This window comes from Stegodyphus dumicola, chromosome 8 (assembly GCF_044657685.1).
Source record: "Stegodyphus dumicola isolate Sdum_Otavi_A_Nest chromosome 8, ASM4465768v1".
In the NCBI taxonomy this organism is placed as follows: domain Eukaryota; kingdom Metazoa; phylum Arthropoda; class Arachnida; order Araneae; family Eresidae; genus Stegodyphus; species Stegodyphus dumicola.
The window spans coordinates 80,517,756-80,628,593 of record NC_140775.1 but is presented as its reverse complement, the minus strand read 5'-3'; the positions used below and the strand labels follow the sequence as shown (position 1 = coordinate 80,628,593).

At 33.4% G+C, this 110,838-nt stretch overlaps 1 protein-coding gene across 2 annotated transcripts; it reads right to left on the bottom strand.

Annotated features, from left to right (window-relative positions):
- Positions 1-18,711: 18,711 nt before the first annotated feature.
- LOC118201569 (uncharacterized) lies at positions 18,712-106,247 on the bottom strand. 2 transcript variants are annotated; one of them, XM_085822038.1, is made up of 23 exons: positions 106,031-106,247; positions 99,552-100,069; positions 90,703-90,841; positions 79,126-79,407; positions 76,232-76,392; positions 74,106-74,202; positions 70,501-70,620; positions 69,442-69,576; positions 65,604-65,893; positions 61,361-61,445; positions 60,281-60,342; positions 56,080-56,332; positions 53,289-53,378; positions 47,104-47,240; positions 42,949-43,042; positions 42,299-42,421; positions 39,558-39,668; positions 36,895-37,193; positions 34,007-34,100; positions 27,941-28,014; positions 24,653-25,205; positions 20,502-20,552; positions 20,275-20,411 (listed from the first exon to the last, which is right to left on the bottom strand). In XM_085822038.1, the coding sequence occupies exons 2-22, from the start codon at positions 100,056-100,058 to the stop codon at positions 20,506-20,508; spliced, it is 3,753 nt and encodes a 1,250-aa protein (XP_085678164.1). In that variant the 5' UTR covers positions 100,059-100,069; positions 106,031-106,247; the 3' UTR covers positions 20,275-20,411; positions 20,502-20,505. The 2 variants fall into 2 exon arrangements, with proteins under 2 accessions (XP_035229578.1, XP_085678164.1); XM_035373687.2 differs by lacking the exon at positions 20,502-20,552 and having other exon boundaries at positions 18,712-20,411; positions 106,031-106,234.
- Between the last annotated feature and the right edge of the window lie 4,591 nt (positions 106,248-110,838).

Genomic DNA, 110,838 nt, shown 5'->3' with positions numbered 1-110,838 from the left:
TCACTCTAGGATCTGGAAAAAGCATAAAACAAGCTGTTGGCAATTCTTTAACGTTAAATTAGAGTTCAAATTTAAATGTTCTTTTTTACAGTAAGAGAATAGCGATTACAATAATGAGAAGTCAGTCTTATAAAGCAAAAGTCTGAAACTGGCGTCCGCGAAATATTTACCGTAAATTAATTAACGTTATTATTAGTTCAAGATTTGAAGGATTTAGAGTCCAATTTCACATTATTTTCTTTATCAAAAACAAACGTATGTTAGCTTTCCAGAAAATCTAGAAAGAGAGGTAATTAATTTAGATTCTTATATAAACCATTTGAAAAGATTTGAGGGTACAACATTTGGTTAACTTTTATTAGGCCTTGCGAAACGATAAATATCCTAATTTACGAATTATTGCAGTAAGAATATGTGTGTGTGTATTTAATTATGGCAAAGCACACTAGGGCTATCTGCCTAAGGGGGGGGATGCCTTCGTGGAGGACTTTCTAAGGGAAACTGGCTCGTATACACGTTACACATGGGGAAAACCACGAAAACACCCATGCAGCCAGCCCGTTCGCGGGATTCGAACCTCGGACCGAACTACCAGTGTTCAGCGACTTTACCGCTCGGCCGCTGGTGGGCTCTTTGCAGTAAGAATAATCGCTTTGTTTAATAGTGCATTTACATGTGAAGGTTTTTTTTTTTTCCCTCGTAGGTAAAAATTTATTACTCTATGAAAAGAACCAAACCGTCGGCGAGTATTTATAATTTATGATGTAGATAGTATCTAGTAATTTTCCTCCAAGATTACAAACTTTATGAAAATTGAAACGCCATGAGGTGCTGTAGCTGAAAGGTGTAGTTAGAAGCAAAGATTATTATAATTATTTACACACAAATATTGTTTTTTTCTGCACGTATCATAGAAAAATCTAATAAAATAAAAGAAAGAGAATACGTTTCATTATTTATTCGCATGTGTTATTCCTCTTGGGAAGTTTTCGTTAAAAGTTAGTTACATAGTGGTTACTTCAAAACTTCATTATATTACAATTATTTGAAAAAAGGTCAGTCTGAAAATTTTAATATTTAGTTCTCAGTGCGTTTGAGTTACAAATCGTGATCAACAAAAATTACTTGCAGATACAAACTTTTAGACTTCAGGCAGAAAGTAGTGTGAATTTTAATTTGTTCTTTGCTTTGTTACAAGTAGGTTTTGAAAATATGTAGTACATTTTTTTTTAAAATTTAGCTAGTAAATTTTATTTGTTAATCACAAAAATTCTCTTTTCCTTTCTTTTTAATTGTGGCTTATAAGCTACTTTCAGATCGTGCATGTGGCCCACATGAAATCTAAGTTTGAGAGTACTGTTATAAAATATCTAAAAATTAAATTATTTAATACTAAGGTAAAGTCACTCAAAAGATTTCTAAGAACTATGTCCATTGTAAGAATGTCTTAACACCGAAATTTCCGAGGAAATATAACAAATTTTTAGACAGCCTGTCTACTAGATACCTTAATAGTTTCATAAAAATTGTAGTATTTTGACGCTTCAAGAGACTTAACTGTTTGTACTAGTTTACTTTGACCACAAATTTTATTAATAACTACAATGATAGATTAGTGTATATTTTGTATGTTACATGAATTAATTACTTGTATTTGCTCATAGGTATTTGTATAAAATTACATCGAGAAAATAATTATCTTTACGCAAATCACAATAAAAAAAGATATTTTCAATATTATAGTGTTTAAGTGTATAACCTGTGTTAGCAAGGTGAGTAATATGTCTGTACCTAGTACATCAATACTATCTTGTATCTGAAACAAATATAATATAATATTATCTAAAACAATGTAGGTATTATCATAAATCAGAAGTTTTTTAGCTGAATGAAAATGTTAGTTTTGAGGTGAGTGATGAAGAATTAATTTCTGAAAAGAAGAGATTACATTTACGACCACAATGTGCTTCATTTCTACATATTAACAAAGTTCGAAAATTACATTTATTGAATAGCTGTGGGTAATATTAGTTCATAATATACACTTACATATCATTAAATTTAAAGAGATTTCATAATAGGTGCATGCACGTTTTATAGCAAGCAATTTTTTTAAATATATCATAAATTATTATTATTATTATGGATATTTTAAACTTTCATAACAGGTTTTCGGGAATTTTTAGGTATTTCTAGGCTTTGCGATTTGTGTGGATTTTTTAAAGTGTCTCAGAAATATTTTCAGTATTTTATTGGAGGGAAGGGGGAGCTTTTTCTCTTAAGTAAGCATTTCATGATTTAAAATTTCATTAACAATTAGATCTTTATATAGCAATTTCTGAGAAGAAGTCAATGTCAATTTTTTTTAAATATGTTAATTTCAATGTAATAGACTAGTACATGACATTACTAAAATTCTATGTTCATCTTATTAGGGTATACCAAACTTAATGAAAATTGAAAAATATTTAAATATATATGCAAAATTTTTTATTATTAAAACATTCTGTTACAACCTATTTTGTTTGTATAAAAAATATTCAGGTGTGAATTTACACACTCGCAGTCTTAAACGATATCTGCTAAAAATATGAAAGTAATGAATTCTTAAAAAAAGGTTCCAAAAATAAGAAAACTTGACGGTGAAAAAAAAATGTTTTAAAAATAACTAAACATCACGGTAAACATTTGTATATATAAAAAAATTGTAAAATATAATCTAAATGGTATGTTGAAAATTCTAGACATCTTCAGTTTAAAGGATTTAATTTAAACGTGGAACAAAAACTGAGCATCATTAAAAAGAAAAAAAAATCGTCTTATTAGAAGATAATTTTATAAATTCCAAATCAATTTAGTCTTAAGAAACCAAGAGTTATTAAAATTGGACTATTTTTTAAATTGATTAAGTCTAATGAGCAAGATTTTTTTCAACTTTTTATGTTATACCTATCTAATATTGTTAATATGGTGACATTTTATAAAAACAGTGTTATTCCTGAAAGCCTGACGCGGAAAATTTAGGAGAAATAGGAATCTCAATCATCCTATCAAAATAGATTCAATTAAACTGTGACGGTAGGAAAATAATGAAGAAAACTTATCTACTTACACCACTTCGCGTTAAATATCGCCGACTCACTGGACGTGAGAAAAAAAAAGACAAGCAAAGATTCATTGTTGAGTTTAGAATTTAATCTGGTAATTTTTAGCCTCTAAACAAATATTTGATTAGTATTCGCATACCCCACAAAAATAGCATCGTTTTTAGTGTATACTAAAATTTGCAAAGTAGACTATACTGGTAAACAATTGCTAAGGACGTGTGACAGTAGCAGCGACAGCAACCGCAAAATGGCCAGGCCAGCAATCGAATACCCTGTGTATCGAGGAAGATCAGAACACAACTTGTAACATGTGGTTTTGCATTATCTTGTTGGAAGATGGCTTTTGGCAGGCCTCTAAGGTAGAGCCCAACGACTGGACAAGGCAGGAAAATATGGAAATTAGCATAAGTGAAAGATACAGTAAGACGTTGTGCGTATGCAAATTTTGGATTGGCGAAGTTGTCACATGATGCGCCGATAAAAGAAATAAAGGATTTGACGCATATTAATATTTATTGTTCAAAAGCAAAATTTAACGGGAAGGAATCAGTTAGCGAACCTTCAATTTTCTATGTCTAGATGATCACCTAGATGATTTTATGCGTAGCTGTATTATTGGTAACATTGAAGAAGGGCGAAAAATAACAGATGTTGTTAGGGAGTTCGACGTCAGCCACAATATTGTTTCAAAGCTTTGGAAATCATTTCAAACAAATGGAATGTATAGCAAACATCAAGGAGGTGGGCAGATCTTGTTCGCAGTGCGACACCTGCAGAAGATAAGTACATTGGGTTATCTAGAAAGAGAACCGACGCAGCACAGCTATTGAAGTAACAAATCAGTTATTTGCTGCTTCTGGCAAGCAAATCTCCTGAAAAACTGTTGGTAGACATTTGCATCAAGGACTATACGCCCGCTGTGCTGTTGTGCGCCTTCCATTGTCCAGAAGCAACGTACCATTGGACTCAACAAGAACTCGGCTTGTGTACTATTTTTAGATGAGAGTAGGTTCAGTCTGTTACCGGATTACAGACGTCAACTGATTTGGCATGAATGTAAAATGTAAATGCTTTTCGTCCATCCGGAGAAAAACGACCGATATCCGAGATGTAATATCATGGTATGGGCCGACAGTGTGATCAACGGCATGTTTCGTGGTGCTGTAGGTGATAGTTGTTTTTATGAATGACAACACAACATGTCATCGAACAGTCACTATCCAGGACTGTCTAGACAGCGAGGATATTCAACGCCATATACGGGCAGCATGTTCTCCAGACCTAAATCTCACCGAAAATATTTGGAATGCTTTGGGAGGAGTGTTGCTGTTCGACAATACCCTCCTATAAGCAAGAACACCCACATCCGTGCATTGACAGAGGAATGGGATAAATTAACCCCAAAGCCGTTGGATAATGTTGTTCAAAGCATAAAACTACGTGTGGAATCTTACATCTCTCTCCATAATGACCATATCCCGAATTGACACTTTAATAAGCCAGAATGCCTGAGGACGGTAATTGCATTCTTCTTTTTGTTGTTGTTGTTGTTTATTTTTCATTTTTACGTATTTAGCACAATATGACCATTTTTTCTCTTGATCACTTTTCAGAGCCTTCTAGATTTCAAAGCACAATAAATTATCTTTAATATTATGTCCTATTATTCTGGCATTATTTTATTTCACTTGGAATCCAAACACACTTATTTTTTAGCGCTCTATATATCCGTTTTTAATCAGTATTTAGCAGCTGTTCACCAATGCATATGACTTGACTCAAAAAAACCAGTCTCTCCTTTGCCACACCTGTGTATCTCGATATTATCTTCATATTCTTTTTAAATATTGAGATAACTTAAAATAAATATATTAATCCTCTCCATGATTTATTGATTACATATTTTAAAAAATATTCATGAAAGGTTTATAGATTTTATTTTTTTATAGGTCCATATGTAGAAGATAAACGGTTCCCAGACAAAAGCCCACCGGACGAAAGCGCATACGACAAAAACCCACAAAAAAAAGCCCACTATGATAATTGCCCACATTGATAAAAGCCCACATTGATAAAAGCCCACATAGATATAAGCCCACGCTGATAAAAGCACACACTGATAAATGCGCACATAGTCAAAAGGGACTTATGGTTTTTATTACTATAAAATGTATTTATAATTTTAATTATAATAATTGGAGCATTCAGACCTAAATGTTAATATCTCAAATATATGTCTGTTTGATTTTATCACTATTTTATTTGTTTAATTTATTAGGTTGAAAGCAAACTCTCTGCTCTCTGATTGATTAGCTATAACATTTCGATGATAAATCTGAAATTGCATTTTATTATTTATTTATTAATTTAACTTTGGTATGTGTATGTGAAAATGAAAAATATCATTGTGAAGTTTCTCACATGCTAATTTTAAGGTAATATGGCTGAGATTAAATATAATTGTGTTTTGTGATGACTTCATGGTTTAATAAGGCACCATTTAGCAAGACGAAACAAACATTTATTAAATATATAATTCAAATAATAATATAATAGTTACTCAGAGCAGTACGTCGCTCCTACCGCATAGTACAATCTACTACCTTCCTCTTCCGAGGCTAACATGCAACTCTTAATAAATACATTAACCCTTTTCGGAGAAGGGCTACCTGCGCCAAGTATGCTCTGTTGATCGCCAAACAGTCGCCAGATATCACACCCCCGTCGTAAGATTGTTGTTGATATTATTTACAAATCAATCAGCAATCTGGAAACTAAAATCTAGCAACTGTTTGCGATCAACGTAAAAAAGAAAAAAAAAACTACATATACTTTTATACATTCTATCCTAATTTTCAAATCTCAATTACTATAGACATACCTCAATTTACTACAAAAACATAGATAACACATTTTTATATATAAACATAGATAAATCATTTTTAACTTCACTTGTTCCGAACCTTATTATTATTGTAACAATTTATCAATTCTTAATTCAAGGAAACCAAGTTGATATTTTCTTTTATAAACATGTTAAAATATACCCTAGTATTATTCCAATGATGACAGTAAAATTATTAAGTTTCTTATATATATATAAAATTATATTCTTAGCATTCCTTTTAATTAATGATGCTGCAGCATGATTTAAATCCTTGGGAGACAAATATCTAAATTTACCACTTACCTCGAATATTTGTTATCCAATAATTTCTCTATCTATTTCAAATTACATAAACATCTTATTTGCACAAAATTGTAAAATGATTATGAAAAGCAAAGAAACTATCTAATTATTAACTATACAAAATGTTCGTGAAGATGAACAGTAAATTAATGTTCAAAGTTCACAAGTGGGAAGTCTGGATCATGCATCCGCGTTTGACAGTTTTTTTCCAGGGCAATGTTCTATTTCGAGATTATATTTCTGCAAAGCTATGGCCCATCGTTGTAATTTGGACGATTGCGGAGCATTTCTCACTATAAAGGCTAGAGGATTATGATCAGTCACAATTTTCACCGATGAACCGAATATCCAAGGTTCAAACTTCTTCAATGCCCATACTATAGCATAAGCTTCACGCTCTATAGTCGGCCAGCTCTGTTGAGGTTTCGATAATTTCTTGCTCGCGTAGCAGATGGGAAATTGCTTCTCTCCCCTTTGCTGTGACAAACATGCACCTATTCCGATTTGGGATGCATCAGAATGAATGACAAACGAATCCTGCAGTGTTGGGGTGATCAGCTCCGTTGATATCGCTAATCGTTCCTTCAGTTGTTGAAATGTTGACTCATGAATTTCTTTCCATTCGAGTATTTCCGGTTGTTTATTTTTCGTGAGTTCTGTGAGTGGGTAGGCGATCTCTGCATACCCTGGGATATAATCGCGATAATAATTACATAGTCCTAACAGACTTTTAAGATCTCTTTTCGTTTTCGGCGTTTCCAGCTTCTTGATTGCCTCTATTTTCTCGGGATCTGGTTGATGTTTTCCTGATCCAATGATGTGTCCTAAATACACTCACGTTTGTGAAAATTGCAACACCAAGAAGGAATCGTCATAATTGAATGCAATTTAATACACAGTTGAGTGGTAGTGGTACAAATAAATGATTAAATGTTCAAAGCAAACAAACAAGAACAAGAGATCAGAATCAGTATTTTGTGTGGCCACCACGCGCCGCAATAAGTGCTGCTACACGACGTGGCATGGAGTCAAACAAAGTTTGAATGTCTGACTGAGGAAGAGCATTCCATATCGTTTGTACGCGTACCCAGAGTTCGTCTGCAGACGCAACAGGACGAGGATCACGAGCAAGACGCCGACCAATGACATCCCACACATGTTCAATTGGCGACATATCCGGGGAACACGCAGGCCAAGGAAGAAGCTGTACCTGCTGCGCTGCAAAGAAGGATTTAACAATCCGAGCAGTATGAGGGCGGGCATTGTCCTGTTGAAATACAGCGCCTGGCAAGCTTTGAAGGAAGGGAACAGCTTCGGGCTGTAGAACTTCACGGATATACCGGTTGCTGTTCAGATTGCCCACAATTCGTAGCAATTGAGATCGTCTATGATATGCTATGGCGCCCCAGACCATAACTCCGGGTGTTCGTCCACTGTGGCGTTCGATAATGCACTCCGGAAGGTGGCGTTCACCGGCATAGCGTCTGACACGAATGCGGCCATCATGGTACCACAAATTAAAGCGGGATTCGTCAGAAAACACGACATGCTGCCAATCAGCACGCCAGTCTCTATGCTGATTGGCCCATTGTAGCCGCAGGCGGCGATGGTCGTGCGTTAGGGGGATCCTGTATAAAGGAGTCCGTGCGCGCAGTCCACACTGCAGCAGACGTCTACGAATTGATGAAGCACACAATGAAACACCTGTAGCTATTGACCACAGTGCTGCCAATTGTCTAGAGGAAGCTGTACGGTCCGTCCGCGCCATGCGGACCAGGTGTCTATCCTCGCGAGCTGACGTCACATTTCGGGGTCCATTCCCGGATTTCTGAGTTGTCCGACACTCGTCCGTCCACTGCTTCCAAACGCGCATCACTGTGCTGCTGTTACGCTGCACACGAGAGGCTACTGCACGATACGACAATCCAGCTTCACGAAGGCTGATGATTCTCCCTCGTTCAAACTCTGTAAGTTGTTCAAATCTCGCTCTCTTTCGTCGACGAGGCATAAGTACAGATTGAGTTAACGTTTACCACTAGCAGATAACCACCGATAACTATACACGCCTCGCTACAGCCGTCTATTTATTCGGATCCATCAGCCGTTCAGAGGGCGCTGCTCAGCATACGCATGCGCTACGGATTTGCAATTCTAATCATTTGCATATCATGGGCTACTTTGCATTTCCTGAAAATTTCAACTCACTCGCGTAAGTCCTTCATGGTGTTGCAATTTTCACAAACGTGAGTGTATTTAATTTGAGGATTTGCAAACGAACATTTCTTCGAATTGATAGTAAATCCAAGTGACTCTAGTTTGGTAAAAACTTTATCCAGATGTCGGAGATGAGTGTCGAAATCCGTGGAAAATATAGCTATGTCATCAATATAGGCTCTTGAAAATTGTTGAAATTCTTTCAGCGCGTTATTCATTACTCTCTGAAAAGTTGCTGCTGCGTTCCTTAATCCAAAGGGTAGCACTTTAAACTGATATTGACCTCGATGAGTTTTGAACGATGTGTACTCTTTACTTTGTTCCTCCATGGGAATTGCCCAATATCCTTTCAGCAAATCTAAAGTTGTTATGACGTTGGCTCTTCCTATACTGTACATTAAATCAATGGCATTTTGCATAGGAAAGTTATCTGGCTTCGTCACTGCATTCAAAGCTCGATAATCTAAGCACAATCTGATATCTCCATTTTTTTTGCTTACACAAACTACTGGATGAGCTATTTCTGCATTACTTTCTTCTATTAGTCCCGATTTCAATAATTCTTCTACTTCTTCATCGACCTTGGGTTTCAATGCTTCAGGAATCCTATAAATGTAAGGTTTCTTCCTCTCCATATTGGGTATTAATCTAATTTTATGAGCTTCAACTTTAGCTATTTTCAGCTTTCCGGTGAATAGTGCTCGGTGTTTGTTGATAAGAGCTATCAATTTTCTTCTCTGCTGCGGATTCAAATTTTCTAAATTCAGATTTGCACCTATTTTAAAATCTTCCAGGGGGGTCGAGAGATCTTTTCCTGGTAAAGTTATAATTTCTCCAAATTCTTCTTCATTTTCAAATATCACTCCAACTGCATTGACACTAGCTTGGAATTTTCTAATTTTATTTGCATGGACATGTTTGATCTTTCCATCAGGTAGTTTTACTTTATAGGAATGAGGTGGGCAATGATTCACGATTTCTCCTGGACCAGTCCATCGTGCATAGAGTTTGTTATTTGAATCTGGTATGAGTAAATAAACTTGTTCTCCGATTTTGAAATTTTTTGGTATTGTTCTCCGATTAAAGTACTCAGCATATTTTTGTTGTTTATCACTTGCAATTAAATTGGCTTGTTCGGCTGCTTGTTCTAACCTTATTTTTAAAAGTTGTAAGTAATCCACTGCCGATTCACTTAGATTAGGTGGTATAGGTATTTCTCCTGACCATGAAGACTTCAGTACTGCTAAAGGACCTCTTGGTTGTCTTCCATACATCAGCTGAAATGGTGAGACACCCGTGGTGCAGTTTGGTACTTCTCTGTATGCAAAGAGCAGGTATGAGATGTGCTTATCCCAATTCGAAGGATCAGTCCTGATGACATGATGTAACATTTGCTTGAAGGACTTGTTCCATCTTTCTACTAATCCATTTGAAGCACTGTAAGCAGGTGTAGAGAACCTAGGATGAGAACCTAGTGTTTTCTGGAATTCTTTAGTTAGTTTTGAAACGAAGTTACTTCCGTTGTCACTAGCTATTGTATTAGGGATTCCTGTTCTCATGAAAATCTCCAAAAGCGCGTCGCAAGTGGCTTTTGCTGTAAAGCTTCTCAGTGGAATGGCTTCTGGCCATCGGGAATGTTGATCTACCAGACATAACACATATTTATGTTTCCTAGCAGAGGAAGGTTCAATAGGTCCAATAATGTCGATGTTAACTGTTTCGAAAGGTAATCCTGGCCTTCTGACCGGTGTGATGGGAATCTTGTCAGATCGCTTTTCTGGACTTTTCAACTGACAATCTTTGCACGTTTTACAAAAGGTTTCAAAATCTTGTGCTAATCCAGGCCAATAAAATGAATATCGTATTCGCTCCTTTGTTTTTCTTATCCCAAGATGTGCACCGAAAATGGAACTATGTGCTAATTCCAACACTTGTGCTCTTCTACTAAGTGGAAGCACTAACTGAAAAACATTCTGTCCTAATATTTTTTCTTGGTGATGTAAAAGATGATCAATAAATAAATAATTTCCTTTTTTTTCTATTGCTAGCTTCCATGCTTCTCTCAGCGAGGGACAGTTAACTTGCTCTTCGCGTAAGCGTTCAGCAGACGATAAGTCTGTGTTTACATAAACACTCGCCTTCTTCCCTTCCTCCTCTTCGTTTTTCTCCTCCATAAGCATTAGCGGGGGGGGAATCGACGCTGTCGTTTGACTGTGCATTGGCGAATAAAGTTTGTAAGTTTTCGCTTCCGTAATTATTTCTTTCTGCGTTTGGTTCTTCTGCCGCAGGATTAATCAACAGTTCGTATATTTCTGGAGTTATTAGGCAAGGCACATTTAGCTTATCAGTCACTGCAATTAATGTATCCACAAAATTAAATATATTGCTTCCATGATCTTTATGGTAAATAGGTACACGGCAAACTTTTGCTTCAATTGGTTGTCCGAAAGCAGGTGTTAGCAATATTTTACCTCCTTCTCTCTCCTCTAAATTTGGAATGAGCGATGAATGTACGATCGTTATCTGCGTTCCAGAGTCTACGATAGCTTCGATTTTCTCAGAGTTAATAAAAATATCTACTTTTTGCAGTGGTTGAACGATGCGTTCTGCGAATTCAGATCGTAGATGGGATGAGTCTACTTTAGCTACGATGGCTTCTTCTTTTGATGTTCTGTTTGAATTTTTTTGAGTTTTGGAATCATCCTTTCCCTTCTTATTTACTGCAGTTTCGTTCTTTCTTCTTTTGTCTGGGCAATCTCTCGCGATGTGTTGATAATTTCCACAAATATAACATTCTTTTCTTCTCGCGTGAAATCTTTCGTGTTTTGGATATTCTTTTCTCATGGGTGGTGGAATATATTTGTCGTGTGCACATGTTGTATCCAGGAATCTCGGTGATCGCTTAATTCCATTTCGAACTTCGTCGAAAGATTTTCCTTTGGCCGTGAAATAAATATCACATTCTGTAGCTAATTCTTGAGGCTTCAGCCATTTATTTCCTTGGCGTATTGCGACGTGTGCAGCTGTTTCTTCATCTAATGCTTGGAATAATTTATCGGAAATAATTAACTCCTTGAGTGTTTCGAAATCCTTTACTTCTCTTGACTTGCAGTAATAAAAAAAGCTTTCAATGAGAAATATGTTTAAACTTTGATAATAAGCTCAGTCTAAAGTAAAGAATAAAATATATCTTAGCGAAGTTTTCATTGTGCTGAACTGTTTTAATATTACCAAACTAAAAAAGAACTAAAAGGAACCAAAGGGAAAACTAAAAAGGAAGAAAATAAAATTTAAGTGTTTTTTAATTTAAAAGTTAATAGTTTTAATAATGAAACATGTGATATCTGGCGACTGTTTGGCGATCAACAGAGCATACTTGGCGCAGGTAGCCCTTCTCCGAAAAGGGTTAATGTATTTATTAAGAGTTGCATGTTAGCCTCGGAAGAGGAAGGTAGTAGATTGTACTATGCGGTAGGAGCGATGTACTGCTCTGAGTAACTATTATATTATTATTTGGATTATATATTTAATAAATGTTTGTTTCGTCTTGCTAAATGGTGCCTTATTAAACCATGAAGTCATCACAACACGCTCTCTTTCGAGAAAACCAGAGAGGTTAGAAGCTTAGAGCGTTGAAAACGGAAGAGGCGTAAAGTTAAGCCTAACTAACGAAAGAAGTGTTCATTTGCAAAAGAGAGTAAAAACGTGAGAATTTCTCATTGAAAGCTTTGTAGCTGTTCGTCTTGAAGCGAACTGGATATGCGTTTCGCCGGAATAACGTTTAGTTTTTCTGAAGTTTTCTAAACAGGTTTGAGGAGTAGGTTGATATTCCTTCAGAACAAGAGTTTTCACTTTTTCGTAATTTTGCAGATCTTCCTCCTTTATATAAACAAGAACATTTGAAGCTTTTTCTCCAATTAATTTCAATAATATTTCTGATTTGTATTCTTCAGGAACCTTCTTGTGCTTAAATGCTCTTTCGATAGAATCGAAAAATATATTCCATTCTTCTGCTCTCTTCGGTACTGGTATAGTCAGTGTTTCTACTCCTTTGATCAGCTTGTCCAGGGAAATTTCGGTTTCTCGTTCTGTGTTTTGTATTAAAGGTGTTGGACTTCTACTTCCTTCATTTTGAGTTGCTCGAATCTTCGCTAGTTCTATTTCGTGTTCTCTTTCTGTTCTTATTCTTTCTTCTTCCATTTGCATTCTTTCCATTTCTTCTTTTCTTTTTCTATTCTCCACTGTAGTAATCAGAATTTCTTTCACGAAATCAGCATCTTCGATGTATTCCTTGCTATTCTGGAGTTTGTGTTTGTGTTTCAGTTCTACCAGCTTCAAATCTGGGGATGCTTCTTCGCCAATTTCCAATAGAACTGTTACTAAATCCTCTTTCTTTGCGTTTTTGAACATTTTCTTCTATTTTCCTTTAGAATCAAGCCTTTCAAACTCTCGATTAAATAATTCTCACGTTTTTACTCTCTTTTGCAAATGAACACTTCTTTCGTTAGTTAGGCTTAACTTTACGCCTCTTCCGTTTTCAACGCTCTAAGCTTCTAACCTCTCTGGTTTTCTCGAAAGAGAGCGTGTTGTGATGACTTCATGGTTTAATAAGGCACCATTTAGCAAGACGAAACAAACATTTATTAAATATATAATCCAAATAATAATATAATAGTTACTCAGAGCAGTACGTCGCTCCTACCGCATAGTACAATCTACTACCTTCCTCTTCCGAGGCTAACATGCAACTCTTAATAAATACATTAACCCTTTTCGGAGAAGGGCTACCTGCGCCAAGTATGCTCTGTTGATCGCCAAACAGTCGCCAGATATCACATGTTTCATTATTAAAACTATTAACTTTTAAATTAAAAAACACTTAAATTTTATTTTCTTCCTTTTTAGTTTTCCCTTTGGTTCCTTTTAGTTCTTTTTTAGTTTGGTAATATTAAAACAGTTCAGCACAATGAAAACTTCGCTAAGATATATTTTATTCTTTACTTTAGACTGAGCTTATTATCAAAGTTTAAACATATTTCTCATTGAAAGCTTTTTTGAATGTAAAAATTATAATTTGGCGATTTTCTAGAAATATTTTCTTTCAGATTTCTGAATAAATTAAAACTGTCAGCTGACACCCTGTCAGAAACTGAATTCCAAGTATAACCTCTTAATCTTTCAACTACAGCAATCTGGAATAGTGTTTTTAATTTTAATTTTATTTATTTATTTATATTTTTTTTGGGGGGGGCGGGGATGGAACAACGCTTAGAAGTCAACGCATCTACAAATTTAAGTAGTACAATCATCTCAATCTATAGTAATAAATATGTAGCAATTTATTAGAGTTTGTGAAGATTACAAAGAACTATGCATATAATAGCATCTAATAAAATTTTGTGTAACTACATTAATATATGCAGTCATCAGATTCAAAGTTCATCATTTTTAGATGCTAAGCATACATATTATATAAATTCATCATTCATTAATAGTATTATGTATAGTAATAGAAAATTAGGATTAATGTTTCAAATTGCAATTTTTTTAATAATTTGTCTTGCATTTACTGTATATTTGTTCAAGACGTATGGATATCAGTTATAAAACATGAAAAATACGCAACAGCTAATCTTATATAACAGCTGATTGTGAAAAAAAAATTACAGTGCTCTTAATTACTGTTATAGTGCTTTTAAATCTTCCTGTTGTAAATAGCCGTTTTCTAATTGACATTAGGTTAAACTAATTCCATTATCCATTACAAAATAATTATAGTGAATTATATCTATTGACGACGTTTCTAAGAGGTCGCCTTTTGAAAGAGACCTGTATTTTTTGTGAACAAACATTGCAGTGAATATCACATTTCTAAGACCATAATATCTACAACCAAAATCCTTTAAAACCGTGAACGGTTGCGTTTAAAGAGGACTCATTATATTTTTAATAAAACATGTACATCTTAGTTATACACTTGCTGCATTTTGATTTTCTGTCAAAACAGAGGAACAGTGGTTCTATTTCTTTAGAAGTATGTGAAATAAAAAGAAATGGACACTATATGACAAAAATGGAATTAGATTCAAAAACATACCTCTTGAACATGCCTGAAATTCATTATCCTGCTCGGAATAAATTTATCTAAAGGAAATTTTTAATAAGTATTAGAAATCAAAGGCTAAGTCAGGTCAATGTAGTAAGGGTCATTTCGTCTGAATATATATTTTCTTAATAATAAAGTGACTTTTCGAACAGGAATGAAATGGGAAAAACAGAATAAGTGAGGACGGCAGCGGACGAAACGACACTATTTCGAACTCGGCATGAAAAGAGGAAGGACGAAAAAGAACCAAGCCAAGGGAAAGCATGCCTTCGTGGAGGATGTTTTAAAGGAAACTCGCTCGTAAACATGTTACGCAAGGGGAAAACCACGAAAGCGCCCATGCAGTCAGCCTTTCCACCGAGATTTGAACCCTGGACCGAACTACCAGTGTTCAGCGTTTTTACCGCTTGGTCGCTGGTGAGCCTTGTGCCTACATGAAAAGCTTAAGAATTGGATGAATGATGCTTTCTTAATGTACAGCTTTTATTTAATTTTTTATTAATTTTTATTCATCTAACTAATTATTTATTTTTCCGATATTTGAACTTTTTCTCAGATTTATTTTCAAAGGAACAATGTCTTGAAAGTTTTGCGAATCGAAAATAAATGATTAAGTCTTAGATGAAATACATTCTGCCAATCAAAAAAAGAAAGAAAAAATCCCGTTTAGAGTGTAATATATGTAAGTTGTTATGCACACTGCTTCTCTCAACAAATGCTCATTTTTTTTTTTTTTTTTTTTTTTTTTTGTTGTTGTTGAAATCAATAGAAATGTTTTTTATTAAACTAACGCCAATAAAACGTAGAATTTTATTTAATTTTTATGTTTGAATGTTAGCTTCAAGAAGGGAGCTAACAAACAAATTATAAGGTCTAATCGTTCACGGGAGCATACAGATTGTCAGTGACCTTCTGTAAGATCGCTGGTGACTTCTCACTAGTCAACAAAGTCCGTCGAGGAGTACAGTTGTGGAACATTGGTAGTTCAGTCCGAGTTTTGAACCTCGCGGGCTGGCTGGCTGCACGGGCGTTTTCGTGGTTTTCCCCATGTGTAAGCTGTATACGAGCCAGTTCTCTTAGAAAGTCTTCCACAAAGGCATCCTTCCCCTCAGGCAGGCTTTGCCGTACTTCTATACACCAACCAAACCAAACTCACTAATCAATATGATGTTCAGTAATAATAAGAATAAGGATAAAGTTTGAAATCTTTTATTCAAGACAACTATTTAAAGAGTACATTTCGTGCTTAAAATATAGATCACTGCTTGTGGTGTTGTGCTACGTAGAAATGAAGGGGCCACCTAATATTTACCCAAAGTAAATAGACATTAGCTCTACACACTGACTAGAAAACCAACAACCTTCCGGAGTCCTCGAGTTATGATGAAATTGTGACGCCAGCCAAAATTGCAAGTTCTGCCACCGGACGTTAAATTAGATCAAGTAAAATGCATTATATATTACATGGTATACATAGCGATACATAGTTGTACAGGTGGATGTTTTATGGCGTTAGTTATTGTAATGGGTACAGGCATCATGTTTCAGAACATTACATACTCCAGTAGATAAAGGCGTGCGATGAAGATGATAAATGCGTGATGTATATCAGTGTTTCACAAACGACGATCCGCAAGAAATATTTACCGGTCCGCGAAATATCTGCCCAAAAATTGTGCTAATGGGTCGAATTATTAAACTTACCAGTCGCGAGAACGTACCAAAATATTTTACCGGTCCTTGGAGTAAATCCATTTGAGAAACACTGATGTAGATGATGTTCTTTTAGGGCGTGTTTGCAAACATGAGCTGTTTACATCAGTGCTTACTACCAAAGTTAAGTTAGCACTATAAAATTGTTTACAAAGCGTACTTCATTCTGCATATTTATGCTTACTGCTTACATTTAAATATTGTTGTATAGATGTGCTAATACTTTAGCTATTCAGTATTGACGAATGAGTTGCTAAAGTATCAGTCAAACCATACAACAATACTTAAATTGTTGTATTGATATTTTAACTCAATCGACAAAATATTGAGTTGCTAAAGTATCAGCACAACTAATAAACTTAACATTTCAAGGTAATAAATTAAATAGAGGAATTCAAGATTAGCCTAACAGGCTTTCTCAGACAATTAACTTACTGGCACACTTAAAGCAACGGCCGCAAATGGCTAAACCCTAACAGCAGAAGTCGACGTGGCCAATTCTCACATTCCCTTTCGATCTCAAAAGCTTCGCCTTAAATACCCTTAACTCATTTGCACCCTAAACACGTTTACTTACTAACTTATTTACATTCTGGTGAGGAAATGGAAAGTAGAATTGACAGTACAAGCTGAAATAATACATAACAGGATAGTATTTTCTCCCTCCTTCCAGCATGCTTTCGTGGCGTAACGGTTAGCACACTCGGCGCGTATTTGAGAGTTCAGGTTAGAGTCCCGGCGAGCGCAATGCGCATTTTTCACGTCTCCAGCATGGCGCCTGAACAAAAAAAAAAAAAAAAAAAAAAAAAAGGTGGTAGATGATAATTCTTCCCCACCGGGATTTGACGACTGGGTCCCTTAATTTCCAGTCGTCTTTAAAAGGTGGCGTATATAAGGTATTTTCTCCCTCCTTCCAGCATGCCTTTGTGGTATAACGGTTAGTGCAATCGGCGCGTATCAGACCAGACCAGTGATTCTCAACAGTTTTTCCCTTATGTGCCCCTTTCATCATTGCTAAACGATCATTCAATCCATCCTTCCCAAAACTTGAAAACTACATATGCGTTTCTTTAAATATGGATTATTTTTAATGCATTTTATAAATTAAACAAGTATAAAAATGTTGATAAATACCAAAATTTGAACAAAAGTGTTTTTTTATATTCGTAAACTAAATCTAAATACTTAATAGGTAAAGAAAATGTTGACTAGATTACTACCTGAAACTGTGAAATTCCCCTTAGGGGTATTCCTCCTGATTGAGGACCCATAGTCTAGACAGAATTAGTTTTTAATAGTTAACTGAATATACTGATAATTTAATTTGTCACACTTCTCTATACTCATTTTTGTTTCATAAAACTTCGGGTTACCTGCATGTTTTTTGAAAATAAAAGTTAAGACACAAATTTAAAAAAAATTATGTTTAAAATTTGATGCTGAATTCCTGACTTCCTGAAAAATTTTACGAACAATATTTATTATGATTAAAAAGGAAATTTCAAGTGGGAATGAAATAAAGTTATCTAAAATCTAAGTTGTCAAAATTTAACTAGAATATTTGAAACGTGCTTTTAATTCACTATGAAAACAGTATTTGTGATAGCGCACACAAATGTTTATTTAATCATAATAGAATACGGTACTTTTCCCTTTCTCGTTGAAATAAAAGTTTGACTTTAATTCTCCTTATTAAATTCAGTATATGCAAAATTTTCTGCAGTGTTAAATTAGTCATAAATTATTCTCTGTATATGATGAAAATTTACGTACATTTTATACTCCTTATAATTTTGTAGAATTAAAATAATCAGTGTGGTCAGTATTCCCTATCACCTCCCTTTGTCGAACTTATACGAGGGCACTTCCATTTGTCGCATAAATATAATAACAAAGTTACACATACATGTATATGTTTATAATTACATTGTTTTGATTGATTCCCTTAATTCAGCGGGAGCCCAAAATGAAATGTGTCCCTCTACTTAAATTTATTGTTCAATTATTTGTTATTAATTTAATTTACTTTTTATTTTATCTTTATTCATGAATCTACTTTGTGTAGCTGAAGAAAAAAGGGAAAAATATTCATTTTAACGTAGCATATATATCGGTGTGGGTTTTTGTCAGTGTGGGCTTTTATAAACGTGGTCTTATATCTATGTGGGCTTTTATCTGTGTGGGCTTTTATCAATGTGCGCTTTCATCGGTGTGGGTATTAGTCGCCTGGGTAATTATCCCAGTGGAGTCTTTTTTGTGGGCTTTTGTCGCGAGCGCTTTCGTCCTTTGGGCTTTCGTCTGGTCACCAGCATAAACATATCAGTTAAACACCGATCTCTTTCCTATGCTGAAGCAAACTGAAAGAAGAAAAAGAAATCATATCCTTTTTTGCTTATATTTGGCAACTTTATTTACATATTTCTTTCTGAATTCAGATTACATTCGAAACCTAAATTGAATTAAATAATACATTAAACTTGGAGCCATTGAAGGCGAAACTTTAACAATAATTTTGATTTAATTTATTTTTCAGTACTAAACGTATATTTGATAGTAGCTCCAGATAGGAAGCGTAAGCTACGTTTCCGCTTCGTTTTTGTTCATTCCAGATGCGTACTTTAAAATCATCAAAAAGATTATTTTGAAATATCATTAAAGATTTTAAAGTAATTCTACCAAAATAAAAGACTATTAAAGATATCTTCCCAAGAAAGCTTTAAAACTAACCATTTAGATAAATGAAAATATTAGATAAAAAAATTTAACTAAAGTGAAAAGATTTCGTATGCAATAAAGATAGATAGTCCTAAATATTGCGAATATGCATTTATTATGAAAGATTGTAGAGGAAAGCTATCGGAGACAAACTAATATCTTAAATATTCAGATATTCTTCAGAAAATGTGTGTCCTGTGATAAAGAATCATCACACGAGAATTGAAACAATTTATAAAATCATACATCCATATCATTTCTACCTAGAATAATTCTTTCACTGCAAGAACCTGGAAAATGAGACTACCTTAGCTTGTTGGAAACGAACAAATACGAAACATAGGTAAAAAGCACTTTTGAAAAAAGAATGAAATAAGATCAGTTGACAAGCGAGCTATGCACATTGCGAAATGTACAGATGTCAGTAGTAAGCGCTTAATTGATGCAGTTTTACTACCTGATATTTTGAACACTACCCGCTTTCTTCAGATTTCACAGCATTTGCAAACCAATTTCATAAATTAGGGAGGCAAAAAGGCTACTTTCAACAAACAATATCATGTTCACGTCGGATATGAAAGCATAGCCGAAGACGAAATATTTTTGGAAACAGATTAATATTGAAGAACTTGCGATCATAAGCTTTCCTAATCTCTAAGAGTTCTTGACTTTCTCTTGTGCATGCCTTAAAATTAAAAGTATTTGCCAGTAAGCCTCGCATTACTGAAATCGGAAACGAATAACTAATACTGACGCGAAGTTTTCTGGCCAGCGAGGACGTCTCAAACATTCGCATATTTCAGGATCTCGTAGCTAAAAAATCAGCTGTTTACTCAGCAGTACGAGTAATCATCATCGTGATTATTATTCTGTAATAGGATTGACAACGATATGTTTCTGGAGTGAATATTCTCACGTTATGGAAGAAGTTCAATATAAATAGGCTGGGGTTGTAGTTGAGATATTCTTAATTCCGGGTATGAACTCCACCTTCGGATGTAAAAAGTGGATTCATCCTGTTTCTTCGTCTTTTTCAACACAAGATTAGCTTTGCTCAGGAGGTTAAGTGTCGGAGTAGGCAACGTCATCAATTCCAAAACAGATACCTTCCTATTCAATCTGGCTCCACTTTTCATAACAACATTTCCTTTCTTGCGACCTTGTGAAGAGGGAAGCTGAATCGCTTTTATTGGCCCATCACTGGAGCTGGATGATTTCGGAGAAGGCGTTTGCTCAGGACTCATGCAGCTGGTTTCTGGTTTGGTCATGTTTTGAAGAATTGCTTGTTTTTTGCGTTTATTTCGGAAAAAGTGATGCGTATCTGGAACAATATAAGTCGGTGAGCTTGGTGGCCTTTGATCAGCACCTGAAAATGGACTTCATTTCAATAATAGTAGTAATATTGCTTCCTTTTGAACAAAATTTAAATTTTTAGTATAAAACAGTGTTTTTCAACCTTTTCATTCTTGCGGAACACTTGATATAATATTCATGTCTTCGAGAACCCCTACATAAAAATTATTGCACATCATTATTAATCTCCCTTTTATACAGTTCGAAGGAAAACACAACATGTTTTCTAATAACCAACTGAAGTAAAAGTAGCTTACATTTTTAAATTTATTGACTTCAAGCATGCACTTTCCCACGCACATACACATGTATAAGGAGAAAAAGCGTAAAATAATAAATAGTCAAAGAATAGCTATTAATAACTTATTTGTCTATTGACAGTTTCGAAACAGCATAATATAATTCCAAATAAATTATAGTAATTTAGTAAAATAAACGTAATTAGTAAAATTTAATACAAGGGATGATTGAAAAGTTTTAAGACTACCTCGTCGTTTTACTCTTTCTGATATTAGAAATAGCAACCCTGTACTTAGTTTTGTGAATGCCATACATCAGTAAGTCTGAATCTGCGATTGAACAGTTATGATTTGTAGTAGTTGGTAGCGGCGAGGGAAAGGGTTAGAACGTTTTGTCGTGGATGATGACGGAAACATTATAAAGTGCAATAGAAATGTGATTACATTTTGAGATAAACTTGGGAATTATAGTTATGAAACATTTGAAATCTTACGTTATGCATCTAAGGCTGAAACAGTTGTATTTCAGTATTTCGTGGTGGAAACACTTCAAAGGCGATAACACGCGAGCAATTGACAAAGCACGTTCTAGAAGGCCATTCAGTGCATTGAAAAACGTCAGCATTGCAAACCTGTGGGCAGAAACAGAAGGTGACTATTATGCGAACAGATTGGAAACCCATGAGGCAGATTAAACAGTAGTTGTTCAGGAAACTATGACTAAACCCGGCCGCTAGTGGCTACTAATGCACCGTCTGAAATCAATGGGATGGCACTAGAATACCCTCCATACATACTTAGTGGCATGAAGTTTTTTGTAATTCAAAACATTTGAAAGAGATTCGAGGAAAAGGATTCTCTTCAGATGAAGAAATGAAAAACGCTATGGTGACAGTGCTAAAAGAGATGTCACAAAACAATGTATCTCATGACTGAATCCCTGATAAAACACTGTAAAAAAATACAATCGATACGAAGAACTTCACTTTGAAAAAAGAGTAAAATATAGCGTTATCCGATTCTGGGGAAAAAATAGTTTCAAAAGTTTTTAAACATACATTAAGTTGTTGATAGTACGTTTAGTAGTCAACATTTTTAGTAAATTATGTACCAGTAAAACTATATATGAAGATAAGTTACTAAATTTATGAATACGAAATTAAGCATAAAAAAATGAATCAAAAATATATTTATATAGAACAAGTTTATTTATAATTATCTTTCGTAGTTTCTCCACCACACATATTTTTTCACACACATTTTTTTTTTCCCAAGGAAACAATAGGAATCCGAGAAATCACAGCTGAAAGAAGTTGACATAAAGCTTTAAAATCCGTCCGAGCAAATGTTATTGCAATAGTTATCAATGAGATGGAGTAACAAGTCATATGAAGACACATTTATTGCATTGATTCTCATCATTAAAGAAGTGAAGTCAGTGGTAATTTACGTTGCTGTTTACCTATTATCTAACAATGAAAGTAAACACGCAGAACGGTTTGCACGAAATATTGATTGAAATGTTTGCTAATAATTTTATTTAGAGCTAGATGTGTCTACAAGCGCTCCTTTTTCAAAGTCCTTCTCGCTGAGCTACATTTTTATAACGATTTTGTGAGTAATCTATAATCATAAAATAAACTGTTTTGTTGCATTCTTTTTCGTACTGTGGTTGTGTCCTTTTCAAGTACCTAATTAAAGAGAACCTCTTTCCGTGCAGGCTACATGTTGAAACTGTCCAAATCACATGATAGGTACAAGTAGGAGCAAGGCCGGCACCTGTGTTTCCATGTAAGCATATTCGGTACTACTAGGCCTTGCTAACTGCTAAGTCCCTCCCACACACAATTTGGAATTCCGAGGGAGAATACCCGGAGGAGGGTCCGAGGGTCTTCCACCCCTCTTCGTCTATCATCAACCTCTCCATAGGATTTCAGCTCGTTGGGTATTTTGAATGCCCCCTTGCAGTACAGACACTGTACGCTTACAAGCATCCATGTCATTGCCGGGTTTCAAACTGGATCCTTCGGTACGGCAATCTGCATATCAAAATAACCTTTCTAAACACTATCGCATCTGTTCGGCAAAAGCTTCAAAATTGCAGAATTAGCATATTACTCACTGAAAACTGAATAATTTCTTACGATACTTTATTATCTTTAAGAACTGGTATGTTCTTGTATTTGCAACAGCACTTGTACTACTATATTTTAAGCCGGATTGTCCTTCTATAGTGAAATTGGTATAAGTAGATATAAAAAAAGAAAATTTACAGAGTTTTTTATTGAACATGTTGTATAGTTCATAGGTTTTCATTATAGGTTCATAGGTTTTTATTATAGGTTATAGGTTTTTATTCATTTGAAAGACACAACAGAATACTGTTCCGTGATCTCAATAAACCAGGTTCGAATTCTGATTTTCTGTTGCATATCTCAGATAGATTAATAACAAAAGCATATGAACCACATAACAGATTTCAACAAAAACTGTATAGATTTCCTTTATTTTATATTTAGTTACATACATAAACTTTACTTTCTCTACATACTAAAATGTTGACTCAACATTCATCAACCTGTGATACCCAATGATACTAAAATAAGCTGCTTAGAAATGCAGAATCAGATCCTAAAATCTTAACATAAAGTTATTATTTTTTCCTTGAAAATTTCAGTCTTTAGAAATGTGCTTTGTTAATAAAATATCCTTTCTCGAGAACATAGCTCGAGATGTTATTATTAGCCCAGAAGAGCTAGTCTCGAAACGACATTTTGGGTCGAATCATTATAAACGCCTGTATCACTTTTCAAATTGTTGCCATCAAATATTATCGCCCTGTGTTACATTTAAAGGAATTAAATAATTAATTAAGTACTAATAATGCTCTGTATCACATAGGGTGGGGCAAATAAAAGTGACCCGGAAAGCAGAGTAACTCTGTTCTCCCTTTTATTTGCTCCACGCTGTATTTAAAAAAACTGACTAATCTACATGAATATATATGATGAATTCAAATGTAATGTCGGTGTAATAGAGTATCAAAGTGTTCCGACTAAAAGAACATTTATTGTTGATAATTGATACAAAATAAGTGAGCCATTCTACATGGCTGTCACAAACACAATTCTGTCAATCAATTATCTTGTTGCCACACATAAAGTTCAAAACTAAAGGAAGAAAAACAAAAGGAATTTACGCTGTTTGCAACAATAAAATGAAGCAAACGATACTCACATAAACAATATATATATATGTGTGTGTGTGTGTGTGTTTCTCGCATTGTGAAGAAACAACGGTACCTAGTCATTTAATTTTGAATAACATAGTCCTTCATCCGAATATAGACACCTGGAAGCCCGAATTTGGAATTGGTTTTATTCTCTATTTCCCATTTTGTAAAACTTTAACGAATTTTTGATTAAAAACTCAACAATTTCAAAGAAAGCAGTGGCAACATCGTAAGGAATAAAATAATAAAATATTTTTATCTCCAGCGAGACTGTTTATCAGAAATTCTAAAGATATGCAATTTAAAATATTTTTAGCCCTAAAGGACATTAGCTCAAATGCTTTCGAAACGTGTATGTGTCTTTAAATGATAATACGCTTTTTTGGGCGTAATATAAAATGTGAAAGTTTTCAGATTTTATTAATATTTTTTTTTGCCACATATTGGTCAATTTTTTTAAAATTCTTCTTTTTTTAAAAGCATATAATGTCGGAGGAAAGTAACTCGAGATGATATTATAATTTCGTTCCCAGAATAACGTTTGATCAGTCAGTAGGGTTTAACTTTTTATAAGCAGCATATATTGAGACTGAAATGCAAATATTTTAGTAAACATAAGTAAAAATATAAAACTATGTAAAATGCAAACAATAATTTACATAAATTTACTACAATACAGTTCTTAAATTAAAAAACACAATTGAAATGTATTTCGAATTTTAAAATTTCTGTTTCGGAAATTGATAATGAAAATTACTGGAATTCACATTTCCAGAAGCATACCTTTAATAGCAGAATTGAAGTTTTCATCTTGACCGTTTGCAGTTATTTCTTGAGTAGCAGCAGCTGTCCTTTCTGTTCCTGCAGCTTCGTTCTCGTTCACTCTTAATTTATTGAAATACTTAGGTTTAGGCGGAGGTAGAGGTGGAGTTTTTTTACCTACATTTGTATTTTCAAAAGTTTGCGTGCGACAGAGTCCAGAACTCGATATTGCCAATTCAGGACTATCTGGAAGACTGTTGTTTGGCTTCGGCAAATTTTTGGGCTTGGGTGGAGGAATGGGGCAAATCTGTTCAGGAATTTTCTTCGCTACATCATTCTGTTCAGGATATTGGCGAGTGTGTGATGTGACTGGAAGTGTTTTTCTCGGAGAAGGCGTAGGTTTCGGTGGTGGTAAAGGCTTTGAATTTTCTGCTTTTGATACTTGATCGAATTTTTCATCAATAGACATCGTAGGTTGTGAAGTGTCGTTCTTCATATTAGAAAGAGGTACTTTAAGTTTTCCCATTTTCTTTTCTAAACACCGTGTATCAGGAACATCAGAGAATGGAACTGGCTGTTAAGATAAACAAATGAATATTATGGAAGCCAAACACGATTTAAATGAACACACATGAATAAATATCAATATAAAGTTATGAAACTAGAATTCATATTCGATAAATTAATTAATTTATTTTTAAGATTTTTTCTGTTTCTTATGTGGCAATACAATTTTAGAAGCGAACTTTAAGAATTAAGTTTGTGCAATAAGAACAGTTTCTCAGTATATATTCGCTTTAGGGACAACTGTTGTGAAATTAAGTTACATTTAAAAATAGCAAGGACTCCTAGCATGGGTTTAAAAACTACAGTATTTGATTTCGAAACGCTTAAAAATATGTTTTAACACGAAACGTCACAAAAATATCTTTTATTTATTTATTTTTTGCTCCTTTTTCTCAATTTAAATGTTTTAATGCCAAATTAATTAGCATTCAGCAGCATGCCATTTGAAACATTCAAAATATACATATTTTAAAGGCAATGAAGAATTATATATTTACGTATCTCTCTATTTGTCTACCATTTCATCTACTCGTCTATCTATCTGTATGACTGATTATCTCTATCTATTTGCCTCTATTTTCCTGTCTCCTCCCTGCCAGTCCAGCCTTCATTGTGTCTCTGTTTTCACAAATAGATAGGTATAAAAGAGCACGTTAAGAACAAAAGTTTCGACACAATGAAAGTTGAAGTAAGAAATTAATAGATAAATAACGGCTCTTCAGTATATTATATAATGAATATCTATCTATCTATCTCTCTATATATACATACATATATATAGATATACATACATACATACATATATATATATATATATATATATATATATATATATAATTATAAAACAATTTTAAAAAATAAATATGCCTAGTATTTTCGCGCATTAAGCTGCGGAAAAATTATCATAAAGTAAGAAATTTAGAACTAATTTTTCACAAAGACCAAAAATTGAAATTTATAATTAATAAATTTCAATTTATAGGATTATTTGAAATTTATAATTAATAAATTTCAATTTATAGGATTATTTGAAATTTATAATTAATAAATTTCAATTTATAGGATTATTTGAAATTTATAATTAATAAATTTCAAATAATCCTATAAATGCAACAAAGAATTTCAAAAATGTTAAAACCAAGACTTTTAAACAAGTAATACCCCAATTCAATAAATTAATGAAATATATATGAGAACTTGTAGTCTTTCTTTGCCACTCAGTATATATTTGGATATACTATTTTTTCTTTATAAGTGCATATGCTAATAGCATTCTATATAATGCCTAGGAGTTGTATGTTATGCCTCGAGAAAACATGCATGATATTAAAATAATTCGAATATTTCACACTTTGTCCCAAAAGGAGGGCACGCATACTGTATCTTGCTTAGACATGCTGTAGAATGCCTGTTTATCATATATTGCTTGTAACGTATGTCTAAAATAGTCCTTATGCGGCCTTTAATTTCGCATCTGTTGATAGTAGATATATGCTTCCAATTACAAAAATGCTTTAAATAAGGAAAATATTCATGTTAGGCCTTTTTTAATTAGAAAAATGAATTTTGTTAAAATTACAGAACCTAACTTTTTATAGGCCCGTCCCCAGCCGAATAGTTATATATAAGAAAAGTTTTTAACTCATTAAAACCAATAAAAAACAAAAAGTGTGATTTTCGTACGTCTAAATTTTTACTAAATATAATAATAAGAGAATGGGAGGCATACAAAATGTAACATTTGTAATTTTGAAGAACTGGATTTTTAAATTTATAAATACCATTACATGAATATTTTCTTATTTTAAAGCATTTTTATCTGTGAAAGTGAAGGTGTATGACCAAAAGTTCCGAAAATAAAGGGTGTATAAGGATTTTTGTGGCTATGGAACGTAATATGTAAAAGTTATGTGCATTTTTTTTATACAGCATTTATGTATGCAAAATTAGGTACTTACGTACTATGACGACTACCTAGATATCTCGCCAAAACTGACGACTCTTGTAGGATACAGGTTAACCCTAACATAGGTTATAGACGGCGCTAAAATAAAGAGTTTCCGACCTGAAGACAACAACATTAATGCATGAAATCCAAAATAATATTGCTGAAGGTTCAACAATAATGTCAGATTCGTGGCCTGCATATCAAACAGGTCGGTTTTGAACATTTTAAGGTGAATCATCGATATAATTTTGTTGACCCATCTACGCAGACTCATACTTAACACGTTGAAAGGATGTGGGGTTCCGCAAAATGGAAGAACAAGTGACAATGTGGAAAAAACAGGAAACGCCTTTCGATGCTATTTTGAAAGCTATTTTCCACCACTTTCCTCACCATTAACTTCAACGTTTTCTTTTAACCAGTTTTAAGTAATTTTAATTCTTTTAATTCATATTTAATATATAGTTTATTTATAATATGTATATTATATATATATTCGGGATTTTCGATTTTTTTCCCTTTATAATTAGAGCTTTTATTTTTAAAAGAATTTATAAACATAAACCAAAAAACGCCAATGAAGATTTTTATCGGCAAATGTTGTCAAAGTAGTCGTCATAGTACGTAAGTACCCAAAATTGATGTAATGGTACGCAAAAGATATCTTAAAATAGTCTTTTATTACAAGATTTCATGTAGTTATAAAATTTATATTAATTTCAATAACATAAACATTATTTATAGCTGAATCATTTTAATGAAAGTAGTTGAAGGTATTCTGTAGTTCACCTCACCTCGTATTCTTTCCCATAGTTTCTCTCGTTGCAGCAAGCAGTTTTGAAAACTTCATTATTATCTGAACAACCACCTATGAATATAAAATAATACCTATAAATTAAAAATTAAAGAGAAAAAAATATTTACAAAGTAACATAACATTTGAAACATGTCAACATAAATTTGGAAATGACGACTGTGAGATTTTACAGTGGTCTACATAAAAGCTCAGTCTCCAGTGTCAATCTGAAGCCTGCTTCGGCTATTAGATTATAATATTTCTGTCTGTGTAAATAACTTGCATATCAATGCGTTTCTTTATTGACTAGCTATCGGTTAAATAATAGCACGGTGTATCTAACAAAGTTATACAATAAATCTAAATGCCACATCTAAATTTCTACATATATGGCTCAGCGGTATATCTGTTTAAATCAGCATGCAATATAGTTTAAAAGAGAATTCATTAGAATAACAAAAAATTTAATATAATCTAGAATCTATTTAACATCTCATCAGCAGCACTTGGAGCTGCATCAAACAAACCAAAAACAAGTTCCAAAGTTACACTGTTGCCACTTGGCGTTCTCTGAATTAGTGCTCTTCTACTGATCTTCGTGTTGCCATTCAGAGGCAGAGAAAAGTGTCTACTCAAACCTAATTCAAAAGACGTAGTAATGGTTATTGATGGCTCTGAATTTGAGAATCAGATACCATGATGATTTTATAAATCGCTGTAGGATTATTATGTATTTGGTAGAAAGCAGACTCCCCAAACAGTAAGTTTCAGGTTTGTACACCTTGCACCAAAAAAGAAAAAAAAGACAAGTCTATATATTTCGTTTTACTGAATCGATTATCGAAATTTAACTTGCGTTTTCCACGTCTCCAAAGCACGACTTAGGATATATATTAGATTTATATATATAGCATTGGTTCAAACATAGGTATTTTGACTCAAAATCGGACTTTTTCTGAAATAACATACCAATTTTTTTCCATATTTCGATTCTACGATTCAAATTATGCCAAAGTGCCAAGTTTTGTAAAAGTCGAACGAGTAGTGTTTAAACAATTAGGTCTCAAAATTTTAGCTCCTCCATGTTAATTGAATTTGGTATATATTTATAAATGCTTCTTTTTTTTATTAAACTTATTTGCTTCTTCCTTTCACATTTCAAAATTCAGGTTCATTCCAAATAAAATTCGCCCGTTTTTTATGATTTATTTTTTAAATTTGTATTTTTAAATAATTTTTATAAATTTTTCGAAAATAAATTTGTAGTGTAATAAAGTTACCTATATACTTTTTACCATCGTCTTAAATTGGATGTATTTCTAAGCATACCTGAAAAAAATTAGAGTTGTTATTCAAAATTTCCTAAAATATACACGAATTTATATATTGGCGCATTTTGAAGTTTGGCATATTTGTTATAAGCGATAATAACGCAAAGTGTGGTTTACCAACTCTTTTTTTGAAAGTATGAACGTCTAATTTATCAGACGAACTGATAAATTAGAGGAAAATATATAAACTTTCAAACAAAATTTCCGTGCCAATGAGTGTAAACTTTTTTGTGTCGTTACTATCTCTGAACATGAAAATCCTCGAAACTTCATTCAAAAGCAGTTTTTAAAGACGGAAAGAAGCAAACCTCCACGATGACGGGAAGCCTGATTGTGACTCCAGCATTAATGATGAAAGTAATCAAATGAATTATTTTTTATTCCTTCTTCTAATGATATTGCATTTGACAGAATTTTAAGGATGGTCTACAGTAACTTAAGATAATTAGTTTATTAGAAAACTGCAATTCGCAAAATATTTTGCTGTGAAGCTAAATGAGCTTGCATAAATATAACTCACTTGCTGGCATTTTAAGCTTTGCAAGAAGCTCCGTGATAGGACAAAGGTATAAAAGATAATTAAAATTTTTTATGAATCTCGGTTTGACATAGAAAGAGTAAAGAACGTTTATTTTCCGGGGCAAAAGCTATAATTGTCCGGTATAGTGAGGCAGTTTCTCAAGGCAAAACTTTGTCTCACAGGCCACTGTATTCTTCTAGTGGAAGCTCTGTTTGCTATCTATCTGCAGCTCATTCGAAAAATATTGATATAAGGCTGGGAAGATCATCGACTTCATATGACTCCGAAGTAGGCAAGAACAAGTTATAAGCACGCTCACTAAAAAAAAAAACACAAAGCATGAAAAGTTTCTATTAAGCGTCTCTATAAGGTGTAATATATCTCCGAAGAAGTTTCTCCAGACATCTGCAGAGCCTGAATTAGTCGTTCTACTCAGAGAAACATACAGACAGGATCTCATTGTCGGTGCCTACCTTCACGATTAATAAACCATTATCAAACTTGAAAGGTATCCGTGATGATTGCACGTCGGAAGAAACATTTTTGAAAATTTTCGCTTTCAGAATATCTGATAGGTTGCCTTACACAAATATTCGTGGAAAAACGTACAAGAGACTCAAGACTCAAGTACAACAGGAACATTTCACCTCAATCGCAAAATGTTCCGTGTGTGTAGCCGGTTCCATCGGTTCAGTGGTTCCATCGGTTTCAGCGACTAATTCGGCTGGGAACCCTCAAGTGATAGGAGAAGGAGAAGCCTGTTTCTTGGAAAGTTTCTTCTACACTAACTACCAATAAGTATTTGGACACCTATGCAAATGAGGATATCTGTGGTCCTAAGGTACGTCACGGTCTCCGCCGGTATATATCGCGTAGGAAACAGCATCGGCTTTAGTCGCATGCAAGATGCCTCGCAGTTCGGAGCTCTCTGATTTCGAGAAAGGTATAATTATCAATTATCACAAATGTGGCCTATCCTTAAGGGACATATCTAGCGATCTGAAGTACCCAAAATCGACAGTGTCTTATGTGATTAAGAAGTGGAAGGTGAGCGGTGATTGTCGGAATGTGCCCCGAGTCGGCAGACCAACGAAATTGGGAGATAGAGACCGACGAAAGCTGTCCAGAGAAATTCGAAAGAACCGCACCCAACCGATGGCCCTCATCCGCGAGGAGTTTCAACAGGCATCCTGGAATATTGTTTCAATGAATACCATCCGTAAGGAAGCACATCTGCTTGGTTTTCATGGTCGTGCTGCTGCCCATAAGCCTTTGATCACAAAGTCCATCCGCACTGCTCGGTTAATGTGGTGCAAAGCACATCGAAATTGAACCGTAGATCTGTGGAAACGGGTTCTTTGGAGTGACGAATCAAGGCTCACCATTTACCGTTCGGATAGCACGGTCTGGGTCTGGCGTCTACCTGGAGAAAGTCTCCTGCCAGAATGCATTGTGCCAACAGTCAAGTTCGGCGGAGGTGGAATTAATGTCTGGGGGTGTTTCTCCTGGTATGGGCTGGGACCCTTGGTCCCCATTCATGGTAAGCTCAACTCCAATGCCTACTGCACTATTTTGGATGACAATGTGCTTCCTACGTTGTGGCAGTTTTACGGGTTGGACCCCTGTTACTTTCAGGACGGCAATGCCAGTTGTCATGTTTCGACGTTAACCAAGGCTTGGTATGGTGCCAATGGAGTTCATCGAATGAACTGGACTGCCCCATGTCTAGACCTGAACCCTATCGAGAACCTCTGGGACGAGTTGCATCCCCGAATTCAGGGATGCACTACCCGTGCAAAATCGGTGAAGGAACTTCTATGTCTTCTCCAAGTCGAATGGAAGAAAGTACCACTAGCTGTCATACAAAGACTTGTGGAAAGTATGCCCCGGAGGGTCCACGCTGTAATTACCTCTCGTGGAGGCTCTACCAACTATTGAATTTTAATAAAGTTAGTTTTTCTTTTCTATCACAGGTGTCCAAATATTTATTGGTAGTCAGTGTAGTGGCATCGCTAGATGTGATATTCCCACTAGCCCGATTGGAAACAAAGTTATTGACGACTTAAAATGGCAACAATCAATGAAATTTTGTATGGAAATCACACATCCGAAGAGGAATGGCAGTTCTTGAATCAATATTTTGTTTATTAAGTAACATAAGCTGCGAAATGTTTGGATTTATTTATTATTTTAATAAACTTAATATGTGATGTGATGTTCATTTCGCATCATAATTTCGGATAGTTTCCTGAATAAGTGAGAGTATTTTTTTAAAATTTTGTACAAGTGATTTGTTATTCAAAGCTACAAAGCTATGTATTTTTATCTTACTTCATTTCTTGGCATTAATTATATCTGCTAAAATATGTTTCAATAGCTTTGCCACATACTTATGCTCAGAGCGTGATATACTGTATAACTAAACTAGAGCCTTTCTTCTGCTTTGTAATTTTGGAGTTATATTCAGAATTTTACCCAATGACTGATGTTAAATTTAATTGTTTAATTTAGCATCAAGATATTCCTGCAGTAAAACTGCTGAATGTAGTTTACGAAATTTTGTTGAGAAAACGTTTTACAGAAATGGATTCTAGTAAAGAAATTTAACTGAAGTATTAATAAATGGAATAGCATGAAATTTAGTAATATCCTTATTTATTTTAATATCAGAATTGCTTTATATTATTAATTTCTTCGCTTTTCTGCTTCATTAATTTCAATTTCTTTAAAATTTTCAACATTTATTTATACATTTATTAAGTATTTTACTCGTTATTTTCTGTTTGCGAAAGCCTCCTGTTTATTATTGCTATTATTATTATTACAACAAATTTTTAAAATGAATAAACGACTGAAAATTTTGCCGATTACTATATTTAAATCAAAGCGATTAAGTCTAGTATTGTATGTACGAATAAATCACGTCATTTTCTTTAACATCTCTGAATGGCTTATTAACTCAAAGCAACTTAATAAACTCGCTTTGCGCAGACAAACTACTGCCAGGCAACAAAGTTGCGGGGAAATTTATTGCGTTGCCGAACAACTTTGTCATCCAGTGTAGACGGGCCTTTAAAAATCAAATTAAGATGATTCTGAAAAGAGAGAGGAAATTGATCATTTATATGCGCTGAAACGACAGATACAAAGTGCGACATTAGTAAAAGATTTATAGATGAACAAGAGATAATTTGCCCAGGTGTGCAATACAGATTTCCTGGCTCACATCTTCCAACGGCTGTAGAAGTGGATATAATCTTTTGATAAAATGAAAGCTGTATTTCAGCTTGATTTTTGAACCAGCAGCCGTCATTATTCCGTTCTCAGACAATTTTGTAAGGAACTGTAAACCTGAGTTTCACAAATGCCTTGTCAAATGAACAAACGAGAATTCCGGAGTTAGATTGTAGTGTTTCGACACATATTTAACTCAAAATGCAGCACAGCGAATTCTGCACGAGATATTTCTTTAGAGAATTAATAGGCAAGTAACGCGTAATACTAGTTAGAAGAAATTCTCTTTCACTGAATTTCATTATAGACACTGAGCATATGGTCGGTCTTGTTTTGCAGCATAATGTTACGAAAGGTTTTTATTCATGGTGTACCCGCAAACAAGTTAAAAATGTGATAGGAAATCCGTGTGAAAGTCTCTGCCGAGCTATTAATCTATAACAAGTTAAAATATACTTCTCTGAGAAATTTCCGAAAATTTACTAGCTCTTGATACCAGAATTATAATTCTATTTTTGTTTCCGAAAAATTATAATTGAACATATTTTGAGGCTTACTTTTTAAACGAATTTCCAAGAAAAAGGTTTCAGATCTTTTGTAGACTTTTGATAAAAGTAATATATTTTTAGGTTTTAGGGAATATGACGATTATCACTGACAGATGATGCAAAGGCAGTAAAAGTAACAATAATTAAGTCAAAAAGTTCAATAAAAGCATTTAAGGTTTCATAGATTAAAAATTGCTTCAGTAGTTTTGTTAAATATCTACTCTAGATTTTTTAAAACCTTACATTCAAAGAAATTTTATCAGATGTGCGTAAAATTTTTATATATGAGTAAACTTTGAGAATTATCACCTAAAATACTTATTTGTAGATCGTTGCTATAGTTCTATGAGCTGATTCTGGTTTATTAGCTTTAAATGAATTATTCTCGGTCACAAAAGTAAAGTATAAAATATAAACATCAAACAATTTACTTGAAATGCTGATATATGACAGACGCTTGATATTGGCATCAGAAGCCTCTGAAATTCTTTTTTCCTTAAGTTTCTCTGAGTCAGCCGCAGATAACTGTAAAATAGTTATTTTAGAATAAACAGTTTTATATATATATATATATATATATATAAAATGACTTATGTGTAACACATACAAGCTCATAAACCTGTGCCGTTCTGCATAGGGTTGGCAACACTGCATTTTTAAACTTTCCTTTTACATTATTTTTTGTTTCTATTCAGTTTAGAGTCAATCTTTGCGACTAGGATTATGTATGTTGTTAACAGCTCGTAATGGCTATTTTCAAAGCTAATTTCAAAGCAAAGGGAATGTCAAGTATAGAAAAATGAACACTTCCAATACATGTATCATCCATTCTGATTACCATCTTTTTCGGGTCTCTTAACAACATTGAGGGATAGGAGCTTTGTAATGAAGCTTCTACTAGCATATGGCTAATGGATTTCTTCCATTCGAAACCACAACAGTTCTACAGGAGAGGCTCTTAAGTCGTAATTTAACGCTGGCAGATGGTCATTGATAAACGTGATTACATCACTGAGCGAATGATTTAGTGATTGTTAATTTATGACGTAGCGGGTATAGATATCTTGCTATTTTGTATTATATTGTTTTCTAGTGCATTTTATACTAATAAAATAATAACATGGTAAAAACGGCAGCCCGATGAAGAACAGCTCGGACTATGTACCGATCCAATATATCACATATATACAGGATGAGCAGAAAAGTCCTTAAATATTAAAATAAGTTTCGGACGAAGAAAGCTGTTTTGCTTACTTACAGCGTTGTTTTTTAAACCCTTTTGATTTACCTACACTTTTAGAAAAACTGAATGTTTAACGGCCTCTGGTAATCAATATCTATATTTTTTCCTTTCACAAAAGTATGTAAGAAAATAAAACAGTAATGGAGAGATGGGATTATTTGTATGATTAAGAAATTAACAGCAAATAACAAGTCATATTTAAATAAATTGCATAATGAACCGGAATGCACACTAAAGCAGGAACAAAATTAATTTAATGAAAACAATGAGCTTCTACCATTTTATTAATATTCAGCTCCATTAATGTTAACAATATTCTGACGATTTCTTTTTTTTTTTTTTTTTTTTTTTTTTTTTTTTTGTTGTTGTTGTTGTTGTTGTTGTTGTTGTTGTTGTTACTGCACTGAGTCCGCAGACAATGGTGTGAGAAATTTCTGCACCAGATTCTATACGCCGAGGTAAGTTTCAGGTATTTGCTTCTGCAGTCAAAATTGTTAGCTTATACAAATTTAGCTTTTCATTTGCTCCTAAGTCAGTAAATTCTAAGTTTAGATATGCTTCTTGAACTGCATAAATGAATGCGTAATAAAATGGGTTCGAAAGCCATTCGGATACATCCATTTGAAAAATATTTTGAAACCACTTCTTGGGTTTCAGTACCAGAACTTTCTGTGTTAGCAACATTCTAATACATCTTCGTCACTTTTTTCTAGAGCTGACAAATTTGGGAATGTGATTTCTCCAAATAGCCTGTCATTCAAATAATTACCTTTGACTTTATTCAATGCCCTGGTGACGAGTTGAAGTGAGCTATGTAATTGCTCACTCAGGTTTATCGCTACGAGATGTTGCCGATGAAAAACGTATTGTGTAGACAAATTAATTTATATTCCTGTTTTTAGGTGTGCTACAATAACCATTTTGGTGTCGAACTATCGCTAAAGCACCATCAGTAACAACTATATTTCATTCATGAGAATTTCTGTATGTTAAAAAAACCTTCATAACACAAAATAATTGTTCTCCTCTAGTATTAGTTTGTCAATGTCGGTCAAATAATAACTCTTAAAGAATTTCTTGGCCCTTTCTGAAAAGCACAACAGCAAGAACTTAGGCTTTTTTCCCCTGTAAAAGTTGGTTCACCAAGTTGTGTATAAAAATTAGATGTTTTCAAAGGCAATCCGGACAGTTTTCAATGCTTTCTGCCAAATCATTGATTCTTTTTAAGAATGTGCCTTTTGTCGAAGGGATTTTTGGTGACATTCATTGTTAACTTAAGTAACATTGTAGAGACATTAGGATTTTTTTGGAAGCACGAAAGATAAAAAATTAGCAACCGCCTTCGTCGGGAATCGAACCACGGACCTCTGGAATACTGGCCCAGCGTGCAGAACCACTACACCCCGAAGGCACGCTAGGAAGGCGAGAGAAATACCTTATAAAATAGTACGTAATACCTCCTTCATGGCGGCCCGTTAGTTGCCAAGTGGAAAATTCGCTTAATATGGTAGTTCGATCCGTGTTCAAACTACCGTATTAAATGACCATACTTTCTTCATGTGTAACGTGAATGGAACCAATTTCTCTCAGAATGTTTTCCACGAATGCTTTCCTCCATTAGGCAGAGAGCATTCGAGTGTTTTGCCTTAATATGTAATCCAATCCGTATTCCTTGTTCCTTTATTGCTAGAAGAACCAACTCTTCTCAATAGATTTCCCAGTTCTTTAAGTTAAGAAGAGTTTAACTCATAGTCATTTTGTTTGGATGCTGTTGAAATGAGATTTGCAGAAGCGGCCTGTTTAACAAACTTCTCTTTGAGTTCATGAACATAATTCTGTTTTATATATCTATCAAAAATCCATCAAGAAAGGATGGATCCAAAAAGGATGGAAGCTTGTATCTTATCGCGCTGAAGAAGGGGAGCATGTATCTGATCGCTCTCGAAATCGATAAAATTTTATTCGCCAAACTCTTTTGTTTAATTTTAAGAGGTGGAAATATGTTATTGAGCAGGAAGGTTTGTACTTTATTTATTATTTAAAAAAATTAAATCATAAATGGGGAAATAACCATACCTTTTCCTTTTTGGAATTCTTCCTAGGTTTCCATGTGATTAAATTCTTCAAATCTGGAAGTGCGAATGTAGAACATTTTCTGGATTTCATCCACTGATTCCTTAACTCTTGGAGGGCAAAATCCCAGTTTGAAGCTGCCATTTGGTGACGAGCATGCCATTCTCGAAACTGCTGCTCTACTTGAGATATTGTTTTCTCTCCCCTCTTAAAGCAAAACATTAGCTCGAGCAACTCTTGCTGACTGTCGTTCAAGCAATGTTTGGGTAAGGAAGGCTGTCGGTCCAAACACATACTACTCTCTGAAACGAGAGATTATTTGTAAAATTATTTTTATTCAGATTCAAAATAAGAATCTTCTTTTAACACACAAAGTCTTGATAATTAATTAAGTTAATAACTGTATTAGTTTTCTATTCTTTCAGCAAGATAGACTTTGAAGAAAGTGTAGCAGTCTCACGTATAATTGGAATTGCCAGATTCTCCTTTCTGCCTACATTATTGTAAATGTAGAGCACATTAATGATTAATGGTATTATTCTTGTGTTTACTACACATTCGAATATCGAAAAAGGTTCTGAAAGAAGGAACGAGGAATTCTTCCGGGGGATATATATTTCATCAATACAAGTTTAAGAATTTTCGAATTTTCAGAGCGGTTTGTGTCTTCTTCTGATAGGTTTTTCATACTTATTCTTACTCATCAGTACATCGCTTGTCACAGACTTGATATTAGATAAATAAACTTTCTTATACTGGAACAAATGAAGAAGAGAAAGAGAACATAAGCTTTCAGAATAAATAAGTTGACAACTACTTGCGTGAATATATATAAACTGAACTTTAAAATGCTTTTCATATAAAAATAAAATGACTGTGAATCTTTATGAAAACCCTACAGAATTCTTCCATTGAACTTTAAAACAAATGGAGTTCGAAAGCAGTTTGCTGAAAATCAACGAACCCATCTGTCATTTAGCTGTCTCATCACTGAGAATATTACCCAGAGTACACCACAGAGAATAGCTCGATGCCACACTTAATAAGGGAAAACAAGCACGCATACCTCCAAGTTGAACTCTCACCCTTGATTTTAAGCTAACAATCAGTCTCTGCTAAGAGCGTGCAAGACGATGGATTAACAAAACTGGAATAGGAAACTGAAAGAGCGAAATCATTAGAATATCCACTGATCTATTAGCATGTTACATGTTAGACGCAAAAGCTAAAAGAGAAATAAACTGTAACTCGCACTGGCCTTGGAACCTGAAATATCTCAATGCTAATGGTGTAGTGAAGAACATTAGTATGCGAGAAAAACCATGAAATAAGAAGCTAATAAATAATCGGCGTTAGATTGCTGTTAGATAAATATCAATACAAACTTAAAACAAACTCAAACATTTATTAAGTCTCTACTCATTGTTAGTTTTGTAGAGACATTAGGTTATTTCGAAGCCGGCGACATGAAAATTGAGCAATGCTCTCTCCGGGTCTTTAACCTCTCGAATACGCGCGCCGAGTGTGCTGGCCATTACACCCCGAAGGCATACCAAGAAAGTGAGAGAAATACCTTATATACTCCCCCCTTTTAAAGGGCGACTGGGGATTAGGGGATGTAATCGACAAATCCTGGTGGTGGAGAATTATAATCCACCACTTTTTTTAGTTCGGACGCCATTGTAGAGGCATTAAGTTATTTTTTAAAGCAGGGGACATGAAAAATGAGGAATTCCCTCGCTGGGATTCGATACGCGCCGAGAGTGTGCTAACCATTACACCATGAAGGCATGCTAAGGAGGCTGGAGAAATACTTTATAGTTTTACAGAAACTAAAATTAGCCACCGCTACTTAAAGAGACGAAAAATAATGAAGCATTAAATTTCCGAAGAATAAGCTGCTTTCTTATTGAAAATTAATCAAGACTTAGATTCCCTGACTGATCTAAACAGAATTTGGGTCTCTATAATGAAAAACAAAGCTCTAATTCTCCTAGCCACTCGAACTTAACTAAACGCTAAGATAATCGAATTGCCATAAGGAATAAGAGTTAAATGTTGTCAGCCAATTATTACTTTTTAACTAAATCATGTAACATACGATCTGGACGATAAGATTTTCTCTTCCTGATAAGAAATCTTTGGTTTTACTGGCAAAATACTTGAGGGCTACCTGACTAAGCGAAAGGCTTTCTAAAGGAAACTGACTTGTATGACGTCACTGACTCATGTCTGCTGCAAAGATGTGTCTTCGTTTCTCATATTTCTGTAAATGAAGCAACGTTAATGAAATAGAAGGCTGAGTAGAGCCTAAATTTGTCTGTTTACTGACCTTGATTTGAACTACATCTGAGAGGGAAGAAATAAAGAAATTAGTTAACTAAGCATCCCTAGGTAGGTGTTTCGAAGTTGAAAAGTAAGTAATGGTAAGTAATGGTCAGTCTTTGGGAGCATTACAAAGCCATTTAAAATAATTATTACGTTAAATATTAAGTGATTGGCCAAAAGGGTACAGACATGTGTGAGTTTCGCAAAGGTATTAGAATTGCTTCAGAGAAAAAGTGTCATTGTTAAGTTTATAAAAACCAAATGATGAGTAATATATGAATCCCTAGCTAACTGTCATTAATAAATTTTTCACATAAGACACTCTCAAAATTACTCACCTATGTCCAGTGACATGTAAGGATTGCTCATCATAGAATTTAAGATATCATGATTATGCTCGCAGAATGACGTTTTGCACGACTCTTTCGCCATATTAATGTGAGCGTTATCTGAAAAATAATGATTATCAAATAAGTTATGCAGTAAAATTAACTCTTACTCGTGTTTTAATTATCAGTCAATTCGAAGACTGTAAGAATAAGAAATTGTTCATCAACTTCTTTTATACAATTATTGCCTATGCCTTTTCTAGATTACTTCATGATTAACATAGTGTAAGGGGTAGAAGTCTCATGATGAGAAACATTATGGGTAGAGACATTTACAGCAAATTATGCCTATTAAAATATAACACTTATATTTCCCCGCTACGTGTGTCTATTGGTGTGGTGTATTTAATTTTGACAAAGCACACTAGGGCTATCTGCCTAAGGGGAGGGATGCCTTCGTGGAGGACTTTCTAAGGGAAACTGGCTCGTATACACGTTACACATGGGGAAAACCATTTCCCCGCTAGAATAACAAGATAAAAAGGTTTTTCTGATGTGAGCTTGTTCTTTGTGAGTTTTTTCTGCGTGTCCTGACAATACCAAAGGCCCAACAGTGACGAAGCGGTATAATCAATAAACACTCTTAGTTTGACCCCAGTTCAAATCGCCGGCAATATGTCGGCTGCATTGAATTTTTCATGATTTTCTCCATGTGTAATGTGGGTACGAGTATGCTTTTCTTAAAAGTCCTCCAAGAAGGCATCTCACCTCTTTGGCAGGTAGAAAGCCATCATGTGCTTCCACATAAACCAAATTAAATCTTTTTCGTTATCATTCTTCTCTTGATGTTACTTTAAGTCAGGATTAACTATTTTCAGGGGTATTATTCTGTTAGATGTAGAATTTACTTGATAGTACTCGACATTTTATTTCGCTTTATCTTAGGCATTAATTAAATTATGGTATGACTGGTCGATTTCATTTATTTAAATGACAGTAAATAATAATTATGTGCAGTGATACCATTACTAGTGACAACATTCTTAAGCATAGTAAAATTTGCTGTATTCACACATCGATTAGATTTCGATAATTCCAAACAAAATCGGTTTGTCTTTATAAGTTTTCCCATTTAAACAAGCTGTCTGGTTTCACTTATTTAATAATGACAAAGCACTCGGGGGCTTTCTGCCTAAGCGGAGGGATGCCTTGCCGATGGACTTTAAGGGAAACTTAAAGTACACACCTTACACATAGGGAAAACCCCCTAAACGCCCATGCAGCCAGGCCCTCCGTCGAGATTCAAATCCCGGAAAATTCTTTTTTTCTCCGGGACGAGGTTTTAGATGTTCTTCTCAGTATATCAGAGCCCTTCCAAATTCTCTTTACAAAGAGATCGTCAAAAAACATGTTTCTGTGTATTATAAAAATATTTCATCGTGGTTTTACTTTACAACAACTTGTTTTCCCCTGAGTGTTATGGCACGAAAAAATCAGCGAGACTTCAAGTACTTTTGAGCGTACAGTTTCTCGAACTTGCTTTCAGAAACAGACCAAAATCTGGATTTAGCCTGTCTTCTAATCAAACGCACTGTCTGTGTACAGGGTGTCCCATAAATAATGGTACAAACTTTAAGCGCAGATAAGGTACGTCAAAAGAATTGAGAATTGTATAGCAATCCATGATCAGAAATATCATGGGAAAGTGGTATCAGAGACACAAGAAATAAAAGGAACACAAGACAGAGATTATCAGAAGTATTTAGTACTCATAACTATTGCATAATACTATAGTAGATTATATCATTTCAAAATGTTACAAAAGATGTTCAAAGTATACAACATTACAAACACTGCATGCGTTACACAGACGGACCATGGATTGGTGAGCAAGGTCATCTAGATTTTCTTGGATATTTACAGCAGTGCAGAAAATTTTTGTAACCATATCCATTTCAGGGTCGACAAGGGTTTCATACGCAATAGCTTTCAGTACTTTCCAAGGAATGAAATCCAGGCTGCTCAGATCCGGACAACATGGGACCAGGACACTGGTCAACTACGTTCAATCCATCTTTAACCAAAAGACACACTCAAATGTCTTCGAACACATTTTTCCATAATGGAAAGGCTCCCTATCATGTTGAAACCATAAGCTGTGTATCACATTTTACGGGACGGGGTGATGTAACCCTTACAAGGTGACGTAAGACGAATAGAATCTGTTCCAAAGAGATAAGAATTTGCTGATGTCATAGGTGATGGCAACAGTTAAGTTCCGACTAAGAAGTCGCTGAGTAAACTAGCCCAAACATTATGAAGAGCGCCACCTAGCGGTGTACAGTGACGTTTGCCGTCACGGGTTAGTGTCGATTTCTAAATCCTGTTGATGTAATCTACTTATCCTTAAAGTTTGTACCAATATTTATGAGACACCCCCATATACAAAGTTTCGAATGTATCCGTCAGCTAGTCACTGAAAAACAAAAATTCGTGCACAATGTTTTGTTTATTTAGAATTTAGAAAATTATATTAACATTATTCTCAAATTAAGCAACCTATACATGATCTAAAAACATAATAAGTAATTACACAAAGTTTCATTTGAATTTGATCAAAGTATTAAAAAGACAGAGTAAATTACAAATACACAGACTTGTGGGCTTGTGTTCTACATCTAAAAGCAGGATTTTTAAAACTATGCTTTGTATGTTGTATGGTTACTAATGTTGACTCAGTTTTTACATACCTGAACTTGAAAGCTGGAATTTATCTAAATGTCTTTCAAACGGACTTTCGTAAAAGTTTACTGTTTCATACAAACTGGATGGAAGTGACCGAGAGCGCCTTAAAGTCCTAGTGTCCATGCTATCTGTGAAAAAAATGAAGACAATATAATTCGGATAATAAAAAAAGAACAGCTGTGAAGTTAATTACTTGGGTTCTAAGAGTTCTTTATTACGTTAAGAAAAACTGCCTTTCAGATCAGTTTCCAGTGTTTATTTGCAAAATGTGGAAATACCATTTTGCAAATAAAACACTCTCTTTGTTATAAAATGTCCAAAATGCGACAAACAAAAAGTAATAAAAAATTGAGCAAAATTTAAAGTGAAAAGTTTGGAACAGGTTAATATGTTTAAAAGAAACAGACATCGTTTTTTGTGCAATAAATTTTCGCATAATAACTAATAATTAAGAATCTATAAATAGTTAATGAATAGAATGATTTCTGGATTTCATTCAACAAAATTCCAGAAATCGTTTTTTTTTTTATTTGCAAACAATAAAGTAAGAGAAAATAATCTGAATTTGAATCTAAAATAAGAAAAATTTTTAATAAAAGCATGTTCAATTAAATTCAATAGATAAATAACTCGATAGTTAATAATAAACATTTACCTTCTTTCGTCTTTAAATGTAATTTGATTGGGCATTCATACCCATCAAAATCTTGTTCACTTTCAAGCGGAATGTCCTGAGCCTCAAAAATATACTACAGGAAGGGCAATAAATATTATTATTCACAAAATGGAAATTAAATTATTATAAGATATTTATTAAACTATTGTACATGATAGCTATATTTTCTAGAAGTCTAAACTTCTAATCATTACTATGAAATTTTAATATTTTTTTAATTTTTAATATTGTAATATTCCAAAATACCTGCACGGAAAAAATAAATTTTACAGGAAATTTCCTTAAATATTTCTGATCTAATTATCAACTGTTTGAATGATGATAACCATTACATGAAAGTGTCGAAATAAGTGTTCGTGTATTTTAAATAATTTGGAGTAGTTTGAGGCAATATAAGTTGAAAACTGCTCACTAATTTGTGAATTGAAAAGTAAAGAACAAATAATTTCATATTTATCCGGATATCTTTATCATGGATAATTTATCGAAAAACAAAAGAGTGCCATCCACATATTTCTTATCAATTTACCATTTTATTCCTGTTAACGAAATAATTCAATTTTTTTTCTTTTAGGTATGTGACATTTGGATATCATTAAATATGGTCAGATTACTTAGGTGAACGCCGCCCAGACGGTATAGTGGTTAGGGGAGCCTACTGTGGTAACGAAGGGGCCAGATTCGAGTCCCCGACAAAACACGGATGTTTGTAAATGTATAGTGTCTTTGCTGTATGGAGGCACTCTAAATATATGGCAAGTCGAAAGTCCTCTCATGTAGATTGGTGGTAGAGGAGAGGAGTGAGATCCTTAACCCCCCCCGGGGGTACTCTTCCTCAAAACTGGGGTGGGAGTACAAGTCCTTGAAGCTCTGGCAACTATTCTTTCGTGAAAAAAATGGATAAGACGATAACAACCGCAACTTAGGTTAAACCATGATGAGAGTTCCATCTTTAGTCGAAAGAGTCACAAAATTGTGAATACTGATAAAATAGGTAGCAGGAAAAAGTAAGATTATTTTAGTAAATATCTGATGTGGCTACCACATGACTTCCTTGGACGGCCTATTAAATAATACACATTTTTTGCTGCACTTCATTTGAACCTACTTCATCGAATTTCATTACAGATACAATTCTCATTCTATCAATCCAGTTATCACTTCGCGGTAGGCAAAAATAAATAAAAACTCAAAACATCTTTATTAAAAATTATAAAATGCAGAAAAACTTAAAACATAAATTACGGTTAAAAACTGTATTTGGTATTTTAGATTTTTTACGATTTACGAATTTTTTACGATTAAAATTAGAGTTTTTACACCAAGATAAGCAATTGAGTCAGGAAGAAAAAATTTTCGGTTCACAAAATTGTTAATTCTTGGCCACAAAAAGTTAATTCTTGGCCTCAGTGGACAGATGAAAGTTGAAAGTGGGTCCGGACACCCGGGCGGCTTACATGGACTATTTGGGTATTGTCAGGAACCCACAACTGTCTAGAACATGTAATTTCTGATTCTCCAGTAGCACTGCATCAGGAGTTCATTTAGAGATGTTCAATATCATATAATGCCAAACAATGGCCACATGCTAAGAAATACAAAGGAATGGTATTTGTTGAATGTAGACAGATGGTACCAAAACATGACACGTTTGAGGTATGGATATTGCAGGATGAACATATAATATGGGCACCTATACTAACAGGTAGTAGGTCACTAAGCATCAAATAAAACAACTGTAGAGATAAATACTAAATACTAATACAAAAAAACACTGTTACGGGTGTGACAAGCACTGATCATACAAATACTATATGCTGCTGATATACTGTGGGTAATATGTTCAATAACACTGAAGATACATGTTACACTAAAGATACGAATCCAAGGACATTAGTTATGATGTTGCGTGTAATACATGCGTACATAACACTGGTTCACTCTGTTATTCTAATAGGTCAGTTAAAACAATAGTATTTACGGATTGTAGACAGAAAACTTACTCATAAGGCATTTCAGGCATAAGTACTGTGAGGTGAATATATAAGTACAACACTAAAGGTAACATAAAAGACGTCGCTAAAACATTTAGGCACATAACATTTGCATAACACTATTATAAATACTGAGACAGATAGATCCTATGTAAAAGACATTTCAGGTATTAGTAATATGTGCGAACTAATGCAAACTATAATACAAAACTAAAACAAACAAACTGCGCTACTAATGCTAACCAAAACTAAAACAAACTGCAACACTAATGCTAATATATAATACAAAACTTAAACATCTAAATATACGCAAATTCATGACACTATTCTAGGCAGTGAGACATACAAACTCCACTCACAAAGCATTTCAGGTGTATGTACTGTGATATGAACATTTACAACGATGCTGATGCTAACAAATAATACAGCACTAATGCATCTAACATACACAAATACGAACCACTATTTGTGCTTACTAAGACATGCAAAATATAATACTATACTGGAGAAAATTAGAGATACATGTTGGATTGAAGATTCAAATGCTTTGGTCGATAAGTATGGTATATGCGGTTACGGTAGAAATATTTTATTTAAATACGTACCAGACGTTGATTTACTGAATTATACTAATTCGTTCATTAGGAGACGTGCACTCAGGTAAATTGAAACATACCTACATATGCAAGTAAAATATTATATACACACGAGTGGTCGAATCGATAAGTTATTATATCACTTATACTGATACACTAAAATACACTGGAATTCGCATACATATGCTGAATCACAAGGACATATTTCCTGCAGACAATTAAGAATTTAATATATTTATACGTTGTCCTGAGCATGCTAGCGCTACACAAAAAGGTGAAACGATCTCAAGAAGAAGCATACCATGTGACCGTGTGGGAAACGTATAGTTCAAATAACGTTTGTTTGCAGAATTTTGCCATAACTATACACTTTTATATAAAAACATCTAAATACAGCTATCTACACGTGTCTCTTGAATACACTTACTGTAAGAAACAGTATATCTGAGATGGATATTAAGCTGAGAGCTGAATTTTATGTTTTTACGAACCTCGGGTGCATGCTCCTGAAGAGGCAGAGTACTACGGCATAGATTTGTGGAGAAGTAAACTCTGTACTGCAAAGTTCGTGCTTTGAGTTCCAAGTATGCTCACGATGCACTTTATCTTTTTATGAAATAATGGTTATTTAACGAGAAATTTTTTGTGCACAACCAAGTCTGATGGAAATCTAATATGCCAGGTTTTCTGTGAGCGGTCATGTAGTGGTCGGGCTATCCGAACTCACTGCACAGACAGATATTGATGCCTGCAATAATACATTTCTCAAAAACGAAGCTTGGGGATGGCCCATATCCCGTTACGAATCTCGTTAGGTCTGTGTCTGAGACCAGTCTTTCTATTGATGTTTTATGGAAGAATTGGCGGGTCCTTCTGTCCTGTGGGATTGTTTCCCAATTTTTCTGCCATTCAGTTAGAGCTGCCTTCCATGTTGCTCGTTTAATGTTACTCTTATGAAGAAGGATGTTAACGGGGTGCACCACAATATTGAGGGCTGTCTCTTTTGCAAGAGCGTCTGCCGTCTCATTCCCCTGACATCCAGCATGAGCATTGATCCAAGAAATGTGGAATGGTGTCTTGGTGCTTCGTTGGTGCAGTAAATTTTGCGTTTCCGCTGTGAGCGGGGACGGATGGTATGGATTCTTTAAGGACAAATTTGCTGGCAGACTGTCAGTGACTCCCAATGGCCAAAAAGACATTGAAATTTGTGCACAACTGACTTAATTAACTATTCTACTAAGAGTTTCAATTATAAACAAATGACGGCCTCATTAGGCCTAGCGCCACTTTTAAATTGTCCATACTATTGTATGGAGATTAACTAAAGGCATAAATGTCTTAACCGAAACATAAGAACAAACATATAAGAAGTTAAACTATTGCATTGAAATTACAAATAAATTTTTATTTTCCGAAACTTTTAAGAAATTTAGTATGATTCATATAGGAATTTCAGATTTAGCAGTAAAGGTTCTTCATATCAAAATATGTATTCTCAGATTTAATACACCTTTATTAAATGGTTATTGAAAATAACATTTTACCTCAGAATTTCGTTTCTGGACTTCATCCAGAACTCGCAACGTGTCACTGAAAAAATGCTCGGTTAAGTGCCCTAATCCGTATTTCTGGCAGAGGTCCATTAAGCTTTGCGTTCTTTCTTCCTCTGAATCATGATCATCTACAGAAAGATAATAAATGAGTGAAAATAAAAAGAAGAGGCTTCATCCAATAAATTTGATATATACACGAAGTCAAATATATAAATTAAACTTGCATTCATACGTAAACTAACTGGGTTCTCATGCTACCGGGTGAGGCTAAGATCAAAACTCATTATTTTTTAAAAGTTTCTAACTTGCTGTCTTCATTGCGATAATTTTAACATTTAAAAAAAATCAAATTGGACGGTAGATACAGTACAGCAATTTTTAATTTTGCCATTCCTTATTATTTCTTAAACTTGACTATTATACTCAGAGGAATTATAACAACTCTTACAAACTATGAACGTTTCTAAAGCCAAGTACGCTTGTGCAGTTTGTATCTTTAGATCCATTTAAAACCTTAGATATCTGAAAGATTCTCGAATTATGTTCGAACTATGGAATAGCAGAAAACTCAGCATTTTAAAGAATCTAGAAATTTGAATTATTAAACATTCTGAAAAATAGTTGGTTTGCTCATTCTATTATGCCTGCATTAATGAGCAAAATAACTATGCTTTGTGTTAATTAACTCAGTTATTTTATTATTTTGCCTATATTACCAACTCTACTTTCTTTGACTCTCACCGATATGCAATATGTAACTGTAGAACTCTTGAATTCAAGAACGAGCCTTTGGCAGCTGTCGCTGATCGGTTACGCTGTTACATTTCTCTGCTACTGAACAGGTTTTGAGCATTTACTTAGTGTAAAATTTAAGACCAGAATCAAATCTTATTTGGAAAAGTGTTATTTTGTATTAAGTATTTTAATCTGACAAAGCATTATTTCAATATTTCTTGCAAAAAGCAATTATTAAGCTTCTGTTATTATATGGTTTGTGTAAACATCAGGCAGACGTATTAAAGAATAGGTGTATTACAAACCTTCAAGGTTGTTTGTATTCACTATACTTTAAAAGGTTAGGTAGAGCTATAAATCATCTATCTGTCCTTATGGTTCTAAGAGTTGATTTTTCAAGTAGTGTAGAACCGTAAAATAATAACGCAATTTGCGCAAAACCTCAGGTAGTTTTTGCAAGAATTTTTGCTCTGCAAATTTGCAGTTATATTTTCTATATTTTGTTTAATCTATAAAAGAATGCAAAATACATCATAATGTGACACCCATCATATTGCCTGGAGACGAACTGAAACGTATGGACAGAAGAACTGTATGTTCAGGTACAAGTTAAGTGAGTAGGTCACCAGAATTTCAGTATAGCTTGCACAAGTATAGTCTCACTGCACTAACTATGCAACTCCGTCCGAATTTTGAGAGTGAACATTGGAATCTTTGTCACATGCATTCTGATTGATATCTGTGACCCATCATCTCAGACAGCCTCTAAACAGAAATCATAAGAATTCAATTCTGAAGATCTTCACACTAAAAGCAAGGGCTTATTGCTCCATTTTCTTTACCTCTTTGTCGTATATGTGAGAAATAATATAATCCTCGCATTAAAATGCATACCTTAGCTTATTAACACACAGTCAGAGGTGAATACGGTCGGTCCAACTGGCTCAGACAACAAGAGTGCATTAAAAATTATTTAAGTTTCCAGCTATTCGCTAAGGCTAGAGTGGCATGACACAAGGGTATTGGTACCTTTCTAAACTGACACACGCTCTCCAGATACAAGTGTGCCCTGATATAAAGACACAGATTTGCCGACACTTTCATGAAGTTCTATATCATGAAGAAAGCAACGCTTGCCAAGGGGTTAGCAAACAGTTGCCTATTTTCATAATGGTGTCAGCATCTTTATAACATTTTATTATAGCATCTTTATAACATCATTCGGATATCGGAACATGAAAATTCTTTGCTTTAATGCAGTGGAGTAAAATATTGGGTAACAAAATTATGAATTAGCGAGAAGCTAACGACGCTGGGGTTAAACTGTTGAGTTTATTACGGTTACCATTAGTTTATATTTCGATTTGATTTCATTTAGAGCCTTATTAAATCTTTTCTTCCAGTAAATTTATCTTTTTCCTGCATAAACTCTACAATTACGATTAATGCTTCATGTTTTCAAACCATCACTGGAACTAGAAGACACCTAGGTAATTTTCCCGGACTAACGATAGCCCCACTTGCCTCTGAAAACAATCATGTGATACAGTAGTGTGTAGTGGATCCAACAATGTCAGGCCATTGCAAAACTCATTCATTTTTATGGTATTGTATTAATCTATGTGCATGATGTCTCTAAATTTGAAATAAATCAATTTTATTAGCTTAATTACATATATTTTTCCACAAAATATATCAACCTGACGTTTTTCTAAAGTGCGTCAAATGTTTAAACATTAAGGATATAGAGTTTCAACATTTTCTCTTATAGCTATGTGTGTGGAACCTCGAGAACTGGTAAGCGAATAATCGTTTTAGCTCAGGAAACAGAAACGTAAAAATGGATTAATTAACCCTTTATTGCTCAAAATAAAAATTTACAGACGGCTCCTGTCTTAGAGCGTACAGAAAATCCTCCACTAGGGCTTGAATTCAAGAGTACTAAGAAATCAAACTTAACTAATGCTTAACTAAAAAAAAATATAGCCGAAGCTATCAAAATTCCAAAGGAGTTAGCCCCTAAATGGCGAAGCTGTCAAAGGCCTGAAATACGGCCGAGCGTAGTTATAGCTTAGAGAGAGTGTAGCCAAAAGGGAAACTCGGGCTAGTCCGAATCTCTGCCTCTCTAACGAAGTCAGTGGAATTTCGACTTAAGTACCGCTCTTACTCATTTGCATTAACCGCGATTCTAAAAAACACACTCTGTCAGGAAATTTTAAGCTGAAAGAAGGGACGGAAAAATAGCTTTAACTAAAGATTAACTGTTAAAATCTTAGGATACACCTTACAAGGATAACCGAGAAATAATGTATACAATAAAGCTGTGTCGCACTTGAACGTCACAAAACCTACTATTTGTTATATATCCAGTTTAGAAATAATGTAGGAAGTAAATATAATACCTGTCTGTGAGAGTTTACATGAGCTTTCACGTAGCCACAACAGTAGATAAACATTTACATAAGAAAATTTAACAAATTCCATAATCGCTTGCCTTTCTGTATTAGTCGCGATACCATAAGTTGCAGATTCACTGAAACATTTTTTATGGCCACTTTTGCTAAAATGACAGTTCGTAGGATTTTAAGTTTATTAACAAGTTATCTTACCATTTTGCCTATAATATCAGTTCTACTTTTACCAGGATGCAAATTATTTAAGGCATATTCAGAACATACTTCTTGAATTAACGAGAGAGCTTTTGGAAGCTTTTGCTGACCATCTTTGTACGACTTTCTCATATTTTATGAATTGACTTGAATCGGATTTAGTCTGTGCTAACCGTGTTTGCTCGTGTGAGTCGAACGTCTGGGCCCAAAACTTATAGGCGGACTTTATCTCGCAAGTTTTACTTTAACCCTTGTGTTATGTTAATTCCACAAGCAGCGGAATCTTCTATTTTTACACGAAATTTGTAAAATTGCTCGGATGAAGAACAAATAAAAGGGATTTGTTTCAAGCCTTTCCTTAAATTGTCAAAAATTATTTAAAATATATAGTTTCTGCGTAAGTTTATCGTTCATTTTTTCTAAAAGTTAAAGAATAAGTATTTTTACAGGAGAAGAAACGCAGAGTAAAGCTTCATCCGGTATGAATGTCGTAATATTCAATGATTCTTTTACTTCTAGTGTAGAAATAGTGTTGTTTCGCAAACGATCAACATAATTTGAACTTTTGACAGGGATTTTTCAAATATACAGCAATCCACAAAGTAAAGCTCCTTCTATGTTGGATGTTAAAAACTTCAGTGCTTGGTTTTCTCCCAAATTAGGAGCAATATTGTTTTGTAAAAGGTCAACATGACTCTGAGGTTTGATAATAATGATTGAAATGCAGAGAAATCAGAAGTGAAGCTTCATCCTGTCTGAATGTGACAAAATTCGATGCTTTCTTTTCTTCTGAGTTAGGAAAAATTTCATTTCGTCAACTCATTCTGATATTTTACAGGCATAGCTCAAACACAGAGGACTCCAATTTTTAGTCATAAATGGAATAAAAATTTACCTAATAGAATTTCGAAATATAGAAAATCTACAAATTAATTCATTTTTATGTAATAGCATATATGTTGTAAATTCCTTAAAACGCAGTTTTTTGAAAATTTACTGAATATTAGAACGTCATGTATGTTAGTGCAGCGTAGTAATTTGATACCAGAAATAAATTTTGGATGATAATTTTTCAAGATTTAAAACTTCGGAGCAGTACCACAGGAAAGTGTCTAATTTTACTACTCCAAAGTAATTTTGAAATATGATGCTTTGTAAGCAGTGTTTACATTACCACGGAACTTGAAATTTCAAATCACCTTTAGTCGGCCAAAATCACGAAATACGAAATTAAGTAAAAATCTGACATTGAAAGGAAAGGAGAAGGCAATTGAATGCTCACTTGATGTCTTTTGCAGGTTGGCGCCTACCATGGACCTTGTAAGAACGGTTCTAATAAGGTCGATGGCTTATCATATTTGATACAAGCAGCGTTGCGAAAATTATGCTCTGGGGCAGGAGAACGGAGCTGCGAGGAGCGATAGAAGGTGGTAGTCACATGGTACAATTTCTTGTTTATTTCATCCAAGAACGACATAGCTGACTTTTCGAACGTCGAATACGCTGATATATATTTGATTTCTGGCCGAGCAAGTGGCAATGGACGCTTAGCACTACGGATATGCCACAACAGCAATATCCGACAAAGTGCTGTCCGTTCGGTACCACACCTTTGCGAAGCTAGATCCATAATTAGTAGCTGAGGCCTGTGCAGTGATGTTCGCAGCTACTACTTTGAACGTACATCCAATAATAATTCTCATTGCCCTTTCACCGTCACTGTATGTAAACATATTGTGAAATAAAATTGCTTTTGTACTTATTATTGCACTCTTTTTTTTTTTTGTCAATGCTCTAAATCAGACGCTGCATATTTCGTTATTTTCATCTACTAAATACGATTTGCGACAGCATGTTTCATGGCAGGTATTGCATAACCCTTCTGAGTCTGTCGCTGCATTAACAGAATATCCTACATTATATTCGTTTACCGCGTAAAATTTGCGAATTAAAAACATTTTAACTTCTTTAAAGTGTTACTATTATTTTGTTTCGATCGGAAGTTAAAAGATCACAGAAATTAGATTTTCGCTGCTCTCGAGTATTCTCTAATCTTTCTTAAATTAGTAAAATAAATCCTTAACTATTCAATGAGCTAACTATGAAGACGTCCAAAGCTTATAGCTTATTAGAGTGAAATTTTTGCTTCTAAAATAATTCTTCAGTAAAACCGAATGAATAAAAAATCTTTGTTTTTTGTTACATTTTAATTCTGAAAGAACATGAAACCTGTCAATTTCTGTCTTAAATAAATATTTTCAAACTCAGATTTTCTTTCAATGTTATTAATGGAGATTTTCTTTTTTTAATATTTACGTTGCTTTTATTTTAAGTTTATTAATAAACCGTTTTCGTAAATTTAATATTTTTAATTTCGGATATTCAAAATAATAATAATAATAATAATAATAATAATAATAATAATGAATTTATGAAAAACATCAAAGATAAGAAGGATATTTACAGATACATTGAATGTGGTTAGAAATACAAACGTATTTAAGCTAAGCATAATAAATTGGAGCAGATATTGAATAAACCGATTTTGAAGGCGATTAATCATAGATCCTTCTTCTTAAGTAGCAAAAAAAAAAAAAAAAAAAATACATACATACAAAGATGCAAGGGAAAACCATTGATATCATATAAAATGAAATCCTACAATTTCCATGTAAGATGGTGGGCTGTCTGCTCTGATCTGTGTGGAAGATTTTATCTCAGCATCCATATCAGTTTTAGCCTTTATTCCCGAATGTTAAGTTTCACACTCATTAGCGTTGTTTTCTTAAAGTTAAAAGCAAAAACGCAGTCTGATATAGAAATGCAATTTACCTGTATAGAATGCTTTCTTTTCATTGTCTCGGTGTCCATTATTATTTGAATGTTTCGGTGGCATTGGTGGTAATGGTCTTTGAGCTAGGCCTGTAGAAAATCGATCAACATATTTAATTTGAAACCAAATTAATACAACAGATTATGTCCTGCTTATTTGAGAGGTTATGGATTACAGCACTGCCGAAAGCAAAAATCTTTAAAATTCAAATCTATTCTGTTTTAACAGACAAATAAACTTTAATAGCAAAAAAATGTACATAATATTGCGTTCATTACTTAATAATGGGTGTAAAATCTAAAAACACGTATTATTTATGAAATATCATGATAAAAAGCAAACTTTATGTTAAGTATATGCAACAGTTCTACACACTTTTTAGTGGAGAAAGAAAGGCAGGAAAAGCAAAATACAAAGTAGCTATGATTTCACGTAATCGTTAGAATCATGTATCTATCTATATGGTAGTAGTATACCCCATACTGATAAAACAATTCTATTTTACTGTCAAAAAAAGGCCTGCAATGCTGTTTTTTTCGTCCTCCAAATTATCGAAGATTTAGAAAGCGAAAAAAATCTCTAAAAAGTCTAAAAAGGAATGAACTGGGAAATACCCAACTAAGGCGAAATAATTTTGCTAACTGATTACAGCAGCATGAGATCTGGTCTTATGAAGGTGCTAGACGACGTTCTTGCATTTGACGAGTAATAGTTGCTTATATGTCAGGTTTCCTTATAGTTGGTTCAACTGTTAACAACTGGCTTGGTTGTTCAACTGGCTTTGCACTTATCATGTGGTTATACTACAGTAAATTAGTCTCTTGATATCCCACCAAACCTGTAATAAAATCTTTTGTGGCTGTATTCCTCATTTCAAATTCATACAACTGTTCTGCAACTCATCATATAGCCTGAATACCTAACAGTGCAATTGAAATTAGAGTACAGTACTCATTTTTGATATCATATTACAATCCTTTCCAAAGCGAGTTTGCTTCTGTAACGAAAAAGCAAAGAAGCCCAGGCATCAACTTCCTCCTGCTGCTGCCTCGCGGAAAGCTCACGTGGAACTTACTCATCAGATTTCGTCTGCATTCATCTTTCAGTTATTCTGTGTAACGACGATGTTTCCATTTGTTCGTGAATAGCTGAATTTTTCATGGATTTTTCCGGCACATCTGCAGAAGCTCTTCATGTGCTCACAGAATGCAAATGATTTGTACACAGGCTATTTTCATTCAAGATTTTCTGAAACTGTCAGCAATATATGTTCAAGAATAACCTCTCTCTACATTTAATAGTACTATGACAGACTGCGCCTGAAGTTATTGCCTTTACAAATTGGTGCAATAGCAATGCCAGACGCGCTCTTAATCATTCTCTATTTCTAACCGTAATTCATAAATATATCAGACAAATTCAGTGCTTTATATGTTCTATTGTATTCTATTCTATTGTTCTTTGACAAGCAAAAGAGTTTAGTCATTTAATTCATTGGTGGCGCGATTTATTACAAATTGCAGTACTCTTCTGTTATCGAAGCCGGATTCAGAAATGGATGTATGTATGCATGCATGTATGGATGTATATGCTCATGTATATATGCAAGTACGTATGTCTGTCTGTGTGTACACACATATACCTACATACATTTATTTTTGAATCCGGTCCCGATAACAGAAGAGCACCCAATTTGCTTCTACAAAATGGGCAGAATTTTCACATATATCCAATGTTTTGAAACCTCTGGATCTTAGTTTAATTACCTCAGAAAGGATTGCAATATTGGATGTGTAAAAATGGTACATCTGCTGCCAATTTCATTACTGTGAAACAAAATTAAAATTCACAAGAGAAATTTTAGTTTTGAAAAGTGTGACATTTGATTCAGCTTTCCTTCTTTTTAACTTAAAACGATATCAGTTTTAATAAAAAGATACAAAAATTGATTTTTTTCAGTCGTATTCGTATAAAAGTATAAAGGGAAGTGCCTTACATAGCCATCAAAAGTCAAAATTTTAATTGAATAAACTGTAATCAAAAGAAAAAGATCTCGAGAGCTACAAACATACATCCTTCAGAAAAACATCCTTCTTATTTTAAACATTTTGGAAAGATCATGTGCAAACATTGCTAAAGATATTTAATATAGCGTTGTAGAATTACATCACAGACATTGTCGATTTAACATTTACTAATTTGATATTAACATTTGGAGAAACGCTGAAATTCGAAATTTTGTAGTTGTAGAAATTTAGGCTTATATACGAACCCTTAGAACGTTCTTTTAATCGGTTAGAACCAGTTTTGAGCATTAAAATATTTTTTAGATGGATAAAGAGTTGTTGGTTAGAACTTTCTGCTCAGAATATGTTTGAAAATTTAAATTTCGTTTATGTTTACCAAACTGCATCAAGTGACCTAAATTACCATTGCTTGAAAGCGTCCTTTGATTGATTCAGTTCTTAACTTGGAATTATGTCTCTGCATTAAATTATTCAAAAAGTAATTAACCGTGCAATCCTTCTAACACACTTTATATAGTTTTTGTTGATTTTTAGTGACAACGTAATACTTCTTTCAATTCTAATTATTACTTTCATATATATTACTATATCTCGCATAAAACTTTATATGGAATCTATACGATTCTATAAAATACCCAATAAAATTATAATCTAAAACACACCAAATAAATAAAATCAATACATTTCTCTGCAAAAATACATATAAAGAAAAATACAATAAAATTTTTAAAAAATATTTAGATAAGTTTACAACGATATTTACCTTTCTTACAACACAAGATTTCTTTCTTTAAAACTTCTTCACCGAGTACACATTTTCTAGAAGTTAGCTGTTGCAGATCCTCATTCCTTTCAGATTCTGGTGTGGTTGGTCTGTTTTTGAGAGACTGATTAAAATAATTCCTAGGAGGTAGAGGAGGAGGATTGCTGTTTGTATAACAAGGAGCGTAACCTTTGTTTGTTGTTGTGGGGTAAACAAATACCCATCCAGTTTTGACAGGCTCAGTAGGAAATTCCTGATAAGAAAAAAACAGCAATAAATTAACAATATTGAAAACAAAAAGTAATAATGAAGGTTAAGAAAAATAAGAAAATATCCATAAAGTTGAGGCAACTGAAAAAAAAAAAAAAAAAAAAAAAAAATAGAATAACGAGAAATTGTGGTTATCACAATATCTGTAATTATCTTTTAATGCGCGAATTACTATCGGAATGCATTTTAAGATGACAGTCCTATTCCTTCCAAATAAAGCACACAAGTCAAACTCGTTAAATTTCAACTTACATAATTTCACATCACTTATTCATAATTACTATCTTTAAACAGGTTATTAAATATAAATCCGTAGCATTATTTTTACTTCCTTTTATGATTTATTCAAATTATATTCTACTATTATGTATATATTCATCGCGAAAGTACTGATGTTCCAAACCTACAATTATTGGACGCAGCATTAGACTTATCTATCTTTCTTACAAAGTTGCTAAGACTTAAATGGGGAAAACACTATTTGGCATTGATTGCATTGATTGTTTTATGTAATTTTTAGTTAGTTTTAATTCGTGAGAAATTACTGCTGAGGGTATGAGCACTAAGTCATAATTAATAGTAACTTCAGTGATGTTGTAATGCCAATAGTCGTGATAAAAAAGATTTACAACATGCAATATTCTTTAAAATGCAATTCATATTTATCTAGAAATAGTTTCCTAACTAATTCAAGAGGCAATGATCTCATGTAACATGCTATTTGAAGAGTGAGCTTGGAAACATTTTTTTAAAAAACTGGGAGAAGAGTTCGAATTGCCTTTGAGATCTGAGCAATAAACTTCGGAGATATAAAATCATTGCAAAAATAATACTTTAGCTGATGGTGTTTTATTTTTAGTAAAATACTGAAAACATTATCCAAAAGTTTAGATTTGTGGAGTTTCAGACTAATTCCTGAATAGACGAAGGATCAACAAACGAATTTAAGCGATCCAGCACAGCTTATAGCAGAGAAAACAAATATTCGTTGCCTGTCATGGTATTCCGAAGAGGAAATACATCAAAGGTAGCTCTGGATTCATCAACCGATGTTTCAGAAAATGCAAGAAATATAATCTACAACGTTCACATAATGCGAAAAAAATTTTACAAATAGCACGTAGGTTTCAGGTTTTCAGTAATCAACATCTAATCTGATATTTCTATTGCAAATAATAAAAAACATTTTTTTTTATTGGTAATCCTACTGGTTGACTTTAGAGAAGAAACCATTCCCCGTAAATGTGTTTTCACATGGTTCCAAATGATAAAATAAAACTTTATCTTTAGTATTTCTTATGAAATTTTACAATCATGAGCTTAATAATTATAATACCATAATAATGTATTTTATACTAAAAGGGTTAACAATTTGCACATCGCAAAAAAAGAATCAGCTTCATTTTTCGAGTGGCAAGTATTAACTCCCGATATTTTTTAGTATTTAAGTATTTTAAGTATTTTTATTTAAGTATTTTCATTTAAGTACTTTTTAGTATTTTTATATTTTTAAGTACGGATTGAGAGTGAATATTATATCTGTGTGGGCCATACTTTCATTACCTGCATATAGGAATACTGTAATAATTCTCAGATTCCATATTAAATATAACTAAATAATTAAATTAAATATAACAAAACTACCTTGCAGCACATTGTGTAGTCATCCTACATAAACTGACACTTCAACCCCTCTCTAATATTTGAGACACCTTGTAAGTTCTAAGCAAAGTCGGAAAAATTAGTTGATAGGAATATGCAGAAAGAGACCATCTGTTTGACAGACCCATATCCTTTTACTCCTCTGTCACTATCAATAGCAGAAATTTATATATTTAACACTTTCATGTTCTGCATGCTCACAACAATCGACAGCATTCAAGGTTTTCCCGGGATAAGAACCGGAACCCATCGGTGAGGAATTTCGTTTCCGCTAACTATCTCACCGATCGAATATAGGTTCCTGTAGCAGGACATGTGTGTCTGGAATAAAAATACTTGACACTAGATTCCCTTTCATAGGAATAACTTGCGTCTTTGCAATGCGCGCGTTAAAATTACAACTAATCTAATACAGCATTTATATGTTCTAAAACGCACGTAAAAACTTCACTGAGACGAGCGTAGAATATTCTTTTATTAAAATATGCCAGACATGAAGTTAAAATATGCCACACATGAAGTTAAAATATGCCACTGATGAGTGCTGTTAAAATATCCCATTCATGAGTGCTTCATGAAGAAATACTGAAAAAGGTCATTAAACATAAATAACAATTATTTCAACATCTGTTTCAAAAGTATCGAAACCAAAAATCACATAAAGATACTTGTTCTCTCTTAACTCTTTATAATACATATTTCCCTCATGGGAGTCTCTCCATAATTTAAACATTGTGAGAAATTATGTGATATAAAATGTACATTCTTCCTTACTGAAAAGCATAAACAAATACATTTAACATTTATAAGGTATTTCCCCCGCTTTCCTAGCGTGCCTTCGTGGTGTAGCGGTTTAGCACGCTGAGCCGGTATTCCAGAGGTCCACGGTTCGATTCCCAGTCTCAAATTCGATGTCTCAAATATTAGAGAGGGGTTAAGTGTCAGTTTATGTAGGATAATTGTTAATTTTTCATCTTTCCTGCTTCTAAAAAATACCTAATATCCCTACAGTGGCGCCCAAACTAAAAGGGTGTTGCATGATGATTCTCCTCAACCAGGATTTGGCGATTGGGTGCCCTAAAAACCCCAGTTACCCTTTTAAAGTGGGAGTATATAAGGTATTTTTTCCACCTTCCTAGCGTGTCTTCGTGGTGTAGTGGTTCTGCACGCTGGGCGGGTATTCCAGACGTCCGCGGTTCGATTCCTTGCGAAGGTTTTGTTAATTTTCCATCTTTCCTGCTTCCAAAAAATACCTAATGTCTTTACACATTCATTATAAGTAAGACATACTAGTGGACAAGTGGTAAAATTGCTGAACACTGATAGTTCAGACCTTGATTTGATTCCAGGTGAAAGGGTTGACTGCATGGGCGTTTTCGTAGTTTTCGCATGTGTAACGTGTATACGAGCCATTTTCCTTTATAAAGTCCCCCACGAAGGCATTCTTTCCCTTAGGCAGATATCCCTAGTGTGTTTTGTCATAATAAACTAAACCAAACCAAACCATTTATATTGCCACAGTAAGGAGATCGAAATGCTTTTGGATAAGGAATGGAAGCAGTGTACTATGGCATAGGAACACTTTAAATCTATCGAACCTGAAGTCCTCAAAAGAGTTTGCTGATAGCGGAAGAAGAATATGACATAAAAGAATATATTCCCCCGATAAGGTTTCGTTAAAACTGGAATGGAAATTAAGGGGATGGTCCTCATGTGTTTTGTTAAAATTAAATAATTCAATCCAATCCAAAAAGAACTTACTTTCTACATCTAGATATGTCTGCAACTTTTGATAATTTGTCATTTATAAACACACCAGGTTTATAGTATAATACAAAATAATAAAAGTTTAAAATAATGCTAATCATTTCTTTTGCGTAAGAATAAATGCAGTAAATATAATAGCGTCATCATTTAGCTATCAAAGATTCAGACATGTCTAAAGTATCATGAATCGAACCAATGCCAAAATATTTTAAAATTTCGATTCTACGTAAAAAAATATTCTGTTCACTAGGGCTCTGTCGAATGCATACATATATTAAAAACAAATATGCGCGCCTAAATATGTGTCTAACTATGCGTCTCAAATATGTGTGTCTAAAGTGTTTTATTTTATACACAACATTCTTTGTACAGTGCAAAATAAGCTCATATTGAGAATGGGGTATGCTTGGCAATCCTTGTTCAAAATCATTTGTTTCAATGCAAAATTTGCAAAAAGATAGATTATAAAATAAAATAAAATAAAATAAAAATGTGGACTTACTAGCGTCTTATTATCCCCTTCTGTGCATGAACTGCTAGTGCAACTGTTTTTTGAGCTAGTACCTGAAAATATAATAGTTATGAATAGTAAAGCTATAGAAGTCAATAAAAGAACAGAAATTGTTTTTTAATGTAAAGTGACTAATTGGAAAGAACAGATGTCTAGCGGGAAAAATGTAAAACGTTTAATAAAAATTCCAGATCCTAAGTTAAATCATAATTATTAAATTATGAAAAATCTATATGTATATGCATGTTCCTCTCAAAATAGAAAAACGGCGACGTATATAGTCACCAGCTTTTGAAAACGCAAAATCCTCAATCCAAAGATATACACTTAAAAGATCGAATTTTGAATTCTGATTTTTTTTAAATTTATTTATTTTATGTCTTTAGCGAATTCAATGAAATTTTGATTAATAAATTCATCGATTTAAGTGCTATGTGTTATCATTCGTAAAGCGTAATATTTTTGTGTTTTAAATTTTATCAACAAACCGAACTATTTAAAAGGAATGTGTCTTAAACGCCTGAAAGAAAATATTTTTATCATCCACGCTTCAGTGTGTGGTCATTCGTCAAAGCATAAGATATTTTTTTTTCAATTTTAACTTCTTTTATTATTAATTAACAAACTAAGCGATTTAAGCAGTTTGTCATCTCTGTTATTATTAATAACTAGCTGGACGAAAAGTGAAATGATTATATATATAGTAATACAATCATTATGTAATATTTCTTTTTTATTATTACTATTTTAAGTAACTGCCTGCAGCGGTTAGTGTTTAAAATAGTAGTCTTTAAATGAAGACGATTGGGTCCCCTAATCCCCAGTCGCCGTTTAAAAAGGGAAGTTTCATGGTGTAACAATCAGCACACTCGGTACGTATTCGAGAGATTCGAGGTTCGAGACCCGGCGAGGGCATTGCTCATTTTCATGTCTTCTGCTTCGAAATATCCTAATGTATCTACGACTTAAAAATTAAAAAGAGGTACATCACTGTAATGAATTTCATCATGATTTTAAAAAGTGTGTTTTTGAAGTGACATCGACTGAGGAATCAGAGCAATATAAACTTACTTGAAGCACTTGCATCTGAAATCTTCTTGATAGGTGTTTGGCTTTCTTTCTTAGTGCTTTCTTTGTTTCCCTCTAATGGGTGGCTCTAGTAGAAGAAACGAAAGTCAGCTTGTAAGTTTTATCTTAAATAAAGCATTATAAATTTTCTTATATAAATCTTTCCTTCACTTCTGCATTCCACCACCAGAAATGCGAATCAGCTGACTTTTTATAGGGAACGAGAATCCAAATTAAGTGCGAGAGTGCTGACATTTTCAAATAAAAGTGCTGTGATTCTGCCTTCCATAATGCTGTACTGATTATTGGTGAGTTTTGGGTTTTAAATGTTAGAACATGTTAGAACAATGTAGTAACAATGAAGTTAACTTTAGAACGAATGTTAGTAAAGGAGCCAGACCTCTAACGTAATATTTGTTAATATAGTTGGAATATTGTTACATCAGCAACAAGTGGGTGTTAAGTTCTGCTATTATTTTAATATTGTAACTTCAAACCGAAGTACTAATAAATGTTTAAACAAATTTTTATGAACTGTTCCTGTCATTTTGTGTTATGGACTCTAGGTTAAAGATGCGGTAAGAATCTGTCTAGAAGACTCAGAATGATACCCGGTGTTTAGATTAAGTATAATTAGAGTAAAACTTACAATCTTAATAACTGAGTAATAACAATTTTAAATATCCTTTTCTCCGCTGGATAATACGATTCACTAAGGCTTGCATTATTGAATTAAAAATTAGATTTCGTTTATTTATTTTTTTTTTTTTAGTTTTTATCATCCTGCATTACATTTAAAGTGCAGTAATACATCACCATATATTCGTATACAGTATGCTTATGCTTATGTTCTTATAAGATACTTATTTGCGTATACAATATACCCAGTAAAATTGTTATACATCCGTTATTTTGAGAATTCTACGACGTCTCTAAGATTGAATTGATTAAAATTTTTGGTTTCAGCCGTTTATGGTCATTAGCGGAGGTTAACAGTAAGTCTGAGCTCATGGGTGTGATCGACTTCTACTCAAGGCATAATTATTGTATTGTCCCCCACCTTCCTTCTGGGTGTAATATCGGTCATTTTGTGTACTTTAGGGTGAAACGACTTAATGATCAGAAGATTCGGTTTTTTCTGATCATACATAATAAGTTAAGTTTTTTAGAGTAGGGGGAAAATTATCTTAAAAGGTAAAGCTAAGCTATTAAAATAGGGTTATTCACAAAAGGGCTATCTACCTAGGGGAGGGAAGCCTTTATGGACGACCTTCCAAAGAAAATTGGCTTACTTATGAGGAAAACCACAAAACCAGCCAGCCTGCTTGCCTTCGCCTGGGCTGGAACCCAGGCCGAACTACCAGTATTCAGCGGTCTGAACCTCCCCACCACTAATGGGACATTTATATTGAAAATAAAGAAATATAGGACAAATTTTTCAAAGTTTTATAAAATTCCCTACTTAAAATTTAAAGATGTGAGGTTTGCTCATATACAGTGGGTATATAGATGAAGATAGAAGTGCGGTAGGAAAAAAAAAGAGGGCGATTATGCAGACATCTTGTTTCAATTTGAAATAACTGATGAAACTGATAAGAGCGTAAGAAATAAGCACGAAAAATTATAATTTTTGTTTAAAAAGCTAATTTTAATTTATTTAGAGTAATTCTGTTTGCAGCAAACAATAAAAGTTACATAAAAATTATAAACAGATATAAATTATCTCATAGACACAATACAGTGAACCTTCTGCAAGACAATTTTATATTCGTTTTGATCTCTTCTGGAGATGGCTATCTCACAGATACTAATGCTTAATTTTGTTCCCCGAAATGCTAATTATTTTAAGAAGTCATCTTACGGACATTGCCATCACGAGACGATTCACTGTATTTTGAAAAGATATAAAATACCTGAACGAAATGTAGTATATTGCAATTTCACTTTTCTGTTATCATGAACACAGTGAAAAAAACAATCAATGAGCATTCTGAGATAGTTTCACAGTTCGGTGACGATGTCGTAGTCACACATACCTAGAATCGAGCATCATCGTCGACATCAGCGAAGCATGCTGAATTATCAAAATTAAATATTTTTTGAAGTTTCATTCAGAAAACTTTAATATTAAAAGAAAACATTTTGAAAATCATCTAATGTTAATTAGCTCATTTAAATGATTACAGTGTACGTTTTATGTTGTACAAGTCCTCCTACTTAAATGGTGTAGTTCCTTACAAATCACAAGTTTTTCCATCTAAAACAGAACTCTCTAAGCCAACGCAACTGAAAAAAATCCTCGCTTATCTTCATCTGTTTTAAGACAAAGATATTCCAAATTCGCCAATTCAGTTACATTCGCCTATTCAATTAAGTTACAGGAGCTACAAAACTTTTGAATCGATAGTGCATATTCAGTTAACTCTTCAAGCTAGAAGATGCGAAAGTGAGAAACATGCACTTTTTAAACGAAATATATCGCTTGGAATAGTACTTTTGTGTTTATCGAGACAATAAAATGAATTTATAAATCTAGATTACATTACTTAAATACCTCAAAGCACACTAGGGCTATCTGCATTAGGAAAGGAAAGTAGTTTTGAAAAACATTCTAAGAGCAACTCACTCTTACTCACGTTAAAACCACTTAAATCTGCCATGCAGACACCCCTTTCGCCCGTTTAACCTGGATCGAACTCTCAGTATTCACAGTTTTATCCAGTTGGCAACTGCGAATTTATAAAATATGTTATTTTATATATTAAGGACTGAAAAGTATTGATTGCGGAAAAATATGCCAGAGGGTCTATAGAATAGCAGATAAATAATATCATATTACTTAATTTGTATGCTTTCTCTAAATGCTGATTTATACAATTTACAGGTAATAAATAACCGAATACACGTGCAGTGTCTAATTTGAGGGGAAGAATATGAGGAAACAACAATGATTTTTATAATCTTCGCACTAGTAATTTTGTGAAGAAAAAATTACCACATAGAGTTATTACTCAAGTGCAAGAAAAAGGTTAGAGGTCTAAACAATCTTGCTCTATACCGGGTAATCCATGAGTAGTGCCGTTATGGGGAAATCAAAGATTTAGACGTGATAAGATATTATTCGTAAAAATTTCAAAGTAACTGTCATATCCAATGCAATAGATGGAATTCGGGTGATTTATTGTGGGCAAAGAACATTCTCAGTGACGTTGGCGAAAATGAGCAGTGAACATATTATCGTTTATTATCAAAATACATATTATCGTTTGTTCGAATCCATATCCATCCTTCAGAGCATGTGTGATCAGAAAACAAGAACTGTTTTTGCACGTACGGTAAATAGAGTATGGGTGTAACTCTGCTTATATAAATATTTTTTAAAAGTATGTTCACCCTTACTGACGGCAAGAATATCTTTGAATATAATCGATTTACATATAAGTGCAAATTTAAAATTCAACAAACTTTATTTGCCGACTCTTGGTGGCTCGGTTACAGAGGAAACTTACAAACTAAAAGCTTGATTGAGTATCGAGAATAACTTAAAATACTTTAGGTGACTTTCCTTTAAATTTACAATTATAAAAAGTAGTACCTCTAAAAAAGGCACGTTATTCTCAGCTAAAATGTATAAGAAAGTATTTAATAATTTCGAGTAACAGCGGGAGCTTCAGCCAATACTAACTCTTTTCAAACGGATGTCTTAAGAAAAGCAAGGCAGTTTCGTACTTCACAAGGCATAAAACTCTAGGTACTTCTGCTTGTCTTACATTGTTCAGATGCTGTATCCTATAAGAGTTATTATATGCTTTCCGTAGTGGAGTTCCGTAGTAGGATAAGTGCAAACTATCGTATTTAGAAACTGAATGACCAGTGTATTATCCGCATCTGAAAATTTGGTTCGAAATCTTAAATAAAAATTACAGATGCTACATGAACGTATACGATACGTAATAGCCGTATATTTAAAGTATTATATTCATAATGCATTTTTATTTATTACCGTTATATAAGAGCCTCAGTCTAATAGAAATTTTATGAATAAGAAGAATGGTTAAACATGACAAGGTTTAAGATATCTTTAAAACATCTGGAAAATATTTCCGATATATTTGACGATTTCAACAAAACATACTTCGCAGAATACTAGTCCTTTCTGAAAACTAGTTTACAGATAGTACATATAAAAAATCCTGATAAAACCAACAATGAAATTTTTCTTATAAGAAACTAATTTGCTACTTACTTTTGACTCTTTTCTCTTCGGCTTTCGTGGAATAAAATTTTTCCATTTAGAAGAGCTAGCTACTGCTATTTTCTGGGCTTCTTCATAAGCCAGCCTTACTGATTGAAGTTCACTTTCTCGCTTTTCTCCATGTGAACGGTATCTCTCGTACCAGGACTTGAATTGTTCCTCCACATCCGAAATGGTCCTGAAGCCATGTTTGAAAGCGTACAGGTATTCTAGTAATTCCTTTTGACTTTGACTCATGCCAGTTTTCAGGCATTCCAGTTTCTCATCTTCATTTTCCTCAGCTACAAATAAAATACAAAAAATTAAATCAGCAAACTTTTATCTAACACAAAAGACTCCTAATGAGAGATCAGGACTTCTTTTCAAATTCCTTTCCGAAAGATTTATTACATAAACTTCAGTTTGAAATGCATTATTTAATATATTAGAAGTAAAGTGTCCTGTATTAAGCGTAAGTTCAAATTAAGAACAAATTTATTAAACTGAGAGTAAGAAAATTAAGCACTTCAGAATCAAAATGCTTATTTTTAGAAGTGATTTCTCGCGTAAATTGTTTAAGAAACATATTTGCGACTTTTCTTAGGCAAATAAGAAATCAATGAAATTTTCTGAAGTATTTTTAAGATTCCATTACAACTTGGATATTTCCTAATTGCCCATATATATATATATGAACGATTTCAATACCATTAAAATTTCTGAGTTTATATTTGTATATTATTTAAGTTTAAAAAATGAAACAATTTAATTTGTTGAAAGAAGAATTAATAAGAATGATTGAGAAGTGCAAAACTCAGCAGTATTGCTTTATAAAATCTAACCAGGTTGTTGGGAAGACAGTAGTTCAAAATATTCATTACGTATGCAGTTAAAATGCATTGTCAATTAAGAAATCCCAAATCTCGTTCTTTAGAAAATTAGGCAAATCCGGAATTTTTTCGTGCAGGCGATTTAAAAAAACAGAAGTTCAGTCAAAATTTGACCGTCGGTTGACATCGGTAATATTATTTTTACAGAACTCATTAAGGTCTTAAATGTAAAGGAATAGAAAGTTATCACTCTGTGGCAAAAGGAGTATAAGTGAGAAGAGAAAAAAGGGTTAGGCTCTTCCCAACGTTCGGAGCTCAATGACAACATTTCATTTACAGAAGTGGGAGAAACATAGACACAATTACATTTAATTCCCCAAGTCAGGCTCTGAATCACTGATGTCACACGCTCAAAGATTTCTGGACGGGAAGAATAAATCTTGCAGCATAATAATCTTGGATGGAACTACTCATAATCATCATCACGCAATGGGTAATCGGTAAGCTAAAGCTTGCATCTGTTCTGCTATTTAAATTTATACGGAGGAGGGCATATGTACTGAAAATACTCTATCCTGGCCTAAACCACATTTCTTAAGCCCTTGAAGAGAGAAAATTGGCAGGCTGACATTTATGGCAACGGAAATAAAGAGGAATGTAGTTGCCTTTAACACTCGGTGGTTTTTAAATACTACTATGCAGAGGCATTTTGCGGCATTTTCAACGACATTCAACCAACACGATTAAAAATAATAATCTATAACTTGACGGACAATAGGAAGGTTAGGAATTAATCAAACTGTATAACCATTGCAGAAAACTGAAATTTCTTATCATCTATCATATTTTAGAATTAGTTCTAAAAATGCATGAATGATAAAGAGAAAACCACAATACAATTATAGAACATACCCCCCCACACACACACAAAAAAAAAAAAAGACTGACCATTATTTGTTACTGATTTGCTCATTTTAATCGTTAGCAAAATGTCACGAAACTGCTAAGGCCACTGTAAGCAAGAACAGGGTGGTTTGCATTGGCATAAACCAATCGCGGTCATTTATTTGAAGTCGTGCCGCCCGAATAGGGACTACTAGGGCTGATAAGTAATCAAATATTTAAGACAATGAGGTATTTGGGAACTCTTGTTGATTATTTGGATAAGGCATAAGTATTGCTTTTCTTGTAAAACTTTTTAGAAACGGTTCAATATTTTCAGGAAAAAATTTTATTTTTATTCATTGAAAGCTGGATTAAATGTGGGAATAAGGAAAGATTATTCAAATGTCAATTAAAAAAATTAAGACTTATCCTATTTATCACATATGACCCGAGAAAAGAACATGCAGTAACGTTTGCCTTGAATACGAAAGAACTCTATCTGCTATGCAGAAATTTTAGTTAAATTAATTATAGTTATTGGCATTGTATTGATCTCTTCTTAATCCTCAATGCTTCATTAGGACATTAATGTTGAAGAAGAATTTTTTTTTTTAATTTTTGTGGTAGCAGTCAGACATTATTAAAATTTTAATATTACGGCAGATTATCCCATTCAAAGAAAACACAGCTGGTTAGATGTGTTAATAGATTCAAGTATGTTAAGTAAAATATGTATGGTAAATGCTTGGAATATGATAAAATAAAGCGGCGTTAACAGTTTCTAGGTATGCTACTGAGTTGCAGCTTGCTGTTTAATAGGAATGAATAAGGATACCTGAAGAAATCTTGGATAATCTAAATCTATGTTCCGTAAATCAACTATAGTTGCAAAGATTACAAGCATAATATGTATAAAGATATGTTTCGTTGCTTTGCTTTCTAAGATCGTAAATCTTTAACTAGATGGCTGTAAAACTGAAAATTACTCATAAATATTATAATTTACTGTATGCAATAAATTATATTTATGTACAATTTTATATGATTTTAAGCCTTTTCCTCATCCCCCCCCCTGGATTTCATTTCATAGTTTTGTTCTTACCATTTTCTTAAAGAAAGTTCATCTGTCATTATATCCTTCTTTTGTTACGTACATTATTACTTCCACATTTTATTTAGCAGTGTAACATGCTAGAACATAATTTAACTCATGTGTATTAAACGTTTATGCAGTTATAATAGTCACTTCTAATTAGGCACAAAAGTTACTAATTAGCTAAAGTCTGATTTTTTTTAAATTTTAGTTTAATCTTTAATTTAATGCATAAAATCAAACACAGATCAGTGTAGTGTTACAACTTCTGCAAACCAAAGTACAGTTTTTTTTAATTTAGAAGTCAAACAACAAAAATTAGCGTTATATTTTCATATTTTCACAGGAATAATTTCGATGGTTTTACCGAACCATCATCCTCAGCTGCAAAAGCGCAAATAAAAATATTAAGTGAACTTGTCCGGCGTATCTTAAAGTACGCTGTATTAGAAAAATTTAAGAAAGGGCACAATATTTGCAAAATTTAAACTTAATTATTTTTGTTCCATCTATAAAACGAAAATTTATTCAAAATATTAGTGATAATTTTCAGACTAAGAAATGCGGTGGCTTGTAGAGACATTAGGTTATTTTGAGGCCGGAGAGATGAAAAATTAGCAATGCTTTCGCCGGGAAACGAACCACGGACCTCTGGAATACCGGCCCAGAGTGCAGAACCACTACACCACGAAGGCAGGCTAGGAAAGCTGGAGATATATATATACCTTATAAGTTAAATAAACATATTAAACAAGTCACCCCTTTCGTTTCGTATAAACCAAAAGAACTATGCGATATCGCATGCTAATAGATGACTTATTCTGAAAATAAAATTTTAATTTCCCCAAATTTTGAAAAGTTTCAAGAACATTAAAAAAAAAAAAAAAAAAAAAAAAAAAAACCGGTTTTTAAGTTGGCAGTTTTACAGTTTGGTTGAATTTTCGCAATAAAATCTGTCTATTGGTTTATATTTGGAAATATATGGTATGCTTTTTTTTTAAAGAAATCACAAATTGTTAGCAATAATTAACCATATACTTACGAAAAATCATTGATACATAAATGCCGCTAGCTAAGGAATCATTAAGAAATTCTGCTCCTGTGTATGACGGCAGCCGATTATCGATATTTTCTTTGATAAATAACTGATGAGGCTTTAGTCTTGAAAAATCATCACCTGAAAAAGTTTCACTGCCAGTAGTAATTATTCTTTATTTCTCAGAAACTTTATTAAATTGACTCTAATCAATAAAATCATAATACAGGATTATTGGGAGTAACTGACTCGATTACAGATAGCTTTAGAGAAAATTCTCGCTCAACGCGAATTAGCACGTGAACAATATGTCCGACTTAGAAAAGTAATAATATTTCCCGCTTTTCAAAATTACTTAACGAATTAAAACGTGTTTTGATGATACCCAAAACTTTTTATTGCCGATAAAGTACTACACTCATAAAAGTATTAAATAACTCAATTTTAGATGAGTCATCGAATCATAAAATTAGGCAAACTAACAATCTTCTGGCTTTAAAGACTTAAAAAAAATATGCATTTTCTGCGGTGATAACTTATATTATAGAGATGTCACGAAGTTCCAGTTTCGTATTAAAGTCTTACACATCAAAATTTAAGAATAATTTGCAGGCGGCTAGGAACTTCGAAACAGCTGATCTGGATTTAACTTCCTGGCAAAGTAAAGTAGATTAGAATGAAAATATAAAACTTTGGCTGTGAAGGAAAATATTAGACAGAAATCAGCTCGTTCATTTTCGTTAATCACGAAAGGGCTCTTTGTCAAAGAAATAATACTTTCGTGAAGCGTGAAAAACCTTTTTAAGAGAATGGTTCATATTGTCATAATACATAAGAAAACATGAAAACTTTGAAATCAAACTGTTTGCCGCAATCAGAGCCTGAAATGAAAAATTAGGTAAAAGAAAAGAAATTTTTTTGTGGGTGACAGTTGTAACAAAGTGCGAAATTTAAGGCTTTTCTTGTAATATTTAATTAAGCTTTCGTAGCTTCCTGGAACATATTATAAAGAATATTTAAAGGTTAAGCCAAAACAATTGCGAATTTTGGGTTACGCAGCTTTACCTGATTTCAAAATTCCTGACATATCCATGTAATGTCCGTGACTGGTTCGAAAATCTGTTAAAGCGTTCAGGGTTGAAGGCAAAGATTGAGATCTCCTCATATGATATACTATGGAGTCATCTATAAAAATGAAAAATATGATCTAGAAAATACAGTTTTGTCTACTTTATTGAAAATTAATGAAAGAGAACTACTTTATTCTTGGAAAACAAAGTAAAAGCTATCTTAGTTATATTTTTACCATAAACTTGTTAGAAAATGACACATAGTTTTTAAAAATAATTTATAAAGAATAAACTACAGCGAATCCAATCATGGAGGTTCTTGCCATCTTATGTTTCTTTCCTTTGCTCATTCAGTATCCAATCATATATGAAATAAGTTGCTGAGGGTGACAAAAAGCATTTCCTAGCTTTCCGTTACAATTTTCTAAAAATCTTGCTATGTGTCACTATGTAATCATTCCCTAACAAAAATATATCATGTTTGGTGTTAGAAATGTTTTTCATTCATTATATTACTGATACGTTTGTAGGGTACCTTAGCACAATAATTACAAACCTCTAGGAGGGGTTGGGGGCACTCAGATGACTCTGAAACGCATAGAAATGCTTTCCTGATGCAGTAAGATGGCGTTGGTTCGTAATCCCGTAGTAGCTTGTAACCCTGACACTGTGACATTTGCATATGACATTGTAAATAATGCTCTTGATATTTATAAGTCATTTGGAACGTATATGATTTTGAAGCGGCCCATTGTTCAAATTAATATGCAATAAAATATTGTAAATTAAAAGATAAAGATTTTACAAGATCTGAATGCAACCGAGTGAGTATATTTTATACAAAAAAGTTACTTTTCTTACATTTTCTGCTGAGTAGCTAGCATCACATATTAAGCTTGTCAAGTAGCACCTTTTGAGACACCTAATACATAAATCCTTCAGTTCTGAAGATTTTTTATTTATTAAGTATCTCAAAAGGTGCTGTGCATTGAATGTAGTTACAGTAGTATTAATATAAAACATATTCTCACAATGTTAAAATCTCACTGAACTCTCGCTATCCGTCATTTGGACGTTTTCTAAGAGAAGAAATGAAGTGCAGTTAATCCTCACACAAAAGTCATTTGAAAAATTTTAGGACTGGGTTTGTACATTCGTAAAATTATACTTTGAAGAAAAGAACATTCTTTCTTCTCAACCTTCAATATGCAATCTTTGTAAATTTATGCAGCGCTTATCACTTTCATACAGCTATTTGATTCCTTTACAGAACTAATCCTTTGAAATATTGTTGAAGACTCTGATTTCGGTTTTCAGAATCTCTTCATAGATTTGACATTAGACTTCACTTTAGGGAAGACAAAGTGGTCTGCAGGTACTAAATATCGTTAATAAGGAAAAGTGGTTGAATATTGTGACACTTTAAGAAAAACTGCTTGACGAGAAGGGAATGTGTGACGGTGCGTGATTATGAAACTGAAAACAGTTATTTGATCTAGCTTTTTCAGGATAAAATACTAAATTCTCTTCAAAAGGCTGTCATTTTTGTCTTTATGAAATGCAATGCCCATCATCTCTTCCTCAGAAACAAATTACTTGTGAAATTATTCTTTTACAATCAAAAGAGGTCAACAACATGGTCGTTACTCGAAATTTCTGAAACCAAAGTTTCTGTCGCCGAGGTGAATCTTAGGCAAGCAAGTGTTACCATTTTATCTCAGGATCATAAGCAAAGTGCCAAGTTTCATCTCCGGTCACAATTTGTCTGAAAAACTAGAGCATTAATGTGCGTATAATTTATATTAGACCATGACTTGAAGAATTCAATCTTATTTCCATTTTGAGGCCAATACATCAAAGACAAAACAAGGAAAAAAATATCAAGGCCTTCTTGTGCCAATTTTGTGAGCAGTGTCATTATTATTATCAATAATAATCTCATTAGATCTCGTTAAAAGAGACAGGTAATGATTTTTCTGCAACCGTTGTCTTATGTTTTCAATGTTCTCGGCCTTTCGAGACTATGAAGGGTCTAAAACATCATGGCATAAAATTTAGCTGTCGAAAATAAAGTGGATGAAAAGCATCGCATTTTTAAAACATCGTCGTAGATAATATCGTAGTAAAAAAATAAAGCACCTACAAATTATTGCATGATGATAACATCGCAGACATGTTATTTTCAGGCTTTAAAACTTCTAAATGTATATTCGCATTGAAATCGAAAGAAAATAATTTTGCATCCTGATAAGTAACTAAGCAATTTCAATATAGGTAACCTCATGCAGTTACTCACCTTCCCTTTTGTAAGAATTTTTAGACTATATTTTTCATAAAAAAAAAACTGCTAATACAACATTGCATAGGAACTGAATTAAATTATGACCTTTAAAATTAAAAATTCTGTTAGTTACTATGCGTAGCATTAACTTTCCTCTTATTTTCAATTTTTTAATGCTTAAGGTTTTTGCTTTTCTAGCGAACAGTTATTAAATAATCCAAAAATATGAAATATAGAGGTAAAAATATTCCTCATTCCTTCTTGCTTTCGCAAAGCATCATGCAAGTATACATTTACAGTTTTTAAAGCCTGAAATGCAAATGACTGCAATGTTATCGTCATGCGATGACTTTTAGATGCTTTATTTTTTTACCACGATTTTATCTAAGACGATGTTTTAAAATCCGCGATGTTTTAAACAGCATTATATCTGGTGACAAAGTTTCATGCTAGGGTGTTTCAGAACTGCAGTGTTTTCTCTTTGCTTTCTTTTCTCCCACCATGTTTCGCAATCATCTGTACCAAAGCAAAATATTGGAATGTCTTAATGCTTGATCCTCGTATGCTTTAGGCAAAGTTTCAAACATTTCAGGCATTGTTTTCTTCCGATTTACACCAAAACTTCATTGTTATATTTTGCTCAGCTTTCGAATCACTGACATTAGATGTTTAAGCAAACTATTAACTTCATAGAAAATTCTGCACGTAAGCAGACGATATTTTGGAAAAAGTAAGTTGAGATATTATTGTAAATATTACTGATAATTATTTTTGGACAGGTATGCTGTAAATTGCTGAAACTAGCTCTTAGTAGACATAATATATACATTTAATAGCTCCAAGTACCCAAAGGAAAACCTTAGATGACATATAGATGCATATGTTGACATCGATGGAAATCATTTCTATACCTATTGGAAGTAGTGCAACAAATAAATGAGAATTTATTACATATACACTTTTTACATAACCTGCATACACGTTTTTAATTACGAGTGAGGGTAGTGCTTAGTTTTTATGCTTAAATGACGGGCGTTGAGTACCAATAGGAAGCAAGAGCAACATTTGGATGAAGAGTGAATCGCACTGTGAAAACTCTATATTTTGTTCTTGTGAGTATAAAACAAGTATGGTGAGATTTTTGATATTAAAGAAAACCATGAAAGAGTAAACGTTATATTTATAATGACTGAAATCAATAAAGACTATTAAGTTTATCGTCGTCAGTTAATACAACTCAACATATTTTCTTCAGAACATTTCGGACAATTTTGCATAAAAGTTTTTAAACTAAAATGGAGAGAAAATTTCAGTGTTACCTTTGGCTTCATTGAGAAAAGGTTCCATTGACGATGCAGTTTCTTTTAGAAGCATTGCAGCGTTTCTGTATAACATCTGCTTACCTACCGTTTCATCCTGTTAACAATTGTAGAATTAGATGAATGTTCTACAGTTTTACATAAGTAATGTAATTTTACTGGAACTTTAGTATGTGAAGTGTCTGTGACTCGGAAAACAATATTTTAATTAGATTAAGAAAATATATTTTTCTTAATCTAATTAAAATATTGTTTTCCGAGTCCTCAAAAAGAGTGCAAAATGTTTGCATTATGAAATGCTATTTTATTTGCGATGTAAGGAACTTGTAACGAAAATTATTTAAAATTCTGAAAAACTAACTTTTCTCTGTAATAAAAAATTTGAATCTTTCCGTAGGATTAAAAAAGTCATATATATATATATATATATATATATCAATACTCATTACAAACACAGTAAAAGTTTCATTTTTAACAGGATGTTCATTAGAGAACAGAAGCGCGCTGCTAGCCATAAAAATTTCCACATTATGAAGGAAAGTAAACATAGTCGTATGTATTTTAAGGACAATGAAAGGATGAAATAACTGAAATTTCAAGTAATTTCAAGGCACATCATCCAGAAATAAGTATCTTCAGCAATTTTCTCTGGCAACAATGGAACCTGTACGGAGTCGAACAGACTTCAAATAGCCGTTACGGTATTACAGTCCGCGCAAATTCAGCTCTATGCCAGGGTCTATCTGTAAAACTGGTTCGCAAGCCCTGTCATGGCAATCACTCTGTAATCATTTACATGTTCTCAAACGGTGAGAGATCTGAAGAACACGTTTCCCAAAACAAGATTCGAACCCCTTAAATACTGAGGAATCTTAGGATAATGGAAGCAATATGAAGCCTCGCGTTGCCATGTTTAAAAGTGGAACAATGGAGACCCCTATGTTATAGAGCAGCTGTGGATGTTGAAATCTGAATAATGTAGCGGTGGCTGGTCAAAGTGTTACATATGCGAACTTTCACATATGCAAATTGGTGGTACCACATATTTATCGAGGCGCTAGGTCGGCATGATAATAAAGAATGAAAGCTTCTAACATTTATTTCCCTCAATGCTTTCACACACGAATACGACTACCATGAGACTTTAAACAAAAGCAAGATTCGTCAAAATACACAAGGTCATGGATCATTGGTTCATATGCGTCACTAAATGCAACACTGTAAGTTCTGATTCTTATGCTGCAAAGGTGAAGGGAAGTTGGAAGCAATGAACGCTTTGATGAAGGTCACTGGCTCTGTAGTAGTCATTGCACCTTATATGAGAATACTGGTGCTGTGCAAATTATCGAATTTTCTGATCCAGGGTCATGATGTGATTGTAAGTTCGTTAATAGCGATGCGGACAAGATATTTGTTGTCTCGAATAATGGCATGTGGGGTGGGGGGCGCGTTGAGATCCCGCACGTCAAGCGATATGGCTCTCCTAAACCCTTCGATGGCAAATATTCATAATAGTCATTGCGTCTCGATTAATGCAAACAGCAGATTTGTGGTATGATAATCCTTAATCCTGGTAAGCTATGATTCTTATGCGATCGAAATCTGAGATGTATTGGTATGAGTTTCTTTTCTTACGCGAGATATAACCTCCAATACAGAAGACAAGTAAATATAACACGACAACAAATAAATATAATTTCTGAGTGAAAAATAGGCAGTTCAGTCAGTCTGACTTGTTATACTACATCCAGGTTTTATTACTGTTGCCTGTAATGTGCATATGATGTGATGATGAAATGATTGAAATTTCAGGTAATTTCAAGGCACATCATCCAGAAATAAGTATCTTCAGCAATTTTCTCTGGCAACAATGGAACCTGTACGGAGTCGAACAGACTTCGAATAGCCGTTACGGTATTACAGTCCGCGCAAATTCAGCTCTATGCCAGGGTCTATCTGTAAAGGGTCTATCTAATCATATCCGAGTGTGTTCTACCTTTCGCGCAAATTTCAAATTTTTTGTGCGCTTGTTTCATGGTGTAGCAATTTTAATGGCTAATAGTGTCCATATAAAGGAATATAAGTGCATAAGTAATTTTGTGTTTTAAAGATCTTGTAGTACTTACCTTCAGGTTACCAATTTGAGCGTCATGATCATCAGCTTCTAATTTTCTCATAGTCTCATCTGATTTGTTATTGCAATACTGATAATACTCCGCTCTGTGTTCATAACCTTTGCAGAGTTCCACCATATTATGTGTCGGCCATCCATCTCGATCTGTTTCAACTGTAAGTCAAAGCACTTCATGATATTAACGTTGTAATGATCGTATTGCATATTTTGCAAATTTATTTTAAGTCAACAGCAGGAAAAGTTAGAATTTTGAGGTTTTTCATGTGTAAATGATGGAAGTGGAGTTTATATTTTGAGCACAAATTTATGCAGTGGACTCTAGTTCATTCGAACTCAAAGTTTCTCAGAAAAGAGTTTGAATTATCCAATGTGAAGAGAAAATGTAACTTTAAAAGTGTATTACTGAAGACTTAAAAATCTCCAAGAATGTATAACTCCAGAAAATATATATTATACTAATGCTATCTAATATTAAACATATTAAAAAACAGTAAAGACTTACCTTAAGCATAAAAATGAAGCAGAAAATATACAGTAGAGAGTAAATTTTAATTAAAAATATGAATTACATTTTTGTGAAAAACTGTAAAATGATTGGTTTTTTTTTTTTTTTTTTTTTTTTTTTTTTTATTTTATTATGCCTAAAGCTTTCAGCCAGCTTCTCAATTTGAAGTAAACGTTTCAATTCATTTTCAGAGGATGGTTCAATCGGAATTCATGCTTTCGGAAATTTTGTAGAGTCCACTATGGCTTAATCATTAGGACGCTTAATAGTCTCTGCATTCTCTTCTGAATCCGATAAGGTCTCTTCTTTTTCATTTTCTCGGATAGCTTTTATTATATCATCGTCATTCAGTTTTCCAGAGACTTCCAAATCTTCGTCTTTACATAATCACAAAAAGTAACGTTTTCACATTTAAATTTTTGAATTCAGGAAAAAAAGCTGTAGCAATAGCATCATATTCTTCGATATGATTGTTCTATTCGGCTTGCATGAACTGAGCATGACGAAAGCAATTACTAATTGTGCTTTATTTAAAAGTATCTCATGCGGCGTAATTTATAGCTGTCAGCAGAGTTTATAATTCTGGATGATTCCTTAATCCACTGGTTGTAGCTTCGCAGCTGTTTTCGGCGACAAATATTCAGCCCATATGGAACTCATTTCTGGAAGGCTATTCTGGCAGGTTGCGTTATCCACAAGAGAATTTCACTCTTTTTCCTCAAAAACTGCCCATCTATTGCTTTTATACAGTTACTGAAGATGTCTCGTGTCATCCGTGCTTTTGTTTGCATTGGATACATTATCAACTGTCAGTGTTCAAATTCCTTTAAAACACAGTGAATTCTTGGAGTTTGAAATCACTAATAATTTAAGCTTTTCGCTACCACCCATATTAGCGCAATCTAAAGCTATAATTTTCTATTTACTGCTTTTAACTCGTACGCAAGTATCCTCTTTAAAATGCAATGCCTTGCTTGGTAAATGCATGGTTTTTGCGAGCTTATAAAAAAACAGCTTCTTCCACATTAAAAATATCTTTCGGTAGGTAAGTAGAGAAAAGCACTGGCAGTTTCCTACCGAAATTAGAGCATATGTCTTCGTTTGCACCAGAACTTTGGCCACATATAGTGTGATAATAAATATTGTGCCTTGACATAAATCGAAGGAGCCATCCATCACTATATTTAAAATCTTCAATACCCATTTGGCTTTCGAATTTATCAGCTTTCGTCTGCAATAGGGGTCAATTTATCGGAAAACTTTGAGACCTAGCCTGGAACCATACCAGTACAGCTTTTTCTGGATCTTCTTGGGACGCATTTCTCATATATTTCCTTCCTCTAGCAAATTTAGATTTTTCTATTTTTACACTTTCACACCACACACTAAAAAAGGAAAACTAGAGCACATTAACGAAGCAGCTCCCTAAAATCTGTAGTAAAGACTGGTTTTTCTGAAAATTTAAGAAAGTTGATAACAAATAAACAAATGATTCTACCTCTACCCCGACTCATACAAAAAGGGTTCTAAATAAATCCAAGGAAACAGATTAGAGCAGGGAGCTTTGTCCGTTAAGCACTGATAAGTAGGAGAAGAGCCACTAACATTTACTGGAATTGCAATAGTCTAGGAATGTGCCTCTTTACACAGAAAGGAAATACAAATGATTTTGACACCCCAAAAAATAATAAATACAATGTGTATTTTCTCTGTCAAACAATGGAAAATATTTTTTGGATGTCAAACTTTTAGTTCGAATCAACCGAAGTGATAAAAATTTAGTTCGAATTGTTGAGTTATTTTAACATTAATTCCAATACAAGTTTTTTGGGGCCTTTGGATTAGTTCGAATTATCCGAATTCGAATTAACAAGCGTCCACTGTATATATTTAGAAGTATCGAAATTGGGCATACCGTTATTGCTGGGTTCTTATAACATTAGGGTCTTATTGTCAAAAAAAGGTAAATGCAGACATTTTAGAATATTTGTCTAAAATTGTACTTTACAACTCATAAAGTTAATAACATTGTAAAACTTACGTTATCTTGCAAAATCGCATAGCATCAATACACTTTAAATGTTTTTAAAATAATATTTATAAATATTACCTTATACAGTAATATAAACAATAAATAATAAATCATTTTATAAATTTTTACGATTGTTTATTCAAGAAATATTATTGAATACTGTAATTAAAGTACTTTGCTATCCAAAACAGCGTCTTTTGCACACGTGGTCTCAGTGGAAGCCAGAACCATTATTTATTTAAGTGCTCTTCAATAGATATTTGAAAAAAATAAGCAAATATCCATAAAAAGCATGTCAACATTAAAATTCTTGTGGTACAACAGAACTAATGTTACAACATAAATTTACCTTCAGGTTTCCATTGCGTAGGAGTAGCTGCCACATCTAAAACTCTATAATCTTCATTATCGCATTCACTCAGCATGCAAGATACTTCTGATAGATATTTCAGCTGCTCATCGAGGTAATCCTCAGGCGATACGGGATTTTTGTCAAACTGAGAGAAAGATAAAGCTGAATCTAGGGGCGATCCTGAAGTTTCAGGTAAAATGCGTAAAATTTGCTCGGTCATAACTCTGTCTCTTTGTTTAACTACTACTTTTATTGTGTCTTCACTTCGGAAGATGATAGCTAAAAACAATGAAATACAAAATACTTAAGTAAAATCCCTGCATGCATTATTACTGATAACAAATAAATCCAAAATACTTCAGTACTTAAGTAAAGCTTAAGTAAAATTTTCAATAAAAAACAAGGAATTCTCATTAACATAAAGGAATATTTTGAGTAATATTTTACTGTATAAAATGTCCATAAAAGAAACACACGGTTTTGTATTTATTTACAAAAAATCAGTTGCCACATAATAATTATTTTATTGTTTTTATTTTTTAAAGCAGATAATCAGAGTTTTTTCTGTATAACCAAAGTTTGCTTTCATCAACACCTCGCTAGTTACGAATATCTGAAAAGTCGGGCGTTTTGGAGAGGAGGTAGGTGCGTTCTTTAAACTCAACGAAAGATTTTTTTTAAAAGTGACTATTCTTCGACTAAATATTCCATGATTTTATCAGACAAATATCTTCGGGGTCACATCCAAAATGCTGTTTTTCTGAATCATCTTTAAATGTTGTTCTCCCTTTCTAAATATGGCAGCTATGTTTGGTCTTCAGTTTTTGGACTCATAAAATTCTTTTTGTTCCATTGATTTGATTGTATTTCACAAATTTATCTTTTGGTTTTCGTTTCAAAGGAGTAGCTGTCACATAATCAGAGCTCTGTAAAATTATTAAATTACTTCTTACCGGAGGTTTAGCCATTACTAAAGCATTTTTCATGACGAAGTATCAAATTTTGCTCGGAAAATGAAATGACCTGTTAATCTAGTCAATTTTATAGTGAAATCGCTGGCCAAAGAAAATGCAGAAATAGGCAAATATTTGCGCTACATTAGGAAGGGTAAGTTAAAAATTTTCCCTTGAACAAATTTATTAGGAAGAGATCCACCAATAAGTTTGCGTGTGGCAAAAAACTAATCAAGAAAAACGACGACTGAGCATATTGTAGTTTTTATTTCGGATCCCGTTAAGCAATTCCTTAACGTTTAAAAATAGATAGAAAAATTTATTTTTACGCCATGTTCCGAAAATTCTAAAAGCAAAATTTCTTCCCCCAAAAAATTTTAACACATAAATTTTATATATTTATCCAATACTTTATCTTGTGAACCCCGAAAATGTTTATATCGACTATAGATTGGGGGTCGCTTATATTTTCTAGCCATGAAATGTGTTTCCACTTTATAAACTGCTAGTTTGATTCTAGAGTTCATAGAAGACTGCCTTTATCGAGCATCAGTGTCAATTTGGCTGAAAACTTCTTCACCATCTTTGCCATTAACGTCAGAAATATCAAAACACTGTAAGGAAGTTACGTTTCCTGTGAAAACATGTGTTTCATTTTACTGTGTGTTTCATTTCATTACACTGATGTGTGACTGCGTGTTTCATTTCATACACTGTGTGTTTCATTGAAATCATCTTCGGAACTTAATGATATGTATATTCTCAGGTAGTTCAAATGTTCTGTAATAATTTCAAAGATTTCAAAGATAATCCTTGAAATTTACGGGAAATTTAAGCAAAACAAAGAGAATGTGAACTATTTATTCTCACGAAATTTTGAGTTATTAGTGCACCAAGTTATTACTGACCAAACATCGTTGATCACTCCTGGACTCGTTGATTACTTACCAAACATCGTTGATCATTCCTGGACTCGTTGATTACTGACCAAACATCATTGATCACTCATCTTGACTTGCATCTTTGATCACCGCAACCCACAAGGCACATTTCGAAGTCCATTTACTGAACAGTTACATCCCTCACGCTTTGAAGTTATGGAGATTAATTACAACCCGCTTCATGTTTGTCGTTTAAGAAATGAATAAGAAACACCTTTCAAATTTTGTGGACTTATTTGTTATTTTAATTAATTTAAGCAAATAGGATAATTTTTAAAAGCCTTTTGCTATTCATAAAAGTTTCAGTAGATTGTCAAACGATGAAGGAAAGCAACAAATGAGTCAAAGAATAGCTCCAGCTCTTTAGCACAAAAATCCTCAAGCGGTATTTACCTTTTGCACACGATTCGTATAGTAATATGTGTAGTTTCGACATCTACATGAACTAATAAAATGAAAAAAAAAAAAAAAAAAAAAAAAAAAAAAAAACACTTTTATGTAATAAACATACACTTACATTAACACAAATAATTTATTCTACACGATTGCATATAATTTACTTTATCCAAGATATGCAAACATAACTGATCGTTGCATTTTTAGATTTCTAAAATCTCGTCATTTCCAATTAGCAGACGATTAGAAGAATGTTTTATAATTCACACGTATGCAACAGATCCTTGTAAAACCTCAAAAATGACATTAAAGAAAAAAATCTGATGTGTACACCACATGACTTCCTTGTACGGAATATTAAATTATACGTATTTTTAATTGCATTTCATTTAAACTTATTGGATTGAATTAAATCTATTTCGCCGACAGCGCATAAACTACAATAGAATAAATGCATTCTTTAAAATTCACTCTAGTATTTGTTTACCATAGCGACACTATGGCGCTAGATTCACTTAACAGTATTATTACGAATTTGGTATTTAAACATGGACCTTATAAGAAATAGACTAACCCAGTGGGCGGGGCGCGCGTCACCGACATGTCGGCAAGAAAGAGTAGGGACGATCTGGTCTACTTTAACACTGAAACCTATGGCGTTTTTATCACATAACTCTTTTTAATTATTAAATGTGATACGTTTTATAGTGATGATATTATGAAAGCCACAGTTGTTTCCAAATAGGATTTAACATACATCATTAAAGCACTTTTTACCGCATTTCGCGCATTTTGTTTTCACTTGTAATTCTAATACAAACATCTTTACTTTGGTAAAACGGTAAAAACTCTAAGCACAAAATTTATGAACTTAATTTTGCGTAAAAGTAAAGTTAAATAAGATTGATAGTACGCGATGCTTTGAAATAAATAAGGTAAAATTAAACAAGATCTGATAATTCTTTTTTAATTTAATGAACATTTTCAGGCAGTGATTTTCCAAACTATAATAACATTACAAAACGATCATATTTATTTGATTATATAATCATTAAATAATTAACATTAAAGTGAATTAGTTATTTTAATAATTCATAAAATTCGGAGCATAAAATTTTCTGAGCGTAATGAAGGAAAAAAAAGATAAAATAAAATCTAGAAGCACTCTTTTTTAAAGTTTTGTGTATTACCTATATTTATTGAATATCATGTTCTTCGCCCATAAACCACATACATTTGAAAACAGCATATCTTTAGAATTTCCGCACTGGAGATAAAAATGTTAATTTCCGTACAGCGTCTGCTCTTTGTACAGCGTTGAGTTTGTTAATCAAAAATTCGTTAAAGTTTTACAAAATATGAAATAGATTAAAACAAATTCGAAATTCGGCCGTCCAGATGCCTATGTTCGGGTGGAGGATTACATTATTCAAAATTTGATGGCTCTAGATACTGTCGTTTTTGTCACAGTGCGAGAAACATACATGCATTCATGCAGATTCTTCATTATTTAATTTCTTTACATATAATACAGGGCGACAATATTTGGTAACAACAATTTGCAAGGAGACACGGACATTTATAGTAAAACAGCGCAAAATGCCGCTTTGAAACTAAGCGGCTACCGCCCCTTTATAGGCTATCGCCCCTTTGGGCTAATAAATTAAATTAACAGTAAATGAAAAAAAAATCTCATGCAGAACTAAAAATAAATTTAAAAAGAATAACCACTATAAAATACAAGCAAAATCAATTGTTACGGTTAAATATAACTTTAATATTAGAATTAAATGTATAAAAATTTTTAAGGAGTGAAAAGTGTTTATCACTATGATGTATTATGAAATATAATTGAAATAAAATTCCTTTATAGAAATTGTGCTATAATACTCATCTACAATTTTAAAAAAGCAGCGCAATTTAGAAATTTAAACAAAACTTTCTAAAATTCGTTTTTAAAAATTTAATATTTTTTACTTATTTACACTAATAAAAAGCACAAAAATTGCAAGAGAAAATTGCTTGTTTGAAATTTTCTATTAGTTCAGATTTAAAATATTATTTTCTAAAAGAAGTAGTTACAAATTTCCTTACGGCATAGGAAAAGCTAAAAAAATATCCTGCTCTGAAAGCATGCAATAGCTTCATAATTATTTGGAACGTTAATTATGCTTGATAAATATGCTAAATTTTTAAAAATCAATCTCAATTTCAAAAATAAAAACATGTAAAATTATAATTTGTGAAATGAGGCGCTACAACCAGCATTTTCTTGACAATTATACACGCTGCAAAAGGCAACCAATGTTAAATTTCTGCACGTCGTCCCTAGTCCTCCGGATGTGATCAAGGTGACAGCCGGCAACGCCGCAGACGAGGGAGAAAAACCGTTTGGGTTAGTCTATTTCTTATAAGGTCCATGTATTTAAAAAGCTAATTTTAGTTCAATTATAAATTAAATGGTTTTATTTCTCGCGCAGTGCAGCGCGTGACGAATATTAAAAGAAAGCTAAGCCGGAAAATTGAAAATACAAGAGCGCGTGCATTAAATAAATAAATATCTCTTTTTGATTTCGAAAAAGTACTGGAAAATTCTAGCGCGTGATTTTAAAATCTTATAAAAGGAGGAAAACATCTCAGTTAGTAGTAGTTGCTTAGTTTGTTGTTGTTTAGAAAACTGCTCTTGTTGATTGTAGCGAATTCGCGGATTAGCGTTCTTTAGCTGTTTTGAATTACGTTCTATTGGACATTTGAGTAGTTAAAAGATAACTACTGTGAGATATTGTAATACTGCATGATAATTTGAGAAAATTTAAGCATTTTTGTTGTGATAATAATAAATTTTTGTTCATTTTTCATCGGACTTGTGCATTCATTTTATAACGAACCCGTACGCACGCAACAGTATTATATTTCGTTCATATTATAACTCATAATGCACAAAATTTATATCATTTAAAGAATAGAATTATCTAATCGTTGCCACATATTCTAATCAAATACAATAATAAAGCTAGAACGATGTATGAAAGAAATTAAGCAAACAAAACAAAAAAGAAACAGTTTTTCATAGACGATTGAGTATTTCTCATTCAATTAATTCAGTTCTCACTTCGCGACAAGGCAAAAATACATAAAAATTCAAAATATCTGTATTAAAAATTACGAAGTAAATCTTAAACACTTATTTCCTCGAAAAGCATGATTTAATTGGCAATAATAAATGAAGGCGTTATCTTTGTGGTTACGAAGCTAAGTTTCTCTAGATTGGCAACAAATCCACTAGTCTGCTGTTTTAAATGTAAACAATCAATAGCCGCCATCAAAATAAAGGCTTAGTGGCACTTAAACAACTTTAAAATTGTTGATAATTCTAAAAATATTGCACACAGATTTACTAAAGGCATAAAAACCTTAACCGGAAGATAAAAACAACATAATTCAATCATTTTTAAAGCAAAAAATGTATAATTTACAAACATATAAGAGTAAAGAAACTGAGATCATTGAGCCGGGTAACAGAGTGGATATATATATATAAATATATTTATATACGTTTGGTGCGGCCGATTGCAACCAAAATACGAGATGCACATCTACATGTTATAGCAGTCCTATATACAAAATTTCAAAGTTCTGAGGCTACTCGTTTTTGAGTTATCTCGCATATACATATATCGCAATTTATGTACGTACGTACGCACGTACGTGAACGTATGTACATACGTTCGTACAGACGCCACGAAAAATTCTCTTCAGAATTAATTTTAAAGCAGTTTTATAATTTTTTTGGAGGAAACGAGTCTTTTATTCTGTCCTTAAGTACAGATATCACGCAAATACATCGTTAAATTGCATTCGATAGCGGTCAAAATGAATATTTTCCTTGAAATATGCTGCCTGAAACTTTTCGCGATTACAATACTTCCTTTTTACTTCGTAGAAGGAAGTAAAAATGGAATCGTATTGACTGTTTGATAATAACTTTAAGCATTTTAATATAAAGACAAAATCTTCTTGTACTTTTTCGTCCCGCAGCAATTATACATGCTTCAAAAGTGATTCTTCTTTTTACATTGCTAATTATTGTTTGGGCTTAATTAGAAAGCTTTTAGGTAATTAAGCACACAGGCTTAATGAAATGATTGCATAATTATCATTCATGACTTTTCTACGCATACTGTAATTTTACAGTAAATATTGTAATACTTACAGAAAATTATAAAACAGTACTTACAGAAATGCTATAATACTTACTGTAAAATACTGTCATAAAAATGCATAACATTTGGTTTGATATACAGTGGCTCCCAAAAGTGTTCGTACACTTACGAATTTCAGTGAAATATTACTTTATTCATTTAATAAAAATAAATATTTGAGAATGAGAATTCTTTACTAATATCTATAAATTTCTCTTAAAAATACATTAGATATTTTATGAACGCAGTAAAACATTTTTTTGGAAAAATCAGTAATCAAAAAGTAGCAGAAAGTTATCCCACAAAAGTATTCGTACACTTTAAAGAAATCTGCACACAATAGTAAATATTGCAGTATTTCTGTTTGTATATTGTAGTATATCATGCATCACTTATTACAGCTTTCAAACGTCTGGACATAGAGTTCACCAGTTTTTTTTAGATCAAAGCGTGTTAGCCCAGAAAGGCTATTAATTTTGTTTTGGCATTTTGCGTCGAATCACTACAAACGGCGTTTCAATTTTCAAATTGTTGCCATCAAGTATTATCACCTTGTATTATATTTAAAGAAATTAAATAATAAGGAATCTGCATAAATGTATGTATGCTTCTCTCATTTTGATAAAATACCGCTACCTGGAGCCATCAAATTTTGAATTACGTAATCTTCCACCCGAATTGGGCATCTGGAAGTTCAAATTTGGAATTTCAAATTCCCTTTATTATCTATTTCATATTTTGTAAAGTTTTAAGGAATTTTTAATTAACAAACTCAACGATTTCAAAGCGAGCAATGGCAACACTGTACCAAAAAAAAATTGTTTTTCCTCCAGCGCGCGAGACTGTGCATCGGAAATTTTAAAGATATGCTGTTTTTAAATTATTTTGTGATATTGCTGTTGAATTGAATTTTATGGTTTAAGTGCGAAGAACGTGATATTTAATAAATAAAGGTAACACACAAAACATTAAAAAGACGCCTTTTTGGGCGTAATATAAAATCTAAGAAGACTTTCAGTTTTTTTTTTTTTTTTTTTTTTTTTTTTTTTTTTTTTTTGTAAAATCTACATCAATGTCCCCCCCCCCATTCTTTCAACATTCCTGTTTTTTGCTCGGCTTGCGTTTTTATGTTGTGTCTTCGTACTCAACCTGTAATTCTCTCCAAATGCGCTCTATCGGGTTTTAACCAAGTGACTGAGGTGAAGTTTTTAAAACTTGCAGATAATTATAGACACACCAAAGACGAACGTTGAGGGCCATGTGCTTAAGTTCGCTATCCTAATATATATAAAAAAAAAAAAAAAAAAAAAAAAAAAAAAACGAATTTTGGGAGGATAATTTTAAATTATTTGTTAAAATACTTAAATAAAAACATGGTTCATTATGCCATCACTAAATACTAAATTACCTAATCCTGATGCTGACATGCACCCCCGCACAAGGACACCTCCACCGCCATTCTTTACTGTACCAATTTCGGTCTATTTAAAATTTTGCGAAGAAAGGAATAAGCTCTCTATTTTTTTGCACTTATAAAAGGTTTGCTTCGAGCAGAGTGCCCATTAATCCAGCTGATCTGAGTACTCGTCGAACAGTTTCAGGTGAAATTAAAGTAGACTCCTTTTCAGTAAAATACGTAGAAATCTTTACAACACTCAAACGTGGATTTTTCACAAATTTTCTAACTATAAATCTCTGATCACGTTGAATTAACTTCTTCTTACTTGATTTTCGATTCAATTTTCTTTTTTAAAGAGTTTTATCATATACTGTTCTATAGAACGAGATAACTTACTAATTTAGCGATATCCCGGATTTATTTTCCACCTTTCTGATGCAAAATGATTAATGTTGGAGTGATGTTTGTTTTTTCCTTATGACTGCGAGAAATTTTGAAGTATTAATTAAATTATAACTAAGTAAGCAAGCAAAGAATAAAGCCAAAAAAGTCATCAAAATGAAAAAAAAAAAAAAAAAGTGTCAGACTACAATTTTATTTATGAAATTTTACGAAAATGTTTCCATGTACAATCACTTTTTTGGCTTGTTTTATAACTCCTTACATTTTCAATTTTAGAAAAAGAAAATAGGTCCGTATTAAAAAAAGAAAAGTTTGGTTTCATTCAAAATCGCATGGAGATGATATGAAAAAATATTGGACTTTATCTTCGAATTCGATTCTGTGTTACAGCGCTTACAGCTCTTTTTCTGCAAATTCTGAAAGTGTCCGAAAACTTTTGGGAGCCACTGTGCATAGAGCACACTACTATTATGAAATTGCATACCACGGATTATTCATCTCTAGATAAATTATAAATAGTCCAGTGATTTTCAAAATGTGGCTGCTATCAATGGGTCAAAAACTTGTTTTCGATTTAATTCACTGTTTCGATATTTAATTTTTTCTTCAAATCGCGAGAAACACTAAACGTTTCCTGTATCTTCTTTCCCCTGTTTACTGCATATCATGGTTTTATTCTTCAGTAATATTGAATAACATATAAAGTGGATTATGAAATAGCCCGCTTTAGGCGATAATATGACAAAGTAGACTGGAGGTTCCCAGCGGGTTCAGTATAGACCACTAGGGAGTCGAAGAAATTATAAAGGGGGGCAGTAATTAAAGGGGTCAACAGCCGAATTTGCTCGCGCAATTGATCAGTATACTGATGATCATTGATTACAAAAAAATATATTATAAAACTGATAATTAATTGTTTACTTATATAAAACTATACCATGTAGAAAGAAAGGAATCATGTAAAAAAAATAGAAGGGGAAATGCACAGTTATTTAATATACTCTTTAAATCTGTAATACTTAAAATATTCGAATATGTTATGCAAATAAAAAGTTTAACTTAGCCAAAAAATGCAAAACTTTCTCAGAAAATATTTGTACATACAATGCAATTTCGAAATTAGATTTTAATTTTTGCTTCCAAGACACTGAAAATTTGAATGTACCAACAGGGCCCCTAGAACTACTGAATTACGATATATTTGATATTGATATTATGATGCAAGAATAATTGGAAGAAAATCTTAAAGCACAAGTCTTATTCAAAACATTCGTGTAGGTTAAATTATGGAATTTAAAAGTCATACGAAAGAAATATCCCATCAAAAGAAAAATTATTACCGAACAACATAATCCCTCTTCTTACCTAGTAGGAGCAGGCTTCAGTCAAGTCAGTCATTTTCAAAGGAAAACAGGAAACGCGTGAAATATTTTTGAACGAAGCCATTTAAGGATTAAGTTAAGCAATTTCATGCCAAATATTTGAAAAATTGGTTACAGGCGAAAATATTGTGGCAAAGTTCTCGCGGACGAACACATTACGGAGAAAACATCGCCTCGAAAATAAAGCATTTCCAAAACATCGTTGTAAAAAATATCGTGGTAAAATATAAAGCACCTTCAAATCACTGCATGACGATAACATTACAGACATATTTTGTTCAGGCTTTAAAAACTGTAAATATATACTCGCATAAAGATTTGGGAGCGCAAGAAGGAATGAGGAATTATAATTGATATTTTTAATTAACTAATAAATTTTTGCTGGAAACGTAAGAAGGAAATTTAAGATTTCAAGAACAAAAAATGAGTAGAAAATCAATGCTACTTATAGCAGTTATCAAAATGTTAAACTTAAATAGTTAATTAATAAAAGTCATTAATTAATTAATCTCTTTTGTAAAATGTTATTGTTAATTTTTCATGTTTAATTAATTTCATGTTTCATTAATTTTTATAACATAATAAAGCTTAGAAAAAGGAAGATAAGCAACTGTAGGAGGTTACCTCTATTAAATCTGTTTAATTAGTTATCAAATTTCAAAATTATTTTCTCTCATCTTTGTTAACGTGATATTTTTCTAGTGAAAATTAAGCCATGTTTTGTTACATTAACTTTTGTATAGCGAACAGTTAAATTTATTATTTAATTCAAAATACGAATTATAAAGTAAAAATATTCTTCATTCCTTCTTGCTCTTCCAAATCGGTATATGAATACACATTTACAAGTTGAAAAACACATGTCTACGATGTTATCGTCATGCCATGGTTTATAGATGCTTTTACTTTTTCCCATGATATTTTCACTGACGGTGTTTTACAACTTCCAGAGTTTTGAACGGTTTTATTTCGTTCGACGATGTTTAGAACTGCTATGCTTCTCCTTGCTTACTTTTCTCCCCCGACATTTTATAAGTTGTTTTCTTGGCAACATTTTCATCCGCATTGTTTTGGTCTATAGCCATAACCGTATTTACAAAATTTCTAATATATATTTACATCGTTTTTATTATTCCCTAACCATAATGAAATTTAGATTTCTGAATAATGCAGCCTAATTCCATATTTAGGAAAAATATTATTTTTATGAATAAGTCGCTTTAAATCGCCTTGTCTTCAACGATGGTATTTTGTACCACGCTGCTTTCAACTTGCATTGTTTTCTCCGCAATGTTTTCGGCGGGTACCAAAAATTTGCATCAAGCACCAAGCTCAACCATTACATTGATTAAAAATCGAACTTGTAAGCAATTAGAATTTGGGATTTTGTTTCTGAAAATATGTTTGCATTTGTCAAATTAATAATGATGATAAGAATATAAAAACCTAAATCTAATAAACATTTTTAAAACTCTTTTTCTTATTCTTATTCTAATTAATATCGACGTTAATCGTTAATTACGTTAATCGTAATATAACTAATTGCACATATATTACGATTATATTACATCGGCAATTTCCTAATCTTTTTCATCAAAGTTGCAAATTCGAAAACAAGATTTGTAAGAGCAACATTTAACTAATTTCTCTTGAGTTATTAAATTGATTTGTTTTCCAATCTCTGACAATTTTATGATGGGCGAACAGAAATATCTCTGTAACAAGATATGATTCGCAAACCGCTTGTTGTGAAGACCTGCTCCGATATAGATACCATAGGTTACCTCTGAAATATGAAGAACAACTGAAATACGATTTTTCCCAAAAAAAATTTTATGAAGTATATTTTTACAAATAAATATATAAGTTTCTTTTTAAAGTACATTTCTAACGAAATACCTGGAATTCCGAATCTTAAAACATAAGGATTCAAAACTTCTGGCAAAATATTAATCTTCATTTTGCCTTCCAGACAAACGGATATGTCCTCCAACTTCTTCACCATGGGTTGAAATATGATGTAAACAACATCATTATCCTGAAATATCAAAATTATTTTCAATCTGAAGTTTAAAAGATATACACGAATAACAATTTTATCTATTTATATTCGCTATTGCATTAGAAAAGGCCCAAAAAGTAGCATTTAATACAGAAGCAATGTTATTAGCTGGAAATTAAATTTTTGGAGGTGTTCTTACATCTTTCTTAAGCTTACAAATAATTTAGAACAGAAGACGCTTACTTTCAAAAAAATGATATAATCATTTTATGCAGCATTTTGATTACTTTTTATTCACATTCAAGTGATTAATTTAATGCGAAAAATGTGACTTTTTCACATGTTATATCTTTCAGAAACATATATTACATGTAATCCTATTTAAAAATTAACAGCATTATAAAACGAATTGATTAATAAAAAAATAAACAAATAATACTTTTTAATTAGATTTTCCGCTTAATATCATATTAGCACAAATTCGAAACGAAAACTTCTAAAATTCAATTTTACTGTATTATTTCTCCATAACAATAATACACTTGATGTCGTTTTCACCTGATATCGTTCTAGAAAACTCTCACCTCATTTCTTTGCAGATCATAAACATTCCTGACTAAACTAATAGGAGCAATTTGAATCCCTGAATTTTGAGCTACTCGGTGATGAATTAGACTGGAGTTTCATGATAATATTAAACAAAGCACAAGCAAAGGATATCCCTTAAACAGAGATGTATTATCTCAGTTTCCTTAGAAATTCCTTTTAAACTTTAAAAAGATGTGCACAGTCTAAACTTAGAAACAGTTTTTAGTAAACATACAGAAACTTGTAAATTTTTTACAAGACAGTCTACGTACAATAGGGTGTTTTACTTACTGAGATATAGTAGATTACCCAAAAGAATGACAACATTTTGCGAAAGAAACGATACTTAATACACCCTATAACAAAATAATCGACGCGCCAAGAAGGAATTATCCAATTGCTTTGAAATTTCGTTTGCATAAATGTTTTGACCAAATATACAAACGATTAAAATTTTCTTTTCAATGAATGAATAGTGAGATCCCCAGCGCATCCAGCAAATGTATATAAGAAACTATTCTTGAACTATTGTTAAAAATTTATGTTGCATTGCGATTTAGGATACCTTTCAACGACTGAAAAAATGCTTTGCCGCAGGATTCAAGCTCATTACGAGCAACTATCAGAAGTTTGAAAAAGATCGTATCATTTTATTGAAAGAGGCAAGTTGGGCAAGTCGGAGAATCGCTCGTCATATGAGTCGAAGCGATGCGGTGGTTAGAAGATGCTGGCAAGAATGGGTGGAGAATGGCAGATTTCAGCGTCATGATGGTAGCGGTCGACCTAGAGCCACAACAGATCGGGAGGACAGAGGGATTGTCAGATCAACTGTCACAGTGCCTGATTCATCGCTATCAATCATCAGACGTTCGACACACACACGAGTGTCCACCATGGCCATTCACAGACGGCTGATAGGGTGAAATCTACGCTTACGACCGTTACGTCACCTGCCACTCACGCCTGCACACTGTTGAGCCAGATTACAGTGGTGCTTGGCTCGATCAGGTTGGAATGATGCTGATTTCGGACGTATAGTCTTCAGCGACGAATCCGGCTTCCAAATGTGTCGCGACGATTATCGAAGACGTGTCTGGAGACGCCCAGAGCAGCGTGCCGATCCTGCTTTCACTAGTGCACGCCACACAGGCTCTCAAGCAAAATTTATGGTCTGGGGTGCCATTTCCCTTCATAGCCGGACCCCTTTGGTCGTCATTAGAGGCACCTTACAGCACAGTGGTACGTCGACGACATTTTGAAACCTGTTTTGCTATTGTTCCTTTTGCAGTACCCTGGCCTTATTTTTCATCAAGATAATGCCAGACCACATTTGGCACGTATTGCTATGAGCTGTCTTACAGCTTGTCAAACACTTCTTTGGCCAGCCAGATCTCTCTCCCATAGAGCATGCCTGGGATATGATGGGAAGGCGACTGCATCTACCAGGAAATGTTGATGACCTAGCCCAGGGATGGGCAAACGTTTTCAATCGCGGGCCCAAAATCGAAAGAAAAACGTTTGGCGGGCCAAGATAAATTTTTCTAAAATTTTAAAAACAATATACAAGTATTACAATTTAAATATCTTAATAAGATGACTGAAATTGCGATTTCATTTTTAAAAGTTCCTTATATTGAGGTTCGAAGTGAGATGAACTGATTCTAAGGAACAAGGCTAAATGCTCATCTGTCAGCCTATTTCTGAAGTAATTCTTTCTAAGGTTCATAGTTGAAAACACTTGTTCACATGTATAAGATGAAGAAAACATAGCACTGATTATTCTGGGAGGATAATAATTTGGGAAAGTTACTTTCGATAATGATTTGTAAAACTCTAACTTTGGCATATTTAGATACAACTGCTTGAGATGATAGTTAGATTGCAACTCAATTAATTCACGCTGCAAACTTGACCTCACTGTTTCACAATTTAAGTTGAAAGGCGTGGTAAAAATATACGATTCTGTTTGAATGGTACTGAAATCTTGAAATCTGTGTTCGAATTCAAAATGCAGTTTCTTCAAGCCATCTTCATAATTCTTAAGCTTCTCTTAAGCTTCATGAGGGTATTGAATTTAACCTCGGGAAATAAGACAAGTCGTTCTTAGCTAGCTGCCCAGCAAACAGATTCAGTTTTAGTTTGTAAAAGCTTTGAGATGAGCCCAGATATCGCCTATAAATTGATTTTTCCCTTGCATCTTGATAGTCAAGTTGCTCATATGACAAGAATATCTGTGAAAAATGAAAGTCCAAAAGCCATTCTGCATCTTTTAACATTTCACACTCCGCAGAACACTGTTTATTATGGAAGAACGACACAGTGTCGTCTTTCAGCTGCCAAACTCGCTCAAAAACACATCCTGCACTAAGCCACCTTACTTTCGTGTAATACAGTACATCAAAGTATTCAGATAGCATGGACTGATGAAAATCTCGAAAGTGCCTGTGAGTAAGCCCACGAGATCGAATTGTATGTATAAGCTTCACGACTGCATCAGGCAAGGGTTTCATATTCAATGCAGATTTACACAGAGCATCTTTATGTATAACACAATGTAGAAAACCAACATTGTTCCCAGGACAGTTTTGATTAAAGAATCCAAGAAATCCAGACTTTTTTCCTGTCATATTTGGTGCTCCATCGGTATTAATATTACATATATTTGTTATAAGCACTTTCAAAGTTAAAATCCTTCCTGAAATTCACGAAAAACATCACATCCCGTTGTAGTTCCCTTTAAAGAACGCATGCACGTCAGTTCCTCGGTAGTGTCAAAATTCTCATCAACACCTCTTATAAATAATACTAGAGCAATATGATATATATTAGTGCTTTCATCCATGGCTATGGAGAAAAAATTAAACTGGCCAATCTTTAACTCTAATTTTGATGTCAAATTTATACACATAAAACATCATAAATTTGGGGCACGTATTGTTCAACGAACTCCCCATTACTGACAGCTTTGTTATTTTTAGCAATATTGTATGTTACAATGTAACTTGCAAGTGTAGCTGCTTCTTGGATTACGTTTACCTTCTTGAAAAAATTTTTGTCGGCACGATAAGTTTTTACAAAGACTTTCTGCATTTAATTTTCTTTCATATTCAGACATTGCTTCGTAATTGGAATTCTCCTGCTTAGATGTGAAATGACGGGAAATGTTATATTCTTTGAAGACTGCTACAGGTACATTGCAGATGAGACACACAGATTTAGCATTACAACTGTAAAAAATATTTCCAGGTCCATTCATCATTAAAAGCACGGCACTCTGAATCAACTTTACGTATTTTAGTAGCCATTTTGGGTTGAAATATTTTACGAATTATCCAAATAAGCCCTATCTAAGCTAAACTTTTAATAATATTCACTTTTAATAATATTATTGCTTGCGTATAGAAAGATTGCGGGCATATAGAATCATTATATTATTTACAATGATTCTATATGCCCGCAATATTTCTATACGCAAGCAATAATATTAGAACTCGCGCCAAAAGCAAAAACCGCTGGCTTGAGCTTAAAAAAATGCGCAGTCTGCCACATGTGAGGTCTAATTCACTTATATCGGATTACCATATGTCTGCTCCCCGAGAAAGAGATAACGCTTGTTGGCACCAATCTACAGCTATAACTAGCAAAGAACTTCCTCTTTTAACACTTTACCGATTGAAAGCTGTTTGTGCTTGCTTGCTTGCTATTTCCGTCGATTTATGTTGTGTAGAACAAAAATAGAGAAAGTAAAAAGATCATCAGTTCTTTGAAGAAAAGGGGAAAAAATAATATTTAAACAAAGCAGAAAGGAGATGGATATATAATATATCTATATATATATTTCTTTGAATTTGCCTTAGACCGGCAAATTATAATTCTATCCGCAAGTCAGATAGATCCTTCCGGTGGGCCGTAGTTTGCCCATCCCTGACCTAGCCCGACAATTGGAGCAAATTTGTCAAGAAATATCGCAGGAGACCATCCGGCAGCTTTGTCAGACTACACTGGTGTGCAAAAACTAAGGACGATGTCGAAAAATTAGCATATCAGCTAAACGAAGAGGCAGAGCGGACAGAAAGACCAATCAGGAGATTAAGTAAGGTGATGTACGGTAGCACATGCGCAAATATGCAGGTTGACGTAATGGGGGAGTGTCTGAGTAGTATAAAGCATGTTGTCGGTGTAAGATCAGTATTTCTGGCAAAGAGATTGCACGCCGTATAGCAGTTAAAATCACACCGAGTTGCTGCCTCAGCGAGAAATGGCGAATAATCAATCTGTTAGACGACATCTGGATGCTTTTTCCCGAGGTCGAATCATTGGGAAGTTGGAAGAAGGCCGCAGTGTGACAAGTGTGGCTGCAGAGTTCGGAATTGCTGACAGCATCGTTTCACGACTTTGGAGACAATTTCAAACTACAGGAACAGCTATCCGGGGGTTTAGTAGTGGTCGTCCACGAGGAACCACACCCGCAGATGACCGGTATATTGCCTTACAGGCCAGAAGAAACAGGCAGCAGACAGCGGGAGAAATCGCTAGACACACGACACAGGCGACTGGACGACCGATATCGCGTTTTACCGTGGCCAGAAGACTGCACGGTGGTGGTCTGTTTGCATGACGCCCTGTATGGTGTGTACCTCTAACGCCTGCCCATCGGAGAAGGCGTTCTCTGTGGTGCCGGGAACACCGGAATTGGAGAGACAATGAATGGGGACGAGTACTCTTTACAGATGAGAGCAGATTCAGTCTGAGTAGCGATTCTCATCGCATACTCATTTGGAGAGAGCGGGGAAGCCGCAATCATCCCTCGAATATCATTGAAAGGGACAGGTATGGAGGTGGCGGTGTTCTCGTTTGGGGAGGCATCATGCTTGGTAGTCGTACAGACCTTCACATCTTCGACGCAGGTTCAGTCAACGGGACCCGTTATTGTAACGAGATTCTTCTTCCATATGTGTGTTTTTTTAGAGGCGCTATGGGTCCGCAGTTCCTTTTCATAGACGACAATGCACCATGTCATCGCACAGTAGCTGCCGAACAGCTCTTAGAGAGTGAGGATATTGAATGTATGGATTGGCCGGCACGATCTCCGGATCTCAATCCCATCGAGTATGTATGGCATTTTCTAGGTAGACGCTTAGCAGCTCGTACCTTATTCCGGAGCTTCGATTGGCGCTGCAAGACGAATGGGCAGCAATGCCTCAACAATTCATTGACACCCTCATTCTCAGCATGGGCAGACGCTGTGAAACCTGCCTAGCAGTCAGGGAAGATCATATCCCCTATTAAAGACCGGATGTTTCTTGCTGGACATCCATCACAGGGATGTTTCGGCCTTCAGTCGCATTGCGCTCCATGCTACGTTTTCAATAAAGCTTCTTTTTATCCCTCTGATTTCTCTTTTAGTAAGTGTTGCTTACATTACTCATGTCCTTACGTATTGGGGATCTTATGGTATTAAATGTGTTGATTTGGAAAGCTTTTGTACAAAGTTATATTGAAAAAACCGTCTCGTCCTTAATTTTTGCACACCAGTGTATGCCACGCCGTGTGGCAACTTGCATCCAGGCTAGAGGTGGGTCAACAACTTAATGAGCTCGTTACTTTGTAACTATATAACTCTGAAATAAATCAGTCAATTATTCTGAAATTTTAATCATTTTCTATTCTGTACATTCCTATCTACCAAGCTTTGTCTCCTTCGGACGGATCCTTCTTGGTGCGCCGATTTTTTTGTTATAGAGTGTACTTCTGATAAAGATCCGTGTCTCTTTTGTTCAATCTCGTTTTAAAATTTATGCAAAATCAATGCTTGTTAAAGCATTCTCCTTTACTGAAACAAACATTAAACACACGCGGATTTTGTTTGGAAGTGTGGCACATCTAAATATGCATCTACTAAATCTGTCTAAAATTACACTATGATAACAAGCAGTGTTGATAAATTTCTTTTGTGGTTTATTTAACAAAAATTATACACGATTTTTAGTTTTATTTGTCAGATATTTAGTTTTAAGAATGCAAGAGATATTTGCTTTTTACATTTGTTTTACAAGTATAAAAAGCAAATATACTTTGCATGCTTAAAACTACACTCATGTCCATAAATTAAGGATAATTCGGAGTCACGCGGAAATCGAACTCTAAAATAAGTATATCACCTGTAAAATCACTACACACATCTTCAAGAATCATATGCAAATTTCAGGAAGTAACCAGATGACACCGATGGTACGTCACAATGACGAGAGTGTAAGAGAGTGATATATAAGGAATACAGGCAAAGAAGTAAAATTGTTCGCAGGCGCTATTTAAGCATTTCAGTGCAATAACCGAATAGTTATGACACAAAGGACGCATTTGGATGATTTTTACGAGGTAGAATTATCGGCCGTCTGGAATGTGGGCGTACCGAACTGGAAGTATCAGACGAACTTGGAATTGCCCAGAGTGTCATCTCCAGGCTTTGGCAACGAGTTCAAGATGTTGGTAATGTGGGTAGACGTTACAGCACAGGTCGCCCCAGAGTTACAACGCCGAATGAGAACTGGTATTTGGCAGTTACTGCCAAAAGAAACAGGCGGAGCAAAGCCTCAGACTTGTCTCGTCAGCTCTCTTCAGCCACTGGTATGACAATATCAAGGCAGACCGTGTACAGACTCTTAGGGCGGATTGGTCTATATGCTCGTAGGCCTGTCAGATGCGTTCCACTTACTGCAACTCACTGTCGGCTGCGGTTAGCCTGGAGTAGAGAACATGCATTGTGGACACCGCAACAGTGGGCTTGTGTGATGTTTTCCGACGAGTCCAGGTTTAGCTTGCAGTCTGATTCTCGCCGGACTTTCATATGGAGAGCTCCAGGTACCCGTTACCACCAAGAAAACATCACTGAACGACACCGTTACGGTGGTGCAGGAGTGCTCGTTTGGGGTGGAATTATTCTGGGTTCCAGAACTGACCTGCATGTTCAAATTGGAACCATGACAAGCCAAATCTATCGGGACGTCATTCTGTAACAACATGTACGTTTGTTTCGGGGCGCCATGGGCGCACAATTTGTGTTTATGGATGACAACGCGCGTCCTCACCGTGCAAACATCGTAAGCAAATGCCTTCAGTCGGAGGATATCACCCGTATGGACTGGCCAGCATTCTCACCGGACTTGAATCCAGTAGATCACGTGTGGGACATGCTTGGCCGACGAGTTGCAGCCCGTCAACCTCCTCCTACATGTCTACCGGAACTTCGGAGAGCATTGCTTTTTGAGTGGTGTAATATCCCCCAAGATAAGATCGATAATTTGATACTCAGCATGCCTAGGCGTTGTACGGTCTGTATTGCATCGTCTGGGAGACATACAATGTATTAACAATCATACCAACCATGTAATATTTGTTTTTTGTAAATAGTTTTTTTTGTAATTTGCTCCAGGGAGAAGAATCGCCAATTTTTTTAATAATATCAAACATATAGCATCTTTTTTTTTGTTCTTTACCTTTTGTTTAATAAATAAGCTTTACAAATAAGTCAAATTTGTTTTGCTTCTAACTCTTCCTTTGCCTGATTTTGCATTATCCTTAATTTATGGACATGAGTGTAAATCCTTAACTACTTTAAGAAAAAAAATTTAAAAAAAAATATTTCACACGTTTTTGTAAATGATTTATTCACAGTACATTAGCAAAATTACTGAATGGTCCTATAGATCTTACTGCAGTTTCTTCTTCATTTAAACACTGTTACTGTAATTGATAACTTTTTTAACAGATATAAAGGATATATTAAATAATAATTTTGAAGAGTTATGAATTATAAGATTATTCAAAAGACTGAAATAAAAGTATTTTCAGTAACTCCTTCCTTGAAACAGACCGAAAGAACACTTGTAATTAATTTATGAGGGAAACCGATTAGAAATATTTAAGAATATGAAACAGAACATACTACGTTTTTATAAATCTGTTGTTACCATCAATTGATATTTTTAGTTAACAAATTTTACTTCTGTCCCAGATTAAAATATTTTTTCAAAGGCTTTATAATTTACAAACTCTTCATGCAAAATAAAAGAACTTAAAGAATTAATAATTAATTTGTATGCATAAATTCAAGCATCAGTAAAGAAAAAAAAGAAAAGAAAAATGCCTATTTATTTACCTTATTCAAAATTCGAGGCACGGTTATTATATCGAAAAGTTCACTGGAATAAATTTTTGGTACTGTTTCTTGTATCCGGTTAATTAATGCTTTGGGGAAGACAACTTTTCCAGCATCATCAGAACTTTCTTTATTAAGCTGGTATTTTCGCCAACTGTAATAAGAATTTAGAGGTGCTATATGATGACAGCGAACACTTTCCTCTGATAGGCCACAACAAAAAATGGCCAAAGTCTTTTCCGGCTCGGTCCATCCACAAATATTAAAAGCGTCCAGTGCTTTGCACTCCAAAAACTGTAAGAAATCAGGCGAGAAAAAGAGAATGTGAAGTCTAGATTTTGAATTAGTTTGCTGATGGAGAGGAGAAACATGCCACACAGCTAGTTCGTTCACACAAATAGCGTTAGCGGTAATATTCTTCAAACTGCGTATCAGTTCTTTGACTAGCCTTTCCGAATCCTTGGCAAAGAGAATTACTAAGTTGCAAGCCATGCTTGTTGAAATCATTTGCGTAGAATCTGGAAGGCAGAAAATATTTATTTATTTATATTGTTTACGTACGCACATAATGTGATTTAATCAATTGGATGAAGAAACAGTTTTGTATTTTTCTGTAAGATAAGTAAATATCTTTCTTGTTATATTTTGGAAAAAAATTTAGTATATCGTTTTTTTTCGATGTTTTGCCCTAAAATTAGAAATTTTAATTACGTAAGTTCTACTATTCAATATTATTGATCAAAGATAAATAACTAATTTCAAATTTTATAGCTCTAAATGTCCGGATACTACATGCCCAGAACTTTAGTTATCCGTATCAATTGTACTAGTTTTTTCTTCGAGCATAGCAAAAATAAAAACAAAATCATGTGTTAAATTTCAAGATCTGCATGAATAAGAATTAAATACGTTATTTATTTTAGATGGAACGGTAAGGACTTCTGTGTTTAAGCAAATAAAATATAATTTCATCATTTAATTTTTCCGCAATCTTAAAAACATCTAGGAAAATTTCTTCGGTGTGTTTTTGTTGCCAGTTCTTGGACTTACATTTCGGTAAAATAGCAAATACTGGCATCTCTCTCAGAAAAAGTATTTGTTAGAATCTTCATAAATAAACTATCTAGTGGAAAAAAATATACAACTACGTCTTGAAGTATTAAGCCTTTCCTTTATTAAATTAAAACATAAAACCGTATGTGGTGTTAATTCATGATGAAATAGTAGCATTGCAAAAATCTTTTCTGCTATTCAGTTTCTCCATTTTTAATAGCTCATTTTAAATATATTTTTTTTATTTTAAATATAATTTTTATATGCTATAGGTTTATTTTTTTGGGAGGGGGGACTAAATCTTAACCGAGTAGTCCGATCAATTCAGGTATTGAACTGAAATCTGCATACCAAGATTAGAGTGTAATGTCGTTTTAACTTTACGCTTCTTATGTTTGAAAATTTTTCTTAATATTTTTTTTTTTTTTTTTTAATTTTTCGAAACTTTAATGTTAAACTCCTGAAATTGTTATACTATAATCTAAAAACTTCAGATTATGTTATGAAGTTTCACTTATGTTTCGCTATTTAAGTAATTTGTCTATAGGGGGAAACCCATTTACCATTAATTTTTTCTTAATATTAAAAAATCTGGATACGCTGCACTTCTCGTTAGTCTTTATACAAGGTATCACAAAAGGTTATGTCCAAACGGCACATATAGCTGTGTCAGATCATGAGGAATCAGAATTACATAGGAACGGGGGCTCGAAAACGCGACTGCAATCCGACAGACGGCGATAAACGCTAGCAAAGGCCAGCAAAGTAGCTATAGGGAGAAGAAGTCAAGCTTCGACTGCACAGCAACGTCACGGAGAAAAACTGAGTCTAAAATGTGTCTTTTTTGACATCTTTACAGGCGTAAATTCAGGTTCCTTGAAATTCATGCACAGAGGTTCATGCTAGAGCCACAGAGGTTGTCAACAACATCGTAGAAGTCGTCAAGGCAAGCGCGGCCAGTCGGATCAATGGAAGCGCAAACGAACCAGCGTCGTGGAACGCGACCTAGGTGTTGATCGCTTCTCCATTATGCGATTATTGGGAAAGATCACTAACATACGTACCACAAACAACGGGTGCAGGGGCTAAGCGATACGGATTATCCCCAACGTGTGGCATGTTGGTATTTATAGGCAAGGATAGCAGACCCACAATTTCCATCACCGATATTGTTCACCGAAACTACCTTTCCCTGGAATGGTGTCCTCAACTGGCATAATATGCGTGTGTGGTCAGCTGTACATCCGCAAGTCGCATGGTCGCACAACCACCAACAACCTTTCAGTGTTAACATCTGGGCTCGAATTATTGGTGACATGTTGATCGTTCCATATGTAATGCCTCAGAGCCTCGACGGAGTTCGTAAGCTATTTTCTTGGAAGAAGTATTGCCCACGTTGTTAGTGGATGTTCCCGCAACGGCACGCCTCAACATGTGGCAACAAATTCTCCATTTGTTTACTGTATAATATGTAACTGATGTCTAATCAGACACTAAATAATACCTCCCAGATATATTCGCAAATGAAACTATTCTTTCCTTTTATCCTACTAATCATAATACACCTGGTAGAGAAACTTACTACAAATTATTTTTAAAATATTATGATAACAATAATAAAATTTACCAGGTAAATGATATTTGAATTAATTCTTTTTTAATCAGTCCTCATCAGAAGTGACTCAGAAGTACATTCATTTAGTCATTTTCACTTCTGATAAGATTAAGTTATTTTTAAAAATAAATATTTATTTCCCAGTCAACAATTAATTTATAACCCAGATACTTTTATAATTTGATAGCAGTCTTAAGTGATTTTTTGTTTTCTTGAATCATTTCTTTAGCATACCATTTCTACTTTTTCTCTTTTAGACGATAATAAGACAAATCTTGATTATTTCTGTTTGATGGGCTACAAATAGATATATTCTTGGTGAGATCCTATTATTTCAAAATTCTTTCCGTTAGACTAATACTATCACCAGTAGTAACATCTAGGCCCCAAAAAAATTTTCAAGGAAAAAAGAAAATCGTTGAATTTTTTTCAAAACGGGGGCTGAAACTTCTTTGCATATTTAAAGTGAAAAGTTAGATTTAGGGTTTATTCTTAGTTTATGAGTATCTAAAGCTCATGACAAATTTTTGGCTTAATATATTAATAATTATTTGGTACTTACTTATTATCCCATTACTTTTGATCCCATTTCCCATTTGGCGGAAATTTCGGGAAAGGTCGCCAATCGTTGCAGCGGAATTCTAAAGGAAGTGGTCATCTAAAGGAAGTGGAATTCTAAAGGAAGTGGAATTCTAAAGGAAGTCGCTAAATCGAATTAATGGCCAGTCGCAGGGATAATACATAAGTTCCAATTATTTTTACTTCCAGAAAAAATCTTTGTGCTAGTCCTACTTTTCGTGCAGTTAGTTTTGTCTGATAGTTGATGTCACAGTTATATAATCTATAAAAGTAAAAATTAATGAGTCTAAAAACATTCTCTTCCCACATAACTTTAATAAAGGACATAGAGTAAAAATCAGCTTGTTCTTGAATACAGTTTGCCACATATAATTCTTTCAAATCAGAAAATCGTATAGGAAACCATTTCTCAATTTATTTTGTATTTACAGCTTCTTGAATGATTATTATTATACTGCTTAGTGATAATTAAACGGAAAAGTTTCGCTTTTATGGAATATAGCAAATTATGAGAAAAATTTATGTTTTTTATTCTGACTCAATCATATTAACTTTTACACTCCCTTTTTTTCCCTTTTGAATTACTTATAAAATTCTGTTTATCAAAACCTCTAGCATTTTATGAAGAGAGATAAAAGGCATTTATGCATAAATACGCCTTATTAAAAGTAGTATTAATTGGCTTCTGAGTACTATTTCTATGAAAATTTTGTATACGTCTAAAATCGAAACTGTCGTTCATACCCGAATCACAGCTTGTAGGCAGATATTTAATAAAATATCACTGATTAAGAATTTCTAATTACTTTAACAAAGCTTTCTTCATTCTTACAAAAATTAGAAAAATTCATAACAGAAGTCTTTCTTTTCGTTTTCCTATAGTTTTTCCATCAAGCTAACTTATGCTTACTTTAATTTGGAACTTTGCTTCGGCTTCATTATATTATCTTTCGTTTTATGCTGTTTGTTCTCTTTACTGGAATAAATTTATATCGTTTTTGAAATGAAAATTGATTTTTAATCACTTAGAACACCACAGTTCTAAAGTCTTAAAACATTAAGACATTTTGCAATAACATTAACAAGCTGCTCAGCCACCCTTAGTTTGCTATATTTTTAAATTTTTATTGATTTAGAAATCTTTCCCTGTTATGCAAACTTTACTTCTGTTACTGTAAACTATCATCGAATGTAATTTTACTAAAAGAAGCAAATGAAAACAATTTCACCTTTTTTTTTTTTTTTTTTTTTTACTATGTAGTAAACGTTTTTAGCCCATCGCAGTACTCATTTCACAAAATACGTGACCGTCTTATATTTATTTGTTCTGGCATATATGATAAAGCACTAATTGAATTAATTTAGTAATACTCTGGATCCCATTTCAGATCATTCTCTGTTGATATTATTATATTACATTAAAATGGTACTAAACAGTAAAAAAAAAAAATTACCTAAAATCATACATAATTAGAATTGTCCTTTTTATTTCTGGATTATTTAATAAATTCTAATTCCAGGATGCAATTGGTGAATATATCGTCTTTGTATTCATGTTTAATGTATATTAAGAATATTAAATCTCTGGAATATTAAAGGCAATGTCAAATGCGTTCTCAGGTGTTTATGTCTCATAATTTTCTAGTACCTGATAAACGGCGATAAATTTCCTTCTCCAGAATCATGAATTTTTTAACTGTTTTCCGTATCTGCGTATTATCATATACATTTCGGTATCTCGTGATCATTTTCAGAGAAAATATTGAACGTAATTCATCTTAAAATAAAATAATTAATCATTTGTATGATTAATTGATTATGTATTTAATAAGCTTTCTCAATTTTGAAGTAGCATTTTAATTTTAATAATTTTAATACTGATACGATGTTACAGAGGTATTTTTCTCTGTACCAATTAAAACTTTTGAAGAGCTTTTTGATACTGGAGACGTGAAAAATAAGCATTGCACTCGCTGGCATTCAAACTCCGGACTTCTCGAATTATTTGCTTCCAATTACGTCACGAATGTATGCAGAAAGAAGGGAGAAAATGCCTTATATACTCCCCCTTTTAAAGAGTGACTGAGGATGAAAGAACCCTGTCGCTAAATCCTGGTGGTTAAGAATTATCGTCCACCACCTTTTAGCTCGGGCCCCACTGCAGAGATTTTCAGAATTTTTTCGATGTTAAGAAACTGAAGAAATCCGGATTCGAACTCCGGACCAATCAAATACGCGTCAGCATACTTCCAGTTATACCAAGAAGGCATGCCGAAAGGAGGAAGAAAATACCTTATAATACAATCGACAAAAAAAAATCGGAAAACTTATATGCAGCCACTTAACCAATCAGCCTAATGTAACACTTTCTACAATTACCTGATGCGGTAGTGTACATATTCCGATAAGTCAAATTATATTTCATTCATCATGAGAAAAATCTTTGAATCTTTAGCTTTCTAACAGTGAAGTTCTGAAAGAAAACCTCAAGCACTTAGGATTATCTTAAGACTGGTTTGCTGCAGTAAAGCATGCAAAAGTTATCTGCCTCTTCTTATCTCCGGTGATTTTGAGTAATTTTAGGGGTCATTAAGCCCACCAGCAGCCGATAGGTAAAATTGCTAAACTAGCTGCATGAAAATTCTTGTGATTTTTACGATATGTAACATTAATACGAGCCAATTTCCTTTAAATTATTCTCCACAAATGCATTACACCTCTTCGTATGCTCTGCCATAATCGAAACAATCCCAGTTCTTACAGTTATTTTCGAAAATCCAATTAAATAAAGGCTGAAGTTTACTTAGAGCTTTTATCATCAATCTACATTTATAAAGGTATACAAGTAAAAGCTATAAAATAAAATTAAATTTGAAATTTCGAATGAATTTTCAATTGTAATTTTTTGTACATAATTTAAAATGCAAATTATTTCTCTCTAAAAAAAGTGGTAAAGAAATAATTTCTCGTCAACTCATTAGTTTAAAACTTCCATTTATTTCCTGAATTTTAAAACATTCCAATGTCTTAAACGTAGCTACACAAACATAAACTTTTTGATAATGAGTCTTAGAACTTATGATTCATACATTAATTGTCAAAAAAAAAAAAAAAAAAAAAAAAAAAAAGCTTTCATAGGCTTAGGGGAAAAAAATGTGCTTAGGGGAAAAAGTTAAATTTCTAAATATTAAATCAGAAATATTATTTCGCCATATAAAAAATGAAAACTCACCTTAAATAACAATGAAAGCGAGTTATTTCACCAATATGTGCTTATAGTTCTTTGCAAAACAGATATTAATGAAGCAAGATGCAAGAAAAACCAAATAAAACGTTCTAGAATAAATCATTTTCCATCTTCGTTGTTTCGATCACATATTCAGAGTGGGCGATACGATCGGCCAATGAAGATCCGGAAAACATTACTTCCGTATGATATTTCCACATTACGCAGAACGGAAGTTTCAGTTGCTTCATTCTGCTGGGCTAAACTGCAGAATCCCCATCACACACAGACAGAAACAAACTCACACACTTTCATATTTTATCAAGGAAATTCACTTTAAGTTTTTCAAGGTTTAATACTAACAACGTCACATCAAATACTAAACGGATGTTGAATGAAAATGTCAACAAGGTAAGACATTTAAAGCACAATGTTATGACCTTGAATGCAACACTTTGCGGTTCACATTTAATTAAATGCAATCAACTCTCACTACCTGAATTCCGCGGGTAGGGGAAAAAAATCATGATGATAAAGTTCTAATTGCTAATCAAATTTTAGAATGACAATACTACATATAAATTTAATAATACGGAACGCGCATTAATGAAAATATAAAATGTTACGGATGTTTAAGCATTTGACCTAAAAATGCAGATTTTATCAAGGTTTAAATTAAGTTATTTGTTGAAAATCTTATTAGAAACGTAAGTTACTAGAATATGTCTCAGCAAAAGTAATCCATTAAGAGAACCTCTTAGCTATAGCCTTTGCGAAACTGAATAATTTTCTATAAAACAGTAAACGAAGCAAATAATTCAGAAAAAAAAATTCAGAGCACTGTAAAAAATATACAGTGTCTTAAAAGCTTCTTCTGTTTTTTTTTTTTTTTGTTTTTTTTTTCCCTCCCCCTCCAACTGCTTTGTCATTGTCGTCAAATGGAGAACTTCGTCGCTAGGGGACTAAATCTTCGTCACGGAAACTAGTATAAGGATTTTATCTAAGTTTTCTAACGTTTTTAACTTTACGCCAAGATGGCTTACGAACATACCAGTCATAGTGAACTGAAGTAAGCAAATTGAAGACCTGTAAACACATTCACGGATGCGTAAATTTACTTTCCAGAATTGGCTACGTCTTAGACCTTGTCCGACAGGCTTGAATGAAGCTAATGGATTTTAAGTCTTACGATTATGACAGTTGTAATGTACGATGTTTAATCCTTTGTGGGAACGCTTTCTACAGACTTTGGATTAGTCACTTTATTTTCGAATAGACTCTGAATGTTTTATGCCTTAAAACACACAAAAATTGAACAAAGTAACTATCCCACCTGACGTAAAACGACAAAGCCTTTAAGCCACACGGAGTGGTTCTTACTGTTTCTTATAAAAAGGGGTAGAGATTCAGTTGGTTGTACATTAGTCTGACATAGGAATAGGAAATTTGAGAAAACAAGATTTCAAAAAAAAAAAATGCTTCGAAAATGCTATGGCAAAGAACATTTAAGGAGTACCTTCTCCTTAGTTCTTTGGTTATGAGGAAGTACATCGATTTAATACTGAAATGCAGAAAATTATTGTTTTCGACATACCGAAGATTTCGAAATATCGAGGTTCGATTGTATTTTAATTTAGCGGAGACACATAAAGAAGCTAATTATTACAAAAAAAAAAAAAAATAAATAAATCACAGAGCTTAAAACTGCGCCAGAGCCCACTGGAGTCTGCCTCCGGTACTTCTCAGTTCTTGATAAATCGTGTTTCTAGCTAGAGTGCACCGAAAACCTAAACAGAAGGTAGCCATCGCTTCTATGAAACTGAACTACAGTTTCAAGAGAAAATTCTCTTGATCTCAAAGAATTTTATTTTGGTTAACAAGTAAATTTTAAAAATCGATTCTAACTTCCGAATGCATATCAGTCTTTCCTTGTGAAACAAATGTTTTGAAGGAAGTTGAGATTCTAAAGAAAGAAAAACCTCCACCCACACGTCAAAATCTTAATAAATTTACGAAAGCCTGTTTGGAAACGAGTAAATTTTTTGGTCCGGAAGCTATTAGAAGTGATTACCATGGTCTTGTCGCCGTATCCGCTGTTTTCGTATCAGCGGTTTTTATTCAGGATCGGAATCAGAAAGTTAAGACTCTTCTCCTTTTTGTGCCTGCACTTCTCCGTTAAAATGTTTCTGCTACACTCTTATGCTTTCCCCAGTATTCTTTCTAATTCTCATTCGTTTTCTTTTTCTATTTATTTGTTTTGGTTTTGTTGGTGTGCTAAAAAAAATGATTTTTCTTTCTATTATATCTTGAAATTGTACATTATATCGTTTACTCAGGGCCTACATGAAGCCAGAGCCCAGCTCAGCTATTTCTTAATTTTGGAATGAAACAGCTATTTCTGCTGGAGCCTCATATAAAATTCCGGGACTTTATTATTTGACCATTTATCATTCACTTATCACTTTACATTTCGTTGAATTTTCTTTAATAATTAATTTATTATTTCAAAATAAAATAACTAATATTTTATTAGTACTTTTATTTATTATTTTGTTCAGCTTTCCTGATGGCCTTCCATAGGGCTCTGGCATTTCTAATTTCAAATATTAAGTCCTGATAAATAATGAACAAGCAGACTTCATAACCCAAACATTTCTGTGCACAGTCCAATAAAGTTAAGAATTGCTTCAACCTCGTAAACTTCTTCTATTGTACCATTACCTTTACCTGTATAGGTTATTTCGAAATGCTTCAGTGACTGAATATCTTTCAAGTAAATGACAGTTTTATAATTGTCAACTTTGAAAAATGAATCAAATTATATCACAACAATTTGGTTACTTGACAGTTTTAGTAAAAACGTATGCAACTTGAATTTTTCCATCCATCCTCTATGGAGAACGTTTCAATCAGCAAGTTGTTCTTTACCCATTTAAAGACATTTTATTATATAAAATGTCAGTCTTTAATATGTAAAATGCTCCTGGAAAAAATATTGTAAGAAACTGTTTAACTTTAACCTGTTTACTCGTAGCGAAATCATGGATTTTGAAGATCATAAAAATATTTAATTGCATTGCGTAACTAATTAGGTTATTTCATTGACCCAAATTTTGTCATTTTTAAGACAATGTTAATTAAGTGCATACTTTTAAGAAAAATAAAGAAAATTAAAATTTTTCTGCAGGCCATTAGCTTAAAGAATTATATATCAACGGGAAAAATGTTTTCCAGAATTAAATCAAATAAAGAAAAAGAGATTTTTGCATATGATTAAAATTAACTGGAGTATCCTTGATTAAAATTTGTCGGTAACTGTGCACAAATGGAGAAAAATGATTAGATGAATATAATATATATAAACATAAATTTCTAATTCCTATTAGTAGAAATCTTAAAATCATTGATATTTTATGATGTGCTATATTTTTTAAATAATTCTATTTTCTCGAGGAAAGGAAAATAACACATATATATAAATTCAAAAGAAAGAATAGGATATCATATTGTAAGCTGAAAGTTAATTGTACCTATTATAAAACTAATCCCTGCTTAACCTTTCTGTGCTAACATTTGAACTGGAAACCAGAAATCTAAGAACTTAGAAAAAAGTTAAAAACTTGACTAAAGGCTTATTAATACTGCCTTGTAAATACAACTAAAAGTTCACAAAACTTATCCACCATTTCTTACGAGTCTTGGAAATACAAATGCTTAAATTTATGCAACAGAAAGAATAAATTTAATGTCTACATAACTTGGCTGCAACCGTCGACGACCTTTACGAATTAGCACTAGCAGCTTCAAATAAACACTCACGAATACCAGCTCAGCTGACAGTGAGAAGTTTACAACATAAATTGAATTCCTGGTCGAAATTCTCTCTCTAAATTATATGTTCGCTTGCTATCCAGATTCCATATGATTTGGATTCTGGTCAGGCTGATGGAAGAAATAAAAATTACAGGAAAGAATTAGGATAAAAATAACATGATAACTAAAATCTTATAGTAGCGACTATAAGCACAAATTATCAGTCTTGAGTAAAAGTTCTTCAATGATTATGCAAGTCAAAGAGAAAGACAATTGTGTTGTCCATTACTAATCTTTTCGCAAAAAATGCCTGCATTAACAATAACAATTGTTTAAGAAGTTCTAACTAATAAGCTGTCAACTTTCTTCAAAAATTTAACAACTTTTTTTAACAGTAGCTAATGCAGAGGTCCTTAGCTTAGCGCCTGCAGTCGCAATGATGCCATCAAATCCTGTGCGTGTGCTCATTGTTACATATAATTTTACTAATAATAATTGTAATAAAGTATCGAAAACAAGAAATTTCATCGAAAAAATGTTGAAATTAGGTACAAAATTTATAACTAAAAATTTTGTATTCTGTGAATGATATTGTTTCAAAATCATATATAGCAGATCAGAATTTTCAGACAACAATTCCTTCTCAAAAAAAGATAGGAAGTAAAAAACATTGTTCCTCTATTTTTTATGCGGATAATTATTTTCTAAACAACCATTTCAGAATCAATGTACGGATCTCGAATTCCCGATGAAGCTATCAGCCTACATCCAAACATAACAACAATCTCATGATGGAATGCTGTGTCAAAAATCAACTGAAAAAAAAATATTTATCAGTTAAATTCTGTTACTAGACATATTAAGTTTTACATGTTCTTGAATATTATACACACTGTGTTCAACTGTTTTAACTGCAAATTTGTGTCAAGAAAGATTTCTTGCTCTATTGCCAGTACATCTTTGATATGATACAGGATTTTACTTTACCAAAAACTTATCTA

Excerpts from the sequence above, each read along its gene's own strand:
- LOC118201569 (XM_035373687.2), bottom strand. The coding sequence starts at position 100,058 with ATGATTTCAACAAGCATGGCTTGCAACTTAGTAATTCTCTTTGCCAAG. Across the intron at positions 47,241-53,288 it reads AAAGAAAGCATTCTATACAG|ATGATCATGATTCAGAGGAA; the intron begins GTAAATTGCATT and ends ATCTTTCTGTAG. Across the intron at positions 42,422-42,948 it reads ACATTTAAAGACGAAAGAAG|ATAGCATGGACACTAGGACT; the intron begins GTAAATGTTTAT and ends TTTTTTTCACAG.